The 144179-nt window shown below is 37.1% G+C and overlaps 5 protein-coding genes across 6 annotated transcripts in view; 3 read left to right on the top strand and 2 right to left on the bottom strand.

Moving 5' to 3' along the window:
* Positions 1-2109: 2109 nt before the first annotated feature.
* On the bottom strand, positions 2110-54505 carry grk6 (G protein-coupled receptor kinase 6). Its single transcript, XM_032576779.1, has 16 exons — positions 54254-54505; positions 41948-42043; positions 29792-29904; positions 26339-26416; positions 25159-25259; positions 20827-20919; positions 14710-14773; positions 13850-13990; positions 11658-11848; positions 11531-11568; positions 10610-10699; positions 9682-9890; positions 9364-9501; positions 7335-7472; positions 5281-5415; positions 2110-3867 (listed from the first exon to the last, which is right to left on the bottom strand). The coding sequence occupies exons 1-16, from the start codon at positions 54303-54305 to the stop codon at positions 3817-3819; spliced, it is 1728 nt and encodes a 575-aa protein (XP_032432670.1). The 5' UTR covers positions 54306-54505; the 3' UTR covers positions 2110-3816.
* Positions 54506-56481: 1976 nt separating this feature from the next.
* Positions 56482-62893, top strand: nop16 (NOP16 nucleolar protein homolog (yeast)). The gene is made up of 5 exons (XM_032576582.1): positions 56482-56688; positions 57885-57993; positions 59531-59597; positions 60285-60391; positions 61648-62893. Exons 1-5 carry the CDS (start codon positions 56582-56584, stop codon positions 61789-61791), a joined length of 534 nt encoding a protein of 177 aa, XP_032432473.1. The 5' UTR covers positions 56482-56581; the 3' UTR covers positions 61792-62893.
* Positions 62894-65062: 2169 nt separating this feature from the next.
* arl10 (ADP-ribosylation factor-like 10) lies at positions 65063-80408 on the bottom strand. Its single transcript, XM_032576581.1, has 4 exons — positions 80097-80408; positions 73589-73772; positions 69137-69312; positions 65063-66533 (listed from the first exon to the last, which is right to left on the bottom strand). The coding sequence occupies exons 1-4, from the start codon at positions 80232-80234 to the stop codon at positions 66360-66362; spliced, it is 672 nt and encodes a 223-aa protein (XP_032432472.1). The 5' UTR covers positions 80235-80408; the 3' UTR covers positions 65063-66359.
* A 3407-nt stretch (positions 80409-83815) lies between these two features.
* Positions 83816-121220, top strand: wwc1 (WW and C2 domain containing 1). Of its 2 annotated transcripts, XM_032576291.1 has the most exons (22): positions 83816-84806; positions 97208-97317; positions 97400-97603; positions 98354-98430; positions 98666-98745; positions 101339-101468; positions 106943-107089; positions 108627-108697; positions 108956-109201; positions 112298-112387; positions 113084-113670; positions 115814-115919; positions 116481-116651; positions 116728-116920; positions 117037-117177; positions 117318-117355; positions 118320-118509; positions 118607-118777; positions 118861-118953; positions 119728-119958; positions 120031-120149; positions 120655-121220. In XM_032576291.1, exons 1-22 carry the CDS (start codon positions 84688-84690, stop codon positions 120719-120721), a joined length of 3381 nt encoding a protein of 1126 aa, XP_032432182.1. In that variant the 5' UTR covers positions 83816-84687; the 3' UTR covers positions 120722-121220. The 2 variants fall into 2 exon arrangements, with proteins under 2 accessions (XP_032432182.1, XP_032432181.1); XM_032576290.1 differs by having other exon boundaries at positions 119728-120149.
* A 4666-nt stretch (positions 121221-125886) lies between these two features.
* The window catches only part of rars1 (arginyl-tRNA synthetase 1), a 22230-nt gene continuing 3937 nt past the window's right edge, over positions 125887-144179 (top strand). The window contains exons 1-13 of the mRNA XM_032577100.1: positions 125887-126019; positions 127863-127997; positions 128453-128641; positions 129656-129764; positions 130645-130745; positions 131401-131522; positions 131633-131753; positions 132874-133003; positions 133840-133944; positions 134376-134554; positions 134678-134787; positions 136206-136311; positions 142372-142544. Coding sequence (XP_032432991.1) covers positions 125975-126019; positions 127863-127997; positions 128453-128641; positions 129656-129764; positions 130645-130745; positions 131401-131522; positions 131633-131753; positions 132874-133003; positions 133840-133944; positions 134376-134554; positions 134678-134787; positions 136206-136311; positions 142372-142544 — 1625 coding nt within the window. The 5' untranslated portion in view covers positions 125887-125974. The remainder of the gene's footprint in view (positions 126020-127862; positions 127998-128452; positions 128642-129655; positions 129765-130644; positions 130746-131400; positions 131523-131632; positions 131754-132873; positions 133004-133839; positions 133945-134375; positions 134555-134677; positions 134788-136205; positions 136312-142371; positions 142545-144179) is intronic.

Here is a 144179-nt window from a genome sequence, read left to right on the forward strand (position 1 = left end):
GCTTCATTTTGGTCTTCTTCATGATGGAAGAGTCCATCATCAGGAAAAACAGCCTGCAATCAGCTCCATTGTTGCCATCATGATTCATGATGATGATTCAGACTCTGAGTGTAACACAACAGCAGAGATAAAGACAAATACAGTAAACGGTGATGAATGACGGCTTTATTATGGACTTTAAGGTGTTTGTGTAGGAGAGACCATCAGTGGGCGTCTACTTTTATACTTTTATCTTCCTTTTGTGTTAAATTGAACTAATGGAACAAATAGTTTGCTTCAGTCTAACAATAACTGGCTTAAAATGTATTCTAAATTGTTAGCTCACTCATTCTCTCCAAATCATCTACACTAGACGCATTTTATGATGTATTTTTATGTTTCCACGTTTGTATAACATTATAATGCATCTTGGCTCCAACACACTTGAATCAATAAATAGTAAACAACCAGGCCGCTACGACATGCAAAGATATTACAGTTGAAACCAGTTTAGATGCACTAAATACAAACAAGCAAGCACCTTTTTTTCTTAATGTCTGAAGTGAAATCAACCAGACGTTTCTATTTGTTATTTGTTAGCTGAATGAGAAAGAAAATGTATCCGAGATATATTTATTAGTGTCTTCAAAATCAGATGTTTACAGACAGACCTCTGCGTTTATCTCTGAACCACCTTTTGTTGATTAACCTGCCTCGGCATAAGTATTGCACCGGCTTTCTTTTTTGACAGTGGGCGTGAAACGCCAGGACACATGCAAATAAACAGAAGGAAGCCTTAATAATGGACGTACCTTAGTGCTATTGAAGAAGCTGCTGCAACATAATACCAAACAAGTGAGCTGAGACAGAAATTACACCTAATTATCCATCATTTGCCAATAAAACCAGGGAATACAGGAAAACGTGATGGCAGTGGCGCTAAAAATATTTTTAAAGTCGACAGGAAATTTGAAAATATCACTATGTAATTATGTGTTATTGGAAGACATTACTAACAATACCAAACACCATGTATGAAGTTTTTAAAAAAGGAAAACATAAAAATACAATTCAATTAAATATAAAGTTTTTGCAGTCATCCTAATTAAAGTGGCCAAAACGTTTTGGTCCTGTATCCTTGACATGTCACTTTATTTGCGGAAGTTGTTAGCATGTAGAGGAGGAGAAACAGGCAGTAGTTATGGAGCTACAGTGAATAAAAACACAACTGATATCAGTCTTCCTAAGTGTTCACATATTGACCATACTATGATGCTGTTGTTCTTTCAGACGTTTGATGAAAGAGACTCTAATCTGTTTAATCTGTAAAAAAAAAAAAAAAAAAAGCATATAATAAATCAACAAACAACGCTTAGCCTGGTGGGAATGCAAGTAAAGCCTGCCCGGCTTATGATACACTGGGGGAAAATTTAATCTTCATCCCGGCCGCTTCACACTCAAACTGCTCCAGTGAAAGCTATAGATCAAGATCTGGTGTGACCAATGGGACCATATCATCTGAAAAAAACCCAGAGATTTGATCTCAGTGGTGTAGCAAGCTTTTAAAAAGTGCAGGGGATGGGAGTTGACTGGAAAGGGATTGTGGCAGAAGATCATGAAGTGTTCAAGCTCAAAAAGTGGAGCAACAATACCTGAAATGCACAGAAAAAAACATATTTTTATGTTCAACTACATATTATTAGGCTACAAAATTCAAGCGTAGTTTTGTTTTGTAAATTCTGTCACATCCTGGAATATTTTTAGCTGTTGGTTGGGATTGGCTCTTCTTCATCCAAGAAATACGCTGATTGGATGAAAACAATTTATCCTTTGCTGACGGTGTGGTTCGTTTTATGCTGGGTGGTTGCTTACGTGTTAACAATGTACTTTGCATTGAAAGACACATGAAATTTCACATCTTTTTGGCCTTCTTGGTGTTCCATACGTGAGGAGCAGGAACGCCAGATACGAATTTTGCGATGGAGTGTGACATGTAAATGCTTAAGACCACAAATTATTGTTTGCTTATAAAGATAGATGCACTCACATCAGTTTCATTCCACACTCGCCACAGAAATTCAGTTTCTGTGTCCCTGCTACAGAGGAAAGAGGAAAAAAGTCAACCACATGGACAGTCAGAGGTATCTCATTTTAATAGCTTACAAACAGACACCATATTCTTTGAAGGTTTTCTAGCAGAGGAATATCGATGTCTGTTCAGACCCACCGCAGTCTGAGGATTAAACCAGGATGTCTCAGTCATTATTCCAGCTTCAGAATGACTTGTGATTGGATGGGGATGATGTGGAGGTGTGTCTTTACGGAGGTACAGCAAGAAGTTAAATGTCTGTCGAATAATATTGGTGCTATTTGTTTAAGACATAGGAAAATAACAGCAAATCCATCTGAAATTGTTAGAAGGAATTCCAGATACAGACTGGTTTATAGTGGTTACAGTGGAAATAAACAATAGATTAAAGAAAAGAAAAAGATTTATGACTAATGGATCAGTGAAGGCACATTTGATTCAAACATCTCCTAAGTTTTCCAGTCAGAAAATGACCAGAAAAATGCACATTTATTCAACTTAGACTACTATAATACATGGTAGGAATGACAGCAAATTAAAAGGTTTGAATTTAATCCAAACTGTAACAATAGAAAAGATCAGGAATTTCAAACAATAATTTTATGGTAAAGCCAACTCATTTAGTTTAGATCAGCATTTCTTTAACTTATTCTGGTTTTTTGCTTAATAAATAATGACAGCATTGAATATGTTGTTTTCTGAACTTGAGATCAGACTTAAATAAGGTTGAAGAGGATTGAAAAGGATACATATACAGTACACTTCATATGTATACAGCCCCCTTAACTAATTAGTAAACAGTCCACCTGTGTGCAATTTAATCAGGCGACAATCATTAAGAACAAAATCTATTTTGCAAGAAGAGAAAAATTTGTTCTTTTCAAAGTGAAGAGAACCATGTGTCATTTTCCTCCCTCCAATCAAAGTTTGCATTACTCTGTGTTGGCTTATCACAAAATCCCAATAAAATACTCTCCAGTTTGTAGCTGTAACATATGGAATTGTGAGGAAGTTCAAAAGGTGTGAATTTCTTATTTTTTTGCAAAGAACTGTAACCCCTAACCCTTTAAAAAAAACATTTTGAAATTTCATTGAATGTCTTGGAAAGGATCTCACTCCTTCTGGTGTTTTAAGATGAATTCAAGTCGTCTACTAACAAGCTGTAACCGTTACTGTGGTTGTTTCTTATAAAACCACTTTGATTTACAAGAAAAGGCACAAGTCTGAATGCACCTCTGTGAAACGATGAGTTTATCTGAAGCTGCTCCGAAACGAGGAGCCGATTGTCTCAACAAGGAAGAAAAAATAAAATATGCAGAAGCAGATTTGTACATGAGGGGAAAATGTTGACAAAACCAGTAAAAAAATCAGAGCAGGGATGTGGAGGGCATGTGTGGTCACAGTTCATGGGCTTAAAGTCACTGGCTTCCCCCTCAACGTGGGAACGAGAGAGGAACGTCCAGTCCTCCCTGAGTAATCACTGCCACTGTGTCCTAAAGCAAGGCACTTCTACAGCAGGAGCTGCTCGGCAGCAGCGGACGAAAGCAAACTTCCCCTGGACAATAAAGGTCAAAACCATAATAGTTTTCTGTCCATCTGTGTTCCCAGTTGGAAAAGTGTCCACAGCAAAGTTTTCACACTTTTAAATAAATTCAAACATTATGACTATGTTGAAAATATACATTCTGGGAAACGTTGTGCAAAAGTTGTAAACAAAACATATTTCATATGGGTGGGTGGGGGTGTGTTCACAGCCTGGTGGGCTCCTCATCGCTGTCGCTGCAGTTACCACAGCAGTCCTGCAGGGGGAGGCAGAGAGAGTACAGAAACTGAGAACTCATCCGATTTAAAAGGAATGCTCTTCTCATTTTAATTCAGTTAATGTATAATTAGTTCACTTAATATGAAAAAGATTTAATTTATATTTAGAAATGCAGTTAATATGGAAATCAGTTCAGTGAAATATTCAAATTCAACTACAGTAGAGCCTGCTGGGTACCACAGACACAGCAAATGGCTGAAATCCACAGATATTTATATTCAAACACCACATATACCTCAATATGCATTAATACATGCAGTGGGAAATGTCTTAGCACTGCAACAGAGGCTGAATCTCTGCTCTTTCAGGATTCAGCCAATCAGAGGAAAGGAGAATGAATACCTCTCATGGATTGGCTGCTTTGCAAGTGCCAGCCACAAGAGTATAAAGCTTCACAAGCTGGATTTTCACTTTAGACAACCTCTACAAAAAAGTCTTTGAATAAGTGGCTTTTCTGTGAATTACTTGGAGTCATGTTCCACTGAAAAATTCATAAATAACTGAATCATGAATAGGCAGGGGTTCACTGTACATATTCAATTGGGAAATCTTTTCCATCTAATGTATGGTTCACATTTTAAAATTGTCAGACTTTTTTTTTTAAACCTGAGAAAGTCCAAAAATAATTATAAAATATCTTAGCTTTTGCATTTTTGATGGTGCGTGGTATCGAGCCACACATGAACCATTTTCACTCAACATTCAGATGTGAAATGGGAAATAAATAAAAAATTAAACCAAACGTGAGTTCAGAGTAAACAAACATGGCCAACAGGGAAGAAACAATGACTGTAGTTGGTTGACTATATTTTAAACCAAGGAAAAACAATACTAAGACATTCTGGTGTGTTTCTGTCACCTCAGTTTCCGATTGGCTACCTGTCACATTCGATAGGCTGTGTTCTTGTTTGTTCTTGGACAACCACCTCACACACTGTGATATCGGGTCAAAGCAATCCAACGTGTTGAATATCCAAGATATTAGATTATAGCGGTTTCCAAACTGGAATAAAAATCTGCCATGTGAAGTAGGCATAAGAAAACCCAGCTCACTGAATAGAGTTGAAAGCAAGAAAGCAACTTTTAACATAAAGAAACCTCAAGAAGCAAGACCGGCCATTTAGGTTTTGCAGACTAGACTAGAACAAGGTGTAAACGCTCAAAAATTGTACATTTCTGAATAAATGTGCTGTCATTCAGGAAGTGAAAACCTAAAAACTGATGGGTAAAATGTTAAAATCAATGTCTACTGTGGCAAACATGAGATTAAGCATGTCAATTATTCAAAATCAATGTAAACACATTGTCCTTGTTCACTTTTCCATATTTATCCAAGCCTTAATAAAAGCAATCTTCTTATTTACTTTTCCAAACTTTTAAGACTTCTCACCTGTCGGCCGAAGAGCCGCTGCAGCAGTCCCTGTTTGGGTGTCGGAGTCGGCTGTCCTCTCCAGTCCAGGTCTGGAGGAATGGCGCCGTCCTCATAAAACACATTCAGCTCAGAGAAACACTCCGTCTCGATCATCTGTACAAAACAAAGCACAAAAACGTCAGAAAATATGACTTTAGATCAATGTTTTGCTAACTGTAGCAAACAAGCATATGAAACTGAGCAGGTCCTTTCATTAGATCCACCTGCTGTCATCCATTAAAATTATGCTAATTTGTTTGTTTTTTTAAATTTGTACAAAGAATACTTAAAACATGAACATGGAAGTATAACTTTATCAATATTACCATTCCTTATCAACCTACATAATCTTCCATTTTATTTAATATCTATATTTATTTAGGATTTAATAGTTAACCCAACACTATAGTATCTACTTAATTTTAATTACGGTTTCTTTACATTTCACCCACAAAAAAAACTAGCATTAATAATAAAACACACACAAGAAAGTAAAAATACTACATATCATATCCAGCAATAATAATATGTTTATGTTCTACTTTGAACACTTTTATGTTTGGATGTTGTCTAAGTTCAATATTCAAATTATTTCAGTTTCACTCCACTTACTGACACACAAAAGCATTTTCTAGTAGTTCTGAATCTGAACAGGTTAAACTCTGATTCCTCTATTTCTTAGAAATTCTCTCCTGTAGGTTTTTAACAGTTTTTGAGTGTTTTCTGCTAATTGTTTCTTTTTAGCTTTGTAAAGAATTGGAACTGTCTGTAATTTTACTATGTCAATGAATTTTAATACTTTAGATTTTACAAATACCATACTGGTGTTTTCTAACACACTGTTTTTAATGTATTATTCTTACTGAATAATGTTAGTGGTTGTTAGTGGAGCCACACAAAGATTCAGCTGACTGAGCAGCTGTCTTCTGGCAACCCAGAGGTACATGTTGTTGTTTGTAGTAATTTTGGCCAATATTTAACACTTTATAAATGCTTCGGAAATAAATTCACTTCCTGTGGTATTTTGTTGTTTATTTATCTCCAAACTAACAAGCAAGAAAAGAAAAAGAAGACTTTTGGTAGATGTTAATAAGAAAAATCTCACCCTCTCCTCATGTCACACTGTGCTGGTTGTTTCATTCTGCAGTGTCATTTCTCATATGCAGCAGGGAGAAGGGGATTTTTTTGCATCTGGCTCATAAGATGGGTAAAATATATTTTTTCCCTCTTCTCTAGCTTTATTCAACGTATAAAAATGTTGCTTTAGATTAGTTTACTATAATTTCTTTTATTTATTTATATTTTTGTCATGATGGGAGAATAATCTTTACTTTTTTTAACCGTCTTTAGGGCGACTTTGGCTCTATGGTAAAGTAGTCGTCTTGCGATCAGGAGGTTGTAGGTTCGATTCCAGCTGCCACATGTTGAAGTGCCTCTGGGCAAGGCACTTAACCCCAAATTGCCTACCGATCTGCGTATAAATGTGTGTGTGAGTTTGTGAGTGCGACTGGGCACTGAATGTGACTCTTGTGTAAAGCGCTTTGAGTGGTCAAAATGACTGGAAAAGCGTTATATAAGTTCAGTCCATTTGCCATTTCTTTGTTTAAATTGACCTCAACAACTAACATAAATGGGATATTTCTCCTACATCTCCAGAAAACCACATGAGGAATATTTAGGACAGAGCCATTCTCTACCAAATCAAAAAGCCTCTGAATATAGTTCAGTTTATAACAATATCACCAACTGTTGGCAGAGTGGGCCCATGACCATTTTTTGTATTTCTGATCTGGACTGAGCCAATTTTGATCCAGAATGAAAGAAAAAATATCTTATGAAAATATTGAGTTGGTGTAAACATGTTAACGAGACACAAGCTGTGGATTAGGTTCTCTAACCTTAGAAGGTTATTCGTGTTAGCAAATCTGAAGGTAGAGCAAAAACAACAACAGAATAACTTTCTACTGAACAATGCCTGTGAAAAATCAATCTTTCAACAGTTTCCTCATCATTGTGGTGGGTGCTGCTTTGACCTCATTCTGCCAGGGGATGGAGACACTTCCTGTCGACACTTTGCTGTAGAACGACTCGTCTTTCGGGTCCAGCTCCACGCCCTTTACCGTAGAGAACTGCTCGATGTCCAGCACATCTTTAGCATAAATAGCCTGAGGCTGAAAGCATAAACATGGACAGAAACGGCAGCATTAACACATATGAAAGCAGAGTTTAGACACAAACAGTTTGAAGATGTGAATAGCAAAAGAAAATCCCTTTGCAGAACTGAAAATTTGCTTTAGAACGATATTAGGTCTCAAAATAACTTTCATTTACATTTTAATCTCTCCTGAGCCTCTGCGACATTCTGATTCAAACAGATTAATTAACTCCACTTCCTGTGTCTATTTAAAGAGCTTCCCACTGGAAGTTTCTCCTTCTGTTATATTATTAGCCTGATCTCATCTAAAATCACTGACAGTGATGATGAATGAGACGAGTATTTCAGTAAAATAATTACTTTGTTAAACCAGAAACATGAACAGAGTAAATTCAATAAAGTTTGCAAAAACTATTTGTGCAATTTGAAATTTTGAAATGAAAACAAACACTGAAGCAAACCAATCAACATAACCCAACGTGTTGTGCAGTTTCTCTCCAAAAAAATCAGAGGAAAGTTCTTGTTTCAGTATTGAAGGCTACGTTCACAAAGAAAGTCTTGATGTTCAATTCCGATTTTTTTACTTTTTATTTTTTTGCATGACTGTTGATATTTGTAATTAAACCCAACTTTTGTGAGAGTGGCTTATGACCCCAAACGACCCACATTCGCAGAAGAAGACTGATGGCACACTGACTAGTAATAATGGATGGAGCGAGCCACCTATGGATCAATTTTTTAAATTTATTCAGCAATGGCAGCCTACAGTTTTGTCACAAAATCATAACGAAACATAGGAAGATCAGAAAAAGAAAGCACAACTAAAGCAATGTCGCTTTGTGAAGCATTGACTGCAACTTCTGCAGAGAGGTCTGTTTGGCTGCGTAGTAAGAGCCACAAATGGGGGGGTAGTGATGTGATGCGCTTCACTGACTCAGATTTCATTCATGATTTCCTAATTACAAGTTTTACACATTGTTTACATTCAGGTTTACCATGTCTGGCTTCTTCTGGTGCAGAATTATGATGCATGTCTCATATCAATGACAAAAAAAGTCAGATAAAATGACTGTTCAGATTGCAGACACTTTTAAAATGATTGGATATGTATCTGATTTAGTGCCATATGTGATGACTCAAATCAGTGTTTTGGGGTTGAAGATTGAAATTAGGCTGTTCAGACTGCTATGAAAAAGTCGCATACGGATCTCATTTCAGCAAAAAAAGCAGATTTATCTGCTGTGTGAACATAACCTTATATTCCTCAAGAAGAGCTGGAAAGTGTCACTTTAGGATCATCGTACTTTGAAATTTTAAACTTCAATGCTATTAAATGTCAGAGAAAAATTATCTTTACTTGTAAAAAAAATCTTCAAAATATTACAGAAATCCTGGAGAAAATGCTCCAAAGTGAAATTAAGAAGAAGTCAAATAGACTCAAAACACAGTATAGCTCTATGAAAAGAAAGAGATGCCAGAGGAGAATTATATACTATCAAAGGTTTTATTCTACCCCATACTATTCAAAGACCAAAATCAATGACAAACTGTCTTCACACTGATATGAAGTTTACTAATGATTGTTAAATATTATGTTTCTCATATTCTGAAGGCTTGTTAGAACAGATGAATCCTATTTGTCCTAAAGAAGGTGATCCAATCAGATTCCTTGCCAATAGCAGCGACTCGGCACTTTTGAGCCCAATGCTTCTGAAAGTCTCATGTCTGAATACAAGGACATCAATTACTTGTTCAATATGTTAATTAGTAACATTAATTAAAGATACTCTAATGAAACTGAGCGAAACTAATGATCAAGGCTAAAGAAAAGAATAAAAATAGTTTTCATTCAGAACAACTTTATATTTTCCTGCTGTAAATATTTGCAGTAATTCTGATGGACTTACGTCAGGGATGAAGGGTGGCTGTAGCATGCCGGCCTCCAGCCGTTTGAAGTTGATGGGGCGGAAGATTGGGTGACCTTTGACCTCAGAAGCCCCGCCCCCAAGGGAGCCCAGCCTCTTTGTGGGATCTTTGGCCAGCAGCTGAGGAGTTTACAACATCAAGCATTTCAAAAAGTCTGCACATGTATAGTAAACATAAAAAACTCTTTACAAAATAAGAGCCTGAAATCTTAGCTTTATAAACACTACAATTAAAAGGATCATCAGTAGAGTCCCGAATAGTAGTAATGAAATGAAATGAGGGGAAAATGGAAATCTTACCATTTTACAGATGGACTTTGCCTCTTCAGAGAACTTACTGGAGTATTCCTCCTGCACCTCCTTGACCAGCCGCTCCACTTCCTCCCTTTTGATCTTCTTCTTCCTCTGTTGAAATGGTGACTGGCCCTCGATCATCTCATACAGCAGGCAGCCCAGCGCCCACCAGTCGGGGCTGAAGGTGTACCGCTCGTTCATCACCACCTCCGGGGCTGAACGACATGAGGAGGAAAACTGCTAAAGCTGTGGTGACGCAAGAAACTTTAGAAGAGTCTGACATATATATATATATATATATATATATATATATATATATATATATATATATATATATATATATATATATATATATATATATATACTGTATTTTTTTTTTTTACTTTGGCTGCAAACATTTGATCAAATCAACATGGAAATGGTTCAGCAGAATCAAAATAAATAAACAAAACAACAGACAAATAAAATGGATACTGAAATCTCTAAATAATACTGTTCTTTAAAAAATGGGCCAGTTGAGACCACTGCACTAGACTGAAGACTTTTGCCATTCAGTGTTTGGTAGAAAGAGATAGAGACATGAGAAAGACAATGATGCAAATCTAAGTTATTGAGCTTATTTTAATTTATCATGCAATTAATTAATTTACTGCTTATTGTGACAGGTGTGCCTGTACTCAACATAAAAGTTGGACTTTTAAACATTTTTTGGTATTGGTACAATAACTGAAGAGATACTTTTCGAAGTCATGCTTGGAAGTGTTCAGGTTGCTGTATCTTGAGCAACCTTGTCCATAAATAAATAAATAATTTTGCTTTCTGAATATGAAAATTTGGAAAAATCGATAGGTTTTCACAAAGAGACATAAATAAAAATGTGCTGCGTACTCAACAAATAAAATGAAACAGAAAGTACAGGAGTAAGCATACTCACCCATGTATCCAACTGTCCCCACCCGGCCCTTGATGGTTTCTCCGTCTGGAACACGGATGGCCAGACCCAGGTCTGATATTCTGATATGACCTAAAGACAAAAACAAGGAAACATACAGGACAGAGACACTGACTTAGGCATGTGTTCTCAAAATAATAATTGCTTTAAGTAACACTTTTTTTCCTTTTTAAGCTTGGGTTTATCTGAACTATAACTTTGTGCTGTATCTGGAGAAATTTGTTCTTATGTCTGCGGTGTAATTTATATAATTTAATATTTAAATGAAAGCAGCACTTATTTTAATCACATAAACTAATGTCTGACCCAGAGGGAAAGATACTTCTTGTTTTTATGCATATCAAAACAGACACTTCTTTACATTTAATTTTTAATATCAGATCTCACATCAGTGCTGATAGAATCAGATCGCCCTCTGGTGTTCAACAGCAGAAAATGTACTTCACAGTCATCTAGCATCAAAAATAATGTGTAAGAAAAAAATTCCAGGAAAAGGTACCATGTAAGAAATTCGTTTCATTAAAAGTGAAATAGACTTGTTTATGTTCAAAAATGGCAAATGCAAAAAAGGATAGAGACATTTTATCTTAAATTAATTTGAACCATTTTTGTTCAAATAAGAAATTGGTTTAAGAATGAATATATTAAAACTCTTACAAGTTTTTAAACATTTTTTTTAATGTAGATAACTATTGCAAAAAAAAGTTTGTATTTGCTGTTATAACCTCAAAACTATTACCTTTTAGTACTTATTTTTGCCCATTAAAATTATCTGGAAAAAGGTGATGTCTCCATTTTAAGAAGTATAAAAATAACTTTTAGCATCTTTATCAGTGGATTTACAGGATGTGTAAATCTGTTAGTCTATCACAGTATATAAGAGAACCTGTTGATTAGACTCACCATGGTCATCTAGCAGGATGTTTTCTGGCTTCAGATCCCTGAGTGGCAGAATGAGAAAATGCATCCAGAGTCAGAGAGAGGCTGCATGAATAAGATGAAGTTGGTTTTAGTTTTTAAAGGAGCTCACCTGTAGACGATCCGCTCTCGGTGCAGGTCCTCCAGACCGCAGCAGATCTCTGCAGCATAAAACACGGCTCTCCTCTCATCAAAGCCTGCATCTCCCATGTGGTAGATGTGAAACTTGAGGTCTCCGCCGTTCATCAAGGTCAGCACGAGACACAGAGCATCTTTCGTTTCGTAGGCATACGCTAAACTCACCTGGACAGAAACCAACTCTGATTTAGAGATTATGTCACTTGAAGACTTTTATAGTTTAGTGGGTCTTAGAGGACAACCGAAACGTAACCATGAATTAAATTTTTAAAAATCATATCTTCTGACCATGATTGACAAAAGAACAGAGAAAATTGAAGTTATAAAGTACACAAAATAAAAAAAAAACAAAAACTAAACAGCTTAAGTGCTAGCAAAACATCTAGTGATAATATTAATGATGTATATAAACACAAACAGTGGTTTTGTTACGGGGTTGAACGTTGGATTGTTGTTAAGCCAGCCAATGTGTTCAACCCAGTTACAGTCTGGTCAACTTTTACACTGGGTTCAACCCCGTTACTTGATACATTGTCATGATTTTTTTTATAATAACAACAAATATTAAGCTAATATTTTTTGGGCTATATGCAAAGTTTAAAGAATGAGTCAAAAACATAAAAAAGCCTGATTTAATGTTTATTTTAAAGTGTATTTTCATAATTTATGAAAAGCGCTTTTACATCAAGTTGCCATATTCTACTTGTCAGTCTAATTATTATGAATCACAATCAAATAAAATATATTTACAGTTACTGTAGTTATTATATTCAAGGGACAGGTGATCTCAAAGGAACTGGAAGAATTACTTTAATTATGTTATGGAGTTATACTGATAGAGGAATGAAATTGTCCCGTTATGGAGTTGAATTGAAAGCAACCTAACCTAAGAAATTGTAATTAATGTTTGGGTTTTCATGCATAAGGTGGGGAGACATATTTTCTTGGAGGTTAAAAAAGTCCTTCAATAGATGGAGTGTTCAAAAACAAATTTTTTGTGGTATATTTTTACTAACCTGAGACCCCAAAATGTACCAAATTCAGAGAATCCCCCACCTAAGTAATTTAAAAAAAAATTAGCTAACTTAATGCAAACTGACAGCTAACAATACAGCAAAAGTAGTGAATGGCTAATGCCAAAGCAAGAGCTAAAAGAAAGTAAACAGAAAACAAAATTCATCAAAAAATGAAAATGACGTTTCTTACATCATTAAATAAATACCTTCTCAAATAGCAAAAGTTATAGGCAGCATTTTGAAGGCTAAAGTTAAAATGCATCTAACTGCGTTCCTAAATTCATGGATAGCTTACAGTGAAGCTAAAGCATTTGCTAAACGTCTCTCACAAATGAAAAATAACATAACACACAGACAGAATACTAAGCTTAAGAAGAAGTCAAGCACATAATCAAAATACTAAAGCTAAAAATACCAAGAAATTATAATTGCGCCGCTAATGGTGCCGATGTCTAACGGAAAGCTAAAGTTACAAAGACTGGTGATCACGCACCTGCAGCTGAAAATGGGTAATGTAAAAGGGAAGGAGCAACAGAAAATTAACTTAAAGAGGAACTGAGAAGGAAATGAGATTAACTATAAATTGAGACTCAATCGCACTGTATAAGTCCTTAGAAATTACTAATCATACAGCTAATGTCTTACATGGCTACCTGACTGCTAAATACAAAGCCAAGGCTGTGGAAGATTAAAGGAGAAGTGTAGAGTGTAAAATAATTGAAACAAAGCAGAAAAAAAATATATCTATAAAAAAATATATGTATTCGATAAATAGATAGCTTAAGTAGACAAGCTGAAATATGAATTCATAAATAGCAAGCAAAAATGATTTAGACAACTCTAAAAAATGTATTTTCAGATTTTGTAGCTTTTGCACATCTAAACAAAATTCAACTCAGCAAGTTGTGATCTTTTCTAGTGTTAGCTTTTTATAGTTGTTTTTGTTCATTAAAACAACAGTATTTCAATCCATGATATGGAAAGAATAGAGAAAAAGGTAGTAAGAAAACTTTTAAGGCCATGTTTAGTTTATTTTTTCAGTTCAAAGCCCTCTTTCTCTTTGAACATAATTGTTCCTGTGGTAACTAATTTTGCCTCGATGTGGCAGTATTTCACTGCATATATAACGCGGTTCTTCAGAGCCACTTACAACAAATCTGCTGTTGACTTTCTCCAGAATCTGCTTCTCGTTGAGCGCCATCGACTCTCCTTTCCTCTTCTTTATCCTCTTCTTTTCCAGCTTTTTGCAGGCATACATTTTCCCCGTGGCCCGTACCTGACACGCACACACCTGTGAGCAACGGAGAGAAATCTATTAGACTAAGCAGAATCAAAAGCATTAATTAAAAAGCAGGGGTTTGATTAGTTGCTTTAGGGCTGACAGGTATTTATGTTACCACAACAATGGAAAAACAACTGCAATGGCCATAAAGAAGCTACTGTTGTCATCTAACAGCTTTAGCTTGACCCAAACTGAGTAATGAAACTCAGCAATGATTCACCACAATCCTAAATATTTGTAACCATTTGCAGCACAGAAGCCAACACAGAAGCTTAACCCTGACCCCTGTATCTTTTCATGTCCCTCATTATCTCATGACCCAAAGCTCTTACATTTAATCTGCTATCGCCCTGGAGCCAGCATGGAATCAAAAAGACCTCTGCTTATTACACAAATATGCTATACAGAGATGCCATTCATCAGAGTCTAATGGGATTCAGACGTCAGTGGTGGACTTCCTCTTTTCAGATGCCAATGACAAGATTTGGTTAGAAGTGCTGCACCTCCCTGCACATTTCCTTGTTATCTAGACAAGCAAGAGAGAAAGTTTTGGCTGCTTTGCTTGTAATTTAAAATATAAAACATACTCATACTGAATATAAATATATAAATTAGGGACTTAAAAAACAGCATTTCCCTTTTCTGTATAACTCAACATGCAGGGAGGAAATGTGGTGCTAAACATTTTGTGTTTGACCCAAATCTAATAGAAAAGAATCAGTACTCACCTCCCCGAAACCTCCTTTTCCTAAAACTCTGTACTGTCTGAACGTGTTTTTAGTCACCGGCTGCCTGTCGGACAAAGATAGACAATTACCGTACTTATATTACACAAGTAGTACGCAGCAGTGGATCCCAGGTATTTGTGGTGTTAGAGACCACAGGTGCCTACAAATAGGTACTTGAAACCCCCTCTAAGAACAGAACAGCCTATTTTAATAGTTAAAACAATAAATATGCCATAATATGCATTAAAATGGCGCTACAGCGGAAGCTAACATCCACAGTCTCTGCTCTTGGGTGTTTAGCCAATCAATGTCAGGAAAAATAAATGGCACTTCTAGACTGGCTGGTTTGCAAATGCCAGCCAATAGCATGTCAAGTAGCATTGTCTGAGTATCTCAGCTCGCCAAGCTGAATTTTCTTTTAAAAACTTTAGATTTACTCTACGAAAAGAAAGCTGCAACTAGGCAAGTTTTCCAGAAATATTTGAAGTCACGCACCACAGAAAATACCATGAAAAGGCGGTGGTACCACTGTGTAGTGTTTTCGCTTTGCTTGAGATTGTCAAAAAAACTTTAGGGTTGTTGCTGCCAAGGGTTGGCAAAAACTGTTTCTTGTATTTACGTATGTTACCTTTGTGTGCTAATAAAATTCCTTTGATGATCTGAAACATTTAGGTGTGACCAAATAAGTAAAAACAGGAGAAATCTGTGGAGGGTTCAGATACTTTTCCCTGGACGGTATGTTCTAATTATCCAGAGCAAAGTTCACCTTCATGACCAAATCTGAAGTCAGAACTGGAAACTCAAAGAGTGACGTTTAGACTTTCATACTGTTTTATCATCGTTATCAGCCTTAGAAGATTTTAGTTGCTCTGCAACCAGTCAAAAGGTTTTTTTTTTTGTTTGTTTTTTTATTATTTCTGGCAGAAATCCTCACAGGTAAACGTCTCTCCTCTGCTTAGCTGTGGTTTCCCTTCAGTGATGATGAAGTATTTCTGAAAACATGCTGATACATGAGTCAGCGTAATTGTGGGTAATTGTTTGTGGAGCCAGGCAGCTACAGTGTGTGCACATCAAACATTCAGCTTTTGAGCTACAACATGTGATTCTGTGTAAGGTTTTATGAACTGCATCCGTCAGCAAAAGCGTTAATTATTAGTGCTTTCTAATAAAGCAGAAGAATGACCAAACAAGCAATTTAATGTTGCAATTTAAAAAAGTTTTTTTTCTGATTTTTCCTTTGATTTTGTCATGTAATTGTTTTTGTACTAGCTTTAATTTTTTTTTTAATTATCTGAATTTGCACACAACTTTTTTTGGATGACCTAATTTTTACAAAACTCCTAATTCTTAGTATTACCATTTGTTTTAGTTGAATCCTGATGTAAATCACTGGTGTTTTACATATGACCCTACTTTTGTAACCCTTGCTTACAAAGGGTAAGCTTGTGTTTGTTGATGCTAGCTAGGCTAGCTTTCCAACTCTTATTGGAAGCTAAGTTTAACCTAGCCTCTATCCTAGATCTATTCCTCCTTTGAATTCATATTGTTTTATTTCAGCTACCAGGCAGAATCAAACTCAAAGAAACAGTCAGAAAACAGGCAGCCCATGTTAATGTTCAGCCTTAGAACAGACTGCTGAGACAGACTGCACTGTATTGGACAAACTGTAAAGAATTTGGACCATGTATGAAAATCAAGGTAGCTATCCTCTTGTGTCTGGCCTCGCTCTATAATCAGAATTTCTTTGTGGATGAGATGCTGCAGAGCCCTACCTCTCTGTAATACCTAAACTTGTAAATGTTTATTACTGTAAATGCAAATGTCAAAAACCCAGATACAGTACTTGAGAGATGCATCATCTATTGCTCTTTGGGAATCACCTTGTTATAGTTATAATGAGAAAGTGTTAAAAACTCTGTCCTCTGTGGCATCTTTAACTCCACTAACTCTGAGGACATGGATCTCAGTAGGAAAAGAGTGAGATTCTCTCTCCACTTCAAGGATCAGTTTTTCATGGAGGCATCTTGTTCAAGAGACAAGCAGATGATAAAGTGATTGGGGTTTGGCTCGAGTAGAGAGATCCTTACTCTGTGGTAAAGAATTAGCAGAGCTGAAAGGTGAAATTCTTGATTTATTAGTCTGTTTATGTCCCAAAGTTCACCTATGGTCATGGGATATGAATCATGACTAAAAAACAAGATCCTTGATACAAGCAGCTAAAAAAACGTGGCTTGGCTCACAATTAGAGACCTAGTAGAGCTGCTGCTCCTCTGCATCAGAAGGAATCAGTACTGGAGGTCAGGGATGCATGCAGGTGAACTCCCTTTGAAGGTTTTCCAGATCTCTCTGAAGTGACTATATATCGCTTATGAGAAGTTGGGGAGTGTTGCTGAGAAGACGGATGTTTGCTACCTGTAGCCTGGCCATTGCCTTTCTATGCAATTCTGTTCGATTCTTCAGGATGGATCTCATGCAGGCCAACCAGCATAGAAGAAGTTGTGCACAATGTTGAGTTTCACCACTGCCGTTGTAGTTTTACCAATGGCAGTGGAGTAAGTAAATATAGCCATTCCATGTTGGCCATGCTTCCAAATACTGAGCAATTAATGTGGGAGTAAGAGGAATGTTTAAGACATTTTATTACTGGCACAGTTGGTCCTACTCCTCATGAGATGCTGCAATGCTCAGAACTCTCTGGAGGAACCACATGGACCTCCTCAAAAGGAAACAACTTTGGATCAATCAGAAGGAGCTGAACAGTGACCCTCGGTGTAGTAATTGTGATGTTTACCTTTTGGACATAATAACTGTATGATTCAACTTCAAAAACACAGAAGTGAAAAGACTTATTTCATAGTCATCTGAAGCAGGTTGTCCATTAGAGTGGAAATCTTCACATCTCTACGGTTCTTGTTGTAAGACGATTGAAAGCTTCTGATGTAAAGAAACAAAACTTGTCTTTGTTTAGAGGCCGCTGGAGTCAAAAGAGCAAATTTCAACTTGTTTTCTTCTGATAAGTTTGTCTTTGGTTGAGATCTTTGGTAAAAAATGAGACATTCCTCTGAACATGTTCAGGCATTGGTCTAAAAGTGAACAAATGAAACCTTGTGGATAGCTGTTGATCAAAACCAATTGCTAAACATCTGGAAGCACCAACAACTCTCTTGGTCCGTATGTTTTCAAATTTAAATTTCACGCTTGGTTTGAATCTTGATTGGATTCATGAAGACAAATGATTCTCTTAATCAACATCAGCCACCAATCTGGTTCCTCCTGGGATCATGCCTCCCACTTCATCCCCCTCTGGACCAGTTTGATCATTCAAGCAGGTGAATGAACAGGTCTCTGGGGTTTACGCTCATTAACACCATGAGTCATTTACTAATTAAGAAAGCCTGGGATTGGGAAACTGCTGCTTGTTAGCAAGTGTTTTTTTTCTGTTTGTTTTGTTTTCTATCCTGATGCCTGTGAAGCTCTTCAGGTTTAAAGCTCTGCAGCATTACAACTTTCTTGCCAACCAGAATCAGCTTTTAGTTACAGTCCAGAAACATGTTTGGTCTTGCAGGAGATGTTTGGTAAAACCAACACAACAATGAGGTCAGGCACAACTCTAATCCAGTATTCCTGGATTTTTGTCATTACAGTAAATCCCATAGCCTCCATCCAGACTGTTAGCTTCCAGGTGTCACTGGATATCTGGAGTCACCCGTTTTCACATCAGTGATGTCCTAGTTTTTTAAGATTTCTTACAATTTTTGTTCTCAGCACCTGAAACTCAAAAAATTATTTGTTTGTCCTTCAACCCACAAGAGTCATTAGTAATTACTGTACAGTTGGAAACCCCAAAGGAATAACACAAGGAAAGACGGTCTTTGTGTTGTATTTGGCTTCAGACCAACAGACTGCAGAATAAGCAGGTGCCCTGTTGGATCATGACCAGCAGACGACCTGAGACATAAGCCACTGAAACAAGCTTCCTTTGTAGAAAATGGTGAGGAGATTGGAGTAGAACCTCAGCTCAGGATCAATTTTAGGCTGTGAATTGGGGGATTCAAAGCATATTTGGAGATTTTCCAGGTTCATCCAACTACAAGGAGAACCTCAAAGAGAACTAGGACTTACTGGAGGAACTGTACATTCACTAACCACTTTATTGGGTACACGTATTAACATAGCCTCCAAATCAGCCAATCACGTGGCAGCAACACTTTGGAATCTAGAGTCAACATAGACATCATGCAAATCAGCCTCAGAGTGGAGATGAAAGGAAATGTAAAGCCCCTTCTCCATTGTCAAGTCTTGCTCTGGCCAGTTAATGTCTGGCTCAGTTCTAGCCACGTTGGGTGTGTCTGCGTTTGCAGTGTGTTCCTCACTATGTGGCGTGAATTTGACCAGGTACGTGGGCTGTGGTTTCACGTGTACTCTTGGGCGGCTAGTTTATCCAAAATATCTTGGTATACTTGCGGTTGCGGGTTGCACATTTCAGTTCACCCTGTACGTGCTCTTCAGCCACAATTGATAAAAAGGTTTAGACCTGAAAGTTGACCATGAAATCATCTATTTGGATCCAGGAAAAACTCCCTGACTGGAAAGAAACACTCATTTTACCATTTCCTTATTTTTTGACCTCCTTACAGTTACAGTATAGGATTCCACCAACTGATTTCAATATTTTATCCAAATTAAATGCTAAAAAAAACTCAACTGAACCTGAGATCATCCATCCATCCCAAGGCACTCTGAGGCCAGAAATTATTTAAAAAAATGTTTTTGGAGACCTTTGAACCTAACAATATTGTTTTTTTTATCAAGACTTGAACTTGGCTTAATGAACTGTTTAACACTCATCAGTTAACTCTTCCATCTTTTTGAAGAAAATCGCCAACATTTTCAGCAGCAGTTTGGTTTATGTGTGTTTGTGTGTCTAAGCCTGTGTACTATTCAGCCTGTTACACACATATATGTATTTGTTTTGCCATGTTATTAATAATTTTTATATTTTATATAAACAAAAGCACCTGCAAAAGTGAGTAGTAATTTTTGCTGTTTCAGTGCAGAGCCTTTTGCAGGCAGGGAATGAGACCATTAGTGGAACAACAGTCTTAATGAACTCAAAATTTCACTTATTTTCCATTATAGCAATTAAATTAGGCAACAAATTCACAATTAGTCAAGGTAAGCAAAGAGATCTGAAGAAATTAATCAGATCTGTTAATAAACTGACAGGGGAGAAGTATTAAAATGCAAAACATTGACATCAGCCTGCTAATTGATGCATTAAATATTGAGCTATTTATTATTAACAAAATGATTTAGTGACAATAAAGTTATTCATGGCTGGTAGATAGATTTAATTCAGAATGTGCATTTGGTGAACCTGAATAAATTCACTTGGAATGAAGCTGGTTATTTAGCTATTATATATTTACCTCTGCCCTGCGACAGACTGGCGACCTGTCCAGGGTGAACCCCGCCTCCCGCCTGGAACGTAGCTGGAGATAGGCACCAGCAACCCTCCCGACCCCATTAGGGACAAGGGTGAACAGAAAATGGATGGATGGATGGATGGATATTTACCTCTGTCTAAATTGATGAATGTTGGATATAAAATAAAGTTTGGAAAAACTCATATTTTTCTAAAGTTTTCTTTTTGCATACTTTTCCATATGTGGAAAGTACTGAAAAGTAAATTCAGGATTTTTTTTCCCGTTTTCCTTAAAGATCATTGCAGCTGGTGGTTTTAAATTGCTTTTTTAATGTTTTCAATTACAAATCATATTGAGTAGGATTACTTTAGGTGTCTTGCATAGACACATAGAATTGAAAAGTAACCCAACCTGCTGGATCCCTTTATTATTGGTAAAAGTAAAGGAAAACCATCAGTTGTTGTTCTAATACCTTCAGACTGCTGCAACAATAGGAGGAACTCTTACTGCCGAAGTTAAACAGAAAAGTGAACGCTTTCCATTAGGCAATTTCCAACTTGTCTTTTGAAATGTGTCATGGTGGTGTTGTTGTAACCCGGAGGAGAACAGGAAGCTGTGAGGCAACTTTCTCTGAGCATGTTGCTACTCGTACCATGTTTGGGAAAGAAAAAAAACAGTTAGAAAGCCTTACCTCTCCAGCCACTTCCACTGCAGGAACCTGTTGAAGTACATGCTGTCAAGGTAGTCAGCGAAAGGCGCCACGCTCAGGTAGTCATGTATCAATCTGAAAGAAAAACAAAAAACAAAAAAACAAAATGAGAATTAGTGAATTCAACTTTTCTTTTTGCATACTGGTTTTAGATTTAATCGCCTGAAATCAGGAAATTCCTGAAGGGTAAAAATTATTAAAATGGATTAAGGTGAAATGAAACCTGTTGGATTAAGAGTTAATTGTCATTTGAGAAATGAGCCACACTTTGGGATAATTTTAGCTTTTGTTTGATTTTCTGTTCTTACTTTTAAGTTCCTTCAAATACAACATCAGATAATACAAACTCACTCATTCACACTATTTAATATTTGGTGCATTTCTTCTTAATTTTGAGTTTGTCTTACAATTTGTGGTTTGCTGCTCGATTTAGTGTTAGAAAAACTCAAACAAAATTTGACCAAATCTTGACTGGACTGGTTCTAATCTGATAATTGGAGGCAAAACGTCACATGTTATTTATGCAATTAATGAAGACGTGAGACAACCCAGCCCTTTTTGAAGCTCCATAACTCAGCAGTACTTTAGAGCAGAAACGCCACTCACAGTTTAAGTGAGTCACAGAAAGTTCATCTTTACCTGACTGAATTAGGTAACCAGTTTTTACGCATCACAGTTTTAGATTTTACATATTTTCTCCATGAAATGTTCAGTTCAGATAGGGATGATGTCAGACACTACATTTTTTAAACATTCAGAAACTTTTTAATTTTAAATACCTTTGTTGTACAGTTTATACATGTAATTGTAGAGCTTTCTGTCTACTTTTCCCCAGTGTGTCACAGATCAGTCTAAAATCACAAAGCGCTGTACAGAGAAATCAACCTTAAAACCAAACAAAACATAAAACCAACATAAGAAACACAATAAAATCAAGAGATAGAAGCCTGGGAAAATAAAAATGTCTTTAGTTGCTTTTTAAAAACCTCCACAGAGTCAGCAAAATGGAGCTGCAAGAGCAAACTGTTCCACAGTCTTGGGGCCACTGACTGAAGGGCCCGGGTCCCTTCAGTTTTTTACCGTGTATGTGGAACAACCAAAGAAATGGTGATTGTCTTTACAAAAAAACATTGAAAGCAAGCAGACATAATTTACTGTAGTTTTCATTATTAGAAATGCAACATAATCTACATTTAGAATTTTTTAGTAAAATGTTTATAGTTTCCTTTATTGAAAAACATTCCATACACTTTGTGGCTTTTGTAAAATTCTCAAATTTATTTATTAAATTTTTTAAAAATTGTATACAAAACCCCGTTGCAAATAATTTTTTTTTACTTTTGTGTCTCTACTGGTTTCAGTAAATTATCATACCTTCCTTCGATCAGTCATCAACTTGTAACCAACCATTTTTCATTCTCTGCTAATCCCTTAACTTTAACTTTTCCCAGTCCTCTGCATTCCAGCTGATCCTGGTTCAACGTTGGACTTTTTTTTTTTACAGCAGAAAGACATTATAACCATCTAACCAAGATGTAATTCCAGGAACTGAGATCAAATTATGAACACTGTAAATACATTTCATGTGAGACAGCTTCATTCAGCATGAGTAATTGATGGCCTGAGTTGTAATGAAAAAATGTGATTCTCACTTGGCATTTGGAGTCATGGGATTCCCAGATGTAATGAAATTTATAGACCACACACACAGTGAAAGGAGTCTGGGTGAATCTTTAGAAACAGGAAGTTTATTTATTTTGGTCTTTGTGGATGGTGGCTGTTTATCTGGTTGCTGATATAAATGCTCTAAATTGATTTCTACAAGGCTGTGTGTTGATGTAAAAGAAATAAGAAGATAAGTTTGAAGTTAAGCCTGTTGCAATAAACAATTAATCACATAATGAGATAAAAAGAGTTTGATCATTTCCATTCTGACAAATATTTTTTTTTAAGGGCAATTTTATTTACAGATACTTTATAATCCATATTTATGGTTTCAGTCATGTGTGGTTTTTATTTACTTTTTTGTTGTTTTTGGTTGGTGTGTTTTATTATGGATATTTAAATATCTTCCAGTTCCAGTATTAAGCGTTCTTTACAAAATTAAAGTTTATTCATCTTTGAGAGGGTAAATTTGCATTATTGTGCCATTATCAAAATATTACATGAAAAACATCTCAAAACAATATTATCATTTATAGCAATAATTTTGGGGACAATTTATCATCCAGAAAACTTGGTATTGTGACAGCTCTGTTTGAAGTTAAACTGAATATTATTTTTCTCTGTTGTATTTTTTAAGGAATTAGGATCAATTTTCAAAATTTTATAACAGGTTTTCATTTGAACATTGCTGTATCGTTTAATCTGTGAATACTTCTGCCATAAGAAGGATTTCAGACGTATCCACAGGTCAAAGTTTAACTTTTTGTTAAAGACTATTTAAAATCCATGTGCATTTATCTTTATTCAAATGTTTTTGTCCTTAAAGGTCAAACTGCTTGCTACACACTGATTTTCAAGTCAAATTACAGTTTTGTCATTATTCCAATAAACAATCAGGAAAAAGTGATATCCTGAGCTTTTCCTGAATATTGACATAAAGTTAGTATTCAAGTCTCTAAAACTGTTGTTCGTGTTTTCAGGTTTTAGATACAGAAAAAATGTTTCAAAAGATTTAGAAAATTATTTTCAAAAAGTTCTTTGAGTCTGTATTGACATAGCTCACAGCAGCCTTTGCATAAACAAATGATTTCCTCTGACATCACTCATGAGCAAATACTGTTGGAGTTGAACCTCTCAAACAAATGTTTTCAAAAGTATTTAGAAGATATTTGTACATTTTGCTCATTAAATACTGGAGCAGGCCAGAGATCAGTGATAAATCATTGTAAATTAGTCTAATAGTAAATTATGTCTAATTCTCAAAAGCAAGAACTATTTATGACTTAAAGTTAGAGTCTTCATGCACTGAAAGCCAGCATCACTTTCCCATCCAACTGCACATTTCCATGTTTACTCTTTAACTGATCTGGCTCGGTTGTCAGACTGCTTCAGGAATCTGTCAGAAGATGATGTTTCGGTGACACGACGCTCAGAGCCCAAGCCATGAATTTTTAACTGTTACACCCAAATGGAAGAAGTTTATTCTTTTCTATTGTTCTTCTCCCTTTCCATTCTTGTTTTTTCCTGCATATTAAAGACTTTGTTAAGTTTGGTTAACGGCTTCTCTTAAACACAAGAGCTTTTAGCATCACATGCAGCTCAACAGTGTTGAACCATAGTTGACTAAAACTTTATTGAAAGTCAAGGTTGTTAACCACGTTTTTTCTCTTAATGAATAAAAATAATTTTAGAAAAACCTGTTAATCTATTTGTTAAAATCAGTTTGATGACCTCACACTGTATGTAAGATTTCGTTTTCTCCCTCTAAGTTTAAGAAACTATGTTTTATGCACAGTGGACCCCCGCCAATTCACAGACTCAACTCTTCATGGATGTTTTGTGAGAAATAATTGCAGATTATTTGCAGATATGTCTTTCATAGAGTGCATTTAAATATTAAATCCAAGTTAAAAAGCGTAAATATTAAGGCACAATGCTATTCAATATGCTACTGGCTGGTGTTTGCAAAGAAGTCAATGAAGGAGTGACATTTATTTTCCTTTACTCTGATTGGCTGTATACAGGGGTGAACCCTGGGTTTGACCTGCCACTGGCCAAATGTGGGTAAAAGTATGAAGTGTCGTGTAAATTGGAGCAACGTTGACAATTTGAACAGATCTGCTCTCCTTGCCCCGCCCGGCAATCTGTCCAGGGTGTAGCCCACCTCTTGTCATTGGCCGCCGGAGCTGAGCACCAGCACCCCTCCTGACCTCACTAGGGACAAGGATGTATGATAATGGATGGATGGAACTATTCACTGGTGGTTGTGTTCCCTCATTCCCACAAATGTTCATAAAAAATAATAATATGTAGGGAAAGGCAACAGTCCAAGGACATATCTCTGGGGGACACCAAAAGCTACAGTAATTAATCTGAAAGCAAAACCTTCTGCCCGTATGTAGTGTTCTGTTTAACAAGCTAGCAAACAGTCTGATCAGATGTCAGTAATGGTTTTAGGGTTTCTCAGATACATTTTCCAGATGAATTTTAAATATTTCTAATATTTCACAAACCAAATGATTTTGTTTTGTAATGAAAGTGGATGCAGAAAATATCTTCAGACATGATTATTTTTCTAGGAAATAATTGCCACATTTTTGCGAATACATAAATAACTCCCAGTTGCTTTTACATTCACTGTGACCTTACTTGGTGCAGTCCTTGAAAAGCTCTTTGCAGGCTTCCTGCTGCAGCCTCTCTGTACACTGAGTCATCATGGCTGCCTCCACCTCAGAAACATGGCTCCCTGACTGCAGAAAAATACAAACAAGTGAGATTTACAACAAAAAATTGCTGTGAACCAGCTGCAGGAGATTCTCATTGAGACTGAAAACATCTGCAAGTTCAGACTCGTCTGAAAATACAAAAACAGAAACAAATCATAGTCAGCAGAGGAATGTCACTCTGTTTATGACAACAGATATGCTATTTAGATTACTTTTTTATTCATAACCATAATTCTGTTGTTATACTAGAGTTGTTTGTGGTGGCAGAAAAAAAGAGGATGTGATTGTTTAGTTATTTTTACTTCAACACATTTCAGATTTTGTTTCTGCTTTTAGGCAATAAAAGGAAATTGGGACAAACATTTAATCTGTAGCTCTGTCAGAAGAATGGTGCTAAGTTATATAAACTAAACACCAATAATTAGTAATACTATTTATAAATCACATTACCTTTTCACTTAAGCTTACTGTTTCTAAAGTCATCTTATTTAATAATTATTTTGAGCTAATAATAGACTTTTTCATTTATATTGTTAGAGTTTCCTGAATTTGTCCATTTGAATATTAATTAATACAATTAAAATTATTGAAGAACAGAATATCTGTTATTTGCTCAGCCTAAATAAAACAATATAATTAATAACAATATTATACATGTTAAAAGTTAGCATTTGTCAATAAAAACTATTTCTGAATATTAAAATTTATTTAATTGATAAATTATGCAGATATTAAGAATTATTCATTTAGTTTTGGTTTAAAAAAGTTAAAAGCCAAGTATAAATGAGTGGCATGACACTTTAACTAGTGAAAAAACAGTCAAAATTATTTTCCAACAATCTGTGCAAAAATCTGTTTAAAAGAATCATTAATTTCATGTCCAAAAATCTCCCCCCCAAAAAACATCACTGAATTTCAGGCAATTAACAGCAAAATACATGCAATCAAGTTGAGTAAGATTATCATATCTACTAAAGTTTATTGATTTACAGTTTTTAGATGCACCTAAAATCAAATATTGAATGTTGGTTGGAATGCAGATTTTTTTATACTGTTACAAATGTTAAATTTTGATTTAAAGAATCAAAAGCTGAAGGGCATACCTTTGGGTTGAAGTATTTGTCGATGAGTTCCTGTCCGCACTCCTTCCTCTTCTCGTCTGGAGTCACCTCGTACTCCGCCTGAAAACGTTTGCAATGAGTTTGGCATTTAGTGGTGCTGGAATAAAAGATGAGCATTAGAGCTTCAAGGATTGACATTTTTGCAGGATTAAATGAGTTTTTAAGGAAACATTTGCTCAAAAACACAGAATTACAGCACTAAATGCGGTCTGCAGAGCTCAGGATGTCCGATTATGTTCATGTGGTTTGTGTAATTGTGGTTCAGTCACAAGCAAACTGAAAATTAGCCCAGTCCTCCTTGCATGCAACTTTGGCATAAGGTTACATTTGGAAACACGCAAATGCAAAGGTTATGTCCAGAACATTTATTTGTTTAAAAGAAGAAAAAAAGTAAATAATTGCATTAAAAAATGTTATGCGTAAAATCTACATAATTAATTAATAAAAATCAACCCGATAAAATCCGAGCCCAGTGGAAGTTGTTGGGTGACACATTTTCAGGCAGCACTTTTCATCTTTAAATCTTAAATTTTTCATAATTTCACTTTGCACAATTTACATTTCTGGAATGACGACAGTAATATTTTGATCCACCTAAAGAACTACTTACTTTTATGAAAACATCTCCAAGAAATCAACCCGTCATATTTATGGAGAATTGGCATCCAAACATTTTGTCACATGGACCAAAATCATTATGTCAAAAGACAGAGATCAAAAAAATAAACATAAAAAATAAATAATCACGCAAATAAAGTAGGTTTTTGTAGGAAGGGGATGCTATTCATTGTAGGTCTAAAACTTAAAACAGGTTTTGTACATTTGCTGTATTGAAAGAAAAACGTCAAGTTTTTAAATTCTTTTAAGCTCGATTGAACAAATGTACTTACAGGATTTTGTCATATTTTAGCCACGTTTATTGGATTAAACACTGATTTGGTCTTTATTGGATAAAAGGGTTTCTACTGGTGCTGGACGTTATGGCTGAAAAACTGATCCAGATATAAGCTTTTCATGTCAGTTGATATTGATAAGTATGAATTAGTTTTAGTTTTAAATAGCTGAAATAACACCAAGCTGATGACGTTACCTCTCCTGTTTTAGCCAAAGTTTTCTCTCCACACTGTTGTTTTTTTTATTTTTAAGCAGTTATGAGACACAGTTAACCTGAAACTGCTGCAGAGCAAATTACTCAACAGGTTGAGTAAGTTGAAAGAGTGAGTTACTAGGTAACCAAAAGAGTGGGTGAGTTAGTTCAGGACACCACGCTTGTTTAGCAGTCCGTGAAAGGTTGAGCTGATACAGCCTTTCCTCTGCCTACATCCCCCAGAATGCAGTAAAGTCCTGAATAGGAGCTCAGAGAAATTGTTGAATATTCTATTGGTCATATCTATTGATATTAATTACATGTCTATTGCGATATATATTATTATGGATTTATTGTCCAGTCCTAGGTTCCACTTATTATAAAAGCTTGGTTATAAAAAGCCTCATAGTTTGTGTTGTATCTAACATGCTCCATTGTGAGAAAATTATGCCGGTAATTTTACCCCAATTACAAACAAAAAGTCTCCATGTGCATGAAGCACCTGTATTGGATGACCCAAATTTGCATCATTCCTGGATTAACGCAACCATACTGTCAGTTTTGTTCATCTTGATTGGTTTCCAAATATTTAGGATAAAATTCCTACTGTGCTGTGAATGTCATCGCCACAAACTTTTGATTTTCCTCCTCCACACATGAAAGGATGGTATCTCCTCTGTCAACCTGAAGTAAGATGAGCCTGAATGGAAACATCCAAAGTGCTTCCTCTCACTGGGAGTGCTAGTAAATGCATGCTAAGTGACAGCAGAGCCTGTTCAGATCCGACTCTGCCTCTCCATCTCGCCGTTCTCCTAGAGAAGAGCCTAGAAGCGGTTGGATGGGTAGAAATAATTGCCCGCTGGAAAGCTACAATGCCATTTGGACAAGTCAGTGAGTCAGAATGGAGCCGGCTGAAAGGGGGACTGATAAGGTCTTCATTAGCCGTTGCATGTTGTCAGATTGGACCACAGTTCTGAAAAAAGCCTAGCTTCCTCTCATTTTTCTGTGACGTCAACAAAACCCCAAAGTAGCTGTGAAAACAATACTTTTCCATGAGAACCAGAACAAAAACCATCAAAGCAAAGACGTCAAAGTCCGTCCGAGTTAGAGTTGGGAATTAGAGGGAAAACTAAATGCATAGTTTGTTTCTGCAACATGGGAGGTATGGAACGCTGACTCACAGACACTGTTTGCTCCAAGAAGTGAAGAGTTCCTGTATTTCATTAAACACACATTAAACTCCACTTCCTGAGGCTCTCAGCAAGCTTTGAGTGCTTCATTCAGGCATTTCAGGATAATTAAAGCTTCCTGCATCAAGGCAAACATGAGAACCAGGTTTTATTTTCAGCTGCATACTGTTATATGTCCTTTAATAAAGTATAAAACAAGCACATTTTCTCAGAGTCACATTTCTGATGCTGGGTTCTACTTGTCTTTATGGATTACAATGACATATGTGCCATCTATTCATGCAGTGATACCTCTCTATGCCACTCATTGGTTCAGTAACCCTGTACATAAAAGCCATAGTCAGCAAAATATAAAAATACCATAAAATGTAATAACATGTCTAACAATGTGATGTTCGGCATCACATTGTTAGTACATTTTAAATGAAATACATTTTATTTAGCTTCCAGTTGAGTATGACATCTTTTCTCAGGAAAAGATTATTTTATTAATTTGGACCAAAGGAACACAAGCTGGACACCAGGACACTCATTTCCTCGTCTTTTTAAATTCAGTAACAGGAACAGAGGATTTCAAAACCGATCTGACTCCAAATGCATTGAAAACAATCAAAAAACATCCATTCAATACCATATATGGGAGTGGCTCAAATCTGATATTTTGGGGGGTGAAAAGATTGGAATTGGGCTGTTCAGACTACGGTAAAAAAAGTATCATATCGGTCACATATAGGCAAAAAAAAAAAAAAAAAAGTCAGATTTGGGTTGCATTCACCTGCTGTATGAACACAGCCTTTGAGACCCACAGATCCAAACTAATCCCGAAAGGTAACTGAGTCTTTTCTGTGGTGGCTCCTAGCTCTGGAACTTCCTGCCTTTGGAAAGCAGAGCTAATCAAACAGCAGACTAATTAAAATATCTGCTAAAATCAAATACATTTTATTTAGCTTCCAGTTGAGTATGACATCAGTGTTTGTATTTAGCTAGTGTGTTGATCTTTTATCATGTAATGGGCTTTGGTTAACTGTAGTTGTTTTTAGATCAGTGATAGAAGTAAAGCCGACTTGACCTCAGCTGAAATACCAGTTAAACCTTAAAGGGTGAATCTTCTACGGAACAGGACAAATACTGTACAAACCAATCATACAAATGTCTCACCACAGCATCCAGGAACTTGACACAGCGTCTCAGCTCCGGTCGGGTATCGCAGAACTGTCTGAACAGTAACCGTCCGATGGGCTGCCGCTCACACAAGCTGCTGTAGTCTTTCTCTGCACAAACGCCAAAGGGATGAAGGTTACAAACAACTCGGGACACATCATACACACTAAACATCAGAGTTTTTCACCAATATCTTGTTAAAAACATTAGATGGCTGGGATTTCTTGCTGTAGCAAAAATCCAACATAATCAATACAAAAATAAATGGAACGCATTGTTGACACTCTCAAAGAGAAACTTTACGTTTCATGATTTTCTAGAAATTTCTTTATGGTTGATAGTAGTAGCAGGTGGTATGAACTGGTTGTTGGTGAGCCTGTCACAACGAGGGATATCAGTTCATTGACTCAAACCCCAACACATTTTAAAACATAAACATATTTAGTCAGCAAAATGGTGATTCTGGCTCACTTTGTGTGTGACTCTGTAAAGGTTTCTATTCAAACCATGTTTTCTCAACTGGACTGTCTCTCAAGGTGTTGATCAACAGTTCTCTTGGCTTTCTGAAGTTTCTTTAGATTTTTATTTTATTTTTATTTTTTGGTATACCTTGACTGATTTTAAGTCTTCTGTCCAGTTCTAGTAGATTTCAGACATGTTTTTCTATGACTTATGGACAAACTAGACTGCTGTGTGACATAAGAAGTAAAAGTTTTCGGCCTAGACATGTAGGATGCTGTGTTTCTTTAATCCAAAAATACCAGATATTGGTTAGAACAGGAAATTACTTTGAGTTAGGGCTATTTTTAGATTCTGAGTTTCAAATGTAGTCAAACAGAGATGTGAATATCATATCTTAGTTTAACCCATATGTTAGCCCATTTGTCCATTCATTTTTTCCGTGTCTGATATGTTTTCCCATTTCCTTCTCTACACAAATCCACACTGAAGCCTAAAAACAAAAAAATTATAAAAAGTTTCCATGACATTCATTTGAGTCTTCCTTTTTCCTCTTATGTTTTTTTTTCGAAATCACCCGATAAGCCATCATTTATTAAACTTAATAAGCAGTCAATGTTCCTGTATGTAAAAGTGAAGGTGCATGCAAACATTATCACAGATCTATGCAAATATATCACATCTGTTATACAGCAGATCCTATCTGAGTCCCGTTTCACCACAATGCTGATAACTTTACATATTGCAAGGTTGGTGGTTTGGATTATGCTAATTTTATTTTGCCCATTTGGGTGTCAGATGACAAGCATGTGAACCTCTGTTAAGGAACTTAATGCTCCCAAAATACCATATGTCAATTTTGTAAAACCAATCAACTGGTTTTACAAAACCAATGATCAGTTTTTCCATTTGTTTTGCTATTTTTTTTAATTTGGAAAAAACATTTTCTTGTGCTCCAACACCCTCAAAACAGCATGTTGGTTGATGTGCTGCAAAGGTGAACTAGTTATTATTTCCTGTTTCAACCCAGAAAGGTTGACTGTCTTGCAACTTAAACACAAACTGGATGTCGACAGCTAAGCACACTGAAAATCTTATTGACAACAGTAACTCCTGTCGATGAATGATAATATCCCCCCTCATGAACTAAAATACTATCCTTTATTGGGTTTCAATTGTGTTTTTCTGATAAAGTCCAGATTTTTTAAGTCTTTCTAGATTTCAAATGAATGAAATTCCTCAGAATTTTGTGTTTGGACCAGCATGTTCTGCTCTTATTATTTACCTATGTGGAATGCACTATGTAGATGATACTCATCTAAGCTAATCCATAAAATAAACAAAGCTAATCACCAGATAAATTACAACAAATATTGACCGTCTTTTAGTCACTGGAGTACCTGGAATCCATTTTGTCTCATAGATTTCTGTTTATTTTTCTAAACCCCTGGTTTCCGATTCCCGTCCTTTAGAGCCAGTGTTCTGGGTCTTTTAGATGAACCAAAACTGGTACAGCTGTTCTAAATGTAGAGTTATTGTTCATGCCTTTGGAAATCATAATAATGATCCACTAGATATGTGGACGTGCAGCAATAAGATCTTTTTTTTTTCCTAATGCACATATGATACTCAACAACACTTATTAATAAAGTAAACATATAATCTGGAATACTAAATTGCTTAGCTATATCACCACTCCATCATACCACAAATCTAAACTAGAAGTTTTGTTTCAGGTCTTTGGAGCTTGTTATGGGGTTCCACTAGGTTTTGTACTTTGCCACTACTTCACAAAATATCTAAAAAGGATCTGATAAGTCTTGTCAGGTCTTTTTAAATTTAGAGGACAAGCAAGGGGCAAAACATTTGAAAATGAAGGAAGAACTGCAACTAACTCTAAGGCAGACACAATGATTCACCTATATTCTCACACATCGTTTCATAGGAACTTTATTTTTGTTGTTGGAAGTCAGGTTGTTTGGGTTCATGTGTGTTTAACTAAACATCAAGGAGAAAAAGATTTGCATTTGAGATGCAAACAGATGCAAAGCAGCAAAATATATTTTACTCACAAATAAATGCTTCAGTGAGGACCATCCCTTCCCACAAAGCAGCTTAAACATATCTCTGCAATCCATATCTCACAGCTCTAAGGAAAACCCAACAATAGGGAGAAAACCCCACTGCAATACTTTTTCCATATAATAAAATAAAGAAAACACTCAATTCTGTCGGGTTTATTTCATCTTTTAAACAAAACACATGCACCTGAATACAGGGTCTTTAAAATCCATCTATAATTTACAAATCAATGGGGAATCAATAATCTCAAATGCAATCTTAAAGTGAAGCCCCATTATGAACATTATAAAGGAAAAGATTTACGTAATTAGTCTCGCTGTTATGGATTGAGTACATGAGTTCTTTGGTGTTCTGTTTTTCATAACGTTGCATTTCTGGACCAGAGATGAGATTTCTTCAGTTTTTGTTCGTGTTATTTGTTGTGTTGGTTTCATTTTATGCAGTTCTCATGTATCACATCTGTTCCATGAGTTGTTTTTGTTGGTTTTGATTTCTCGCGTCTGAACATAATGAGTTAATCACCACACCTGTTTCATATCTAGTCATTTAGAACCTTTGGCTCTTCTTTGGTCATAGACTCAGTTTTGAGAATAGGTTTAGATGAATCTAGTCAAATCCTTCTTGATAACAAGTTTTTAATTTTGTGTCTTCTTTTTATTTGTAAGACAAGTACAGAAACAAGCGTCACCACTGCTGCTCATCTGAGCTCAGAAGAGTGTTTAAAAAGGCCCCAGAAGGCTGGACTTCTGAACTGGCATTTTGATACATTTAACAGTTTTTCACACAATTGAAAGTTTCAGTTTTTGCAATTTTTATATCTTACATTTACATCTTAAAGTGTGATGCCACACAATCTAAAGTTAAACTCCAAGAAATATTTTACGTCATCCTATCCCAAGATTTGCTGCCCGAGATTTTAGTTCTTGTAAAATTTCAGCTACTCGTAGTGAATTAAGTTACGAATAAATTAAGAATGTCAGTTTTATTAAATACATCCACACACTAAGTGAAACATTATGTGATTAAATACACACAGACTGATACTACTTTTTTCTGTTACTTATAATGATCTTCTGCTTGCAGCTAATGAAAAACTGAAAATAGATTACATCAAATTGCACTAATTAAAACAGAAATGTCTGAATGTAAAGTATGTCCAATACTTGCTTATGTGTCCTTTTTAAAAAAAATATTTTTATTTAGTTTGATAATGTGAAATGTTGCCCACACCTGAAAATCGCTATAGCAATCAGCCACTCAGCATGTTTACTAGGTCTTCTTCATTCTTATAAAAAATCCATCCCAGTTTCTATAAAACCTTCAAACATGCTCATTCCAAACTTCAATAATTAAAGTTCATTAAACCTTTAAAGACATACTTGTTGAGAAATGATTTTGAAACTGTTGTTTGAATTTTTTTATCATGTTAAACTTTATGGAAGCAGTTCAGAATTTGTAATTCTTGTTTTTTATTGAATTATGCTGGATTCAAACTGGACCAATTTAACTTTCTTGTCGATGACAATAAAATAACCTTAGATGCCAATGAAAAGGCTTGACGGTGGGTAAATGTTAGGCGTCTGCAACATCCTTTCTCCATCTCTCCCTGATGCAGTCATTAAACAAAACTCAGCTGCAGCATCACTTTCATTTCTTTCCTGAAGCATCTACTGAGTCATTTCCCCTCAATGATCTTATAACTTGTGTTTATCCATATAAAGTCTTGTTTTCTCTCTCTCTGCTAACTGTTTTCTGCTCTAGTTGTCTTCATCCTCTTTGTTCTCCTCTCCTTACTCTAATTATCGATCATTCCTTCCGCCTACGTCCTGTTGCAGAGTGAGCTGAAAGGTCAACTAGAAAGGGAGCAAAGGCTAGAGAAAATGACAGTCTGAGAAGAACCAGGGAAATTAAACAGAAAGCCAAAAACTGCTGAATACATGGATGGTTAATCAGAAAATCTGTGCAACTCTAACATTTCTAGTTAATAGTCCACTTCACTCTAGATAATTCCATAAACTATGGTTTTCTTCCTGATAATTAGCTTCGGTATACATCATAAAGCTGCTCAGTTGGTCCCACATTAAGTCCTCATGCATGAAATATGACATTCATTGGTTCTGGAATCTATCTGTTGGTGGTTTCTCAAAAGATCAGTGGAGGTGTGATGTTCACAAAAAGAAGCTCCAGAATTGGAAGAACCAACACAGAATTCAAACAAAGAGGCTGCTGCCCAGCACCTGTTGGCTCTGAGGGCCTCATGGTCTCCACGGTGAATGATATGATGCCAGTTGTTTGAAATCAGATCAAGGCTTTTGCAGTTCCTCTCTTATGTAAATCAATTAGAAAATCTGCTGGGCACATAAAAGCTTTCTGCAGCTCAAATGGACCAAAGGACTGAATCTAACAGCTCTTAGGGGTGGAGTAGATTTTATTTTATTCACCTCAATGATCAAATGACCTGAAAACACCGACACAATGTTCATGTTTGAGTTTTCTCATTAAAAAGTTAAAACTTTGAAATTAAGGGAAATTTACTTATTTAATTAATTAACTAATCCCTGGTTCACACCAGTCAGCCAATTTTCAAAATGTGAGAGATGATAAGAAATCTTTGCTATAACAGGCTGGATCTTATGGTGTGTGGTGTCAAGCCACACAATTGCAACACAATACACACAATCCAGTTTCACTCACAAACTTTCAGCTGTTACACAGGAAATGTCTCAAAACCCCTAGAGACCAAACACGAGTTCAGACTAAACAAAAGTAGCAATGGTGATGGTTTGTGATAAATATTCAGCAAAAAATTTCCAACGTCCATCAGAGTTTCTGGTGCACCATGGCAGTTGTTTTGTGTTCTGTATTTTGGATTCCCCTCCATGTCTCCGGATGGCTACACATCACATTCAACAGGCTGTGTTCTCATTGGTCCTCAGAACAACACACACACAGCAATATCGCCCAAGACAGTCCAACATGTTTAAATGCGGTTTAAGAAGAGAACCTAATACAATACACAGCAGGTCAGGATTTTTTGTAGTGGTGTTTGAAAATTGAACTGTACTTTGTTTTAATCCACTAAACTGTCCAGTTCACTAGAAATGGTTCCAGTCAAACAGTAAAATCTGTCATAGGGAAGTTGGTTAAAATGGAAGTAGTGTACAACGGCTGTGTACAGAAGTTGGGTGTATAGATAGGTCAAACCTGCTGACCAAGTAAGCTAATGTTTATGTTGGTATGCTAAGGCTAATGTCCACAGATTATAATGGGATGGATTTTGAGCCTTCTTAAATTTTGCAGTAAAGCAGAGCAGTAAAATGCATACGCACTACATTAACATTTTGCCATTCTCTTCATTAAAAATGCAGAGCATATATAGTTTATATTCAAGGTTGGTCAAACTAGCCGACTGAGCAACCTGAACCTAATGTTTGAATTTTGGAGTTAATGTTCATGACTAAAAAATAGATTATTTTCCATTTTCTGTTTCTTTTAGTCTTGTTAAAATCACCAAATCACTATCTTAAAATTGTGTCACTTTAGTTTACAGAGGTTTGCTTGCTGACCAGGCAGGCTGATGCTAATGTTTGCATGTTTAAGCTAATGTCCTCATGGTTGTAATTACTATATTTAAAAATGCTGAAGCACTGTACTCAATTTTATCACTCTGCCTAGTCGAGGTAGGCAGAGTGCTCAGAGGTTGTACTATACATTAGTCAGACTCGCTAGTGTTAATATTAGTATTCTGAAACTTAGTCCTCAACTGATGTCATTTTGAGTCTTGTTAAACTGGTAGCACTGTTCTGCATGTAGAGTTATCGTTCATGCTGTCATGCTAAAATGATTGCCCTCAACAAATCAGGTGATTCTCAGCCTATCATCTGGTCTAGGATTAGTAGATTTAGTGAGTTTGGTCTTTTGTGATTGATGTCTAACTGTGGAATAATTGTGGGGGTTTTTAAAGTTAATTTTGATTAATAAAGTGCTATCCATGTACATTTATGTTAATAATGTTATTGTTTGAGATAATTAGGAACCATTAACAGTCAAACTATGATTCACAGCCATCATTGACATCCACTTAGTTCTAACTCCCAAAAGCAAATAAAGTTCCATTCTTTCCTTCAAGACAAAATACAATTTTCAACTTGAGAAGAAAGAGAAAGCTACTAAGGGCAAATGTCACAAGACTTCTGCATGAAATCTCAACCAATTTCATTTCAATTTGCACCCAAAAGAGACTCAAATGCACCAAGGAGAAAGATTCCACTTTTACAAGAATGCATTTGTCCAAATTTGTTGTAAATGACTGTGTAAACGCTTCAGGACAGGACAGACTTTTCAAGGGGTTTAGGATGTTTAATTTTCATTAGGCAATAACAAAACGCCAAGCTTATCACATGCAAATTGAGTTAAAGTGCTCCACTTGATGTGATTTGTGAATGAATGAATAAATAAATGACTGGCCAAGAAAATCCACAATACCAGATTTTCTTTTCTTGGTCTAAACTCTCATCATTTCTAAAATAAAGGGTAAATAATAACCTACTACTGTTTCCTTTTCCATTGTTTTGTTTTGCTTCTTTAATAAAAACATTTGACAATTTAACAGAAATTTCAGACTGAAAAAGGTAAATTCACATAAAGTTTGGTTTTGACTAAATAATGAAATTTATATAAGTAAAAATATAAACATGGTTAGAAAAATCTTGTATAGCCCAGCTCAATTTATTGTCAGATGTTTTATCTGCCATGTTTGTTTTGAAATAGTGTAGACAGAATCAGCCAGTGACTGAACTCTGCTAACTGCTGCAGACTGAAGAGGTGGAACTCTCTTACCTCAACATTTGGTCAACAATTTCAGAAAAACAAAACACATCTAAGTAATGAAGCCTAGGCGCAAATTCAAACTGGAAGACTCTTTTATCCCCACCGGGACCCGTTAATTGAAGCGACCTGCCCACAATCGTCGACCTATCAACGCCGGACCAAGCCACGTCACGTCCAATCATCGACCAAGTCCCAGCTGATAAGGACCTTCATTCATGGTGTCCTTCGCTCTCCAGCTGAGCTCAACCCACCACCACCCCTTCTCCTCCATTCGCCCGGTCCTGAGGCCCGCTCCCTTCTTCAACCTCCACCACCAGTGCCGGGCCCTGGGGGATGACGTTCCTAACAGCATCGGGAATGCTCATCTGAAGCCTATCGCTAACGCTGCGATAACCGTTATCCACAGCCGGGGCCCGAGCGCCAAAGACTTTAAATCCTGTTTGTCAATAAACTCTTCTAATTGTCTTCTTTTCTCCGTCTGAGTCTCTCCAGATTGAAATAAAAATGTATATCAATAGTCCATGTTATAAGTCATGATGGTGATTTGTGGCAGTCCTGGAGCTTTAAAACCTGCAACCTGCAAGGTTTTAGCTGCTATGGTTGTTTGTGTTACTTTACCCTTTGGTTATTTTAAGTCAAAAGAGTTTTTCTTTGTTTGGTTTTTGCCCATAACTTTTCCCCTCAGGTTACCGTTAGCTATAACTCAGGAAGGCCCTCAGGAAGTAGCGAGACTGGCAAATCTTTGATCGAACTTACCCTTTAACATTTTTCATAACACTCTCTCTCTTAGTTTCAGTAGTAGAATTATTATTTGTTTTATTGTCTTCATGCACGTCTGACTTAGTAAATCAGAAGAAACTGGATCTTATGAAACAGGCTCAATATTTCCTCCTTGGTAGTTTCACACGTGCAGTGAATTTCCTGCACAGGTTTTGAATCTCAGAGCAAAATCTGGCTTTCTCTCATTTTCTGTCACTATAAACAAAATCAACCCCATGTTTTGACACAAGATAACCAAATTACATTCTGAAACAACTAAAGATCTGTTTTCATAAAGTTACAGTCCTGTTTTTATTTTTTTAGAAATGTGGCTGAAGTTCCCAGTTTAAACTTAGTTTAAAGTCTGAGCCACAGGATGTTTCTTAACAAAGGAAGAAAATCTGTGGCACACCAGGAACAAGATATCATTGTACAACAAACAGAAGTAGGCTATTGCTTTTAGGCCGATATGTTTTAATCTGTGGTTGCAAGATGATGGCGGAAAAGGACAAGTTGTTTCTGATTAACAAAGAAGTCATCTTTCTGCAAATCTATCTGGTTCTTGTTGCATTTAAAATATTAACAGCTTCTGGTAATTGACTTATGCACAACCTTTTCGTATGAAAGATTGGTTTCTATCTCTGAGACAAGTCATTCGAAAATCCGTTTATCTTTCGGGTTTTTTCTTTCTTTCACAGCTACAACTTCCTGCCTGTGTGGGAACGAGTTCAAGTTAACTCATTCAAATTAGAGCTTGCAGCATATTAATATAAACCTTCTGGAGGAAAAGCTGCAAATAGATCTTTTCAGCTTTTTTTTTTTTTTTTTTAATTAATATTTTGTTTTCCTCAACTAAATAGAATTTTTTTTTTAAAAACTTGACAGTTTCTCAGTGATTTTGACTATGTTCATGTCAGAATGAAGCTAAGACCCTGTTTACTGTATGTAAGGGTATCTAATATGTAACAAAAGCTCCTGCTTTTTGGTTACAGACCTTTATTGAAGTTCTTTATTAGTGTAGAAGTTGAACAAGTACAGTACAGAAAATAATCTTTTCTCCCAGATTTAATTGAACTATTGTCTATCTGTCGCCACAGTACTCCTCGAGGCAAACCAGTTTTATCACAGGTCATAATCTGCCTTGCCTTCCTGCCTCTTCTTCCTCCCAACAATAAGGCCTGTGTGTTTGCTCTGTTGCTATGTATGGATACATACAGCAAACCAAATTAAACCCCAAAGCTAGGAAAAGCAAATGAATTGGAACTCTCCTGTGATGGGTGTCACGGTTCACACCATACTAACATCACATGTTCTTTAGGAGAGGTAACAACCCAACATGGGGCAAATATTCCCATACATACTGTTTGGATTAACATGTTAGAGATAAACCTCAATGAACAAGAGCATAATCTAACAAGGTAGAAGTAAATCTAAAAATGCTGGTTAATAATTTTGTGAACACTGACTAAATAATCTAAATGAAAATGATTGTAAAGACTCTGTTTCCACCTCATTTTTACAGCTAACACAGTTCAAGCATAATTAAAGCAATAAATCTCTTCAGAACGAGGTTAAAAATAAAAACAGAGGAACAAGGCCATCAGTATGTGGTATACAAGTTTATCACTGGAACTGTTTAAATAAATGTGAACTGGAGACAGAAATAGAGAAACAAGTGACCCTGATGATGTTTGTTTCTTCAAAAAACAGCCCAAGGAGCTCAAACCAACAGCTTCCTCAGAAGAAACTCAATCCTCTCTTTGTTTTACCAACAACAAACCTCCTGAACATAAAAACCAAATTCCAGAGAGCAGGGGTAAAACCAGCTTCTGGTGCCACTGACTTACCATATAAGACATAAATTCAAACACAAACCAAGTGAGGCTTTTCAGCTTTGGAACACAGAAAACACAGAATATTTTTTCTGTTTTTTATTTTCCTCACTCCCAGTTTTCATGGGGCTTCATCCTGGATAAAGCTAAATTATTTTTGGATCAATGTTATTTGGTTCTATCATTCACCACTTAGCAAAAACCTCATTCTGAACTTTTCACTGCTGCTCTAGTTACTACTACATGTAATAGACTACTGCTACCACATTCAGAGGCTCAGAGGAACAATAGTTATTTGGAATGAGTGTTTGCTGTAGAAATATCTAGTGGTATGACTATATGCAGTTCCTTCAAGCTACCAAAAAAAAGAAATGGTCCCATACATGTTTCTGCACTGGAATATAAGAATAAAATTAGTTTGGATAGTTGTTTGTGGCTAAAACACATTTATTTTAAGAAGTAAATATTTTGATCAATATCACAAACTACTGTGACAAAATGTGTTATTGTTTGAAGATTAGGCTAACTACAATGCTCCAAGATATACCTTATCTTGCATGTTAATACAATCTTCTGTCAGCAGGTGGAAGAATTTCAGTGCTTAGTGTGATTTACTCCAGACTTTAACAGAGGACCCACGACCACTCACTGTGATTCCAAATTATTTTCGGAAAACTAAGATATCTCAACATGTTTTTGTAGATCATAACTAAAATATTTTAAAGAAAATGCAATTTGAGAAGCTGAAGTACCAACTGGACATGTGTTTGAGTGGCCAAGACTGTTCCTCCTGTTTTTCGGTATTCCACATTGCAGAATTTCACTCAAAATCAACAAATGCCTACATTTTGTCGCGCTATTTCTTTCTTCTGCTACACTGCTGCTTGATGTCAACTCATGGTGTGTGATCGAGATGGTGAGTAACGAAAAGGCTCTTGTTAACTTGAGGAGCTATTAGCTTGAGACAGAGTAGCTGTTAGCTTCAGTGAAGCCTTTAGTTTTAGGAGTCGCTGGTTGGACCCTGGGTAGCAGTTAGTTTAAAAGCCATTAGCTGGACTGTAAAAAGCAGCTATCCTGAATAGCTAAGATGGTTAGCCGGTTACATGCAGTAACTGGCTTTTTTGTATGTTATAAAGAAAGCAACTTTGCAAAGGCACCAGTCTGCTTCCTCTTTCTGCTCTGCCCACAGTTTCCTCTGTGGTATCTTTTAAAGACGTTTTTCTTGTCTTAACGTATGAATTCAGTGTCGTTATGCAGATAGACACTGAATGGGGCAAAAGTTGGCGCAGAAGCAGCTTGTTGAGGACCAGTTTTTAGCTGAAACCTCTATGTCGAAGCTAAAATCCTAATTTCTGTCTGTCAAAGTTTGGCTTTGATAATTGATGACTCAGTTCCTCTAAGACTGCACTGCTTTCAAGCTTGATTTGAGTTTATCCCTGACAGACTCATAAAGCAGAGCTGCCTGTAAAGTAGTAACACCTCAAGAATGTTGCTCCTATTTTGTCACATTGCAACCACAAAGTTTAACCTAATTTACTGAGATTTTGTGTGACTGACCAACACAGGGAAGTCAATGACTGTAAAGCGGAAGGACAATAATGCATATTTTTGAGTTGTCCTATTTAACACCACATGTGGATGAGTCATAAATCTGTTTTTTGTGAGGATGAAAATATCTGAATATCTGTTCAGACTGCCATGAAAAAGTCAGATATAGGTTGAATATGGGCAAAAAATCTGATTGATCACATTTGGTTGCTCTGTGAACGTAGATTAACACAAAAGTTTTTTTATCCAGAAGGAATTTGGATGTAATTACATAGAATTTGGAGAATCTAGAACCACTACTAGGAGTCCCATGTTGTGGCATTATGTGTGGAGAAATTGAGTTATCTGGCAGTAACCAAAGCAACCAACAGTCAACAAGAACAATGTGGAACACCACAACCTGGTATTGCTTTCTATTGTGTTGGCAAGCAATTCTGTCTACTGAGACTTCACTGACTGTTTTGACTGACTGTTGGATGTTTTGGTACAGTAAGCCTGTCTTGGATCTGATAAAAGGTCATTTTCAGGTCAACCATTTTCAAGTTGGTTTTAGAGGCATTCGACTCAACTGGCACATAAAGAGGACAGAGATGAAGAGCCCTGCAGGGTAAGATGCAGACAGGGAAGACCAGGCCCGCTTTACCTGTGGTCTGTCGCAACTCCTCGCATAAACTTATGTGGGGGAACTGCAGCATCTGCTTCCATTTCTTGCTTTTTCCTTTTCTGTTGCCGCCACCTCCTAAGAAGAAAAAATAAACAAAACATAAAAATGGTTATTTTTTCACTGAACACAATGAAAATGATGAAAATGGAGACAAAAAGCACACTTTCACTTCTAAGCTTCCCACCAAGCACTAATATTTAAGTTAAAGTGAAGCATCCTTGTAGCTCAGGCATTAAATTTAATTTCCAAAGCACAACACTGTGATAAAGATATGAATTTGTAGCTTTAAAAAAAAAAAAATTCAATCTTTAATAAATGTTAGCTTGACAGAAAAAGGTGTTTTTTTATCTTTTGGTTGATAGCTTTTAGGTCACAAGATCAGTTGTTACTTTCAGGCTTCTGGTGCATCTTAGCTTGTGACGAGGTTTGAACTGTGGTAGCCCTCCAGGCGATGAATGGCCTGAAACACGGTGGGAACCAGAGAAGACAGAGGAAGTTCCTGTCCTTTCTGCGTTGATGTTCTGCCTGTGACTCGTTTAACAGCGTTTCTGGTGCAAGTTCACTCACCACAAAGCAAGAAGCGGGACGTGAGCTGACACGACGCTCGCTGTGCTACTTCAGTTTTGAGAGGGTTTCAAGTCTCTGCAGGCTCATTTTGTTTTGGTGAGATTAAAAGGAAGCAGCCAGGATTTTACATTTTAAGGCTCTTCTAGTTTCATTCTTTCTCTGTCTTATTTTCAACTAAAATTACAACTTTTCTTAAGGGATAGAAAGACAATAATCATCCATGTTCACAGTTGTTTTGTTAACAGTATTACATATCAACCCTGTTCTCATAGAGAAATATTACAATTAAGTTGTAAAATGTACACAGTAGATCTATAAATCTCAACATATTTTCAACCTGATGGAAGGAACATAAGAAGCTTGGGGGAGTACAACTTTCATTTGAAGTGCCGTTCTTTTTTCTACAGCTTACGATGACCCTCTGACGTTAAAATTGATGAAACATTTTGATGAAACTAAAAACCCAAACTGCCATCCATACAAGGGTAGTAGATTCATGTCTGCAGGGTTCAAGACTTCACATGAAGATGTTTTCCCACATTATTGTCCCTTCAGTCTACTTATACCTCCAATTCTAACCACAACCCACAAAAATAACAGAAAATTGTTTCACTTTCTGGAGTGAGTTTTACAGTTTTCCTGTTTCTACTAGAAGTTAGCTCACTGATTTCATTAGCTGCATTTCCATTGACCATAAGATGATATTATTAGATAATAGTAAAACAAATACTTATTCATAGTACATGTCTTCTTTTCTACTGTCGTTTACAAATCTTTCTTCCTGTTCACACTTACTTTGGACCAAAAAGTCATGGTCCAGAACCTTGTGTGCAAAGTATGTATTGATAGCATAAAGTTGTTTTGCAGCAGCAACTTCAATGTGTTTATTTCAGCACTTCTCTGATGTGGAGAGAAATCAACGCAAAGCTCCAGGATTTGGGTATTCAAATACTACAAAGCAGCTGCTGTGCTTAAGAAAATCAATTATTGTCATAGATACACTGCAAACAAGATGTTTGGTGCCTGTGTCCAGGAAACAGAAGATAATATCAGTCACAGATAAGCTGATTGATGAATAATGCCTGTTGTGTGCTCAAGTGACGATGTGAAGACAAACGGGGGGCAAAGCCAGCTTGGCATGAAGACTGAGATCAGCCACAAACACTAAGTTTCACATAAGTTTCAAAAATAATAATTAGAGGTGTAGTTGTCTGGTTGGTCAGTATTATATCAATATTATTAACTACAGGGTGGATATGGCTAAACAATTACGAAAGGAATGGTTTGCAAAACCCAAACTCTGCAGGTTTAAGTTAACTCATGCAGTCACTGCCTTTCATGCTTTTGTGATGTTTCCTTGCTGCCACACTCTAATAAATGGGTGAATAACAGACTTCTTGTTTTCATGCAGAGAAGGCATTGAAAACATAAAGACACACTTCATTTCAAACTCTTCTAACACTCATAATAATAGATTCCTTCAATTGGAATTTGATTTATTAAGGTCAAGGTTATTTAATATGATATTTGCTGTCAAATGGCACTGTATAAATAAACTGAAATGAGTCTAGTTTAATAGATTTGTCCTTTTTTACTACCACGGGGTAGCAGAACACTTGTTTAACATCACAGTCATAGTGGTGTGACCTAAAATATATTATTTGTAGAAATTCCATACCTTAATGCGACACACAGATAAGAAATTTTGAGCCGGTATCAATGTTCGATATATTGCCATTATGTCAGTTATTTACCAATATTACATATATTTTCCTACACAAACGGCAACATGATTGAAATAAACATTGATTGTTAATATCAACCCAGATTGACTTATCAGAACAATACTGGTAAGTTAGGAAATGACTGATGCTGATGTTGATGCCGATATATTGTCTTCTTGTCCCACAGTGTTAAAGATAACCAAAGAGATTGTACTGGCAATCAAGATGGACATCTATGATCATAAAGGAATAGAAAATACTGACATTTTGGGTCTAATTTTCCCCTAACAAGTTTTGTTTTTCTCTGTGCTTGAAAAAAGTAGCAACTTGCAGATGTAATGAAATGTTAGTTTGAACAGGTTACCATGGTACAGCATTTAGTTAGTTAACCATGTAAGACTATACACAGTGATCACCCAATGAAAATAAAATGTATTTTCTGATTGTCCATCAAAAACAAAAAGCAGAAACTATCAAACAGCAACAAGTGTTGCAAATAGCTTTAGTTTGGACCCTAAATCTACACAAAGGAGGTTCTTTGAAGATGTTCTGTTTTGAGAGAAAATACAAGAGCTGCCAATAACAACCTAGCAGCTAATGGTAAGTTGGTAAATGTCTAGGTTGATGGTTTAGCTGGTTAGTAGCTCATCTACGAATATACAATTACCTGCAACTCTATAAAATTGCTAAAAACTACCTATTTGAAGACTACCTATAGTAATTAATATGCACAGTAGAAACTAAGCTAAGCACTAGCGCAGAAGCTAACATCAACAGTCTCCCATATCTCCTTTCTTGGAGGTTCAGTCAATAGTGTCCCAAATAGAATAGGCAGACTTTCTGCAAATAATTTGGAGATGTATCTCATTAAAAATATTGGCAAATAGTGAACCACAAATAGGCAGGGCTCCACTGTATGTTACAAGGTACATCACACTTTATCTGAATGATGTAGTTTTTATTTCGTATATACAATAGTTTTTTACAAATTGTGTTCCTCAAGTCTGAAAAATGGGAACATATTTGGAAAATGTCTCTACCAATGTCCTGTCTGATCTGCTGCGTATGGAGACTACTAGTTCCAAAAAATCCATTAAAAAAGAAAAAAATAAATGCTCTCTGCCCTAATTTATGTTGCACTGTTTTGTTTTGTGTTTTTCTTTAATAGCTATAACTTCATATGGATGGAAATAGTAGTAAAGTTTTGATTTTACTGCAAAGTAAAAAAAGAAACTCATTCAGAACTCAACCAGAAGACAGACCGTTTATGTTTGCACACTCTTCTGCACTTTAGGAAGATTTGACAGGAAACTCAAAGTCATATAGGCGCAGTAGACAATGTGGGAAAAAGTAAACATCATTTTGCTGTATAAACTTTACATTGAGAGAAGAAACTATGCCAGATTTAAAAGGTAATGCTCATTTTTTTTGACATGGTGAGTGTTTGGCACCAACAAACTGTTTAGTTTCCTCCACTGCTCAAGTTGAAGCTCGCTGTGGCGTTTTAAGGTGTAGAAAGTTGAGTTTTCACAGTTTGGATAGTTTTTAGTGGGACCGTATCACATTTTTTTAGGGGGGATTTTATATATATTTTTTTACATTTACATTTTTTTTAATAATTATTTGTCCTTTATTTAAGCAAGTTGTCTCATTGAGATTCAAGACCTCATTTACAAGAGAGCTGTTTTCATAAAATAAAAATAAATTAACAAAAATAAAATCAAATGTAAAAATTACTAAAATAAAAATTAGAAAAAGAAACAATGTAAGAAAATGTGCTAACTCCATTTTTGTAGCAGTTTATTTTAAGACCCAATATATTTCTAATCTTAAGTTTCCTACAGCAGACAAAAATGCATAACCTTTTCTTTATTATATGGTTATTTAGGAAATTATATTTAGCTGTAACAATGACCAAACTTGCTTTTTAGATTGAAAGTTGTTGACCCCTGGTCTTTGAGGAAAATGTTTGCATATTTTTGAGTCCTATGGTTGATTTTGTAAATAACCATAGGCTTTATCTACATTCTTCTTTCCATTGTTTGTTCAATTATAGTTGCACCCTATAAATGTAAGGTAAAACAGTTTCACCCTGGACTTATCCCATCAGGATACAAACCCAACTGATTCTTATACAAGATCTTTATTACATATTCCCATTTCTAACATGACTGTACTTATACTTTATACAAAAATGGACCCCTTTTTTTTAACCAAAACTAAAATACTTGAGGATTGTGCTTAACCATCAAACATCTGCAGTCGTTATCTAATGCTTTTAAGTGTTTTCTTGCCCTGATATTGAAAGCTTTCACAGCCAGAGAGCAGAAATGTGAGTAACCAGAAATCATGAAGCGTGATACGAACCCTGAAGGCGTTGATGTTTTCAGTTGTGGCTTCATGTGTGTCTTCCTGTGAGCCTTCGCAACAGAGGTTTTCTTTGTGTCTGTGGTCTCAGTTCAACGTGATACATTATCTAAAAAATTGCCGGCAGTAGGAAGCTTTTTTTTTTTAAAGTCAATCTCATTTAAGAGGATGTGGTCGGCAGCATGGTAGACAGTAGAAAGTACAACACTGTCAAGACCTCTCCAGTCCATAACTTTTCGAGTTCAACAAATACAAATGTGTTTTTGGTGTCTAATAATAACTTTCCTTTGAAATAGGAAATGGGAACCCCGTAACTTTCTCTGTAAACACTTCCTCCAACTGTTTGTTTGGGCAAAAGCCTCCAGGAAATGAATACTATTTTATGCAGAGATGGCAAAAATGCAATGATTGTACGATTTCACAATGAATAAAGATGGTGAGTGTTCAAAAGCTGTAAACGAGAAGGTGCCTTGTTTGGAAATAGTAGGAAACAGCAGGTATAACTCGCACGCATTTTAGATAACTCAAAACGTTTTGAACGTTTGTGGTCGTTCTGGGTCAAATCAGTTAGTCATAGCCCCATTTCGTACCCAAGCATTACCATTTTGTTCCTTCTTACTTCCATTTTGTGCCTAAGTAAATTCATATTGTTATTGGTATATTTTGGAAATAAATAGAATATTTTCACCTATAGTTTATGCCTTGTACCCTATTATTTTCTCCCCAGATACAACCAAAATAGCTCTTAGTGGCTTCTTCCTGCTAAGTTGTATTTATTTAACCAAATTTTCTTGCAGTAAAATATGAGTAGAAAGTAGAATGTCACATAAATCACAATTTGTCAGGTACAAAATGGTGAAATTGCCACCAAACGTACTAAAATGTTCTGTATGGTATATAAAAACAACTTTTCATGCATCTTTGAGCTGTTGTTCAAGTGTAATATATGCATTCTTATCAAATTGAATAAAAAGGCATGCAAATGATGTCTAAGACATGAAAAGTCAAAGGTTTTTGGTCCTCCTTGCTTTCCATAGACTCTGTAGGCAGTATGAATTGATGCATAGTCAGTTCGAAACTTCCAGTAGCAGAATGCTACATTTCATATCAGCAAAGTTAGATGCAGAACTGTCATTTCATACCCTTGTTGTTTTGGCAAAGTAGTGAAATGACCAACATTTGCTACAAAGAGTCTATGTGAGAAACACATTGAAGACATGAAAAGACAAGTTTTGAGTTGACCTGGCTTCCCATAGTCCTCTATTTGGGTACTAATTGATGCCGGTAGGAAATGTCATGAGAAAAATAGCTATTCAACTTACTTGGTTGAATACCAAAAGAGTCAGGCATCTTTGAGTCTGTGGAGATGAAAAACTCTGAACAAACATAATGATCAGAAACCTTTAGAACCATTTTCTTTCACTTGCCTTTCATTGGCATCTGAACAGTCAATATTTACAGTTTTATAGTGACGAATGATGTTTTTACAAACTTTGAAGCTAATATTTTTGCGCTTACAGCTGTGCAGACTGACCAGATGGCAGGCTAATTCATTAGAAAGAGTTTTATAAACCTGAAAAGTTTACTTTATGACAAAAAATGTATATTTTCACTGTTTATCCATTAGCAAAGCAAATGGCTTTGCTAATTTTATGTCAGTGGAGTGACATCATCAGTCCAGCAGAAATCAGTCATGTCTGAATTGCTGGTCATTATAAAATAGGGACAGACTTGCATACAGTGGATTCCATGAATTTATGGATTTTTCTGCACAAAGTAAATGCAAATTATTTGCAGAAAATGTGTCTATTTTTGGATTTTTTTTTTAGTAGAGGACATCTAAAATAATCTAAAGAAAACGTTATTAGATTTTAGCGGTTGGAGGATATCTCTTTTGACTTTGGTAAAAGACTATGAGCCAATTCTAGACTCATGCATTTGTTTTGTTTGCAGTTACCCAGAATGTAGTAAACTTCCTGCTTTTGCAGCAGCTTCCGGTCTGCTTGGCATCCACACATGCAGTCAAACTGCACCAGAGTTCACTTCAACCGAACTCAGACCTAGGTTTTTTTATTCGGTCCGTGTCAGACTTTGATTGTGCATTCACACCTCTCCAAATGAACTGGACTTTCTAGGCAAACAAACTGGAGTTTATCCGAAGAGTTTTTGCGGCGCTAGTGGCTCGTATTTTTTTGTGACAGTAGGCAGACAGGAAAGAGGGCGAGGAGGGGGGAGGACATGCGGCAAAGGTCACTGGGACCAGGAGTCGAACCAGCAACGTCCGCGTCGAGGACTAAGGCCTCCAAACGTGGGGCGTGCTAACCCCCTCCTCCCACAGTCCAAAAACATTACTGTCAGGTTAATTGGTCTCTCTAAATTCTCCCTAGGTGTGAGTGTGTGTGTGCATGGTTGTTTGTCATGTATGTCTCTGTGTTGCCTTGAGACAGACTGGCGACCTGTCCAGGGTGTACTCCGCCTCTCGCCCGGAACGTAGCTGGAGATAGGCACCAGCAACCCTCCCGACCCCGTTAGGGACAAGGGTGAACAGAAAATGGATGGATGGATGGATGGATGGATGGACAAACTGGAGTTTGATTAAAATGAACTAAACAGGGTTGGTGTGAATGCAACCTAAACCTATAGCTGAAAGAACAGTTCAACTGGATCATCAAGAGCTTCAAGGTGAAGAAGGTTTCAGGATGTCCAACAGTATCCAGCAAACTGCAGAATCATCTTCTACCCAATCAGGCTGCCCCCACTGCAAACATCAGTGGTGCATCTGTAAACAACCTGAGACAACAACTTTTGGACAAGAAAAGTGTCAAAAACAGACAACGTCTTCAGGATTCAAAAAATTGAGCTCAGAAAACAGGTGAAAAGTTATTGTCTCTGATGAATCCTCCTTCTGACTCTGTCCGGAGAATAGATGGGAGCTACCATGACGACTCAAGTGTGGAGCTGCCTTAGCTTCCTGCCCAAAAACACAGCTATGAATAAAGATTATTCAAAGAATCATCAAGAATCAAGAATCATAAAGAATCATCCTCCAGGGAGAATTTCTTCCAACAATCCAGGGACGATTTGGTAAAAATTGCTATATTTTTAGCATAATTGAGCACAAGGTGAAGGTCTTAACAAAGTGGCACAAAGATGAGAACCATGTCTGGGAGAAAGAAAACAAAAGGCACTGGGTAGTTTTCAGGCCAGACAAACTGACTTTGAGCCTCATTAAAAAGGACAGAAGCTCTGTTTTTGCCTCCTGTTTTGCCCTTCATGTTCGCGTGCTTCATCAAACCGCTGAGCCCATTTCCCTTTTTCCATGTCACACAAGAAACATTCCCACATTTGCAATCTGCTGCTGTAAAGAGTAAAAATCTTTGCAACGGTTTTCTTCCTGTCACTGTACTTCCTGTGTGGTTTCTGCATTATACAAGAAGGTCAACGGTGCCTCTTTAGAGACAACAAAACAAACAGCTGATTAACCGAGCAGTGTTTAAATTTCATAAATAAGTATGGATGGAGTCATTTTGAAACTGGATTAAGTAACAGTTATTGCCTTTTGCCCTCGACGATGGCAGTACAGACCCTAAAAAGAAGCATTTGCATTTTATTTGCATTTAGTGTTTGGTTCCTTGTTGTGAGGTCTATAATATTTAACACCTTATAAAAAGACCATATTTATAAGGTGTTTTTATAAGTCAGTCCATAGTGGTGGAAAGGAGGTAACTTACAGTATAGACCAATCCACTGAAACTTTATTGTGTTATGGTCCAATTTACTAATCTATTTGGACCGTCAGTCTTTTGTCATACATTTTAATGAGCACTGACTGTGTTTATGACTGAAATAAGGAATTTGAAACAAAATGTATTTATTCAATTTTAATAAAATTTTATTTTTTTTCAGAAAAACTAAGTAAAACTTAGATCAATCATTTTTTCTTGGCCCTTCAGGATGAATTACAAGCAAAACCTGCTCCCATTATCTCTGTGTTTTCTTTCTTGCAGAAAATACCCCAGGGCCAGAGATTCTACTTAGCTTTGTTTCTTTTAAAAACATCTATAGTTATTGCTGGGACTAAATTAATTTTCTTTTGTTGTTGTTGTTGTTTGTCATTGAAAGTAACCTTGGCCCAGTCCTTCTCCTTAGTTTTGTTTATTATAAAAACATTTGTAGATCTTTTGCTGGTACTAAATTAGTATGTTCTTGTTTTGTTTTGGTGATAGAAAGCATCTCTGCACCAGTGCTTCTCTTTAGAAGTTTCAAAAAAATGATAGAGCCTATAAGTGCTAAATTAGTATATTTTCTTTTTTTTTTCAAATAGAAAGCACCACTGGCCAGTGTGTATCTTTACTTCTCTTTCTTAAATAGTTATGAAACTATTGCTGGTACAAATTTTGTATATTCTTTTTGCTTTTGTCGTAGAAGGTACCTATAGTTTAGTGCTTCTCTTTAGTTGTCTCTTTCTTTTAAAAAACATTGATGGAGATATTACTGTTACTAAATTAGTGAATCTTTGTTTTTTGTCATAGAAAGTACCCCTGGCCCTGCGCTTCTCTTTTTACTGACTCGTTCTTGAAAGAAGTTGTTGATGGAGTAATTTGTGTGTTTCTATGAAAGTATCCATTGCTCAGGGGTTGTGTGCGCTTGCTGCACCTCCTTTCTAAAGGGAGTCATTGATGAAGCCATTAGGGTTTTTCCCTCTTTATTACAGAACATGCTCTGGCCCTGTTCTATTTATCTGTACATCCTAGTTGATTTTCCTCAGTTTTGTTAATTTATTATCTTCCATAATCTTATATCTTTCTTCAGATGTAAGATGTTCAAAAGGAAAAACAGCTTAAAATTAAACTAAACAATTAGCTTTTGGAGTCACTCTGAAAACATCTAAATCAGAAAACGTTTCAACTCAACACTTGAGTCGACTGGTGCTGAGCATCCATTACTGGGAAAAATTGAGAGAAAAAGGAAATGCATCAAGAGGAAATTACACACTAACAGAATTACAGGAAAGTATTTAAAGGTCACAAACAATGTTGTCTTCATAATGTTGGCCACATTATTATTACATTTTCTTAACTCAAGTAGCTAGAAAATAAATCACTCTATGAGGAGACAAAGATAACAGAAGCATCCAAACCACAAAAATACTCCAGAGTTAGAAAGACCAGATTTGAAATTGCTGAGCAGTTGTTGGTCCAGTGAAACTACACCAGGATCAACCTGAACTGCAACTGAATAATGTCTTTGAGGAAAAGGAATCAAACAAAGACCTGAACAATGGATCATGCTTCAGTAGATCATGTTCTGAATCCCAGGTTGTTGGCTGATAGATCCATGGAAATCACCCTGCTAGAAGCTGAAATATTATTTGTCTGGAAAACTTGTTCAGGTTCTGACCAAAACAGTGACAATGAAGAACAATGCAGCTGAAGCGCTTATTTCACAGAACAGTCTGATTCTGCTTTAGAGATCAGCTGTTCTGGTATCTGAAGCTGAACTGTTCATGACAACAACGACTTCATTGAGCTTTAAAATCAGAGGGTTCACCCTTTAATAGACTAAAGCATGCTAATATATGGGAGTAGATTCTACAAACCGAACAACTTGCCTTCACATCACAAACTGCACTCACACTCAAGAGGTCTGGTGAAACTCAGGGATGCTTAAAGGAGGTCAGAGGTCACAGGGACCAATATTCTGTCTGTTTAAAGAACTAAACAGACACGGACTGTGTTGCTCATTTTCCTCTATCCAACCTAGAGACTGCATTGCAATAAATTAGGAAATAACTCAAAAGTTGATTTAACTAATATAAATTCTTCAGACACACCATAATGTTTTGAGTGTTTATTTCTATTAATTGTGAAGCACTGCTAATGAAAACCTGAAATTAAGCTTCTCAGAAAACTGAGAAGAATATTACATAAAACCAGTAAAAAATAGATTAGTACGCATTTGTCGAGACATTGACACCCTCACCATAGAAGTTCGGTAACATAACTGCTGAAGAAACCCACTGTTCACAGTGCTGTTTATAAGCATATTGAAAGTTAAGTGGAAGGAAAAATTGTGTAAGCGCTTTCAGCAGTCAGCATGACTAGAAAAGCACTATCTATCTTCAGTTTATTTACCATTTAATAGTCGAGGGGCTTTGAATGCCTGAACAACAACAAAGCCATGTTCTCCTTAGCCCAGACAGGTCATCTCTGATGTGTCCTGTTCAGGAGTTATTTAACACATGTAATGGATTTGTCTGTGTGTGGTAGCTCTCTGAGCATTGACTGTAGCCACAGTCCAAGTCTTGTAAAATCTTATTAATTTTTCATGAAAACCTAGCTGGAAGGTAGGTTAATAGTGGAAGGTAAAAACTCTTCTTCTGTAAGTTCTCACTGAACTTTTCCTTTTTCCTCAAAACTAAATAATGTCTTTAAGGAAAAGACATTTCTTGTCAAATTCTCTCTAGTCGACAAGCTGCCCAGACACTATGACCAGCTACAGAGTTCACTTATACTTCAGTCCAACCCTGATCTCCAACAAAAATACAATAAATTGCACCACTCACAGTGACAGGATGTTGGAGGAGCTCTGTTACATTAGCTTCAATTTCCTCTGGTTCTGGATAATGTGCCCCTGGAAGGATACATGCTTCTTTTTACTTTTGGACAGTTGAAATATTGTGTAAACATGGCAACAGTGAGTTGTTTTCACAACTGGGAGAAGCTAATTAACATCTCAAAAGCTCAAATACCTCAACTGAGAAGCAGCAAAAGCAGCAAAAGCAGCAAAAGCAGCAAAAGCAGCAAAAGCAGCAAAAGCGGCGCTAGCAGCTGACGGTGTCATTCAGGACATGTTACTATGAAATTTTATCTCTACTGCATGGAAATAGAGCTGTTAGCATGTCATTACAGTCATAACACTGTCATATGGCAACAGTCTTCAATCAGAGGCCTCTACAGATTCGTTGCAAGACTGACTGCTACTGGAAATCCATTCTGCCCACAGTACTACCATCCTCTATGAGACTCTATGAGATACTTGATATAATTTTTTGAGATGAAAATATTTTTTCTGTTTCTAAGTTAAAGAAATCCACCAGGATCTATTAAATAGGCGAGTTAACTTTTTGAATTGAATCACTGAACTTTTTACATGGTTTTCAAATCCACCTGTAAAAAGGGTCGCCTTGCGTTTAAACCAAATGTGCGCACAAAGCGAAAAGGCGCAGCACCACTCTGCCTCAACATCCTGTTTCGCAAACTACAGAGACGATGCTGCAACGTGAGAAAAAAAAAAAGAAAAAGAAAATATGCGCCGCTGCAGATTCACTCCACAGCTGCAGCGTCTTCCGGACTTATCCACAGCATTATTACTGCAACTACTTTGTGTTTAGTACTCGGTTATTGGCAGTTTCCTGAAGTACAACCCCCTCAGAGTTTATCTGGCAGTAAAAACAAGTCATATCCTCCTCATATTTAGAGCAGCTTTGACAGCAAGGCGATGAGGAAGTGCACCAACTCCTCCTCTAACCCCCAAGTCTGGGGCATCAACCCGACTGTAGGACCGGGGCTGTCTCTAAACGACACACGCAGAGAGTTGCAGTCAACCCGGCCACTAACATCCTTACCTTCCCGTGCTTTGAGCAACACGGTGTTGGCGACAATGTTCTCCAGCTCCATGTCGATGCTGAGCCGGCTTCCAGCAGCAGCAGCAGCTCCTAGTGATCCACCCACCTCCCGGTAGGTTGTAGTTCCTGTACACCGTCCGCCACCTCCGCCCACCGCCCAGTCAACTAGGAAAACCCGAAACTTGTCTTTGCTTTCCCCCAACCCCCGTGAAGCGCCCCTCCTCTCCTTTTCCTCCTCCCGTTTCTCCTCCTCCTCTCCGCCCTGCTGCTAATGTCATAGAGGAGCAAAAATACAGAGCTCTCACTCTGTTCTCTATTTTTACCGCTTGACTAAAACATAGATGTCACGACAGACCTCTTACTCTGACCAATTTTCCTTTTCTGTCTCAAAATTATTTTCAAAACCCAATTTAAAAGTTGTCTAACGCTCCGTTCTAGTTACCTGGGAAATGGGAACTCGGGGTTTAACGTAACGCCCGACGTAAGAGCGTTCTAGTTAAAAAGTCGGAATTTCAACACGGCCACTCTGTTAGGCCAGAGGTGGGTAGAATACACAAAGAAAGAAAGAAAAAGAAAGAAAGAAAGAAAGAAAGAAAGAAAGAAAGAAAGAAAGAAAGAAAGAAAGAAAGAAAGAAAGAAAGAAAGAAAGAAAGAAAGAAAGAAAGAAAGAAAACCCAAAAATTGTACCCAGGTAAGAGTTGCAGTACTTCCACATATTTTTACTCAAGTCAAAGTAAAAAGTAGCTGTCCAAGAAATTGCTCAAGTAAGAGGACAAAGTATTTGTTAAAAAGACTACTAAGTATTAACTTTGGAGTAGTTACATACTTCCTGGTCAATTTGGCTACCAGGAAGCAGTCTTTTGATTTTTGTTATGAACAATTCGGCCAAAAGGATCTTATTCGGCTTCATTAATGCAATCTAATAATATTTTTGTTCTGAGTTATGGTGTACTGTATAAGAATAAATTTATACAGTTGTGTGATTACATTCCAAAATTGGTCATATATCAAAATATTCAATATTTTTCTGTAAAGGAATAATCAGTTTCCAAACTGTTCCCACTGCTCGGTTCTCTTATTATTCTATAACAATATATCCTTTAATTAAAAAACTTTCACCATCATGAATTTCATTGACACAAGTTTGAATAATCAGGTATAATAAATCATCAAATGGCTTTGTTTGTGAAGCTGAATCTGTTTGAGGTTCATCGCTCATTCTGCAGGAACTGTATTTTCCTGCCCCGGTCAATAAAGTCAGGACCACAGTGCATTAAAGGTGCATTAGGAATGCCATTCATTGTTTTGTCATTCATTTTGATAATAGAACAGATTGGGCAGAGAGTTGAAAGTTATTGATCGGCTTCTATAATTATCCCCCCTGGCTCGTTAAAGGGGTTGAAGTAAGCAGAAAATACAAAAAATAATTTAATATCTCAGAAAATCTGTAGGGCTGGGTTTTAGACCATGCTGAATTAGTTGTTTAAAAAATATGTTTTAAGACGAGCTGCAGTTTCTAAAACAAGCTTTAACTCAGTCTAACATCTAGAGGATAATATTAGCAGCTAATGTCACTTAGCATAAAATAACTCTAATGAGCAGTTTATTTTTCACATATCCCTTAGGATTAAAGCTTTTCCAGGAAAGTGCATCATGAGTGACGATTTGTGACAGGATCTTGTGGATATTTGTGTAATGTGTAACTTGGATAAAGTGGACACAAAGGATGTATAATTGTCCAACTTTTCAGACAATAAAAGCATATAATGGAAAATTAGCATGAAAAATGTCAACAAAATATCAGCAATGTGCTGTTTTTGTCACGAAAAACAGACATGAAAATCAAATTTCATTTACTAATTTGCTTTTGGAAAATATGGTTTTTGCCATTGCTATTGTACAATTACATTAAAATTAATCACTAGTCACTTGAGTAAAATACTTTCCAGGAACAATCAAAATTATGTGCAATTTCCGAGTAATTGCACATATGAACCAAGATTAACTACATCTGTAGAAAATGTCAGCTTTGTTTTGTAATAATAACGTTTTAAGTTTTAAAATGTATTGCTTTACTTTTTGAGGTAGTTTTTATAGTAGAAATATTTGTTAATGTTTATTTTATACGTTTTGTTTTATATTTTACTTTTTTATATTACATTTTCTTATTAAAAAAGTGTAGGAAAAATGTGAGAAGGCGTGGCTTCTAGTCACATGACCGGGGAGACGCACGCACGTGCTTCCTGTTTCCAGCTGCACGTTCTGTGTGTAGCTCGCTAGTCCAGTGCTGCTCCGTCTCAATTCTGAAGCAATTTTCACATTTTAAAAATGCCGAAAACCAAACAGTCGAAGAGAAGAAAGCGGTTCGACTACAACACGGACCGGAAGAAGCTGAAGAAGAAGTTTCTAAAGAAGGCCAACCCGAGGATTGAACAGTGAGTTCCGAACCATTCGGCTATTAGCTAGCAGCAGGGTTCGTAACAGGTTGTTAAAATGTGTTTTTACTGTTTTATTCTCAACACTCGTGGTCTAATCGCTTGACCGGGACCTTTAGAAACTTGTGAAATTTGAGATTAGCCCTCCTAGATTTCGCTGTAGGGTAAAATATCCGGTTATTTGACCGTTTTTACGGACTATATCGGACCTGCTCTGGTTTTAAACCTGGAACCTAGAGGTCAAATCTGGACCGATGTATCCTAGGATTCATACTCTCTGTGAAACTTTCATAACGAATGTGTTTTAATAAATTTACATAAAATCGAAATAGCTTATTCCATTTATTCAGGTGACATTAGTATATTTCATAGACGGAATAAAAACACGTACCGACACCTGTACAAATTTTATCTGTTAATTTTGATGATCACTGTCTTAAAGTGATAATTTCAGTTAATTGGAAAATTAGAATAGATGTCTGTTAACATATTGTTAGTTAGTTCTGTATCTGAGTATGTTATTAGAAAAGTGTGATAGAAACAATAGTGATCATTTCAGCCTTGAGATTATTCAAATTTTATTCTCGTATTATTCTGGTAATATTACGACCTTATTATCATGTTAAGATTTTATTTATGTATTATTTTGACCTTATACTCATAATGTTGTGACTGTCATATGACTTTATTCTATTAATATTATGGTTTTATTCTCATGTTACAACTTTATTGTATTATGTTGTATTATGTTCAATATATTTGTAATATTTTGACTTCTCATATTATGACTTTACTCTCTTAATGGGTTTTTGTCATACAACATTATTCTCATAATATAACTTTCTTCTTGTATTATTTCATCTTTATTCTGGTAATATTTTCATATTATTTTTGACTTACTCCTGTTTTTTCTTGTAATATTATCTCTATTTTCTTATTTTTTTCTTAGCCTGTCCCTGATTCTCTGTCATAAATAACTCTTTCATTTATAGAACAGAAGTCGATCTGACCCGGTTTTTGTGCCAAGCTAATTTAATTCAAAAGAGCAGAAATCTTGTAAAATATTTTATTGTCACATGATTTATCTGCTGCTTTTTGTTGCCTTTTGTTTGTTTTGTAAATAAATTTGGGTATGTGTGGGAAGGATTTTGTCGTTCCTGGATCTGTGTGTCTTCAATATTTCCTCTCTCTTTCAGTGCTCAGATCAGGAATGCCTGGGAGAACAACAAATCAATGGCCAGGAACCTGCAGGAGATGGGTCTGTCGTTTGATCCCAACCGGACTCTGCCCATAAAGAAACAGACAGTAAGGAGAACAGCTGGGCTTAAATGAGACACAAAGGTTTTGTTTTCAAGAGCGTAAACAGAAACTTCAGTGATTAAAAGCTAAATACAATGTTTTCTGGTTCCTAAGTGAAGAGCCTCCAGTTAATATCCCGTTATTCCAGATGCTGCAGTTCAGATTTAGGCCAGGAGGGGGCGGCAGAGTGTCGGTTATGAAGCTCAAATCAAACGTTTGTAAAATTCAGCTCGATTTAAAGCAGAACTCACAATCTGTCACAGGAATCAGGTAAAATAAGTTACACCATTTAATTTGATAAGAAAATAAATATCCAACCACTCAATATGAAATTTGTTGATTTTTAGCAACAATGATTTATTCAAAAAAACCACAACACTAAGAAATAATAATAGTTATTCTGATAAATAGATCAGTAACCAAAAATCCCTCAAAAATAATTATAGGTTGGATTTAAATCACTCAGTTTATGTCAGCAAAAAATTAAAAGCCTAAATAATTAAATGTCCAAAAATTCCCGTTCTTTTTTTAATGAGAATAGTGTCTGCAAACGAGTTCCATATCCTCAAAAACAAAACAAAGTCTTGGAAGTAGTTCTCCGTTTTAATCCAAAGTCCCAATCCAAAATAAAAAATCCAACCCCCCCCCCCCCCCCCCCCCCCCCCCCCCCTCCCTCCTCCTCCTCTTCCTCCCCCCAAAAGATAAGAAAAAAGAGTGGCACCACCAAAAATCCCCAAAAAGAAAAGTAAAGTCCAGATCGCACCGGGAGCGTCTTTCTTCCCCCTCGGTGGCGTCCTCTCGCACCAGGCGCCGTTTCCTGGGTGGAAGCTCCGATCCAGTTTCTAAAACACACGATCTGCGACGCTGGGGCGAACTTTGATTGCCGTTTTATGTCTTTTCTTTGATTTTTTTACTTGTTTTAAACATTCAATCAAGTCCAGTCTCCCGCTGCACAGGTCGGACAGTGTGCGTCTCCCTCTCCAGTTGCGCCAACGCACACGGTCCTTTTTATTTATTTACTCATTTCAACCACACCTAAAACCAGCATGATGCTGCCCAAAATCAGTTTTAAACAGTGGAAATATGTAATAATTTTTACAATGAAGTAACAGCATCTGTTCTATTAAACAGTTTGATACATTTACTCTTTAATGTATTAATTCAGAAAAAAACAAACATAGTGGTTATGGTTGAACCTCTGAGATCTTAAACTGCCCATATTTGCTTTGCTTCCTAAGAGGAACATTTTCAATATTTTCAAGCTGAAATTTTTGAACTCTCTTTTTTTTAACCCTTCTGAAGATAAGTTCAGACTTTTTAAAAATGCTTTTTCATTTCTCAGAGTTCAAATAGATCAGCAATTCTCTCTGCTGCTGCTTGGTAATGTTAGGCGATTTTCTTTTTTTTAAATAGATTTTTTACTGACAGTTTTTATATTCTTTATGTTTGTGTCTTTGTGGAGCACTTTATGATTTTAAAGCTTGTGATAGGTGCTTTACAAATACATTTTACTTACTTCCTGTGTTTGTGTTTGTTCCTGCAGCTCCTCAGAGGAGACACCGATGACAGAGGACCTGCCCCCATCGTCACCAAACCTTACATCCTCACCAGTGAGTTTCTGAATCTTCATCATGGACTTTTCTAGGGCTGGAAAAATTAAACGTGATGAATCAATTATTGAAATAATCATCAACTAATTCAGTAATCGATTGTTAACTGGAATATACACACTTTTTAAAAAAGCAGTTTGCTGAAAAAAACATTCAGAGAAGTAATTAAGCCCCTTGTCTGTAAAAAATTTTTCCCCAGAAGTTTTCCTCAAGTGGCATTGTCTTAGCTTTACTGAGTCCAAATTCACTACAAGAATGCTATATTGTTGCATCTTAGGCAATAAAATGTTTATTTTCTTGTTTGAAGAAGGAACTTTATTGTTTATTTGCATCTTTTAATGTATTTAAAGGAAAAAAATGTCAAATGTGCCACGTTTTTTTTTTTTTATCCAATTAATTGTCAGAATAATCGTTTAATAAAATAATCATTAGCCGCAGTCCTACTTTTGTGAATTAACTCAAGAATTGTAATGGAAAATTACAATTAAATTAACCATTACAGTCATTAACTAAACACTGGAAACTAGAAGTAGACAGATAAAGCTGTGTGAGGTTTAAGTAACTGTTCTGAGGCTGCTTTACATTAAATTTGACCATAAATTAATATTTCTGCTCCGAAGGTTCAAATGACTGAAATGTTTAGTAAATCTTTAAAGATTGATGTTTGGTTTGCTTGGTCACCATCAGAGCTGCAGGAGGAGGCCAGCCTTCAGGAGAAGGACTCCAAGACGTTGTCGTCCGACCTGATTGAGTACGTCCAGCACATGATCCGAGAACATAAGGACAACTACAAGGTGACAGTTCAAACAGAAACGGTGGCTGGAAATGATAAATTCAGCTCTTATTCTGAGCTTCTAAACTTTGGAAGTGTGACAGTATGGTTTACAACCAGACTTTATTTCCTGTTGCTTCTACCTAAACGACTTGTTTCCAAGCTTTCTGCTACTTGGGCCAAAATGTTCAAGCTGAGAGAACCAGAGGGCCACAATTTGACTTCATAGTTAAAACTATAAAAAATATTTCGTAAGACATTTGTTGTTTGTATCTCTTCAGTAATATAGTAAATAGACAATATTTTTAATAAAGCAGTCAAATTTTTCTGGAAAAGGATTTTGTAAGCCGTTGTTGATTGTCTTGCATACTTGCTGTATTGGAAGACAGGTTTATATTTTCCAAGATGTTTTTGTCCTCATTTTTCTTTTTTTTTATCCTGGGCCGTTCTGTCTGTTTTTATCAAAGTGTATTCAATGAAAGCAGAGACATAGTCAATACTTACTATATGTTTACGATTATTTTTGTTTGTAAAAATCTCTTCCTATCCTTGCGTACTGAGGGGGCAAACAAAATCCTGCAGAGGGCCGAAAATGGCCCCCGGTCCACAATTTTGACATCCAGTGGCCCAAAGGCTTGTCTTCACTCAGTTCTTTTCTGTAAATGTGACACATAAACAACATCCACAAACAGCGATAAACGACAGTCGTATTTTGTCGGTTCATATTTGTGCAATTAAGAATTTTAATTGAGTCCAACCTCTCATAAACTTTAGGCTTTTATCTGTTGTGTGGAGCCATTGCCTTGTGGGACTAAAGATGTTTCATAACCGACGGTCATGCAGCTTTCAAATGGATTTTCATCAGTGGTTCTTCCTCTGCCTTCTCTGGAAGCATCAGCATTTCTTTGTATTGAAGTTATTTCACAGAAAGACTTTCATCCTTGACTCTGAACCCTGGTGAGTTGTGGCTGATTGCGCCTTGCAACAAAAAGTGTCCCTGAAAAACACACTTTTATATTTGAGGCTTTAAACGGTGCCACAAGATGTAGAGTTCATTTCTATGATGAGAACTGAAATCAGAGCTGAGTTTAAGAATAACATTCGGATTTATCTGACCTTCTAGGTTGTTTGTTTGTCTTCAGAATGAGACTAAACTGGTTTTCTTTTACCTCTGTTCAATCAAATTGTCATTTCAAACCTCTGTTTTGCGTTTGTCCAGGTTGTTTCTGAGTGTGAAAACTTCCTTCTTCATCATCCCTCTTTGTGTTGCTCCTGCAGGCAATGGCTCGAGATGAGAAGAACTACTACCAGGACACACCCAAACAGATCAAGAGAAAAATCAACGAGTACAAGCGCTGCCACCCGCAGCTCTATGAAGCCTTTGTCAGCTCGCTCGCTGCTCCGGAGCCCATGGATCAGTAGAGCCATCAGGTCTGGGACTGAACACCAGAGCCACACAGCCTGCTGTTTGTTGGAAAAACTGATGAACAAGCAGAGACTCTGTGTTTATGCTTTCTCTGTTTGTAGTTTTTCTATTTTGTTCTTGCTTCTTAAAAACTGCTTTTTAATTTATCATAAACGGCTCAAAACCCATTGGCTCGTCAACATGAGTATCTACATTTTCAGTTGTGGTTTGGTCATTACAATATTTTCAGGAAACCAAACCTTGAAGGAACCAACAATGAACCAAAAACAACTAAGAGCAGAAAAAAATCTTTACTGCCACTTGAGATCAACTTAGATTGTCTCCAGATGTGTTAGTCTGGTAGAGTCGGTTCAATGGGGGACCAAAATGACAACATGTTACATTTTCATCTGATACCTCCTCACCTGTGGTGGCGCTGCACCAAGAACCACAGATGGAAACCACTTGGCGTTCACATATGTATTCGAACCACACCAGAGTTCACTACAACGGAACAGACACCGAGGATTTTAGGCGTACTAGAGTTACCTTTTTTGGGTACGCATCACTGTTCGATTATGTATTCACATCTTCCCAAGAGAACCGGATTTTCTAGGCAAACCAACCAGAATTCAATTTAATCAAAACAGGGCTGGTGTGAATGCAGCCTAAAACTCACAATTATAGGTTGATGAAAAGCTAAGAATAGATACTCTGGATCTCTGTTTGCTCACTGCCAAACTCCCCGCCACCAGTGAAGGACCTCATACCGTCATTGGTTTCGTATTCATAAAACCTTCACACAAACGGGAAGAAAAATTGTTCATTGTAGTTTATTGACTCGGGTCCAGATGTTGGACCTGAGTCTTTTTTCTTAAGCAGAACACAGAAGATGGGTTTTTAGCATGGTGACAACCCAAAACATATCACCAAGGCAACAAAGACAAGTTGATGGAGTGACTATTTCCTCAGTCAAGACTTAAGCTTTAAAAGAAACCTGGAGGATTACCAACATTTCTATAGATGAAAGAGTTTAAACTTCCTCCAGAGATCTAAGTCATGTTTTGATAAGAGGTCAATTTCATTAATGTTGTGAATAAATGTTTTACTTTTATCTAACATGTCTTTAAGATTTTTTTCTGTTCAGATCAGTTTGAGAGTAAATATTTAATCTCCCTGCTCTCTACATGACTGAAGGCTGTTAGTCTGCTGTTGATGAACCCGTGTCTTCATCATCCTATTATTAGTAGGATGGCACTATGGCTGAAAATATTTAAACATAATCAGTTATTGAAATAATAGATTAATCATTAACTGGAATATATAGACTTAAAAAAAAGCCATTTGCCAAATGAACGGTATATTCTGAGCTGCAATAAAGCCAAAACTGTACAAAAAAATACATTTTGCGTTTTTATCTGTAAATATGATCTACCCAGAATTCCTCAAGTGGAATAATTTAGCTTCACCTTGTTCAAGTTCTGTAAAAATCTTTAAAGCACCTTCTGCTATCCTACTATTAAAGACCAGCCCAAAACTGTACTATTGTTAAATCTAACAGAATTGGCTGAGATTTTAACATGTTGATGTTTAAAAGTATTTTTTAGCTGCAGATTCATCCTTTGCTACAAATGAAGCGTTCACTAAAGGAATGCTACACTATTGCATTTTAGGAAATGAAAGTTTATCATTTGAAAAAGCAATTTGTTTGCATTTTTATGTATTTGTAATGTTTTAAAAATTCCTTAACCGGTTAAATGACAAATATGCTAAGTGAAAATTTTGTATCTTATCCGTTATCCGAATGATTGATTCCTAAGATAATCGTTAGTTGGAGCCCTAAGTTACGCAGATTTTCAGGAACTAAGATTTTAAACTTGTTTGTTCAAAAGTCTGAAATTGAATTTTTAAAGCTTTGATGCTTTAAGGTGTTAAATGCTCCCATGATGGACAGTCAGAGACATAATTCACATAGAGGTGCAAATATCAAGAAATTTCCAGTTCTGATCCGGCGGGAAAATATTTTGTGATTATCTTACGAACTCTAGAGCCCCCTGACTGGCTGTGATATCACGAATCATCCACAGAAATCCCTCTGATATAACAGCTGTACAAGCTGGAGGGTTTTGTTTGTTTCTGAGCTCTCGTCCCGACTGCGTCACGTTTTTCCCTCTCACCAGTAAAAGCACTGACATTTGTCTAAGAGCACTTCCTGCTCGACCGGTTGGTGAACTTTGCCCCAGGCCAGGTATGTTGGCCTATAGGTTTATCGACTTGTGTTTGCATTGATCTGGTCTGTCAGCAAACGGAAGAAAAGTTGTTTTCCAGCTGCTTCACAAGATAACGTGCCACTTGCTGGGGCTTGTAGATCGTTATGCAACCAAACCTTCTGAGTTGTTCTCTGGTCTCTCTTGCTCAGATGTTTACTTGGCTGGATAATTTCATGTTGTACTGACGGGAAACAGACATATTTTCTCATAGATGTTGCCATTCCTACTTTAAGAGTAGAGACCCCTCAAGTTTAAATAATTACCCCCTTAATTCAGACTCTGTGTTGGCTGAAGTAGGTGAATTTTGTTTGTAATCATTTAATTGAAATACATTTTACCAATTTATACCACGTCAACTCTTTAATCAGGCTTTGTTATTGTCCAGTAACTTGATTTGGCTCAATTATTCCTCAGACACCAAGTAAAAATCAATGAGTACCAGGCAACAAATATTTGACCATAATTTTAAAGAGGTAAAGCCATTCAGCAGTCATAAATGAATAAAAATAGTGTAAAAAGTAGTTTTGTTTATGCTGTTAGCTAAGTGTTACATAAGCAATGCTAGTGGGTCGGATGTCTACACCACAGATAAAACTCTAACATTTAAAATCAATAATTTAAGCTAAATAAACAATGTTCCACATGGACCTAATCTCAATCCTGTTTTTTTCTGCTTTTATAAATGTTTTACAGCAACAAAACTGAAGGGAAATGGATGATTTGTATTATGTATCCAGTTTCCTTTATTGAAATTTAAATTCTCTTATTAGAGAAAAGGAAAATTCAAAGTTTAAAATTTGTACATGGATTGATTTTCTTGTCACTTAGATATATTTGATTGCTTCCTGTGTTCTACTCTGATCATGTGGGAAGTAATGGAATCATTGTTAAATTACCCGACGTGTTCCTCATCAGCTTTCAAGGACAATTTAACAGCAACTCATTTCATCTAATCCTGCGTTGGTCCTTTTTAGAGACTTTTTTTTTGACAGTTTCCTAAAGAATTAAAATGATTTTAAGTCATTCAAACTATTTTATTTACACAGCAGCAGTCAACAGAAAAGATAAGATTCACATAAGTTTATTTAAGTTCAATTTTAAACTAGAATACAATCAAATTTCTTTAGACTAAAACATGTAATCAGCACAACATATAGAAAAAAAATACAAGGAAAAAAAACACAAATAAATATAAAATCCTTTTTTAGCTACAAATTACATTTTAGATGTCAGATTAAAGTTACAGCAACGCTTTACCTAATATATCAATTCAACCTCATTTGTGTGAAAGAGAAGGTCTCTATGTTGCAGAAAGGACTGGAAATTGTACAATTTATTACTGATTGTCTTCATTAAAAAACATTTTTTATATTCATTATTTTATGCATAAAACAAAAAAGTCTAATTTACTTTCCAGCGAACACTAAATTGCAAACTTGTACAAACATAAGTGGTGTCAAAACTCCAGTAAAATGATAAAACATTAATTTTGAGTTTAAAACAGTGTTTAAAGTTGATTGTTATTCCTATAGTGAGTAATAATATTCCATAATAAATCAAAGTGGGTATCTGGTTCATTTTCAAAAGCTCTCAGGTAAAAGGTAAAAATATGCTAAAATGAATATTCAGGAACTTTTTATCAAACACCTCTTGACCTTCTACTAAATTTGCGATTTAGCTCTCTTCGTAATATCTTTGCATATTTACCAGGCTAACAAATGCTGGGAAATTACAAAGTTAAGAATATTATGTAATACAAACACTTAAAGTCACTGGAAATACATTTAGTTTCCCCTTAAATACAATCGCCAACAGCAAACTGTCTTTATATAGCTACAGCAAGGCTGTTGTATAAAGTGTTATAGGCCTCCATTTTTAATCTCCATCAATAAAATATCAACACAGGAGTCAGTAATTATCCCCTTAGGAAATCATTTCATAGAGCTTGTGTCATTCATTAATCTACAGGAGAATGAACACTTTAATCTCTTCTCTGTGCATAAAAACATCTACAAGAAACCAACAAAAAATATGTGCGCAGCTCCAGATAAAATGTTACAATGTCTTGGTTAAAAATGACTTAGCTTTAGTAGACCTGGTACAGTTTGACCTGATTTCATCAAAACTTCATCTCCTATTCCACATTTTGTGTTTCTCCTCTTCTTCTGCTGTTTGTATGAAAGCTCCATGGTGGTGGAGGATTTTCCGTCTATCATCTCCTCGTCTGGCGCAGACCTCTCACCAAACAGGAAAAGGGGTGAACCATGTTCTTATAGGCTCTATTTCTGGCTCAGTTAGCCCATGTCCAGGTGAGATCAGACGAGCTGTAGGATGAGGTCCTGGACGGTGTCCAGACCTTGGCAGGCCTTCCTCTTGGCTTCCTCGGCATCCAGCTGGGCAGCGAGGAGGAACAGCTTCCTGTCATCAGTCACGACGTCCAGAGACAAGGCTTCGTGGAGTTCTGCCACACTCAAGGCGTTCAGTTTATCCTGTGGCAATGGAACATGAAAAGTGCATTTTTAAAACAAGTTGTCCAAGCATCCTTAAAAAGTCGTAAATTTATGTATTTAAAATTAAGGCTTTAAAATGTCTTAAAATTATTTTTTTTAAAAAGGTAAGTTGACCTTAAATACGGTAATCACAGATCTTACATTTTTTGGTGGCCTGACTATTTCCTTGTATTTTCTGCATAGTCTTTTTTTCTCACGGGGCTTTTCTGTCAGGCAAATATTTGATTTTTTTTCATTTTTGATTTTTGGTTCATTGTGTACTGTAACACAGCCGGTTGAGGCTACGTTTAATAGCTGCTAAAATACCTAGCTAGCTAGCAGGGCTATCTTACCGTGAACCATTGGTTACTAAAATATTTGATAATTTTCAACTTGCATCTTAAAATGAGTTTTAAAATGAGACAGTCCAAGACTAACATTTGCTTTACAAATATTGACTTTTTGTTGCTTTGCTAACATTTAGCTTAACACATTATGACTATCAAGTAAATTTAGCCAATTTTGAGTTATATTAGCATTAGCATCAACATTATCATATCAGTCTGTCTTTCATCAACATAAACTCTATATATGATTATAAACAAAGTTTCATAGTTAGCCATTCTTGAAACACGGTGGCAATTTGCCCAAAAATTCATGCTAACTATATATTCATATGATGCTGCTGTTGCTATTTCTCTAGCATGCAGCTAACTTAGGTGAGCAACTTCAATGTTTTTTTAAAAATATTACTTTAATATTAATGAACTGATTTTGAATCTTCTAGCGTTGAAACTATGTATTTGAACACAATTTGAGACTTTAGTTTTACCAACTAGCTTGAAAAACAAGGACATTAGCCTACCGTTTAAAGCATTTTTAACTTATATATAATGTAATTGGATTGAAGAATTTGAAAATTCAATAAAATATGTGTTTTGGGTGAATTTTAATCAATCTCTAGGCCATTTTCACTGGCAGTCAATACCTAAAATGATATAAATCCTCAATTTAATCAAATGGTGGATAACCTTAAACAAAGGGAAGAACACAAATCCTAACCATTGTGTCAGTATATAACTCCATGTTAAATTTATTAATGGTGGCTGCTGTTTTTGTTCAAGCTCATCTCCATGAAAGCAGTGATTGCATTACAGCCCTCCTACAGAGACCATTAAAGCCGTAGTTTCTGCCTTAGTTCTATTAACCGCATCCTACTCAACACACAGGTTCTTATTGTAATTTGACTGAATGTGATAAAAGGCAGGGAAGAACATTCTGGATGAAGCGACGACCTGTAGAACAGTCTTTTGAATGCTTTATTTAGCTGTTTTTGACTTAAATGATTCAACAGTTCATTGTGTATTTTAAGGTGCAATTCCCAACCTTACCATAATGCTCTTACTAAAAAAACAATCTTATACAGATTTCATAAGTCTTGAGGAAATATTCTGTTTGATTTGATTCACCTCATTAATTTTCCAGATGAAAGCAGAGAAGGAACAGTGTGTTAAACTCACCTGAAGAGTTTTAGAAAATGTTAAACACCACATTCTGCCTGAGCTTCAGCTACTGTGCATCATTACAGATCATTGTGCAGTTTGAGTTGAATTCATTTTAAGCTCATTATGCTGTCAGTCCACAGCAGCGAGAGGATGAAAGCTACGCTGCTCCGATGTTAGATGTGATAAATATTCCTTCCTGTCTCCAGGAGTCATGCATAATTCCAGAAGTGGAGCACGGAGTGAAGAAATATGAGCGGAGGAGGAAGTGTAGGCATGTTTATTTCAGGAGTTGAATTATTTCTGCAGGACAGCTAAAGAGGAAATTACTTTCACCTGCTTTATTAGTCTTATATAATTTTTTTTAGATTCTTGTGTTATTAATTGCCGTCCTTTTATTGGTAAGAAAAAATGACTAAATTTACTCTGTCTAGTCCTGATTTCTTCACTTTTTTTTATTTAAACATAACCGTATGCCAAAGAGAAGCCCAACAGATTCATTTTGGGTCGTTTTCAGTGTTTCAGTGTGGATTGAAACATTTCTGGAAATGGTCAAGTGTGAACGCAGACGTCTCTAAAACTGACAACCTATTTTAGAAAGAATGTTCCCACATAGACAAGGCCCAAGGCCCTGTACATACAGAGACGAGCATGGTATATTTTTGTAAACGAATAAGAAAAAACTGAGCATCAACAGGACAGGATGCAGCGCCACAGAAAATGTTGTAGTATGTATGCCAGGCCTTTCGGTGGCGCTGTAACACTGCTAGAGAACAACACAAAAACCACAGAACAAATGGTTTGTTTGCGAGTGAGGTCCATATAGGATTAAGAGGGATACATGGAGCTACGACGTCATCGATTAAAAAAGAAAAGACGGGCCGTCACACAAAGCATGAGACCAGTGTTCTGAAATTTATCCACTATGGAACCTGGTTTCAAAAATGATAGTTTCTGGTCTCCCAAGATAACAAATCCATGTGAATGCACAAAAGAACTGTTGCAGATATACCTAAAACCGTCTCCAGGTGGACTGGGCCTAAGTGTTTACCACCAACACTGTTATTCCACTTGAAAACAACAGTCTGTCTTGTAGTTTACCTGCTTGTTTCCCAAGACAACAACAGGCAGCTGTGGCTCCACCCTCAGGAGGCGGTGCAGTTCAGCCTTAGCCAATGGGAGGCGGCGCCTGTCCGACGAGTCCACCACATAGACTAGAATGTGGGTCCGTCTCAGGTAGTCCCCCCAGTACCGTCGCAGGTCCTCTCCACCACCAACTGCAGAGAAGAAACCTTTTCAACGTTATGCTGATGAGTCAGTTCTACAAGTCTGATGAATCCAGTCAGTTTATCAGACTCCAAGCACATCTTTGTCTCATAAAACCATGAAAAATAAAGAAAAGGAAGGTTTCAGTGGCATAGTCAAAGTATGGACTCAAATGTGATTGATGAATGCCATTGATTCTCAAAAATCTGGCAAACAACCTGGGCCAGAATACCTGTACAATAATTAAAATGCTAATGCCAATAGCTGTTGCTGTTAAAGGTGGCTCAACCATTAGTTTTAGGGGATAATTACTTTTCACTTAGATTGTAATATCTTTTTTTGTCTCTAATAAATTAAACCATGATTTCAAATCTACTTCTTCTATTTACTCTGTTTATCTTTGTCAAAAATGAATTAGTTTGATAATCTGAAACATTTAACTGAGCTTTAAAAGCTCCATTGAGAGAGAAGGATATTTCTGCTGCATGTTTCATCCTGTTCCTCCAGGGCTTCTCCTCTGCCGTTTCTGTCAACATCCTTTACCGCTTCGGGTCCCACTTTAATAAGTAAACGGACAGTTTGACAAGCAGAATTTGATAAGCTCCTATAAACAAATTGGCCACAGATTTATTCCATTTTCGTTGCAAGAAGAATGAGATCCGATTTCCAATAAAGGAGGAAACGAGCTGAGGCGGCATCCTCATGGGAAATTGGTTTGTAGAGGAAGACTTGGAGGGAAATCTAACAGCTGAGTTCCTCTGTCTTTATGTAATATGTTGTTTTCCTATAAAAGAATGGCCTTAAGACTTCAGTGTTCCACACTTGATTGATTTTTTTTTCTTCTCCTTTCAAGAAGAAACTGTGTGGGTTTAATTGGGTACACCTGTCATTTATTCCTGTGCAGCTTTGTTGAATCTGTTTACAGAAACAGAGCGCAGTCGTTCGTCATTTTCTAAATATTACATCCTTAAAGTCTTAAATTCATTTAAAAACACACTCCAACAGTGCTCCTCTATTAACCCCTTTACAAAGTTTTTACCAGCATTTCACTGATAATAATGAGCTCAGCAGATGCTGAGTTTCACCAGGTGTTTGCTAATTGCTGCTAGCTAGTCTGAAGGGGCTGAGAGTCGCAGGGGAGGGGAATTCAGTGATGCAGAATCTTGGAAGCTTAGAAATTGTAGCTCTGATGAGGAACTGCACCTTGAAGGCAGAGCTAAGTCCACTCAAGCATTTTACACAGCTGAATAGTTGCCATGGAGATTAAAGTATTTCTCAGACATGCATAAAAAAATTAAAGCAACACTCCAGGTATGGTTTTGGTGAAGGAATAACTTCATAGCATGATGTAAATCAAGTCAATTTTACATAATACTTCTTTTATGTTTAAAACAAGAATCTTTGTTTTTGCACATAATGTTTGAGTTTTTTAAAAAGAAATGATGGGGAAACACTAACATCTTGTAAAACCAATGTTTTGTTGAGCCACAGACGTCTGTTATACTTAAAACAGAGTAACAGTAAATGTTGACAACTAGCTATTGCTTTATTACGTTTTTTGTTGCATTCACACCATATTAGCATTCCTTATTTGGTTAATATGGTTAAAATAGAATTAAAAAAAAAAAAAGGAAAAAGTTGAATTAGGAAAATAATAAAACGGATGTCATAGGGCGATACAAAAGTCATATTCATTAGAAAAATAAATAGAAGAACAATCTTTTGGACCCCCAAACAACCTTAGTCCTGGACTCCTGTAACTGTAAGCTCTTTCTAAAGTTTGGCCCTGTTAGGTTTGGTATGAACTGACTCCAGAAGGTCAAACTGCCGCCGCATGCTGCAGCACTCCGCACGCATCCCAACGTCACAGATTCAGATTCAGATTCAAGCAAAGCAAAGTTTCACATCAACTGGAAGCTCTGATGTCTGCAGGCGCTCGGCGGTCAAACCGATCTCTCTTCACACGCTGCCAGCCATGACTTTTGGTCCCCACCGGCGAGTATCAATTAGAGGAGGTTGCTAGGAGACTGGGGCAGTGATGTACCTCAGGCTGATGTGATCTGGCAGCCGTAAATACCTGCTAACCAGAGGCGATGTGGAGTCTGAACGCGCCGCTCAGCTGGGTGCACTCATTAGGATGCACACCCACACGTGCAACATGCAGCATATGACTGTGAAGGAGGTGGGAGTGTTTGTGATGATGAAGGTCTCTGCAGCAGCTTGGCAAGCCTTGTAATCACCCAGGGAGGTGGTTAGCATCCGCCTCGGCTGCAGAAGTTCAGCTTGTTACTGCTGGTTGTTTGTTATGTGGGCTTTGGCAGCCTGTGCTTCACTGCAGAACAAGCGCTAGGTGGAAAATGCACGGATTATTACGAGTCTGTTTGGATGTTTATAGGATCTCCCAGCTCTAACTTTATGCCTGGAATTGGATCTAAAGTTCAGCTAATCTGAACTTTGACACATTCCTTGTATCTGAGTTTGCTTCCTCTAAGATGTTTCCAGTCTGTTGTGTATTGTAAGCTGTTATCTGGGCGCGGTTTGCACGTTTGACTCATTGAATGACGCCAACTCTCGTTCATTATTCTCCACCTTTCATGAGTTTTAAATCTGTACTCGTCCTTTAAGAATCAGAAAACCTAAACCAAAAATGCTGAGTAAAGATTTTAGCCAAAATGGTGATTGAACTAGGGCTGAAATGATTAATTGTGATTTGTAAAGTAATAAATAAATAATGTAGTAATTGATTAATCATTAACTGGAGTATGCAGAGTAAAAAAGGCAATTTGCTAAAAAAAAAGCCCAACATATTCAGAGCAGTAATTATGCCAAAACTATAGAAATATATACATTTTGCATTTAAGATGAAAAATATTTTCTGTCTTTTGTATTTTCTACTCATGACTCCTGAAGTGGCATAGTTTTAGTTTCACCATTTCAGGTTAGGCCAGGCCTACGGGCTAGACAAAACATGTTCATTAATTTTTTTTGTACAAAATAATTATTACATAATAAGATTTTAATCTGATCAGTTTTGCCTATTTTGTGCTCCTTTCAGAATGAGCTGCTTTAGGGCTCTGTCACTTTAAATCCAAATAATCTGCTGCTGGCCATGCCCCGCAACTCAATGTTTATTACACTCGCAAGTGAAAATGGCTGAAAACAGATACATAATTATACAACTGTACAACTTGAAAAGCATTAGCAGAGCCTCCTGCACAACCAACAAGAATGCAGCAAGTGGTTTCTGGAAGGAAAGTCAACAACATAACACTTGTCTTTTCCAGGAGCCATTATACAGCGCATACGGTAGTAAAACTAGCCAACCAAATGTGCTGCCGCTCCACTTGGGTTGTTAGGTAACAGGGCAGGGTTTTGCTGGGGTTGGTAGGTAATGGCAAGATGTCTGGTGATTTGTGACTTTACATTATGGAGATTTTTGAAAAGGCTAATTTTGCAGATACCAAAACAAATAAAGTTATTGTCAAAAGTCTGGATGGTTTTTAAAGAGTGTTCTGCTTTACAAGCAGTAGAAACCCAACTGGAAGAACAAAAACATGCAAATGTGGATTTTGCATAACATGCCCTCTTTAACACGCAAAACCATTCAAAGTTTTGAATCTACAGTCCAGTTCTTACTCTATTGGTTCAATTACATGAATTCATATTTAGGTTTTTGTTGGGTTGGTATATCAAGGTTTCTGGTGATTTTTGTTTTTAAAAATTGTATTTTTTGGCCCGCAAGTACTTTTGAGATGACAATTTTGACCCAGATGACCAAAGGCTTGGACAGCCCTGCTCTAATGCAACATTTGAAGGTGATAACTCCCATTCAGGTTGCAGGATTCCCTCCGAGATGAACCACCTCCCAACTTGCCTCTGCATCGGCGTCACAGACACAATGCTGACATTTGCCGCTCAGCGTCTGAAGCGCTCTGAGTGGGTGGCATCCATGGGCTTCTCTCACTGAGATGAGAAACTGATTAGATGTTCAGATCATGAATAAATCAGTCGCAGAGCATGACGCACTCCTCAAACTCAACCTCAGGCCTCAGGATTTTACGCTCCCATCATTACTGAAAAGAGTCATTATTTTATTTCTGCTGCCTTTCGATACAGCTACATTTTTCAGGCTTTAAAATGCTGTTTGAGAATCAGACGCAGCCTAACTGGGGCTGTTTTAGTCATTGATCAAATAAAGGCCCCTGCTGTTCAGAACCGAGGGGTAATTTCTGCCTTTCATGCTCTTAAAAAAGAAATCCACACAGAACGGGATGAAAGGAGACCTACTCTCCAGAAAGTCGAGCTGACAGCTGGGGGCATCCAGGCTCATGAAGTTGAACCCGCGGGTGGGCCGGCATCGGCCCCTTTTGGCTGCCGACTCCCCGGGAGTCAAACCCTGCAGCATGCTGCTCTTCCCGGCTCCATCCAGGCCCAGAACCAGAACCTGCCGCTTCTCGCGCTCCTCTTCCTCCTGCGGGCGGAGTCAGAGAAATCAGATTAAACACGTTCACACGTCCCCCTCAAGCAGGGGGATTTATGGTGGAGAAAGATGAGATTAACATTTTAGTGTTTGAATATGAACGTTAGGCTTTTCAAATCATGGCAGAGGGATGGATGGATGGATGGATGGATGGGTGGATGGATGGATGGATGGATGGATGGATGGATGGATGGATGGATGGATGGATGGATGGATGGATGGATGGATGGGTGGATGGATGGATGGATGGATGGATGGATGGATGGATGGATGGATGGATGGATGGATGGACGGACGGACGGATGGATGGATGGACGGATGGATGGACGGACTGACGGACGGTCTGATGGACGAATGGATGGATGGACGGATGGATGGATGGATGGATGGATGGATGGATGGATGGATGGATGGATGGATGGATGGATGGACGGACTGACGGACGGTCTGATGGACGAATGGATGGACGGACGGATGGATGGACGGACTGACGGACGGTCTGATGGACGAATGGATGGATGGACGGATGGATGGATGGATGGACGGATGGATGGATGGATGGATGGATGGATGGATGGATGGATGGACGGACAGATGGATGGATGGATGGACGGACAGATGGATGGATGGATGGATGGATGGATGGATGGATGGATGGATGGATGGATGGATGGATGGATGGATGGATGGATGGACGGACAGATGGATGGATGGATGGATGGATCATTGGAACATCAACTTAGAAGTGTTGACACAAATTCTCGGTTTTTCTGGACTATGGGTTGTTCCAACACCTTAATTTGCTTTTATCTAAATTCTTTACAACAACAACAACAATAACAATAATAATAATAATAATAATAATAATAATAATAGGCAGTTCTAAGAATTCAGAGGGGAACTCAAGTATTCACAGATTTTTTCCTCATGATTTTTGTGGTCCGGGTTTCCAACTCCTGTGAATCCCACAGAGTCACGGTAATTATTGGTGTGAATAATTTTACAAAACCAATGTTCTATGAACTATGGAGACAGAACATCAACTATCCAACCATAACCTCTATTTTAGGCAAGTAAAAGTTTGTTTTTGTATATAATTATCAATAACAATGTTAATAACTGCTCCCATGTTCATATTTATATTGTCAACTGTGCAGAGTTTGTTCACAAACTGCATTAGTTTTCTCCACAGTCCTAACAAAGATAACTGAATCAGACAGGATCATCGTTTATGCATCAATATGCATCTATTACACACTCTAACATTTTATTTCACTTTAATGATCAGAAGTTTGAATCAGCAGAGAGCAGACTCATATCTTGCCAGCATTGCACTGATAAATGTGCTGATTGATCACCAGGAGTCCTCTCCTTTTTAGGAACCCAAACAAGCTTTGGTTTAATTCCAGCTGTCAGTTAAAGTTAATTAATAATTCATATCAGCTCTTTTAGAGCCAAAACTCATCAGCTCTCTCACTAGAAACATTTCCTCACTTCGCTGCTGCATGATTAATCTTGATAACTTTAAAATTTGTACATGTTTTTAATAAATTCACAATGAAATGGCTGCAGCTGCAGCTGCTGCAGAATAAAGCCTTCTAAGATCCATGGATGGTAGTTTGCATGTTTAATGTCTGCCCAGTGCTGCTGGGGAACAGCAGGTTCTTAAACGTTCGATGCTTGGCTCTGTGTATTCCTGGTTGAGTTGGAGATAAATTCCAAACCCTGACTGCGCAGAAATCTCTCCAAAGCTGCTGAGGCTGCAGCGATGTTTCCCTGTGTCTGCATGAACTTTATTATTCCAGCTCGATTTTTAATCCCAGATTAAATAGTTTTAGCTAAAACGTAATATTTCTATAATTGTATGAAACTTTTTTGACCTCTCTGTCAGCGATTAAGCCGGACTAAACTTTTGTTTGCTTTATGTCAGTCTGAAGGACCTAAATTATTAATATTTGCTACATGAAAGAATAATTAGAGAAACATTGGTTAATTTACAAGTTTACACATTTTTATCTGGGTGAATTATAGAATTTCCAACAAAACTGAGACCAGTGCTTTGTGATGGCTGTGCCAAAACATTGTCCTTCAAGGTGACTTATTATGCTTCCTTTAACAGGTTAGTTTAGATCTATGGTCTGTACTAAACATGTTCATCACATTTTGTACAAAATCATTCTTATACAATGAGATTTCTGGACAGTTCTGCCTATTTTGAGTCTCTTTCAAAATGAGCTGTTAGGGCCTCTTGTCTCTGTAAATCCAAATAAGGTCATGCTCAGAAATACAGTCACACCCCACCCGCAACTTAATATGTGAGGACATGGGAAAATGGCTGCAGGGAGATGCACTTTTTTCGAGTTTTGTGCCTCTGGTACAGCACATACCCGCCAATGAATGGGAGTGTTCAATATGTCAGAACTTATTTTGCAAATGTGTTTCCATCTCCACTTTCTGACATTAACTATTTTTTGGAAAAGCCAGAAGTCACCTCAAGCAAATTTAATAGTTTTTATTTATATCAGATGTTGATATCAGCCCAAATTTTTATATCCACGCCTAATTTCCACATTTCGTACCAAAACACTTTTCTCCTTTCTAAACGCTTTGATCTATGGACATTTTTATGGCTTTTACATCTTTTTCTTGAATTGTTTGAACAAATGAATCTTCAGGTAACTAGAAATTGTAACCCAAAGATGAACCAGACTTATGGAGTTGTGGATTTCCAAAGCATGTCACACAAAGAAGCGGTGTGTTGGAGGCGGTGCCTTTAAAATACATCTAAATACATAAATCTCACATCTTTCTTTCATTCAGCAAATAGAAATCATTTTGATAATCCTGAATGAAGAAATGGTAAACATTTAAACTGCCTGCATGGGTTCTGCCACATCATGTATTATAAAATCCCACTTCGCTCAGACTTCTGCAAAATGAGAAAACATGCTGATGAGGCAGTTTTATTTTTAAGTTTGGCTTCAGCTGAAAAAACCTTTCCGCTGGAAGATAACAGCTAAGATTATAATCTTAAGCTTTTTCAGCACAAAATCCATTGATTGGCTCAGAGTTTATTCTGAGTGGAGCATGTTGTTTGGAAGTTGTTGTTTGCTATGTTATGTTCATGAAACATGAAAATCATTACAGCAGAGTGCTGATCTGAAGGACGGGCTCCAACCACGTTGGGTCTTTGCAGATATTTGTACTGGTGGTTATTAGGTTTTCTTTCTCTAGAAAATCCAATATTTTTCCATTTTTCCAAGCTAATTTTTATTTTTCCACACTGATGCAAACCTGGAAACAGCACGTAAAAGCAAATTCCAGACTTTTGATTTTACTTAGGGGGTTTCAGAGTACAGGGGAATTGGTATGAAATGATTAATTTGGTAATCGATTATTCTGAAGACTAATCAATTAATTTGATAGTAAAATGATCATATTCTGCAGATTTTTCATTTAACCACTTAAGCCTTTTTATATAATTTTAGAAAGACATTAAAATATGCAAATAAATAAATAATGAATTTCCTTTTATAAATAAAATATAAACATTTTGCTGTCTAAAATGCAATTATGATCTTTCATTGAGCGCTTGATCCTTTGTAGTAAAGGATGAATCTGCATCTAAAAAATACTTATAACAACAACATATGAACAGCTCAGCCCTTTTTGCTTGACTTATCATTACATTTTAAGGCTGATCTGTTGGTTATTTTTTGGATTGACCGATTGGATAGCAAAGGGTGCTTCATAGAATTTGTTTTCTCTCTCTTTTACAGAATTTGAACCAGGTGAAGTTAAAACTATGCCACTTGAGTAGAACATATTCACAGACAAAGAAGGGTTTCTTCATCTTAAATAAAAAATTTAGATTTTTTATTTTTTTTACAGTTTTGGCTTGATTGCTGTTCTCTGAGTTTGTTGTTCTTTTAGGAATATGGCCCAATCATGAGTCTGTATATTCCAGTTAACCTAAGTAAGTTAAGCCCTAAGTACACCTTGGACTTATAAGAATCTTTTATTGTGTTATAACCTCAACCTCTAAAGTATTTGAAGAGGACTTAATGTGGTAAACATGGTACATAATTGGTGCATAATTATGAAGTGGTAGAACATTCAAGATAGGTCTTTTTCTTTGTGAGTGTGTGAAGGTGTTTGTGATGGTTTATAATGAAGTTTGTGGCTGCAGTTGGAAAAACACTCACCTAAGATGGGCAGAAGTCAGGAATGTGAAAAATGCAGTCCAGTCAGATTGGTCAACCTGTCCTCTGTCAACAGTCCAAGCTGTTATCTTGCATATTCAGGTTTGTTTAAGTTACTTTTTCCATTTTAATATCTAAGTTAAGGTCATGATGGGTGTGTAGTCTACAGATCCTTCTAGCAAATTCCACACCGCCATCTTTAACCCCGCGACTCTGTTCGTCCTCCGTCTCCTTGGAACATTTCGGCTCCAGGAACAAAAACACAACCCCACCTGGGGTCTCTGCCAGCCAGAGTTATCCTCTGAAAATGGACTGATACATTCAGAGATGAAAAAACAAGATTAGAGACATGCAAATAGATTTTACTGGGAGATTCATGCCAAAGTTCATTAAGGAAAACTAACATTTCTCTGCTCCCAGGGAAAAACGAGACAAACTCAGTTTAACTTGGCCTGAAACCGTTGAATGAAAAAAATTGGCACAATATTTGTTTTAGGGCTGAAGCGATTAATAATGATGAATCGATTAGTGAAATAATTCTCAACTACTTTAGTAATGAATTAATAGTTAACTGGAGCATACAGACTCATAAAAGGCCATTTGTTGGAAGAATGGCATGTTTAAGGCTATAATTTAGCCAAAACCATACAATAAATATACACATTTTGTATTTGAGATTAGAAAAAAAAAACCTTCTTTGTCTACAAATATGTTCTACTCAGAAGTGGCAGTTTTAGCTTTTTATTTGGTTCAAATTATGTAATAAAAAACCTCAAAATCTTCTATTCAACACCTTTTGCCCTTCAACTTTTAATCCGTCAAATAAAAAGAAAAAGAAAATAGAAATCAATTAACGGACCAATAATCAAGCATACACTACAGAATGCTATGTTATCACATTTTAGGCAATAAAATGTTTATTCTTTTATTTAAAGGAATTGAATTGTTTAATGGCATCTTTTAATATATTTCTAATTTTGTATTTCACAATGAACAAATAATATGTTCATTTTCTTATTTAAAAGAAGGAATTTGTTTGCATCTTGTAATATATTGTGTTTAAGAAAAGCTTAAGTGGTCACATAAAAAATATGCAGAATGTGTCAAATATTATATCTGATTAATTATCTGAATAATTGATTAATTGTCCGAATAATCATTCAAATACCTGATTAATCGATTACTAAAGTTCTAGCTAGTTTTTTATTTTATTTTATTTTTTTACAGTTTATTAAAAGAGAATAAATGGAGGAATAGCGTCCCTAATGTTGTTGTCCTTTATGTGTCCCATGTTCAGAAGACAGGGAGACATGTGTCCTCTTGTCATTCCAATCCTGGAACTGTAGAAACATGTGAATTGTTCATAACAGACAGAAACAAGATTCCTTGGATCATCCATCCAGAATACATCCAACCATGCCATCCATCCCTTTGTCTAATCCAACTGACTATCTAACTGTCCAAACAGATTAGACTACCCATCTATGCATTTGTCCATCCAATGGCCCCTTCACTAATCCATCCATTTGTCCGTGTATCCATCTGTACTTCCACCCATCCTTCAATCCTTCAATCCGTTCATCCAATTGTCCATTCATCAGTGTTTGTCCATAAAACTCTGTCCCTCTATCCTTTCTTTAATATCTATTTAGACACCCCTCTATCATATCCAGCTTTCCACCTGTCTGCGTATTTGTCTTCCCAATCCGTCATCCGTTCACCCAACTTTCCATCAATTTGACTCCCTGCCTCTGTCCTCTACTCATCATCTCCCTCCATTTCATTAACATTATCATAATAATCATCACTGTTTTACTTGTCTTCCTCCTCCATTAAAGTTGTCTTCATCATCACTTATCATATTTAAATTATCTTCACAATCACCGTCATAGGTATTTATCATCATCTTCCTCACAGCATGCCACTTTGTAATTGCCAGAAGCCTCCTCATCATCATCATCATTCTTACCGTTCTTGTTGTTTCCAGTTGTAACCTTCATTATTCAGGGATCGGGATTCTGCGGCGTTTTTTTTCTTCTTAATAAAAATATCGCCTGAAATAACTTGAGCAGCTCTCTTTTAATTACTAAAGAATTACAGTAGAACCTCTCACCTCTGTGATGGTGCAGTACGCCGCCTGCGGGGACCATACGCGCCGCTTGTAGAAGTAGTTGAGGGCAATGAAGAGAGCTGAGCCCAGGGCGGCCACGGCGGCGGTCAAGGCGATGGAGATATGCCGGAGGAGAACCATGTGTGAGGTGGGCAGAACCGGAACCAAAGACCGGTGGACGGGACCTTGCACGTGGAGCTTCCTGCTCCTTCAGGTTTCGCTGCCCTACTGACTACATGGGACCGCTCTCTCTCTTTCTCTTTCGCTCTCTCTCTCTCTCTTTCGCTCTCTCTCTCTCTGCCTGTTTTTGTTTTCGAGAAGCGCGTGAAAGAATATGGAAATTTGGTGCGTTCGAGTGTGGCTCGGAAACTGCGAGCGTCTTCTGGTTATAGCGGAATTAAAGCAGTTATACCTTCTTTCCGTTGAATCTCAATTGATTTAATGGTTTTATTTATTGGATTTATAAAAGGTTTATTTATTTGTACTTTAACTTTGGCTGCTATTTTCTATGTAGTTTAAATCCCACTCACTTTCACTGACCAATATAATTCAAATTCTTGATATAATTATTTTTATGATTGAAATCAGTTTAGTTAAATAATATGAGAAATATTTATATCCAATAAATAACATATGAAAAGGAATTACACATACTTCTTCATTACATTATTACGACGGAGAACGACGGCAGAAAAAATAAATTAATTACGAAAATAGTCAAAAAATTACGAGAATAAATGTGAGATTAAAGTAGAAATAATGAGATTGGTATTATGAGAATAAAGTCATATTACGACTTTATTCTCCAAATATACTTTATTTTCATATTATTACAACTTGTATTATTTTGACTTTATTCTCGTAATATTATGATTTTATTGTCAAACTGTCACTTTACTCTCGTAATAGGCTATTATGACTCTATATTCTCGTAATGATTTTATTTTCGTAATATGACAGTCATAGTGTCATAGTATGAGAATTACTATTCTCATATTATTTTGAATTTACTCTCGTAATATTAATACTTCTTGTCGTTTTATTGTTGTTTTATTAGTGTGGCCCTGCTCCGTCGTACATTAAGCATATTCTGTCTTAGAATGTTTTGAATGATGTAATATTAAAATTTTATCCTCTGGGTTTTCTGAAGTTCACAGTCATTGGAGAGTTCTATAGCACGTCATAACATCTCTATTAAGAAACTTTATGATGCTGATTTTATTTTCCAGCAGAACTTGGTAACTGCCCAAACTGCTAAAGGTAAGAAGCTGGTTCAGTGACCATGGTGTTTCTGCTCTTGACTGACCACCAAACTGACCTGAGCACTGAGGAAGATGAGGAACACCAGAACAATGAAGATTACCTGAAGACAATTATAAAAACCAATCTGGGCTTCCTGAACACCTTTTGAGTGCATAGAAGTGAGTCTGCCATTTCCGTTTATATTTTTTATTGATCTTATCTAATATTAAAATTTTCGGAGACACTGAAGCCATACTCATAAAAATTACAAGAAATAAAAGCTTGACGTATTTCACTCTTTGCAATAAATCTATATAATGCATGAATTTTACTTTCTGAAATGAATAGGGAAAAAACAAACTTTTTAGGATATTCACATGTGCATATCCTAAAAAGTTCAATATTTTTTCAATTTGATATATTATGAATATATATATTATGAATCTATATCTAAATATGTGCATCTTCTTAGATATACATTCATAATATATCTACCTTTAATATTTGATTAACTTGAATTAAAGTATTCAGTTATGAAAAAATATCCAATGGGATGAAGGAATCTGCCACATATATATGCTCAAGTACAAATATTCTACAGAACTTGAAGGCATCATAACCACCACGATGTAAGTAAAAGGATGTGAATGTTTACAAATTTGACTTGAAGTGCTGCCTTAAATTAAATAGGATATCAGTTTTGATTTGAAACTGAGGTTGGACTGATTATGGTTTTTCCACCAGCATGGGGTAAACCCGGAGTTAGAGCGCCATCTAAAGGCAGTTTCGTGAAATGGATTCAGTCAGTCTATAAACGTTTAACTTTTAAAGACTGACAAATTTAAGAGAAATACATGTAAGGACATTTATTTTTCATATTTTATTCAGAAAACCTATCGGAGTATCATTAAAATCTAATGTTTTTAGTGTCTGACCTTAAACAATACGAGGAATGTTAAACAGTTGAACCTATGGTTTTAAATATCATATCTTAATTAATATCGTTCAGGGTAAATCATTTGTGCTTTTATAAGACTTAAAATGAGACAGAAGAAGAAGAAAAGAGATGATTTTAATGAGAGTTTCTTCTTATGTAAGTTTTTATGTGGAGATAATCCTCAGGGAATGTGGGGTTTAAATACCGCGATACTATATTTACTCAGCAGGGGGCGCTGCTGGCCTAATGCAGAAGTGACTATCAGTGGACTGAGGTAAAAAAAAAAAAAAACATCCTCCTCAGAGTGACCAGGTCAGGTCTGATGAAAGTAAGGAAAATAATCAGCGCACGATGGACAATATCTAAAAGTTGTATTTTTCAAAAATGGGATAAAATCCAAGAATTAAGGTCAAGATATTTTTTTTGTTATTGTCATTTCTCATTATTCTTTCATTATAATATTTTTCTAATTTTTGATGTTTTATTCATTTATTTTTGCATGATTTTGTTGTGGTTTCCTTGTTTATTATTATTATTATTATTATTATTATTATTATTATTATTATTGTACAATCTTACTGCAGCATAAGTTAAGAAGAATTGAACATCTTCTGAAGCAAAAAACATTTTAAGGAAAATTTCAGAATTATTTATTTAGCATCTGTTCAGAAATCATACATAAAATTAATTGAAAAAAATAATAAGAAGAATGATAATAACAATAAAATCTCTAAAATGTTTCACATCTATTTGTGTGCTTTGAAGTCATTGTGTGTTTAAATACGCATGTGTTTGTAAGGTTTGTGTAAATCTACACAAGTAAAACTAAACACATTTTAAAGAATATTTTTAAAATGACTTAAATTTATACACTCCAGTACCTTATCTATATTACTACCGCAAAATTATTGCTTGTTGTATAATGTCTGTGTAAATACTACACTCCTTAATTTTTAAAGACTTTAAATATATAGTTATACAACTTAAACACAACAAAACATGTTCTTTGGAAATTATGTTTTGAATGCACATTAAAATATGGATATCATAATAAAATAAATTATATCAAAATTTTTAGAAAATTAAAAAATTTGCTCAAATTAAAACGATAATTAAACAATATATAGGCATTTGTTCCTTCAAAAATAGCTTAATTTAAATAACTTGAATATGTTATCATTTACTTATTATTTTAGTAACAATAAAAAAATGGGACTTTAAAAAATAGAAGAAGTTGCAGTGATGCCTCTGTTTGGTTTTTAAAGCTGATAAGTCAAAATAATAAATAAAATAATCAAAAACAACAACAAAATAAAAAAGTCAAATTTAAAATATACATTTTTCCAATTGAACAAAATTCTAAATTTTTTTCATCGCTTAAAAAAACTTCTTTATACTTTGTGTTGCTAATTTAAAAATCATTGAATGTTTTAAGATTAGGTTCAATAATAATGGATTGCCCAGGGGAGCATTTTTACAGGATGTTTTATTTTTACGGACTGTATTAATCAACAGGTGTTTTATTTTGAAAACGGAAGCAGTGGGTAGTGAACGCAGCCAGCTTTATGGCGGTGCACCGAAGTGATCGGGACTGAGGGAAAGACTTTACCGCCGCAGCTTCCATCCGTTTCCCCCAACTTCGAGCGGAGACTTTTAACTGGACAAGCGGAAAGTTTGCGCCGGATTTACGGGATTTAAGCCGCCGTGGAGATTCTCGGTACTTCTTTGTGACACGCTCGGGGCGGCTCGGAGTATCTGTACCCCCACCCCTCCTCCTCCGCTGGCTGGCTGCTAGCCTCGGTTACCGCTGATCAACATGGTGGCCTGCTGGTGAGGAGAACCCCGGAGCTCCGTGAGGGGGAATTTTCAGTAACTCCATCCGCAGCCCGAACCGTTTGCGCCGGCAGACACCAAGGCTCCGGAGACGTTACCTTCCCGGTGGTGGTTTTATCCGCGTATTTGTTTGGTTTCTGTGGCTCAAACGGCGGTTTTGTGGCCGTTAAAAGAGCGTGTTCTGTGGACCGTGGGTAATTGGAGTTAACCTGAAAAAAGTTCCCACCAGACCGCCTGAAAGTTTCCCGACACGTTTGAAACCACACCGGATATCTGTGAAGGATTAATTTAAGCATTTTTATTTTCTTTAATGACGGATGCTGATGATTTGGTGAGCAAGTGCAGCCTCCTGGACCATTTCCATCCTCTGAAATCCTTCTCATTTTTAAGGTTCTCTTTCTGGGGATTATTATTCTGGATTATGGCATAATCCGAACCGCAGCAGGCCTGCTGATTTGGAAGTAAAGATCTGTTTTTTTGTTGTTGATGATGATGGTGGTGGTGATGACAGAGAAAAGCGATAGTGTCCCTTCCTTATGATTCTGCCTAGAGAAGAGTTCATTACATGGAGACTCGCCTGACATGCCGAGGAAGGAGTTGCCACTACCACACGGTTGGGAGGAAGCCAAAGACTTTGATGGGAAAATTTACTACATCAACCACATTGAACAGTCCACCAGCTGGATCGACCCTAGAGACAGGTAGGACAGATGTTTCTGACCTTTGACCTCTGACAGGTGGCCCTCAGCCCCTGATAAGGTCCCAGAAAACGACCTAATTCTGTCAATCCCAAACCTTATTTCTCCTATGATGCACTTCTAATCTCCGAAAGCGGTTTTATTCAGTAGTTCTCAGACTTTATGGAGAGATTTTAAGTGTCACCCATTTCTAGTTCAGTTTTCTATTAATCACATTGCAGCCACAAATTCCAGTATATTTAATTGAAATTTTGATATGATTATATGGCCTAATCAAAGTTCATGAGATTCTGTGACTCTCCAGCCAATCTGAACACAAAGAACAACTTTGTTTTGATCTGTTGCATAAAATACTAACAGATGACAATGAATAATGTATTGAAACGTGACAATATGTGAAGAAAGCTCAAAGAATGTGAATATTTGTACCAGCAGCCTGACACACAGGGTCAATTTATTAATTTTTTTTATTTTTACAGAATTGATGAAGCAGTGTATTTAGTGCCTTAGCAATCAAAATTGGAGCAAAATAAAGTGGAAAGGATCATAAATAAACCAAAAAACATACAACAGCCTGAATTACAGGTTTAAAATTGATGCACAATTAGAATAACTTTAATACAATTGAGGCAGAGATGGAAAACGGTGTGAATGAATCATTAAAAAGTTGTAAATTTACTGCAACTGCAAAAATAGGGATAGAAATGACAGAAAACGGGGACAGCAAATGCTGATGATGGAGACGCAAAGTGGCAAAAAAGAATACAAACAGTTTCTAACCCAAATAGTTAAAGTTGACGCTTTATGAGCTGGATGTTTTTTTTTATAACTTCCATATGACGCTAAGAAATTCAAGGTTTTAATTACTCTTTAAGAATTACAATATTTTTCAAGGACAAATGCAAATTTTTTTTCCTTCCCACAAATTTTAAACAAGAAGGGAAAGACATATGTTATTCATAAACAACATGATTCACACTTTGAATTAAAGTTAAAAGTGCAACCAGTTAGTAGAAAATTACATTTCTCTTTTGTGTTTTCTCACCTCCATTTCTCAGCTTCTGCAACATATTTTCTCATTGGGTCTGGATACCAAGACATTCAGTTTGGTACGAGTTTGAATTGAAAATGTAAAAAAAAAAAGTAAATATCAGGCAGCAAAAGTCTGTCAAGAACTTATTTTATAGTTGCTTTTTTTTATTGATTTGATGTTGACTTGTCCTTCAATTCCTGCAGTTCGAGCTTTAACAGAAATGTTTGACATTTACTTTTCTTGCTGAAGTGTCATCATTTGTTGCCTGCTAAGTTCGACCCATTTGTTGGTTTTTATCGAGTCACATTTCTCCACATTTCATTGAAGAGCGCATAATCAAAGAACTGAACACTGATAGGGACGTCATCTGTCTGAATCAAGATGCAAACATAATGTAACTGGGACAAAGTATTCAGAGGAGTGGCTGTAAACTCAGAGGCTGTTTGGACATGCTAAATAAAAACAGTTTGTGCTGAAGAGGAACTAATATTTCTTGGTGTTGTTAAAACACAGATAATTGTTTTGGTCAGATCAGACCAAATGTAAAAGAAATGATCAAGTCTCATAGGGAAACTTGAAAGCAATACAACAGTTGAAAGCTGCTTCTAAAAATAAATATTGGATTTATGAAAGTTTAATTGCACCTCCTTCTATAGTTATCAGAACTAGGGATTTATTTGTGTTGTATGATATATATTGAGATCAGTATTATTAGCCTATGTTTCTTATCTATCTTTTTACACATCATTATCAGCCTAATAAGAAAAGCTGGGTGATATAAAAAGACTTGTTTATTTCCATCTTGTTGTTAATTTTGAAGTTGAATCTGTTTTTCAACACCACAATATAGGTAAATATCAGTTTTGCATTAGTAATAACTGATATTGGTATGGCCCAAACTTTCCTATCACTGCATCCCTATTCAGAATCTCTGGTAAAGATGCATGAAAAAATAACTGGCGTAAAACATGCTACTGGATCTTTTATTTATTGATTGGATAAAAGCAATCTCATTATGAAATGATAGTTTTTAACAAAAATCAAATGTGCCATATTTATTAGAATATAATAAATTCTAATAAATTTATTATTTATTATAAAATAAATAAAATATTATTTATTTTATAATAACTTGTATAAAATAAATGTGAATGAGGTATTTTTATAATTTGCATGCTAATTCTCTGAGTTGGTCAAAATGTCTACAACTGTTTAATTAGTAATCCTATAAATATGGATTAGGCAATAATTAATTGACACTTATCAAAATGGGAAAGAGGAGTTTAAGTAAGGCAGACTCGTGTTGGTTTTTGTAAGTCGGGAAATGGCCTACGAGAAAATATCTGCATGGTAAGAGAGTAGCACTGCAGTTTAGGGTCTCTAGGAAAATGTTCTACCATCACAAATAGTCATGTGGAGTTACGCTAAACATTACTGCAAGTTTAAATGGAGCCGTGTGCTATGGCACAGGAGCGTCGCTTTTCCAACACATTAGGCGTTTTGTGCTGATTCCACAGTCAGAGATTGTGCCAAAAACTGAGGACTGCCTTTATGGGGGGACTTTGTCTTGCTTTCTGGATAGTTAACAGAAAGTCACATTATTACTGGTTTTGGTGCAACATAATGTTTTATTTGTTGTTTTGCTAGTCATATTACAGATGTGTCAAATTTACCGAAAACTCATCAGATGTTTTTGTGAATGAGTTTTCTTAGAGCAGGAGGCTAAACAACAGAGATCTTTGTCCTTCCTGTTGAGGTTGAGACACATTTTTTTCCTGCTGGTTTTGCTTTAACCACAATTTCTTCTTCCCCCCCAACTTGACCGGTTACTTAAGACCCCTCAGACTTTGGCACCGAATCCCTTTAATGGCTTACGTCTGGAATTTTGAAGAACTGTAAGCTGATTTCTGCCTTCATCATGTAATGATTTATTTAAAGATGAGACTTTATTCCTCTGTCACTGCAGGCGTTTCACCTTGTTGGCTTTTAAGTCTGCTGTGGAGAGTCGTCTCTGCAATAATCATGATTCCATCTTCCTTTACAGAGAAATGGTTTTTGCTTGTTCTGGGTTAGTTTAGTTTGTGTGAGCATTTAGGTATTTAAATTTTGTTGTTTCGTTATATATATATATACAGTACACGGTTTATACTGTGTGGTGATTTGGACAAATGAACCTAACAGTCATATTTTTGTACTTGGGAAGAAGTCCTAATATCCAGAGGACCCATGAATCCTCTGGGAGAATGTGCAAACTGCATATAGAATGACCCCAGACTGGGGTTCAAACCCAGGACTTCCAGCTGCAATGCAGTAAGTTGTAATACTACATCAACAACCCAATGAACTTCAAACTAAGAGCTTCCTAATATGTGGATATCTTATGAAGATGAGCAGCTGAGGTTGTGGATACGAGCTGCTGGGTTTAAGGGGAAGATGACAGCAGCTTGTTTCTGGTTTTAGAAAGTTTAGTAAAATTAAGTAAGACTCTCAAATTTATATTTAAAAACCATTTATAATATGGAAAGAGACAAGTGAAACCAGTGACCTCACTTGGTTTTATTAATACAAATCTTTGTTTTGGAGAACCAAAGGTTTACAGCAGTTACAAACTTTTCATTTTTAAATGGGGGCAAAAAGAATATTATAAAGAGTTGCTTTGCAGCAGTGGTGGGAAGTAACGAAGTACAAGTACTTCGTTACTGTACTTAAGTACAATTTTCATGTATCTGTACTTTACTTAAGTAGATTTAATAATGGGTACTTTCTACTTTTACTCCACTACATTTTACAGTAAGTATCTGTACTTTCTACTTCACTACATTTCTACAAAAGTGTCGCGTTACTCGTTACATCCAAGTCGCACTGCTCTCTTTTTGTCCGTTAAAATATGAAGTTCAGGGACTTTAAGGTGGCGCCGTAAAATCCAAGCAATAACGTGACTTAGTGTCTGTTGTCACCCATCGCCTCCCCCTTTACTAGCACGCGGAGCTCCAGACATGCGCAGTGGTTTCCTCTGAGCGGGAGAAGATGTCTAACTAATCGATAGTAGCTGCATAAATCATAAGATATGACGACATGTAAAACCAGCAGCGCTTCGCTTTCACAGACGGTGGGACTTTGTCCAACTTTTAGCGTCACTTGGAAGGAAAGCTTAAAGAAAGGTAAGATCTGTGGACGTGATGCTAGCAAAGCTAGCTGTACTGAGACACATGTTGCATCTGCGATGAAAAAAAGTTGTCACTCATGCGCTGAATTATTGTGTGGATTCAGGAACGATCCGATTCTTCTGGACGGATCTTTACTAAGGTTGATGGGACTGAAGCCTCACTGAGAGCCGTTCTTTGTTCTTGTATACACTGCAATAGCTATATATAGCTATATATATACACACACACACACATTTATTTAATTGCCGAATAAGTAAAAGTTGAACGTATGAACACAGAGCATGCTCATTGATTGATTTTGTCTCCTGTCATGGTGGCAAACATGCAGTGGGAGGGAGGATGAGAACAGTCATGGTGCTCCTTCTGCTTGTTGCGCCGTTGGACAGTGTTCATAGTGTTGTTGTAATGTTACAATTACAACTGTAATTGTAACATAGCAATTACAGTTAATTGCTATGTTTCATGGTTTAATGGTGCAGACAGTTGTGGTTTCTGACATGGGCAACCGCCCAGGGCGTTATTTTTATAGGGATGGCAGGCGACCTCTGCGGATTGTAGCACAGCGATGAAAGCAAAACAGAATGAAATGAGTTGTAATTGATACTGGTTAAATATATTTCAGCTCTAAGTATTTATATCTAGGTGTTTTTATGGAAATGTGGATCTTTCAGATCAATCTGAGAACCAATTTTGATAGGTGCACTTCATTTTATTGTGTCATGTAGCGCAGGGCACTGGTCTTGGTCTCGTGTTCAGTGGTCTTGACTACAACTCTGCTACGTGGCTCCTCGATTGCATGTCTTCCCCCCCACACCTTCGTTCCATCCCCTTTCAGTTGGATTTCTTTCTAAATAAATGTCACTAATGAAGTTCATGCTACGTTAGGACAGGAAATAAGATGTTTCCATCCCTGAAATTATGATCCATAGAATCACATATCTAAGTCTAAACTCTTACAGAGAATAAACACAATAAGAACATGTTTAATCTGTGACATTGTTTATTAAAATGGCACATTTATGATGTATTCAAATTAAATACTATCGGCACACTTAATGATATTAGCGATTAGGTTATGTATTCAGCAAGTACTTTTACTTTTAATACTTAAGTATTTTTAAAAGCCAGTACTTTTTTACTTTTACTTAAGTAAAATGTTAATGTGGTACTTTTACTTGAGTACATTTTTGCCTGTGTATTTGTACTTTTACTTAAGTACATTTTTTGAGTACTTTCTCCACCACTGCTTTGCAGCTACTGTGCAACAATCCACCAGAAACCAACAACATTCTTTAAGTCATGTTATAGGTTTTAGAATAGAGCTGCCTCTGATGATTGGTGCAGGAATGATCAGTTAGGGACACAAGCTTCTGATGGAACTTGAATATATTCTTTTGACTTTTTTTTCTGTTGGTTCCAAACCTTGATCAATGAAGTTCCAGCATATAGCCCTTCAGTGATTGTTTGTAGCAAGATCTTCCATAAGTCTGATTTGGAGAGCACACTTTCTTCCTCCATTATCGCATCAGACCTAAAAATGCTTAACAATTTGAAAAGAAGTCCGGTTCTGGTTTTGTTCTGGGGATGACAGGAACCTCTGGAGAAGTGGATTCTTCATAAACCAAAACACAGTGTCATTTAAAGCAGAGTTTCTTCAGTTAGAGACTTCTTCACAACCACTGTAATACAGACGTCTATAGGAGTTCTGTAAATAACTTCTTGAACCTCTGACAATATGAATTACAACAATATTTATTTTCCTCGTGAGGTTACAAAGTTCCTTCGAATTCAGGTTTTTCCTCATTCAGCTCCACGTTTCCAGCTCAGACACAGCGGAGGGTAAAAACCTCCGGCAGAGAAACAAACACGCATTCCTGAAACACACAACGCCAAGGAGCGAGCAGTGTGCTGCCTCGCCGACCAGAAAGCTCGATTCATGTGAAATCCCTTTCACTGCCTGCCAAGGTGCACGGGGTCAAAGTGCAGCGTGAGGCCCTGCAAACTGTTAGCTGCTGCTGCGGCAGGCTGATTTATTATTTTTGCTGATTTATTCTTTGCTCTAATTTATTAATTGACTATTAATTTCTGATTGATCCTGTTTGCATATGTACTCTGCAGCTGTCTGCGTTGCAGACGCCCGCATCAGATTTATCTTGTCCTGCACTGAGGGCTTTAACAAAGCACTGCTACAGCAGCTCAGATGCGTGTTGTGAAAACACTTACTTGATGGATGAAAGCAGATTAAAGAAAATATTACCCTGTTTGGAGCTGTTGCATTTCAAAAACAATAAGGGTTATTTTCTTGGCTGAAGATTCTGTGTTTACTCCTATTCAGTGTAAACAGAGGATGCAGGTTAAATCTGCAGTGCCCAAAATCAAAACAAGAATTGCAACAAGGTGAAAATCACAGCTTAGAATGTGAAAATGTTTTCAACATTAAATGTCTGCAGCTTGCAGAAGATTTCTTCAATGATATACAGATGTGTTATTGAGGAGATTATGGGAAATAAAACATACAACTGGAACACCAATGAGGTGGAGATGAAGGAAATCACAATGTCACCCAGCTCAACAATGCCTGGGCAATAAATAGATTTTCTTGATTGATTGAATTTTCTGTTTCTTAAGATTTAATTTTTGAAACATTGTTTTTTTTATCAGTGCACTCCTTTGGTTTCCATAATTTGGTGGGAAAGCCCAGAGCCGCCATCTTGTTTCAGAAGCAAGTTTTGCAGCTTGTATTTAGTTAAACTTTGAATTCAGGGCAACGCTGTGATGGAATATCGGGGCCAGGCCAAGGTTTATTTATTTAAACTACGAGAACAAAGTCATCGTATTATAAGAATACAGTGGTGCGACAGTCGTCAAAATATGAGAATAAAATTATATTACCAGAAAAGAGTTGTAATTTCATGAGAATAAAGTATTAATTTAATGAGAGCTGCTGAATGAAAAATAGAAATTTAAAATGATCATCTTGTAAATATATACTTTGATATTACTTTTACAGATGATCCTTAACACCTAATAGAAATACTTAGTCATATTATTATCAGCTTCAGGACACTGAAATGATCTAACAATGAACTACATGGACTGAACTGATCTTGTCAGATCTCTTCTATCGAAGCCTTTTCTCATTAAAATGACTTTTTCTTCATAATTTTAATATTTTTTGTGGTAAACTTGCTTCTTTAGTCTACTAATATGACTATATTCTCGTAATTAAACATAAATTCTTGTAGTGTGGCCCAAACACTTTGTCATACAACTCACAGAAAGGATGACTGAAATAAAAGCCATTTAATTTATAACTTATTTTTAGAAAAAAGCAAAGAATAAAATGGATCTGGTACAAAAAAAATCTGGTATTTTATTTTTTGTCCAGATCGCCCAGCTCTGCCTTCAGGTATTTCCCACTCTGACATCACGATATCAGTAATAATCTGTGGTCCAGACTAGTGATCCAGAGTTTTCTGTAAGATCATGACTTAGTTTTTCACACGGCTTTAATGTGATATTTTGAGTCACAGTTTCGCTGTCTTGAAATGAAGAGGAAGCAACATCAGCTCAGATTGCTGGAATATTTTCCTCTGGTAGACTCAGCTGTGCTTACTGGAAAAATGCAACATGTTGGACCAGTTTTTTGTTCACTTGTGGAGGGAGAGAAAAATCCCCGCCGTTGTTTGTAAAGACACATTTGGAAATGTTAAGAATCCCCTTTCTCTGTTTGCCCTGGTTTCTACTTCAGCCGCCCGCTGAAGTTTCCCTATTTCTGAAGGGAATGAAGACATGAAGAGTTGAGAAGATGGAGCCAGCTGGATGGTTTGAATTCCCTGTGGCAGTCGGCTGAAAACCCTCCCATCACTGTCCGCTCACAGGAATGAAGACGGACCGCCCGCCTTTTGTCCCAGATGTGGCTTTGAAAAGAGGAGGAACACGCTGCAGATATCTGATGGCCTTCATTTGAATACCTGCAGCTCTCTAAACTGAGAGAGCTTTTCTCACTTTTTTTTTTTATTCTTCCCATCAAGCGTTTGCCATCTGAAAACAAATCCACCTTTCATTAATGATTGAAACCCTTTCTGCAGCTCACTCTGCATACTGAGAACTCCGCTGAACATTACAGAGACGAATTGAACCTGGTTATAAATTCCTGTGTGCGGCATCATGCGCTGCAGGGCTGTCGTCAGGCGACAGGAATGCCGTCGGTCAGATAAGACTCAGCAGAAAGGCTGCGGCAGGTCGTTGCTTTCACCATCTCAATGCCAATTATTCATGCCGGATTGTCCCGCGTTTGTTTGTTTGTGTGAATGTTTTACAGTTGGACCTTGAGCTGCTGTGAAATGCGGTTTGAAGCAACTGCGACTCCGAGGTATTTGGGTTGAGTCACCGCTCAGCTATGCGGCTCACCTCCCTGGGTCTTTTTACTGGAGCGGTTTGCATCGTGGCGCCGAGCCGAGGAACACCTGGGAGGCGGAGGTTTATTTATAGAAAGAAATAAAACCCCTCCAGGTTTCCTGCAAGTTGATTTTTTTTTTCTTTTTGCCGACAAAATGTCACAGAAGTTGTCAGTTAATCAACTTTTCCTCTTGGTATTCAGTGTCCACAAATGCTAAAGAATGCCAAAACTAGTTTAGCTTCAGAAAAACGGCCAGTTTGAAGCAAAACAGCTGAAAATATGAGATGAAATCTACTCAGCAGTTTAAGGAAAGTTCTTTGCAAATTAATTCATTTTAGTAATTTTTTTAAATTGTGCACACTAATGTATTTCATTGAGATTTTTACATGGTAGACCAGAAAAGAGAAATGTGTTATGTCTAAGAGGAAGTGAAAGTATAAATGACTGGAAAAATTGATCACAAATTACAATCTGAAAAGTGTGGTGTGCATTTGTTTTTAAGCCCTTGGAGTTATTTCATTTCTACCAGCTTTGCACATCTGAACCTGACCTTCTTTACTATTCTTTAGAATTTGTGAACAGATTCTTGACTGGATTAAGGTGTGGACTTTGTCTAGGCCATTCTAGCACATGAATATACTTGCATCCACCATTCCATTGTAACTCCTCTCCAGTCTCAAAGTGTTTCTACCAACATCATCCTCTATTTATCGTCTCTGATCAGCTGCCTTGTCTCTTGTTGAAAAGCTTGGCCAGCAGCATGATGCTGCCACCACCATGTTTTATGTTCCATAACTTTCTCTATGTCCTTCCTTTGTTTGTTCTGTGTTTTAACTGTTGAAAAATCAGTTGTAAATTCATATTGAACTTTTGCTTTTCTACTTTAAAATGAACCAGAAAGGACTGAAAACTCTGGAATAGCAGGAAGTGTTTCATAATATATACTAATTTCTCTGTATTGCGACATCACTGTACGCAACATGCGTAACGCAAAAAACTGCGTGGACTACAATAAGTGTGAAGTAATTATTTATGATATATTTATGGATGGTATAATGCATTCAGGATTTCTAGGTTTGTAATTAATTAATGCAGCATGAAAAGTTCTAGTAGAGTTTGGTGGTAATTTTGTTAAGAAGTTGCTTATGTTCATAAAATAGTACATTTTTTCAAAAGGTGAGTTTTTAGTCTTGATTTTAAGGAACTCAGTGTTTCGGCATCTTTGCAGTTCTCTGGAAGTTCCTCCCAGATTAGAGCAGCATAGAAATTGAATGCTGCTTCCCCATGTCTGCTTCTGGAGTCGCTTAGTGGCAAAAATCTTTTTGAAAAGGAAAAAACGCAACCATTTAAAAGGCTGTCGATTAAACTTTTTTAGATTCAGATGGAACGTATAAAACAAAAGTCAACAATCACAGCAAGTGAATCCAGGATTATAAAAGTGCATTTTATAATTGTTTTACAATGTTGTTGGAAGAAGAGATGTTTCACAGAAACATGTCCTGGATGACACTAAGCTCTGCTAATCTGACTGAACCTGAGCTGCTTTACCAACATGAACGTGTAAAATGTCAGCATCCTGATGAGCAAATCTGGAAGAAACTAACCTCAAACAACTGACATGGAGGTTTAAATCTTTAATAGTTTATATACTATACAATAATGCACTATTTATTGCCATTGTGTCACATAAAACTCCTACTAATACTACTATAGACTGACATATTTGTAAGGACTTATACTGTTAGCGCTGCAATGATTAATCAAATTAATCGTGATTAATTATTGAAATAGTTGTCAACGAATTTAGTAATCGATTAATCGTTAACTGGCCTATTCAGACTCAAAAAAAGCAATTTCCTGAAAAAACCCAACATACTCAGAGCAGTATTTAAACCAGAACTGTAGAAAATATGCATTTTGCTTTTAATATAAAAATAACTTGTTTTCTCCAAAACTCGTCAACTGGCCTGGTTTTAGCTTCCCTTGGTTCAAATTCACTAAAGGAATGTCATATTATTGCATTTTAGTCAATAAAAAAATTATTGTTTTTAAACTATTTGCTTACTTAAAACAGGCTTGAGTGGTTAAATGACAAAATCCACAGAATGTACCTATTTTTAAAAATTAAATTAATCGATTAATCATCAGAATAATTGCAAAATTAATCAATTACTAAAAGGATTGTTAGCTCCAGCTATATATTATTAATATACAGTGGTGATTTGAGTTTTAACATGAAGCTGTTGCTTTTCATCTCCATCAGTTCTGGTGAATTTCAGCACCACGGTGCAGTAGTATCAGGGGTTGCCATGGAAACCTCCAGGCCATACGTCAGCATCACTTGTGGAATTCCAGGGGCCAGTTTTCTCCTATTGTGTCCCGTTGGATGGGTCCCCCCACTTTTGCCTCACCCGCTTTTTCTCCTTCCACCTCCCCCCTCAGAGGTGAATGGAGGACTCAGAGGAACAACAGACGGTCGGATCCCCCTGCCCCCAGAATCCTCCCCTCACAGACACAGTTAGCCTGAGACACGTGTTTCATTTGACTCAGACTTTTAGAACAACACCTTCTGCTTCTGTTGTTTTCATATGTCTCAGATTTCTGTTAATTAACCAGAAAAAATCTTAACTCCTGAGCATAAAAGGGTAATTTGTTGCTTTTTTGGATCAATGAATTGTGTCAACATCATACAGGAGCTGCTTGGTTTAAGATCCATCCCCAATTGATACCAGATCTGAACAATTTGTGATGGTTTGGGGAATAAAAGAGCTGGAAAGCATGGAGGGAATGTGTCTGAGGCTTTGTACACACGTAGTCAAGGCTTTATAAAAATAAACTAGAAAAGATTTTATTCACATGAACCCACACAAATATGCCCGAGCGTTGTTTTAAACATGCTAAAACTTATGTCAGCCAATCAGAATGCTTAAAAAACCCCACAAATCCTGTTATGAACTAAACTTGGTGCCAATCATTATTTTGTTAATTTGTGTTGACAGATAGATTGGTTGCACTACTATTAAAAAGCATATTAGAATCAGGGTTGCAGGTAATAATTGTTTTTGATGATTAATTGATTAATAGGATAAAAACCTCCCCACATTATGCAGATTTTTTTACTTAAGCCATTTTATGCAATATTAGAAATACATTAAAAATGCAAATAAGAACATAAATCATTTCCTCTTTGTAATCAGATTATAAACATTTTTGATTGATTACTTGTAGCAAAGGATGCATCTGCAGATAAAAATACTTCTAAGATCAGATGTGAAGATCTCCAGCCTTTCTGCTCGATTGAACATCAACACAGGATAGGGCTGATCTGGTGATTATCTTTTGGATTAACCAAGTAATAACTGGATTGCAAAAGGTGCTTGATATGAGATTGCTTCTAAAGAATTTGAACTAGTCAAAGCTGTGCCACTTGAGGAATTTTGTGTAGAAAATATTTATAGACAAAAAAGTTTTAGTTTTTTTTTTATCTTGATTTATGCGATCAATCATTGCAGCACTAAAAAGTCTACATTTTTGGTACCGTTTTGGCTTAATTACTTCTCCGAGTGTGTTGTATTTTTTTAGAAAATGCCCTTTTTAAGAGACCTGATACCCCACTTAATGATTAATTGATTTCTAAATTAATTGACAATTTATCACAATTAATCCGATTTATTATTTCAGTCTTAGATCCATCCCAAACAGTTTGGGATGGATTGGGGAATAAAAGAGACGGGAAGCGGAGAGAGAATGTGTCCGAGTTTGTCTGTCATGTCATTAAAGTTCTGAATCTGTTCGTTTTCAGGCAGACAAAGCCTCTGACGTTCGCTGACTGCATCGGAGATGAGCTGCCGGTGGGCTGGGAGGAAGCTTACGACCCCGTCGTCGGAGCGTACTATGTCGACCACAACACCAGTGAGTCGGCGTTCTGGCACCTTGAACACCTGTTTCACCTGAACCAGACAGGTGTGAACCGTTTTACTTGATTGGCCCTCAGAGCGGACCCAGCTGGAGGACCCACGGGCCCAGTGGCAGCGGGAGCAGGAGGCCATGCTCCGAGACTACCTTGCTGTGGCCCGGGATGCGCTCAGCGCGCAGAAGGAGATCTACCAGGTGAAGGAGCAGCGGCTGCAGCTGGCGCAGCAGGAGTACCGGCAGCTCAACGACGCCTGGAGGGACAAGTCCACGTCACAGACGAGCCGTGAGTCAGAGTCCAACATCAGCTTAGCTTCAGGTGTCTCCTGTGAGGAGGAGGAGAGGTGGAAGAAGAATCAGACGGTTTGGTTTTCAGTAGGGCTGAAACAATTAATCGTAGTTAATTGTGATTAATCGATTATTGAAGTAAGTGTCAGTTGGAGCAAAAGTTATCAGTTTGTGGGCCAGTTGCTCTGTTGAAATTAGCATCAGAACAGAAATTGATGTTTTATTTGAAAATAAGTTAGCCTTAGAATTAACATTTACTTGATCAGAACTTATTGTTCTCTTTTCTTAATAATAGAATAATAGAAAGTTCATCTAAAAAAAAGTGTACAGTTTTTTTTTAAAAGTTTTTGTATCATTAAAATAATAATTGAGCAATAATTTATTGCTTTCATTTTCTAATTTTTAGACTTGTCCATGTAGGATTTATTTGGCTACTTTTATATAAAATGTTTGTGTTTTGTCACTTATTTTGTTGTCTTATAATTTTTGAACATTATTTATATTATAGATAAGTATATATTTCAAATTATTTCTTTTGTTCTTTCCCCTATTTTTACTTCTTCTTTCCTTATTTACCACGTCTATTACTCATTTATTTGTATTTATTTATGTAGTTTGTACTTTTTCATTTTTTCTTTACTGTTAAATGTTTATTTGTTATTGTAAATAATTCATTCATGCTATTTTTTTAGTAACATAAGCAGTAAGTACGGTATATCTTTGTAACTTGTTTCTTTTCCTCTTGCAGTAAATTCCAGGTCGTCCTCATCCAGCAAATACGACCCAGATATCCTCAAAGCGGAAATTGCCACAGCCAAAAGTCGAGTAAGAAACCCTTCATCTTGAACTCACATTTACATTTGGACAGCTTATGTTTGCATAGATTGATCATCAAATCCTGATGCTGGAGAGTCTGGAAATAGATCATTGTTGGTTTGGGAACAGTTTCAACCGGAAAAATGAGGAACAAATGACTTTGATAGAAAGGTTGATGTGAGCAGGGATTGCTGTCACTAAAGTAGAAGGTGTTTCCATCTCTGACGGGTTTGTTCTGTGTCAGGTGAACAAGCTGAAGCGGGACTTGGCCTCTATGAAGCAGGAACTGCAGTACAAAGAGCAAGGCTTCGAGACGCTCATAGAGTAAGTGTTATTACGGCTCTACAGTTGACAGATGTTTTTGAAGCAAGATTTGTAAAACTGTAAAAGAATTCAAGTATTTTACAAGCTTGAATGGCTTTCATAAACAAGTCAAATTTTTCAAAACTTTTGTGAGGCTAACCCAATTAATCGGATTTCTCGTGATTAATCAATTATGGAAATAATCGTGAACTAGTTCAGTAATAGATTAATCGTTAACAGGAGTGTACAGGCTCAAAAAAAGGCCATCAGACATTTTGAAACGACTCTTCATCCTGTAAGCCTACAGGATGAACATCTGTAGGATGTGTAGGCCAGATGAACATCTGTACGATGTGTAGGCCAGATGAACATCTGTACGATGTGTAGGCCTACCTCTTAATGTCCTATAATTTGCATGAATAAGAGACTTTTTTTCTGGGATAGCAAGTCTGTCACAATAAGCAATAAAATAATTATTTGCTTGGTAAATTAAAATGAACATGATCATTTTTAAAGCAAAGAGATACTCCCCTTCAATATAATTGAAAATCCAGCATTTTGAGAACCCTGCCAACATTTGACAAACAGTATGAAGTAGTTGGTTTGCACTACCTGCATTTTAGTTTTCTGAGCCTTCTTAATCCATTTTAATTATTTTGTTTCAGTTCTGACATTAAGAATGAAATGTTTGGGGCGTGCTGTGGTGGCTTCGGGGGTGGCGTGACCCACGTTTAGGGGCCTTGGGTCCTCAACGCGGCCGTCGCGGGTTCGATTCCCGGACCCGGGAATCGAACCGGGTCATCGAACATCGATGTTTGCGATGTCTCCCTCTCCTTCCCCCTTTCCTGTCGGCCTACTGTCGTGTGGGGGACACTGGAGCCCACAGAAGATGCCCTGGAGGGGAGAAAAAAAATAAATAAATGTTTTACAGTTCCAGTAATAAACATTCTTTAGAAATGAAAGTTTTTTTGATCTTTGAGTGGGCATATTTGCATTAACAAGCCATTAGTACTATTATTGGAGTTGAAAATAGTCTCAAAATGATTGTTTCTGGGAGAATTTATTGTCCAGCAAAATGTGTTACTGTGACAGGCCTAGTGATAAGGCACCAAAACTGACTCGAGCCCAGGGGCCCTTAGTCTTCTAGATCCCACGCTGGCTGTGGAATACTTTCACTAGTGTGAAGTTTGCTCTCCAAGTCTTTTTCTCTGCAAGGAAAGACTGTATTAGAAACATCCTTAGTCTAAAAGATATTATTTCTGTTCCATGAATGGGACTGAAGAGACAAAATGGAAAAACTTTCACTTGTTGGAGTTTGAACTGGCACGTGTTGACGGACCTTAAAATAAGTGTGAAAATGTCGATGAGCCAATTCAGGTGAACTGCTGCTTATCTCCTCAGTTATTGCTCCTGGGTTATCTCACATTCCATCCAACCATTAAACATTATAATGCCTCCATAAACACCTGAGCAGAGCTGCAGCTCAGGAATGCGGTTTGGAGAGGAAACACCTCGACTTTACGCTCTCCAACTGCAGCAGTTCTGAAAGCAGTGGAGCCTTTCCTTTTCCGTTTTTTTTTTTTTTTGGGTACTGCTTGGACACTGAATTGAGAAGGAATGTTGCGCTGTTTGCCTTGCCTCCTGCAGCACAGTGAGTGTGTCAGGAGGATTAAAGAGTAGCGGTTGGACGGCATTCCTACACGGCTTTCCTCTCCTGTTGCAGCGTCGGATGGTATTTGGTGACCAATCGCCATTTGAAGAAGTGGCGATTGGTCAACAGAGAGCGAGAGACGTGACTTCTTGGGGAAAAAAAGGGAATAAAATCGCTATATTAAAGTTTCTTTTACAATACTTCCAATTAAAACAGAAGTTGCAATGTGTTTTTAAAAACTGTAGATATTTGGTCAAAGACAAAAAAATGAGCCATGAAAATGTGTCTCGTGCAGCTTTCAGTCCACGTTTGAGGACGACTTTAAGGGGATTAGTTGTTCCCTGTTACAGACCAGTACCTCCCTCCTTCACTTCCTCATTCTTTCGTTCTTTTTTTTTGTTTCTCCCTTGCTGTGTCTCTCATTCAGCCCAAAACTCCCTCCCCTCGTCCTTCTCGGGAAGAATGTGGAAGGGCCGGTTATTCAGATGAACGCATGACTTGTTCATGTTGAGCTTTACGTAGCAGCTGCTGCTCCTGCAGTTTTCTCAGATGATTGTTTACTGCAACATAAACAATAAAACAAATACAAAGCTAAAGCAAAAAAAAAAAATCACAAGCTATGACTAATAACATTATATATACAGTATATGTCATAAAGTGTACTGTTCTTGGTCTTTCTGAGCTGACTGAGTGCAGTTTGGAGTTCATTTTACAGCATAATCACTTTTTTTGTTTTGTTTTTTAAACTTTATTTTTATTGATGTTCCCCAGAATACAGTCAAAATGAAAGGCAAAACTATACACAAGAGCAACAAAAAATCCAAACTGAACAGTAGGGAGAGATTCTTGATTAATTAAATAATATATAGCACAAAGTGACCCTTTATATTCATATTTGGATTTGTATCATTGATGTGAATGTAGACGGTTTTGTCTAATGTTCTTCTTCTTCCTATCCTCCAGGATTAACCAGAAAGTATCCAACAGCCCATCCGGCTACAAGCTGCAGGACGCGCAGGCCATCCTCAACGAGGTCCGCTCCATTCGAGACGCCATCAGCTCCGGAGAAAAGGAGAAGCAGGAGCTCATGCAGGTAAGATCGACTTGAAGCCTGAGTGAACACAAATACAGAAACAGCAGGATGACACCTTTTTGTTTGCATTAGAGCCGGTTTAACACAAAGTTAGCTTTACCTTTTCCTGCTGGAGCCAGATAAGGAAGGCGTGCTGTGTCCTATTTTCCCTCGTAAAGCCATTGTTTATTTTTGTGAGCTCAAATATTGTGTTCCCAAACACAGAGGTTCTCTAAGTATGAACACACATGGAAACCTGATTCTTTTTGTCCTCCTTTCTGAAGCATCAGTCCAGAATGGAGGAAAAAAGGAAACAGTTTAAAGTTAAAATCGTCTCGATTACACATGTTGATTTACACAAATCCCAAAAACAAGCCATGCTGTTTTTGGGATTTGTGCTTTTACAATGCTTGAAACCATTATATGTTATAGACCTGGTGAATATCTGGAATCCAGGGCTAGCTTTTTTCTACAGCTCACCCCTATAGACTGTGGTAGCAATGGGAAACATTAGGTTTCATCTCTGATGGATGATTTGGAAGGGAGGGCAACAACTTAATTATTGTAACAGAGTATGAAATAAAAAATGCTTTTACTATGTTTTTTTTCGCTTTGAGGAGTCAGTAGCTGTATAACCTGTAAGTTTGGTAAAAAAATATACTTGTTTATTAACTTGTGGTTTGTTTTCACCCAATCAGTGATGGACTCACTTCTCCTAATACTCTAGTAGTGGAGCAAAGTTTTCATTTAACCATTTAGCATTTTTGCAAACTTGGAAAATGTTTAGCAGGCTTAGCTTCCCCTAAATACTTTGTTTTTTCAGATTAAATTCTAAAGCGTTTATTTACTTGTTTGTTTAGTAAGCTATCCATTGGATAAATTTCAACATCTGTGTTGAAGTTTTGGTTGTCGACTGTTAAGAAGTCTTCAAGTAATTAGATGTTTATATTCATGCTTTTATTTTGAAGTGGATGAAGACTAAGAGGTTTTTCTTTCTCTCCTCACGTTCTCCACCTGCGATGCGTGGCAGCAAATAATGTTCTGTATCCAGAACACATCGATCCCTGTAGTTTTAACAGAAAGCAGTGTAAGCTCTTTAGCTTTAGCGTTAGTGTTAGCATTAGCATTAGTGTAACTAATATTTCTGATTAGTGCTTTAGGGTTAATGCAACTGACTTTTTAATTCGTGGTGCCCTCCACTGCACTCACTATTACATACTGTTTAATATTATACGACTTTAATGAAAGTTTAATTTATTATTGGATGTTTTAAATCCATCTTCAGCAGAAGTGTAAATAAGTGTGGAGGGCTCTTTAAACTGATTTCCAGCTGCTGTGTCTGGGTTTTAAGCCATTAGCTGTTCCCACTTCATCACAGGTCCTCCGTCGTGCTTAACAGTGGGTATGAGATGCTTTTTCACTTTTTTTATCCTCTGCAACAAAACTCCATGACAACAGTACTTCTTTCTTCTCCCCCTTCAGTTTAACTCAGATGTGTTCAGGCCTTACTGTGGTGCTCATGTGAACGCTGATATACTGGAGATTTCAGCATGGCCAGGTCAGGCTGATGAGAACTGTTCATCAGAAAAAAATTGAGAAATGAAATATTTAAAGCATCTGTGTCACACTGCAGGTGTGTGTGACATAGATGCTCTCATAGTTTTAAGACAGAGGGATTTATCACTGAAAACGTCTCAGACGGAGCAACGGCTCCTAGATGTGAGGGGGTGTGAAGCTGCCTCTGTGTGTTTTTATGAACAGCACTAAAACAGATTTAGTAACTTATTAGCTGAGACTTCAGGGAGGCAATAGGTGCTTTAATGCCTTGCCTTCGTCCTTCTGTTGACCGCCCGTCGAGTTCATGAAAGAGAAAGTGGGAGAAGCTCAGATTGGCTGATGACTGGAACGGTCTCTGGAATGGTTCCTAGCGTCGAACCGACAGTGATAAACTGAAGTGTTTGGATTTTTGTGACCTGAAATTCCAACAAGTTTTAAATATTTCAGGCGTCATCCTGCAGGGACCTCCTCCTGTCTGCAGCAAGCTGAACATAGATCTCATCTTTCTGTCTGTGCTGTGCTGCATTGAGGTTCGTCCTGGTCAGAAGGAGATGCAGTTACGTCTGGAGGAGTTTTAAGTGTTCCTCTGAGTCCCAGTAGTTCATATTCATTCTGCTGCTGCTATCTGCAGTGGAGGCTGAAAACACTCAACTTTAGTATCTTTTAGATGTCAACACAGACTGAAAACGGTAGAATCCAGACCAGCGTCTGGAGGAGTTTTGGGTAGAATGTATTTAGAGTCAAAGTGTTTAAATATCTTAAATGCAAAATGTATAGAAATGTTGTACAGTTTTGGCTTAATTATTGCTCTGAGTGTGTTGTTCTTTCAGCAGATATCCTTTTTTTAAATCTGTATATGCCAGCTAATAATTAATCGATTACTAAATTAGCTGACGATTATTAAAAAAATGTATTAATCACTACTAATTTGATTAACTGTTTAATCCCTAGTCTGATAGCAGCAGAACAAACTTCAAAATTACATGAAAAAGTCAAAGAGTAAGAAAATTATATTTTTGTATCTTTGTTATGCTGTCAACTCACAAAACATGTGCATGAAAATTAAATATTTTTAGTCCAGTTGCTAAAAAGAAATCACACATTAAATCAATAAAAATTTTACTGTGTAAGATTTTATGCAAATATTGAACTATTTTAGTTAGTTACTCTAGTTACTCTAGTTAGCTAGAGATGAATCGATCAGTTTTGTGACTAATTTCCAGTCTGTGTTTAGCTAATCTCCGACCTGCACAGTGTAACAGTAAACACTGGGTTTTACTACGAAAAGACAAAATGGTTCAGATGCAGCAGAATGATGTCTGGTTGCAGCTCCACTCTGAAGGTTTTCATGGATTTTCGAGCAGAATGACTTGGAAGCTGCCTTGTCATTCATTTTAAGACGTTTTCCTTTCTCTATTTTGATGTCATCCATAGTTTATATCTCTCAGCTCTCCTTTATGCATGTGGAAGCACTGCAGTGTTAACCTGTCATTTCTGCATGGCTACAGATTAAAGTTGCATAATGGGACTTGGAGTCAGCTGATGGGTTGACATGAAGCTAAATTGACACATTTACAAGGAAACTGAGACATCAGCCAACTTTCTGTGATCCGTTGATGATAATCAACGGCTCCTCCGTTTCAAAGATGTGACGTGCTTCTGCTTCCTCGCAGCCATTTAGGCTGAAAGCATCAGAACGAGGAGAGAAGAGCCGCTCAATAATGCATGATTTGCCGTCTGCAGTTGGCAGCTCAGTGTGCAGGTCTGTCTGTGTTTCTGCAGCATGTTTGTGGCAGTCATTGTGAAACATTTCATTTTGCTTGATTTAATGTCAGAAGCAGCTGCAGAAAAACAGCGAAGTAAAAAAGAAAGAACAGAGTGAGCTAGAAAACTGTCTTTAGCGCTGCTTTAGTTTGTCTTAGTAGTTTGTTTTGACTATTTGTGTTTATATAACTATTGATCCTTATTCTAATAAACATGAGAGATTTTCACAGGCTAGAATCAGCAAAATAATCCCAATTTTTATGACAGATACACAGATGTAACAGTTTCATTACTAAGAGTTTGAAAGAACCATTCAGTTCACTTTATTTATATTCCATTTTATGTATTATTTTATAGTTCCATTTAAAAGCAGGTCAGCTTAAAGCATTTAATCATGTATGCATTCCATTTGATCCTAGTTATCAAACACTTGATTAAGCAGTTTATTATTCAAATTAGTTTAAAAAGTTTCTATCTAAAATAACCCGGTAGATTACATTGTGTCATTGACTTCCAGCATTCAATCACTTAACTTTACAGCAATTCCTCATACTGAGCATGCATGTAGCAACAGAGGAGAGGAAAAACTCTCCGTCAACAGGAAGAGAAACTGAGCCAGGTTCTCAGAAGCAGAACCTGGCTCAGTACAAGCAGCCATACTACGACCGACTGGGCGTTTGAGAAGAAAGAGCAGGAACACAAAAAGAAACAGATGAACTGATGTCGGAGTAATTGCAATGTTAATGAAAAGTAAAAACTGCCATTAGTTTCTTGCATTGTTTTGGTGTGGAGAGCTTTGGTGCATGTATAAAATTTTATAAATGAAGTTACTTTTCAATTACCGCTCACTACTACTACCATAGATTACCAAAAACGTTAAAATGTTTCAGTTTGCTGAATAAAAATAAGCCAGAGTCTTTAAGCTCTTGCAGCTCGTCGTTAGCAGCTGTCCTTACAGGGTTTGGGAAAGTAACTTCATTTATTCATTATTAGACATGTACAGGACTTTGAACATTTTTAGCTTTAACAGCCCCAACCGGTCAGTGAACCATCTTTATTGATCATTGGGCTCATTAGCAACAACTCTCACAGAAACACCCTTCTTTATGGAAGTAGTTACTGAGAGAATTAGAGTTGAAACTTGTCTCAGTGAGGTCTGCATCTGTTGCAGCTGGTTAAAAGGAGGCATGTCTGCTGTTCAAAATGTTCTTTTGCATCTGTAAGGTTTAAAACAAGAATAAAAACTAAACAAAGGTATTTTACAGAGTTTGTTTGGGTGCTTGAAATCCTTGAAAGTGCTTGAATTTCAGTCTGGCATTTTCAAGGCTTGGAGAGATCTGTATTTCTCTATAAAGCTCTTAAAATGCTTGATATTCAAACTGCACAGATTTATTAAAAGCCTACATTTGGAAAACATTATTTACAGTTGAAACCAGATATTTTCATATCTAATAAAAAAAACAGAATTTTTTTTCTCACTATCTGACAGGCTAAACTTTTCTTGTTTTAGGTCAGTTAGTATGACCAAATTTATGTCTATTTGCTAAATGCCAGAAAACTTTGCAAGGACATTTAAAAAAAAATTTTTTTTGTAACTTTCTTAATGTAGTGAGTATTTATTATTCAAAAATGTCTCGGTGACCTGATCTGTGTAATTGGAAGTTACATACATACATACACACACACACACACACACACACACACGCCCCCCCACACACACACACCCACACACACACAAATATATATATTATTTTATTTTAAGCAATGTTAATGAAATTGGGAAAGATATTTCATAAATAAAATTGTTAAATTTTAGCTTTACCTTTTTAGTTTACCTTGAAGGTAAAATACCATCACAAGACATTAATTATAGTAATAAATATTACATAATACTAAATTGAAACTGTTTTTTTAAAGGTTTTTCTTTTAGATAATTTATTGTTTTTATCTTTAAAAGGTGTGTTGCTGGAAAAGTTAAAAACCTACCTTGAAAATGCTTGAAAAGTGCTTGAATTTGCCTGGGGGAAATGAAAAGCCTCTTTTTAAGACCAGGACTGTGAGGTTTTTTCACCTTTTACTCCTTCATGTGTTTCTTGTTTCCCTCCCTCCTGACTGCAGCCGCTGCTGTTGTCCCACCCTGACTCGTCTTCGTGTGTCTCCCCTCTTTTCCTCAGAAACTGGCCGTGTTGAAGGACGGCTTCCGGCTGGATTCTGGCTCCCAACAGGAGCTGTGGGGCAGCAGTCCATCGCTCGCCAACTCTGAGACGTCCATCCCTCGCCTCTACTCAGACGTCGGATCCCAAACCGACCTCCCAGCTGAGGTTAGTGCCAGAACAAAATGTCAGCCCCACTTCCTGCTCTAAGTGTAGTTCTATTTACCTATGTATTTATATCGCTTAAACTTTTCTCATTTCATCAAATTACCAAGATTCATTTTGTTGATTTAAACCTTGATGAAAGCATTCTTGTTTTGCACGCAAACGCTAAATTAAAGGTAAATTGGAGTGATAATAACTGAAACAAAAACTATTGAAACAAGGCTGTCAAAGCAGGTTTGTGCTTTGACTTTTGTTTCTGGCTTTTTAACATGTTTTCTTTTTTTGGCACGTAGTCAAAGTTTGAGTTGTGGCTCTGCCCCTCCAACATGTAAGAAAAATCTGGATTTTTATCATTTTAGATCCGTAATCTGCAAACTCACCAAATTTGAAGGTGATGAATTAAAATGTCTAAAACAAGTTCAGTCGAATGCAGAGACTAGAAACTACAAAAATGGAGTAAAAATTGTTCAAAATCCCAAATTCAGTCACTGCTGGTTTTAGGAAGTTCAAGTGTACAGAATTTAATAACTGTACAATAAAGTAAGGTAAGTGAAGTTTGCTGGGGCGTGCTGTCGAGACATTTCTTTTGCAACTTTTTTAAGTTGCAAAAGTATGTAAATTTTTCACACTTCACTGCAGAATTTGGTGAGTTTTCTTATATTTAGAACTGAAAAAAAAAGAAAGAAGAGATTCATTTGGCTTTCACTGTTGCACTAATTCCTGTTTACTGTTTCCTATTTTCATGACATCTTAGTCACCAGAATATGATTAAAGCTAATTAAAATTTTTGGTAAAAGCTAAAAAGAAATTGCATTTTATGATTTTCTAAGTATGGAAAAGAATGAAAAAATATACAAAAAAAGTTAAAAGTTCTGGATTTTATTTTTTAGTCCACTTTGTAACATTTTTAAAATGAAAATTTACTGAAAAGCATGAAAAAGAATATTCATGATGCTTTACTTCCGTGTCATTATTTACTGTGGTTTTATTTTCAAAAATAAAAAACTTGGGCCTTTTTAGTAGCTAGACTTTTCTAGTTGTGGGATTTAAACTTATCTCTAAGTTTATTAATTTAGGTTCAGCTGAAAGAAAGAAGCTTTTTTTTTCATTTTTGTGAAGTTAAGTTGCATGTAAATGAATCTTTTGGCCTGTGTTTGAAACACTGTGTGTGGAGGAAAACCCACTTTGCACCACATCACCCTGAAGACATCTGGCGGTGGCAGGATCGTGCTGGGTGTGGACTTTTTTTAAATGCAGAACAAGGCTTGTGTCTGGGGTCTCAATAGAATTATTCAGACTAAAAATAAGTTGGAAATATGAGTTTTAGCTACTTTGTTGAGAAGAATATGCTAAAATGTTGAGCTCTGGCTATTTCCAGAGTTTTATTTGTTAAGTAAGTATCATTTTCCTCCCAAATTTCATCAAATGTTTGTTGTTGCAATGTGGCAAAATCTGAAAAAGTATGAACACAGTTGCAGAACCTTGTATGAAGGAAAATCTGAGCGCTCATTATGTTTCTTTCTTTGGTTTTTCAAACCAGTTTACGACCAGCAGCAACAAACTGGCAGAAAAAGTTCGTCTGAGCCTGAAGTACGATGAGGCAAAGAGAAGGTAACGGATTTGATCTGAAAGCTGCTTTAAAATCTGAAACTTCAATCTTTCATTTAGATGCAGCTAAAAGATTTACCCCAACATTGGATCTCGCTGTCAACCAGATGTTGAATGAAATTATTCACTTTTAGCATGAATGTAATGAATTTCACAGTAAAAGCATCTTTAATGTTTGATAAAAACATTAATATCCATGTCAGTAAATGCTGTCCTGTCAGGGATTTTCTCTTGGTTGACTGTCCTGTCGTTTTTCTGAAGGATCGCCAGCATCGAGGTGCAGATCGCCAAACTGGACAGCGAAGCGTGGCCGGGCCTGCTGGACCCAGAGCGGGACCGCCTCATCCTCATCAACGAGAAGGAGGAGCTGCTGAAGGAGCTGCAGTATATCAGCCCACGGAAGCGGCTGGAGCCCAACGATGCCGAGAAGCTGGAGACGGAGAAGAAACGCCTGGAGAGAGACCTGCAGGCTGCCAGAGACAACCAGAGCAAGGCGCTGTCCGAGAGGCGAGTGGACCACTGGGAAATATCAGTTAGACACGTTAACCCTTCATTTTAGATCTTTCAGAATTTTCTGATGTATTTTAAAGTGTTTTAGGGAGTTAACACACCTCATAGTCCGGTAGACTCGGTTTGATTGGAACCGAAGTTGGAACATTTGTTACATTTTCAGGTTGTGCACTTTGTCAAACAAACCAAACTCTTTGAAAAACCTCTTCCCTTCCTCGCCTGTGGTGGAGCTGCAGCAAAAACCACTGAAAGAAACATGAAAACCTCTGAAGAAGAAACCGAGCACAACTTTCTTCTTCACAAAATGTGAACAAAAATGAAGTACCGTCAGTGGTTCTAGGATTTTTCTTTTCGTCCTGCTAGTGTTAGCCTTGCTCATTTGTTTTGATTGTATTTTCCCAGAATGCCCTGTGATTTAGTCCATTTCCTGCTTTGGGAGTGATCTCCAGCCGGCTTGACATTCACATATGCATTCCAAACGCAGCAGAGTTCACTTCAACCAAACTCAGACGGAGGTTTCAGACGGACAGAGTTAGCTTCTTGATCTGCACCAGAGTTCTATTACAAACCACACCTCCACAAACAAACCTGACTTAAAGTTAAACCTGGCTGGTGTGATCACACCCTTAATCAATAGTTCTAACCTCACTTGTATAAACTTTGATTTAAGTTGACTTAAAGGCCATTTTTCACAAAGCAGAAAACAAGATTATTTTAGTCTGAAAAAGAAAGGTTTCATAGTTGTTACATCTTTGGGTCGACCAGAAAGTCTTAGATGTCTGTTTCTCAACTTACAAAAACATGGATGATGACATAAAAATACTTTGAATCTAATATTTTTTATATAAGATAAAATAAATCTCATCCTGAAGGAATTAAGGAATTAATTTTACAGTGCCCATCTGCACTGTAAAAACACCAACTCCTACAGGCTACGCTTATCTAGTTTCTAGTGCTAATTGCTTAGTACACTTGAAGTAAGACAAAACTGACTTACAAGTAACTCTTCAGCAAGAAATAGGAGCTTGTTTAAAGTGAATCTGACCTAAATATTGATGAAAAAGTAGAATAATTTACGTATAGCAAGAGATGAAGTGAAATTAGTACTGGAACTAGTATTTATGTTTTATCAATATTAAGGAAATGTTGACTTAAAACAAGCTGACAAGTTACTTCAATTATTTTTGTCGTATTTCAAGTGTAAACTTATCTGCACTAGAAACTAAACCAAAGCAACTTTGTAAATTGTTGTCTTTTTGCAGTGTGGGCCAGCTTTTCTGGAGAGCTAAATATGTACTGTTCTTGTACTATAGTGAAGGGCCAGCCAAGTTATTTCAAGGACCACAAATGACCCCTGGACACCCCTGCCTTAGTTGGGAACATTAATAACATTTCTGTTCTGAATGAGAGGAATCATGATGCCTTGTGGCTTCAATGTTTTCAAAGCCTCTGACCTCCTTTCAGATTATCTCGCTCTGTCGCTCCTCCATCTTCCTCCCTGCCTTTGTGCCTGAACACCAGCAGGTCCCTTCACCCCTCCTCCTCCTCCCTGACAGGACCGCCGTTGTTCGCGCTCCAGGTCAGACTCTACCTGAGCTCCGCGTCTCTTTGTGTTCTTGAAACTCGAGAGGCGGCTGGGCAGAAAGGACCCCTTGTAGTCGTCGTACAAACGTGCCCGTTCAGACAGACAGGAGTAGGGTTCTCAAGACGCGGCGCTGCTGGGCTCCATGAACGTCAGGTTCTCTGAGCAGGGTCCTTCGCTGTCTGGGAAACACAGGGAAAACGGCTGGAATTTCATTTCAGTATAGAAAAAAAAAATCTGTTTCCTGACTGCAATCTTTATCTTGGGTTTGCATTTTACCCTCCTTCACTCCTTCCTTTGTTTTCCTTCTTATCTCTTACTTCCTTTCCTTTCTTGTAGCACTTTTTCTTCATTCTTTGCCTTCCTTTCATTCTTTCTTTTCCTGTGTCCTGCCTCTCTTCTTTTGTGTCATTCTTTGTACCCTTGCCTGCCTTCCTTACTTTCTTCCTTTGTTTGTGTTTCTTCCTTCCATCGTCCACCCTTTTCATCCTTCCTTAATTCTTGCTTGTCTGTTTCCTTTGGTTCTTGTCCTTACTGCATTTGTTCCTTTTGTCTTGTCATTCCTTCTTCATGTCCTTCCTTCCTTGATTCATTCTTTCCTTCTTTCTTTCTTTCTTCCTTTGCTTATATTTTTCTTTCTTTGTTCATTCTTTCTCTCCTTTAATCTTTGCTCTTCTGTCCTTTCTTTTTGCTCTTTACACACAAATCCTTCCTTTTGTTCCTTTTTCTCTTCCTCTCTTCTTTTAAGTCTGGCTTGTGTCCATCCTTTTTCTTTCTTGTTCTCTTTCTTCCTTTCTTTGTAGTCATCTCTTCTTTCCTCCTCTTTCTGTCTTCCCTTTCTTATTTCCTGTATCCTTCCTCTTCCTTTCCATTCCTTCCCATCTAACCTTTCTTGTGTCCTTTTTTCTTTCTTTCATCTTTTCATCCTTTCCTTCTTTCTTTTCTTTTTCTTTCCTTCTCTTCATTTTTACTGATAACGTGAATGTCTGGAATAATGCACAGGATTAATAAATAATAGTAAATTCAAAATATTACGATGTCCTGTATTACCTTTGACCTTAAAAGGAAATAGATGTTTTTTCCTTAGAGATGAACATCATACTTGACACTAAACATGCAGAACGTTTTATTTGTAAAACTAAATAACAAAATCTTAATTTTGTTTACTTTTGCGCTGCTGAACTTTGCTCTTTACACTCATACCTAATATCTGTTTGGCACAGATTGCCAAGATAACCTCTCCATTTAAAATATGAGGTTTTTAGAAAAGATGCCCTGATTTTAAATATTTTAAAAACTGACCAGTTAAACTCTTATTTCATTTCCAGTGTGTTTCAATCAATGCCAGATTAAGGGGAAAAAAATCTTGTATTATTATTATGTGGGGTTTTATAAATTGCTGCCTTAAAGCTGTAGCAGTCCTGTGTTTCCAATGCGAAATTTTTAATCCAGAAGTTGTCGAAACCTTGATGATTTTTAATTTTTTTTTCCAAACATGTCTGTCTTTTCAGGCTGCGACTCCACTGCAAGAGGAGCGAGTTGGTGCGAGAGCTGGAGGAGACGGTTCGACTGGCCACGTCTCTGCAGACGCAGCTGAGGAGGTTGGTTCTTCTCCTCCATCAAAATGTTCAGCCTGAGCTCAGGAAGTGAAGCTCAGTAAAAAATAAACACACCTGATGCTGGTGCCCAAAGCAGAACCCTCCATGATGATGAAGGAGTCATAAACATTTTGGGTTTTAACCTGGTCCAAACTTTATTTCTCTTCCTTCCAAATAATCTGAAGATCTATGAAAGTAGCTTTCCTTTTTGTCCTTTTTTTTTTTTGCTGAAAAGCAACTTTCAGTCATTAGCTTCATTTCCATCACAAATGTGTGCAAAACGTTTTAAAATATTGTGCGAATGTCATGGAGTATTATTTATTGTGAAAAATATCTTGTGATAAAAATTTCAGTTAAAAAAACTGACTAAAATGTTATTTTTACTATTTTCTCCTGTTTATTTTCAAGAGAGCATCAAAAAATGCTTAATTTAATTTTTATTTCAAGATATTATGAGAATAGTCGTAGCATTACTCGAATAAAATCATATTACAATTTCTCGTAATTATTATTCTCGGAATTAAAGTTTTTTACATTTTAAATTTTTTTAGGAACTAATACTCCGTCATACAATAGTATTACAAAACATTGTGATAAAACTCCATACCACCCATTCTTAAATGGAAGTGAACTGAAACATTTCATTACTAACCATCATCTTCCGAAATATTTAATATTTTTATTGTGTTTTTCCCTCAGCCTGTCGGCCAGCACTCTGTCCTGTTCGTCTGGCAGCAGCCGCGGGTCACTGGCGTCCAGCCGCGGTTCGCTGGCCACCACATCCAGCCTTGGCTCCGCCTCCTCCCTCAGCTTCACCGACCTCTACCTGGAGCAGCCTGAGCTGGCCGACCCGGACCTGCGCAGCAAGCTGGACAGCCTCCTGCAGGACGGCGGCCCGGTCGGCTACCGGCCCTCCAGTTCCATCACCACCATCCACGAGCACGAGGTGGTGACGGGATGCGGCCGGCGCTGCGCCGAGCGGTCCGATGATGCCGGGCTGGGCGGCGCCGAGTCTTCCCGGGTCCAGGCCCTCAGGCTGTCCGAAACGCCACGTTCCATGAACTCGTTGTCTCCGCGCTCATCTCTGTCATCGCTGTCGCCGCCGTGCTCGCCGCTGGTTTCGGACACCACTTTCCTGTCGGGGGAGTCGGGGCCCGGCGGGGTTGGACTGGACCTGGAGCTGCGCAGCAGGCTGGCAGAGCTGGAGCTGGATCCCGAGGAGCAGCGGAGAGAGCAGCTGGAGGACAAGCAGAACCTCAACAATGTCCTTGGAGATGAGGGCAAAGGTCAGCCATTTACCCAGAACACTGTGCCTCTTCCTAGCATCAGTCATGGTTCAATAGAAAGTCAGCCTGTCAACAGTAATGCTAACGTTTAAAAGTTGTAATGCGTTAATATTATAATATAACATAGTGCACATTATTACCATTTTTGACCTAAAAGCCTGTCTCCTGCAGAGGGTTACCTAGTTTAGGGGTTCCCAAACTTTTCCCTGCCCTGTCCCGTCAGAGCTGGATTACATCTGAATAATGAAAAGTAAGAAGGAACTGCACAGCTCTGAGACTTCAGGGCCAATCTTCACCTCCTATGTTACAAAGATATCAGAGAAAATGATTCAGCTTCACTGGAAAGCAGAATACCATGAATCCTGAATCAACTAGTGATAAGAAATCTAAACCGTGAGTGAGATGGAGGGATTGGATTTCAGCTGTTTTCTAATAGAGCTACAACCTTTTCCTCCTGCTGCTTCCTACTGTGGACAGTTTTCCTTGTTTCACGTTGCACTGCTGGACGTTCCTCAGTGTGGAGGCCAACTTAATGTATAAAATATTCAGTTACTGTTAAAACTTACTTGTTTAATTAGTAATTTAATAAGTGCATTTGTTGAGGTTTGGGTAGCATTATTATATTGCATGTAGCTAATTTCACAATGTTTTATTGTGAATAAGTGTTTTATTTTAAGTTTGTATGCTTTATAACTTAATTGGCCATTTTGCAATTTATGCAAATGAGGTGTGCCGCGCTGGAGCGTTAACGAAGGTTAGATAGGAGAGAGAAGGGAAGGTGCTGCAAGTAAGATCGACAGAGCCACACGGTTTTTCAACCGTAGTTTGTTTTGTGGAGGTTATTTAGGATTTAATTGCTCTTGTAAAGGATAATGCAAAAAATATGGAATAAATTTTTGTTTTGCATCTTTACATGGGAGCGCTGTGGAAGTTTTTATTTTCCTCTTCAAACACACGAGTAAAATCAGCTAAATTAACCTTGTGGCAACACACTCAGTTTACCTTCTCCTTCCTCCATTTATGACCGTGAAGCAAGTTTATTAGCACTTTTATCATTGCAGAAAAATTAGACACTCTCTGTGGGGAACAAAAAATTGTTGGTTTTATTATGTTAAATTTAAAAAAATAGATAGAATATTACATTTGTTGTTTGATCTGTAAACATCAGAGTGGGTCAGATGGAGGTGGAAGCAGCCTGTGAGAGGCAGAACGTGACTCCTGTCAGAGTCGCAGGTGAAAGGTGGACCTGGTGTCTGGTTTCTGGTTCGGTTTCCGTTGCTGCTGCCAGAGCTCAGCTCATTGCTCATTATACATGCAGGACTTTCTCACTGACCTCCTGTTGTTCAACTTGCACAAATAAAACAAGTCGATGCGACGTTTCGCTTTCAGGGATGCTGCAATTTGAATATTTTAGTCTCTCTAAATGCAGCTGCAATTATAGTAATGATAAACACAGAGTCGTGATAATAATGTTAATAGCAATAGTAGTATTAATGTAATAGTAGTAATAGTGATAGTTGTAATATTAATAATAATATAGCAGTAATAGTAGTAACAATAGTAATAATGGGAATGATAATAATAGTGGTAGTAATTACAGCAGAAGTAATAGTAAGAACTGGAATAGTAATAACTAATAATTATATGATAATAGAAGCAGTAATAATAATTGTAATAGTAATAACAGTAATAGTTGAAATGATAACAATACTGTTAGCAGTAATAGTTAGAATAGCAATAATATAGATAGATTTATTACTATATTTATATTTAAAACCATTAGTTGGCGTTTTATCATTTTTAGCCAAAGTGTTGGAGGCCCGAAGAGCCGCTAGTGGCTCCAGGCTGCAGACCTCTTGTCTAAACAATGAACATTTAACTTTATGTACTTTTTTCTTTATGAAAAGTATAAATCAAAATTGACAGTAATAAAATTCTTTATATTTAAAATTGCTTCTGCTGCTTAAATACAATCTGTGGTTTTGATCCATTTTATGAGCTCTAGCTTTAGTAAAACCTGTTAGCAAGTGAGTTAAAAATCAGCCCAAAACTAATGAAAAACACATTCAGGAAGCCTGGAGATTTGCTGCCTTGTCGCATTGTGCACTGTTTTATTTTTCTTTGTCATAACTGTTGAATGTAGGTGCTCAGACTCGAGGGGCGGGGCCAAAGAAGATGGGTGTGACCTCAGCTGTATCCGATGAGTCAGTGGCCGGTGATAGTGGAGTTTACGAACCATCAGAACGCAAGTATGTTTCATTTTCATTTCTGCATCGTTTCTTCTTTATTTTTATTTGCATTGAAAGTGCAGTATGTAACTTTTATTAAAAAAATCTTCTTTACATATTTGTTAAAACTGTCACCAAGCCGTGACCGTTTGTTATGACACTGATAATCTGTGAAAAGATTGACCTCCTCCACCTCCCCTCTGAGCTACTATTGCCGTCTAAAGAAATGCAACACTCACAAACAAAAACAACCAATCAGATCCAGGAGGAGGGTCTTAGCGCTGTCAGTCATCCTCATGTACTCCCTGCTCAGTTTGCTAACGGTGGAGAAATATCATCGGTGGCAATGTTAACTAGCAGTGCCACACAGAAGGGTGATTGACAGCGCTAAGACCTAAGGCCCGCCTCCTGGCCCTAATTGGTTGTTTCTAGTTAGCATTGGGAAAATAGGAGCTTGTGTTTTTTTTTTTTCAACAAATATGTAAAAATATATATTTTTTATATGTAACATACTGTAGCTTTAAAGCCAGTTTTTTGTAAAGAAAAGTGTACATGTTTCCCCTCTTGCTGTTTCTTCTCCAGGCCAGGCCTCCCTACAGAACTCCTCCTGAGCTCCTATGAGGACCGGTCTGCTTCCGGCTGCTCCCAGGTCCAGCTCGGCTTCCGCTACGAATCCAGAGACCAACGCTTCATCGTCTCTATCATACAGCTGTCTAACTGCAGTGCCCTCTTTATGCCGGCTGATCAGAAAATGTATGAACTAATTTCTGCCGTCATGACTCCTGTGTTAAATGAAAGGACAAATGGTGACCCAACATGTTTCCTGCAGGTACGTCCGCGTGGCGGTGCTGCCACCCGTTCAGGCCACCCGCTGCCTCTTCCGAACACGAGGCCTGCTCCCTCAGGACGTGGTGGCCATCAATGAGGTGTTCGGCATGCAGACGTCACACAATGGATTGCGACAGAAGACCCTCAGGGTTGACATCTGTAACACCAGCAAGTCGGGCCATGAGCAATGTCTGGTGGGTCCCTGTTCAGCTCTTATTTATAGGATTTTTAAAGATTTAAATATGTTTCTCAGCATTAGAGCAGAAGGACCTGAGCAGGAAGTCTTCTGATTGTTTTTCCTCTCCTTCAGGCCGGAGCCCAGATCAGCCTGGCTGATGTCAGCTGTTCAGAGGAGCGATGCACCAAGTGGTACAACCTGCTGAGTCGCCTCCACATGTCTGAGATTAACAACAAGGACAAGGAAACAAGAGCGCAGGGCAGCTCTGGCAGGGTAACTACAGAGGAACTGACACCTAGTGCAGATTCTTAGAATTAACAGCTTGTCCAGCCAGACTCGCTATAATTGGTACTTCTGCCCACTTTATTGGTGTTTTTGAGCCAATAATTATTTATGAGATTTTTTTGTTTCAGACACACGAAGGAGTCCAGCCTCCTGAGACTGATGAGTGGTACGTTTTCCAACCTTTCCTAACATGTGTCTTGCTCCGCTCTGTTTGTGTTGAACCACACAGAATGATGTAATAGAAAGTCAAAGTGTGGCAAAATGATAGGTAACCTACCGTCCAAAACAGTTTTCTGTTTCTTGATTCATTGTGTATTTCTGTTGAGGTATTAACAGACTACAAAACTACCCAATGTTGACAAACCATAAATCAGCATTATTTCTTTAATTGAGACTACTTTAATAATTGAACCTATGAAACAGTTAGACTTTAAATGTGAAAAGTCTTCATTTGTGTTCTTTGTTTGAAAAAGACAAAAATAAGCTCCTTTCGTCACTGGTTTGGTTTCACTTGTTTTATAGAACATGCTTTTAAATGACGAAACAAGAGTCTTATTTTGAAAGCTCTATTTTGAAAATATAAACTAGTCCCTTCTTGAACAGTGTTTGATGCCCATTTGTTATTTAAACCTGTTCTAGTAGTGATCCAACATATGTAAACCCAGATCTCTTATGCTTACAAAAGAGGATTAGGGCCACTGGAAAAGAAAAAAGAAACTTTAATCTCAGAAATGTGACTTCTTTTCTGAAAATGTTGACTTGAATCTCAAGATGTTGTTTTTCTCAGAATTCTGACTTTTCTTTCAACCTTTGATCTCGAACTCAGACTTCAATCTTAGAATTTGTACTTCAATCACAGAATTACAGTGTTTTTCTTAAAATTCTGACATGGATTTTGACTTGAATCTTAGAATTCAAACTTTAATCTCAGAATCATGTCTTTAATTTGAAAACTGCTGGTTGTGTTAAAGTTTTTAAACATAAACAACTCCCAAAGTTCATGTTGGTTTTCAAACTTTCATTTCTGTAGACATGACGATGCAAAAATACTTTTCTGGTCTAATTTTTGCCAAGCAGTCCTAGATTCTACCGGACTAGGATGGAATAAAAATGTGTCTGTTGATCATCAGGCAAGGCGATCCTCTTGAGGTAGACATGTCTGATGAAGAGGAAGAAGAAAATGATGAGGAGGGTGTGGAAACTCAGGATGAAGAGGAAGAGTTTTATCCTGACAACAGTCAATGGGTTGGAGAGAAAGAGGAGAATGAAGAGGAGCAGAAGGTGGCCAAATCCACTCCCACGGCACCCATCACTGAGAAGGTAACTGCTTTTATTTCTACCTTTTGAGCAAGAAGACAAGTTGGTAGATGCGTCCTGGTCTTATCTGTCTTGATATCGATGTATCACTATCTTCCAGGTCAACAAAGAGACAAGCATTGACAATTTGTCAGCATGTCATCAGTGGTCGGTGGTTCGACCCAAGGAGCGCCGTCCTGATTTCCACCAGCAGAACCCCTTTATGAGGGGCAACACCATCATCCGCTCCAAGACTTTCTCCCCTGGACCTCAGAGCCAGTACATTTGCAGGGTAACTGACAGCCTTCACCATCAGCTGAAAGAAAAAAAACTTTGCTACAGTTGTGTCTTTAATCTAATGGTTTCATTCTGCAGATTAATCGCAGCGACAGCGACAGCTCCACACTCTCCAAGAAGTCTCCGTTTGTCAGAAATGCCTCAGAAAGACGCAGCATGCGCATGAAAAGGGTAGGTAGAGGGAATCCTTTTCATTCATGCAGTCATCTCTGTTTAAACTCTGGTTTACTAAGCATATTGTGGTGCCAGTCCAGGAATATTTGGGCTGTGTTTAGAGTTTTTCTGTTTGATGATATTGACCAGTCTGACATAAAACATATAGAATAACTGCAAAACATCTCAGATAAGCATTTAGAAGAACCTTAGAAACATAAATAGGTGATGCACCTTATGTTTAAGGAAGAAATAAGTCATCCTTTTTATTACTGGCATCGTCTCCTCTATGTCTTTGGGGGCTCGTCCGGGATGATGAAAGCATTTTTATAAAAAAAGGTACTTGTCATTGAAAATGAGAATTTCTGGCTTCATGTCCTTGGCGCTGCAGTTTCCAAAGTTCCACCTCACAGAGCACCCTTCCCCGCAACTCCACCACTCAGCTCCTTCAGACTAACCAGCAGCAATTAGCTAACACGTGGTGAAATTGCTCATCAGCTAAGCTCTTTGTATGAGCTACTTCTCAGTGCAACACTGGTAAAAGCATTGTTAAAGGGTTAATGGAGGAGCCATGTTGTGATGACCTCCTGAAGAGGGAGTTTTGGAAAAAGCAGTAGTTTCTTAAAGAAACAAAGTCCCAATTTCAAGATATTAAATTAGAAAGTCAAATTTCTTTCGCGTAATATTTCACATGTAGCATTTTTATGACAATAGAAGCTGTAAAATGTCACTATATGCCTGGAAAACCCACAATACTGCCCCTTTAAGCGTTTCTGTCTGTCCTCTCGCCAGCCTGCAGTGCAGGTGAAAGGTCTGGACGGTCTCCTCCGCACTTCCCTGGACCTGGAGCTGGACCTGCAGGTGTCCCGGACACGGCAGGCCCGGCTGACTCAGGAGCTGCGGGTTCTGCGGGAGCTGAAGATGCAGCTGGAGAAGGCAAGGCAGCAGGGACAAAGGGAGCTGCCTGCCTGGGTCCAAGAGGACGAGCGCTTCCGTCTGCTCCTCAAACAGGCTGAGAAACAGGTTAGAAAACCCACCAGACAGGAGAACGAACCCACTAAGGGAACAGCAGTTTCAACATCTTCTCTGTTTCAGACTCGAGAGGAGCAGCTGCAGGAGAAACGGGTAGAGAAGATGATGAAGGCAGCAGCCAAGGACGTCCACAAGATCAGAGGACAGAGTCGGAAAGAGCTGTCTGAGGTCCAGACCTTTAGGTAGGTAGATCAGGTCCCAGTTATTTCCCGTATTTTTTGTATGACAAGTCAGTTTTTTCATAGTTTGGCTGGTCCTGGGACAGGTGTGACTTATGTTTTTTTCTACTTCATGACGCATTTTTTGACTTTTGTGACTTATATTCCAAAGCGACTTAGTCCAGAAAATATAGTAATTGAATCAGGACATAAAGAAGTAATATAATTAATGCAATGATTTATAGTACACACTTATTACTTGGCATGTATTTTATTTGGTTATTTATTGTTATAAAATTGTTATCTTTATTTAGATTTTTATTTTGTTTAGATTTTTTTTGTTATTTAGCTTATCTAATTATGTATTTAAATTTACTATTTATTATCAAGAAGTCTAAATTACACAGAAGCTGTGGCTGGCTGAGTGTAAAAGTTAGACTTTATTTTGCCATCAACAGATTATGGATGTAATCTAAATTATGTTAGAATCTGCTTTTTTAACATATCATATTTTCTGTTTATTTTCCAGAGAGAAGATTGCGTTTTTGACGCGAGCAAAGACCAGCATCCCCGACCTGCCGGCCGACGACGTGTAGAGAAGCATTTCAAAGTATCTTTCTCCTCTGAACCTGTTGCTCCCTCGCTGCCGGGCGAACTCTTGCTGGTATCGTGAAGAGTTAAAAACATATTGGACACAAAAAAAGACCACTCAAAACGGTGAAGAAACGCATTTTAAAGCAGCTCAGCACTTCTCATGTGGATAGTCGGTACATGTAAGATGGCTCTGGAGCGCCTCCATCTTTATTTTCTGTTTTGTTTCTGTTACTAACCAGCTGGTTTTAGTTGTTTGAAGTCATTCCAGCAAAAAGAATCTCAGACTTTTATACTAAACTCACACAAATAATGTACATAAGTAGCGCAAAATTAAATCAACAATGGTACTAGAGTTCAGTTTACACTGATGACGAATCAAAACAAATCTGAAAAATATTTAATATTCACACTTTATTTTTAGAGCATTTAGAAAATTGTATATGCAAACACACAAGCACAGTGTTTCTTTTTTTGTTTTTATTATGTTTTTGCTGCAGACGTGAAGAAAACATCTCTGTGTATGACTTTAAAGGCCTTGTGCTTGGTGCATCTTGTTTATGCTAAGTGAGAGTTTTAATCCTTTTCCCCCAAAACTACAACTCCCAAGGTGCATTTCAGCAAGAAACATCCTGGCGCAAGATCTAAAGTTTCTCTTAAGTAGCATGAAGCTGACAACATTTTAACTGTTGTTTGGTCTTTGTGAGCTCCTGATAGTTTGTTCTAAGAGTTGTTGCTAAGAGGGATCCGATTTTAGGTGTCAGAAGAGGTTTTTTCACATTGAATTCCGTTAAGGCCTGAATATTGTTTTTGTTTTTCTATGATAACTGTTATAAACATGCATTTTTTCAAAAAGAAACAGCTCCTAAGAAGTAGGTGCTGCATTCGTCTTTGGGCAAAAGAGATGTGGTGATTTTGTTGGCAAAAATTACTTGGGTCATTATTTTAGGAATGTGACAATATTCATTCAAACTTTTACAGTTAAAACAAATCAAAATTTGAACGTGGGTTCTGTAAAATATTTAGTGAAAGCAGCAGGTTTCTCTCATTTGGAAATCCCAGTGTTGTGGTTATTGAAGTAGACTTGAAGCCTCAAACACCTGCAATTACCACATTTGTCCACAGGTGTCACCAAATTATATACAGAGGTGCCCAAAGTCGGTCCTCAGGGGCCGGCATCCTGCATGTTTTAGTTCTCTCCCTGGTTTAACACACCTGGATCAAATGATGGCTCGTCAGAAGAACACTGACATGCTGAAAAGGTTGTTGGTACAACCAGGAAGAGAACTAAAACGTGCAGGATGCCGGCCCTCGAGGACCGACTTTGGGCACCCCTGGATTAAAACTCTCATTTCTTCAGTAGAATCTGCCATTTTAACTTTAAACAAGCAGCATTTAAGATGATTGTAGAACATTACGCACCAACTCAGAGAGGAACCCTAGAGGTTATTCGGGCTTTACAGACACACTCTTGGAAAAATAAGCATTTTGTCAATTCAATTATCTAACCAGCTCAGCAAAATGTAGAAACAACACTAACTCATTAACACTCAGGTAGTTTATTGGATAGTCTGCACTTTATAAAACTTTAGGAGAAAAAAACACAAAAGGAACCTTGATCTGAGGCTTTTTAGAAGCCTCTTCTTCATGCTGGATGATTATTGATTGTTGAAACATGCAGGAAGTGAAGATCAAAATGTATTTTTGATGACTGTGAATTGTATGTTTGTTCACAAGAGAAAAAAATCTTCCAGTCAGCCCATAGGGACATAAAGGTTTCTCTTTAGAGACTCCTTGTTTCTTTCTGACTGATTGGTCCCGTTTTATCAGTCTTAACTTTTGGCTCCATCCTGCCATGTTTCCCTACTATAACTGGAGTATTTATGTACATATCACTTTGATGTGTTTTATAACTGGAAGTAAAAATGTTTTGCACCAATATAATAAACATATCACCTTTTTATTTTTTCTGGCCCTAACTGGACCATTAAACGCCTCTTTACTGCAGCTCTTTCAGCTTGTTTAGGTTTTACAGCCCATGCCGTTAGGGTTTTTGATCTCTTCATTGGTTGCCTATTTTACTGTTTACACAAAAATTAAAGGCATAATTAAGGATGTTTTTTCTTTTGTTGTTGTGGGGTTCTTCAGAGTAGTTATCGGTAATGACCTGATGGCTTTTTTTTTCTGTAGAAGGCAAAAACTTAGCTGAAGTGTTTGAGGAAAGATTCTCATGCTTCATCCAATTGAATGCATGGCAGAATGACTGATTTAATTATATTTATATATTTGAAAGGGACATGCACATTAATTAACATTTGCAACAGGCACAGATGCAAATATGCCAGATTTAGTAGAATTTTCCAAATTTTTGTCCATTGTCCCTGAGCAGGTAACATTTTACAAATTCAGCTTAAACATTAATTCATGTATAATAAATGAAGAGTCAAATGATGCAGTAGCATAAAGTAAATGGTATAAAATGGTTGGTGCTGAGTTCATTTTGCAATTTGATTGGATGGATGGTAAATTGTGGATGGATGGAAAATTGTGGATGATAGATGATAAATTGGACGGATGGTAAACTGGATGGATGAATGTAGGGATGGTAAATTAGATGGATGGTTAAATGTTAAATTAATTGATGGATGAATGGATGGTAAATTGGATGGATGGATAGCAACTTTCTTGCGATATTGAACAACATTTCAGACAAAAAAAAATTGGGATGGGCCAAAATCAGAATCAGCAAGTTAGGCTCTTTAAAAGATCGGTAACCGGCGATCGGCCAGAAAATGGCAATATGTGTACTCCTATAAATTTGGCAGATGGATGGATGATAAATCGGTTGGATGGATGCTAAATTGGATGGAAAGAATTTTCGGTTGGATGGATGATAAATCGGATGGTTGAATTGTAAATTGATTGATTGGATTGATGGGTGGTGAATTCAGTTGACATCCTATCCTGAATAGACGTGATGTTGAGAGATTTTCTCTGTTTTCTAGAAACTTCTTTGAGTTTAGTCGTTCTGCAGGTCCTGAGTCTATAACTGCTCTACAGGTCCTTCCTTTAACCAACCACAGCTTTCTCTCCAGCGGATGAGCAGCCTAAAAAATTACCACTGAGGAGACATGAACAGCCTAGAATCTGCTGCTAGTGGACCCAAATACTGTCTGCTGCCCCATAGTGGTGAACAGACCCTGGTCTGTGTTTTAAAACTTCATGCCTTGCTGCTACAATCATTCCAGATGTTTTCCTCTGATCCCTGCTTTTAGATGAACTGCATTGAAGAATTGGAAAGATTAGATCCTGTAAATGTTTTCAGTTCATATTAGAACTAAAATATTTACACTCTGTTGTGATGAAATCCAGAGGTGTTAAATGTCTTTATTCAGTAGATAAACTCTATTCCTCCTCACAGGAAAATAAGACCTTATCCTTGTCTTCCTCACTGAACACAATGGCTTAAACTTTAACCTTTTCTTTTATATACTTTTTAACCACAAACAGGTTTGTTTTCTGAATGTGGTCAGTCTTGTATAGCACATAAATGAACTTATGAACCATAAACAGACTTATAACAGCCAGGATGAAGGAATGTCGGCTTTCCCAAGGAATCACAGTAAATCATGTAGCTTTTGTATAATTGCAACTTTTTTTGGTCTCATTTGATTATGATTTTGTTTTCTAATAGTCCGTATTATGACTGCTGATGAACCAGGTGACGTGTTTGCTGACGACTATGACAACCATATGGCGTGTATTTATTGCACTTTTGTGATTTGGGTGTGCTTTTTTTCCCTCCAGTTTTGTTCTTTTTATCAAAAGTCCAGAAAAAGCTGTGAATTTTATTCTCAGACACTGTAACTGTTGATAAGAGTTGTAAATATTTCACCAGCACAAAAAAACGAAGATGGCAGACAAAACACAAACACTATGTTTTGTAGTTTCACAACAAAAATAAAAGAAATGTTTTTCTCTTATAATTGAAGTTGTTGTGTTTTTAATTATTGACTGCATATTAAGAGCTGGTACAGACTTAACAAAATGACAAAGTAGAATACCAATGTCCCAATGGTGTTCCTCATGTACAGAGAGAAGGAGTTTAGTGTTAATATACAAATGTTTTGTCCTGCATGGTTGCTGACATTGATTCTTGTTATGAAAGAAAATGTTTATTTTTAAGGAAATATAAGAGAACATAAAGAAAATTTAAAAATCTGTACATATAACTATAAAGGAGGTGAAAGAAGTAAATATTTGAGAAAACAAATCAATGTAATAAAAAAAACCTAAATGAAATATATATATATAGAATTTGAAAATGCAAAAAAAAAAATCAAGTGAAATTTGACAGTAACAAAATACAGAATATGGAAAATATGAAACAAACGGAAATAAAATTAAGATTGAAAATTAAATGGAAAATTTATTATTAATGACATTCAATTAATACAGTGAAAATGTGGTAGTTGGGAAAGGTCTTTTTTGGCATGCAATATTTGGCACAGTGATTACTTCAAGTCATTTATTTATTTCTATTTTCATTGACAATTTTGACAGGATCAGTACTCCGTATAGTTAGGCACCGTAGCTTCTAATGAAAAGCTAAAATCCCTGATTACTGGAGACCTTCTTTTAAGCACGCATATAACCGCCCACAATGTGCTTTAATGTGCACTCATAGAGGTACAGCCAATCAGCGCCAATGGAAAATAAACTCTGCTTCTGGACAAATGCCAGCCAGCAAGTAGACTGTAAAGTAGCATTGCGCCAATATATTTCAGCTTCTAGGTGTTATGCCGAGAAACGCATGACACCGGAAGTCAAGGACTTAAAAACATAAAAAATAACCTGCAAAGTAAAACACATTTAAATTTAAGGTCATAATAATAAAACACACTTGTGGTTATTTACAGTAACCCTTTCCAGACTGATACAGTGCATGCCTTTTTTAATGAAACTCAAGACTCATATTTAAGTTATGTCTTAGTTCAGGTTGTGAATGTTTCTGATGTTTTTTTTGTTTTGTTTAATTTTTTTCTGAAAAGAAAAAACATTGCAAAGATATAAACCAAGCTTGCCTGTGACGGAGGCTCTCATTCCGGTCCTGCAGGTGGCGCTGCACAAATGCAACAAACCTCTATCATAGACAACGAATGTAAATCCTGCACTTCTTCCTCATCCTGCAGTTTGTTTCATCAGACACGAGATTGTGCTTCCTATCGGCAGCATATTTTTCCACCGGCTTTTCAGAGATGGGAGACCCAGTGACCGAGTACACAGCCCGGCTTCAGCACCAGGTGAGCCGCCGGTGTGTCATTGCAGCCATAGACATAATAAAGAGGTGCTAAGGTTTTTAATAGCGAGGCTAAACGCTTTAGAAGAATGTTAAACTGTCCAAGACACGCCAAACTTTCTACAAAAAACATTAAATTTAACGATTTCCTGTTGATATGCAGAAAGTGTCGTTTAATAAAAGTCTGCTTTCACAATTTATAAGTAAACAGACTTGAGTTTTGAATTCGGCTTGTATCCTAAATATAAATGACCTTTCAATGGTGAAAATTGTTACTTTATTTTCTCTTTATTCACCCTTGTTCTACTGTCGAAGTAGTGAAAAAATAAATAGTTCTGCAATATTCTAAAGCTTAATCTTACATTATTTATTTGCCGAATTTGTCACAATGTAATATTTAAGTTTATCGGAATGTGGGCCAAAGTTAATGTACGCGTCATTTTAATTGCGTTAAGCACTGGAGTTATTGTTGCTTTGATTTTGAAGTTAAAATCACTTGTTATTAGAAGGCCCTTGGCGCCATCTGCTGGAGGTAGTAGAATTGTAACATTTTTATGTGAAGTAAAAACTGGATTTTTCAGTCAGATAATCAAAAAAAGATAAACAAACGAGATTCTAAATTGTTTTTTTAACCAACGATGTAAATTAAACTTTTTCTAATCCAAACATTTTTTTGTTTTGACTCTGACCTGAAAATGTGCTAATTTTTTTAACAGTATTTTCAGTGCACTTCATTCTTACTGAGTTTAATTCCTTTTAGTAAATTTGTACATGTATTTAATTACAGCATGCTTACAACAAAATCAAACATAAGGCAAAAAAGATAATGTTACCAACTTAAGTGGATGAATTTTTATCTGACTTTTATTCCAATAACTGAGAGAGAGAAAATAACTTTTGGTTTCACTCTGACCAAGTTTGTGTTTATTCAGTGGTGGAGCCGAACGGGAATTTTTATTGCACTAAAGGTATGTCACAGATCGGGTCTGTGCCAAAGGTTTTGCTCTGTCTTGCAAAAATATTGATACCTTCTTAATCATTTTGCGAGGATACAGATACAAACTTTAATGTATTTAATTTGGATTTTATGTGATGCACCAAAACAGGCTTTGAACATCTCACTGAGCAGAGAATCCTGTGAAAATGGAAAGATTATGCCCTGGCAAGTAGCGCATTATTCAGAGAAGTGGCTCAGGCATGTCTGGAGGAGCTACAGTAGGAATAGGCGAGTTAATCAAATTTTCGGAATATCTGGATTGTTTTTTTCACCACAGCACTACTTGTGTTTGCATAGCTCAGAGTGATGTCGGCAGGGTCAAAGCCATTGTCATTTTTGACAAGCCTGTTTTAGAGCTTATATTTATTTAAACGTTGAGACTGATTACTAGGGCCAGGCTAAGATTTGTTATTTATTTATTTTTAATTACAAGAATAAAGCCATAATATTACAAGAATTCAGTCGTACGACAATAAAGTTGAAATAATACAGAAATAAAATTTTATTACCAGAATATTTGGTATCAGTTTTACAGATAAGGAATCTCTTTTAACACATCAGCATCACACTATTATCAGTAGCAGAACTTTGAAACAATCATGTAAGCAAAGTCTAATTTGAAGAAAGAACCACGGACTAAACTGGTTACATCAGATCTTGATAATTGTCTCAATAAAACAAAGTTTTCTTGGAATTTTAAGACGTTCTCCTTGTAAAATTTATTATGACTATATCTTTTAAATAATAAAATTTTGTTACCTGGCACTCATCGTTCCATCGTACAACTCAGTACAAGTGTTTTGTTTCATTTTAAGTTTTCTGCTTTTCTTTTCTTTTTTTTTTCCAAAAGGAGCGCGAAATTCAAAGTTTGTCTGCAGAAATCGAGAGTCTTAAAAAGTCTCAGAGCTTTGAGCCATCGCAGCGCCTGGAGGATCTGCGGGAGGAAAACGCCAGACTGAAGTATCGCCTCAACGTCATGAAGAGGGTGGGTGGCGGCTGGCGTTCCAGTCTGGCTTCAGTAGGGCAGGGCGAGAAATCAACTTTATAGATTAACCAGATTTAGGATTTTTGAAGATTTAATGTTTGGAAAAAATTTTATTTTTTTTTTTTCATTCATTTACGTATTTTCACCAAAACTCTCCTTGGCTTTTCATAGCTCAGAATGATGTCATCTTGGTCGACAAATGTGCTTTACAGCTTTTAATTTGTCACAAAATTCTCACAGAATGTACTTAACGCTCCATCGTACAACTCACAGAAGGGATGGCTGAAATATCTACTTTTTGGAAATACTTTCAGTGATTTCTTATTTATTTTTTAGAAAAGAAAGAAAAAACGTATCTATTAAAATCAGAAATTGTATCTGGTATAAAGAAAATGAGATTTTATCTTTAAGTCATATTGTCGTATTGGTAATGGGGGCATTGTTGTTTTCCTCAGAGTCTTCAGGAGGAGACGCCACACTGCGGTAAATCCATGCTGAACATCAACCAGCGGCTGCAGGATGTTTTCGGCGAGGCCATCAGGGCTTCCTTCCCTGACCTCGACAACCCGCCGCTCGCCGTCACGCCCAACCAACAGGCCAAGTTCGGAGATTACCAGTGCAACAGCGCTATGGGCATGGCTCAGGTGTGTCTCTGACTGCTTCTTTTTTTCCTCTAATGTTTCTTCTTCAAACGTCTCGTTCATCACACCACTGGGAGCAGTGGACGCAGAAGAAATGGCGTTCCCCAGTTGTTAATGTCTCACTGTTATCAGAACATGAAAGTTATTGATTGATTAAATCTAACGATGGATCTTATTGATTGACTAATTAATTGATTAGCGGCCATTAAATTCTTAAAATCCTGAGTTTTTTCTTATACAAAGAAGGTAGAGCTTTTTTCATGACATAAAGAGTAACATTTTTCCTAATATACTGAATTTTACAAAAGTTACATTGTAACATTTCGTCTAAGATGTATTAAATACTGGCTGAATAATCCAGTAGTTCTCACACTATTAAGCAAAAAGGAACCTCTTAGGTTGCTGCATGGATAAATAAACATGAATAAAATAATAATGTGTAATTTACTTAATTCCCTGTGAAAAGAGACTCTTACAGGAGAGAGGTGTGTGATTTCTCTTGAAGGAGTAATAAAACTCACTACAGCCCTCAAAGTCAACATTGCGTATTTGGCATCATGTTTTCACCATCATGTTACAAATTTTCTGCGTAATTTCTACCACTTTCTGTTATCGCATCCTCGCCTTCATAGCACTTCAGTAATTTTTGGGTGTAAAGTTGACGCTCCTTCATCATGTTGCACAGCTGGATGAACGATATTATTCTTAAGGATAAGAATAATATCCATGTTGAAGTTTATATTTCAAAACAGAAAAGAGTGCATTTTCCATCCCACACCTTTGTTGGGACCATTTCTCTTTTCCGTTGTGATATGGCTCTGCTATTTTTGTTTCTGTATGACCAGTGGCGCCCTCTGTTTATGACGGCCAACACTACATCACTAAGAGAAGGTCTAAGCGAACATTATTAGCTAATTGATTGGAACTAAGTTCGATGGAAAAAGCACTAATTGGCATTTCTAGTGCCGATGTTTAGAATCTTTTAAATGCAGATCCTTTCTGACTGTTTTCTCTCAGATGCTGAAAACGAAGGGGGCAAAGTTGAACCCGAGGGAAATCGCTGAGAAGATTGTCCAGAATCTGCCAGATAACGAACTCATCCAGAGGACGGAGATCGCTGGACCGGGTAGGAGCTTGATCTGAGATCAGAACCTCGCTGAGTTTAACTCTTTCAGACACACTTCCTTTTATTTAAGATTTAAAACTCCTCAACAAATCATCTGTTGCACTTTTCCAATTATTTCAATTATTGCCTTTTTTCGGATTGTATTTGTTTAATATTTGTTCTTAATAATTTAAATGCCATAACAAATATTTAAAACTTTTTAGTAATATATTAATATCTTTAGATCAGAAATCTTATCATTTTATTAATAAAATGTTTTACTGCTGTAACAAATTAATGAAATAAATTAGTACTTTCACTTAACTATGAACATTTTGTTTATTAAAAAATAAATAAAATTTTAAAGAAATTTGAAATAAAGTAATTTTTAATGGAATTTGCTGTAATATTATTTTATCATATCTTGCTTTTTTTTTTTAACAAACCTTAAATTATTTGGCACTGTAAACAAAAATTTGTAATTATAAATTCACCATAAAAAGAACTATTTTGTAGTACATAAAAATGTATATAATATTGTGTTTTGTTAATGTAAATCTCAGTGGATTTAATTTAAAAAAATTTAAGGTTTGAAAATTAAACAAGAAAATAAATGAAATGCTAGAAAAAAATCTGTTAATGGTTGTATAATCATTTCAGTACTTCTACATTTTTCTGAAGTTGCTCAATTTTAACATTCCTTAAATTAAAGAATTGCAAAATAAATATTAAAGAATAATTTGTCTGGTTGTTCTCCAAATTTTCACTTTTAAAAAATATTTTTAAAAGCAGATCTTTGAGTAGCTGTGCATTCAGCTTTCCTTTAAAACCAGCAGCTTTTTGTTCACCGGTTTGTTTTCGCTGTGGCTGCGTCGCCTCATTCCTCTGCTTTACTGTCCAGGATTCATCAACATCCATCTGAAGAAAACGTTTGTGTCCAAACTGCTGACCAGCCTGTTGCTCAATGGCGTCCAGCCGCCGCCGCTTGCCACCAGGAAGAGGGTTTGTCTACAGAATAAAACTTTACTGTCCTCTTGCTTTTTTTTTTTTTAATTGTAGTTTTATGCTTTACATTGTTCCCAGGCTTTTATTCAAGGAAATTTTCATTTGTATATCACTCATATTTATTCCTTAAAACACAATGATAAAAACTCATTTATTCATATAGAATATGCAGCTAACATCAACACAGCTGATTTGACTTTTTTTTTGGAAGGCGCTTAATAGAATGTTCTATGGTTAAGCTAAACTTGAGGAGTTCTGGGTAGAAAATATCTACTGACAGACTTTTGTTTTTAATTTGCTTAAAAATGTTTATATTTTTTGTACAGTTTTAGACTAATTACTGTTCTGAGTGTGTTGTTCTTCCAGCAGCTGGCAATTTTTTGTGTTTTTATATTCCAATTAACAATTAAATGATTAATAAATTAGACGATTATTTCAGTTATCACTTAATCACAATTAAGCCGATTAATTGTTTCAGCCCTATTCCAAAATGTAAATACTTCCATCTACACAGCATTCAAAACCAGAGGGAATAATTGCCCAAACTAAACGACTCAACTAAAAAAAGAACAGAATAAAATACTAAAAACAGAACAAATGAGAAATAACAAAGGTGATATCGATTAGTCATTTTTGTCGTCTCGTTGCCTAGGTGATCGTGGATTTCTCCTCGCCCAACATCGCCAAGGAGATGCATGTGGGTCACCTTCGCTCCACCATCATTGGCGACAGCATGTGTCGGCTGTTTGAGTTTCTGGGTTATGACGTCCTCAGGTCAGAGTTAAACTCCTCCAGCCTCTGCAATCCGGATCATAGCAACTCCTGGAAATGCCTCTGTTGTTGTTGTTGTTGTTGTTTGTCACACTGTTTGTTGACGTCGGCAGGCTGAACCACGTCGGCGACTGGGGGACCCAGTTTGGGATGCTCATAGCTCACTTGCAGGATAAATTTCCAGACTACCTGACAGTGTCTCCTCCCATCGGTGACCTGCAGATATTTTACAAGGTCAGTTCATAGGGTCAGGGTTATTTCAGCTCATTAAAATATTTAGGGGTGTACCAACTGCAGTTTTTTGGCTGGTCACTGATCTTTTAAAGCCCACCCTTTTGATTCTGATTTTGGCTGATACCAAATCTTTTTTTGTCCATTATGCTATTATCGTTGGATTGGTTAAAATAGGTCTAAACAAAACATGTTTATCAAAGTTTTTGCACAAAATCATTCTTCATTTTATTCTGCTCAGTTCTGCCTATTTGGAGTTTCTTTCAGAATCAGAAATTTTAGGGCTTCTGTCACTTTAAATCCAAATAAGCTGCATCTGGCTGCGCCCCCATTCTTAACATTTACACTGTCATGTTCAAATTCCTACATCACTTGCAAGTTCAAGATTGAAGTTCATGAAGACGAGGAGTTTGCCCTAGATGTCCATTAAAAGTGCCAACTTTGCATTAAAGTGTCATTATTTACCAAATGACACTTCATGACAACAGTCAGTCATTCGTAAAGACTCCTTCATGTTCATGACAGATGTTATGTTTATGACAGTGTCATGTCAGTCGTATGCACACTCCGTCAAATAGTGTTACCAAAACTTTTTCTAAACCATGAATCTGCAATCTTTACAATGCAAAGAGGAGGTTTTTGCCCTCTGTATCTCTTAATAAAACTTTAGAGCTGCAAATGTTGCATAACTTTTTGAAAAAAAGATAACTTCTAATATCTGCTGCAGGAAATGTTGTCATTCTTAAATAACCACAATTTTATTTATAATTTTTAGTTTAAAAAAAAAAGACATTTTCTTCTACAAGATGTTTATTTTTATGGAAAATAATTTAAAGACACACAATTTTCAAAGTAATAACTAAATAAAGATTTTAAAATATGTTGCTCGTACTGTTGGTGACAGCCGATGCAAATATTCTATCAAAAAACTTCTAAAGCCTTATTTAAAAATAATATGTTTTTTTAAAAAATTATTTTTACCCATGTTATAAAGGCTCCGGAGTCGCAGGTTACGGATCCCTGGTTTAGAATAATAGAGAAAAAAAAACAATTGAAAAAGTAAGGAAAATCTGAAGGTAAAAATAAAAAATATATTTTCTTTCTTCTCCTTTTTGTCCACCAGGAGTCAAAGAAGCGCTTTGACGAAGACGAGGAGTTCAAGAAACGGGCGCACCAGTGTGTTGTCAGGCTGCAGAGCAAAGAACCCGACTTCATCAAAGCCTGGGAGATGATCTGTGACGTTTCCAGGAGAGGTGGGCTTTTCCATGACACTGAAAGAGAGACATACTTATGTTTAAGTCATAAGATTATGAGAATGAAGTCAGGTTAGCAAAATAAAGATGCAATATTACCTTAAAAAAGTTGTAAAATTATGAGAATGAAGTTGTTTAAAGGGAAAAAATCTTCAATAGTTATCAATATCTGACATGATCAGCTCAGTAACTCCAGTCATTTCAAAGTCTTGCTGTTAATATTTTGATGCTAATGTTCTTTGTAAAACTGATACCAAACTGTGATGTCACAAGATTCTCAACTCTCCATGACATTCATTTTATAACTTTATTCTGGTAATATTATGACATTATTCTCACATTTTTATGACTTAATTTTCAAATTTTTATGACTTTCTTTTCTTAATATTAGAACTTTATACTCATATTTTTATAACTTTATTCTCATAATTTTACACCTTTACTCTTGTATTTTTACACATTTATTCTGGTAATATTATGACTATTCTCTTTTTCTTCTACTTTATTCTCTTATTATTGTTACTTCATTCTTGTAATGTCAGAAAACAAAATTCTCCTAGTCTGGCCCTAATATCTAATCATACAGTATATTTTAACCTATAAACTTCTTTTTGTGTTTTGTTCTAATAAAAGAAGACATTGACTTAGCTTTTTCTTACATTTCAATTTAGTCATTGAAATGACTTTTTACATTTCAATCGATTCCTTTTTAAAGATGTTAGTGGAAAAAAGGTGACACAGTAAGATGTTTGAAGTAAATAAAATAATAAACTGAGGTTATAAATAATTCTAAAGTAGAATAAATCTGTTGGGATTGATTGATGTGATGATTCCAGAGTTTCAGAAGGTCTACGACTGTTTGGACATCCAGATCGTCGAGAGAGGAGAGTCGTTCTACCAGAACCGGATGACCCAGGTGGTGAAGGAGTTTGAGGACAAAGGTGAGACTCAAAGCATGACTTTATTCTGCTGTTATTACGACTTTATTCTTGTAATATCCGTCTTTGATCTTTCAGCAGTTTATTTTGTAATCTGTCACAGAGATCCTGTTTTTAAGCAGCTGGTATGGATCAACTGATTGGATGGATGGATGATATATAGATATAGTTTTTATTTTACAATTTTTTTATAGCATGTTCATCATGCTACGATTGTTAACAAATAGAATAAAACAGGAGAAAATCAGTAAATAAATTGAACAATTAATGAATAATGTTGCTTTGACAACATGCCAACTCTTGAAGCCACCACCAGGAGGTGCTATTATCATAAATATCTAGTCTTGGGTATTTTTTTACAGTTGTTATAGTCTAACTTCCTCATTACAGTCTTAATGTCTAACCTCTTCCTGCTGCCGTTATTTTCTGCTCAGGTCTGGTTGAGCTGGATGAAGGCCGGAAGATCGTCTTTGTTCCAGGTCAGTCCATCCCGCTGACCATCGTCAAGTCGGACGGCGGCTACACCTATGACACGTCAGATCTGGCAGCGCTGCGTCAGCGGCTCTTCGAGGAGAAGGCTGACATAGTCATCTACGTCGTGGACAGCGGCCAGGTGAGGATTTTTATGACTTCTGACCTCCTCCAGCTGTCAGACTGTCAAGTTTCTGCCATTTTGTTTCAAGCTGCAGTGACTTCAGATTATCTTCTGTTGTCTCTGTGTGGTTTCTTCCACCAGGGGATGCACTTTCAGGTGATTTTCTCTGCAGGACAGATGATCGGCTGGTACGACCCGCAAGTGACCCGGGTAGAGCATGCCGGTTTTGGAGTGGTGCTGGGAGAGGACAAGTGAGTCTTAACCCAATTCAATTCATGAATGGATCGTTTATGAACATGGAAGAGTTTATGTTTTTTTGTTGAAACTAAACCTGCTGAGTGGTGACGAACTACTGGTTCCCCTCAGTTAATCAGTTATGGTATCAAGAAATTACATTTCAGCATGAGGGGAAAACAAACCCAAACCAGATTGTTACATTTATTACTCACAGATGCACTGGTCATAACCAGTGCATCTGTCCATTGCAGTTGTGTGAAATCCCCTCATTTTGTTCCAGCTGAAACCCAACCTCATCCTAGCGGCAAAACGTTGTAGCAAAAAACTTGTTTTTCTCCTAATTGTATGTGTTTCCATTACTTTCCAATTTGTGCAATTATCATGTGATTAATTTTGTACAAAATTAAAGTTTGTTATTTGAGAGGGCAGACTTGCAGTATTATGCCTTTAGCAATATGTTTCTTGAAAATGGTGTCAAAACGGCGTGCCGTGGTGGCGTAGTGGTTAGCGCGACCCGTATTTGGAGGCCTTGAGTCCTCGACGCGGCCGTCGCGGGTTCGACTCCCGGACCCGACGACATTTGCCGCATGTCTTCCCTCTCCTTCCCTGTTTCCTGTCAGCTTACTATCATATAAGGGACACTAGAGCCCACAAAAAGACCCCCTGGAGGGGTGAAAAAAAAGAAAATGGTGTCAAAACAACAACTGCAGTTGGTCCAGAAGGCTGCTGCTCGGATTCTCACTAAAACCAGGATGATAGAGCGCATCACTTCATTTTTAAAGTCCTTACACTGGCTTTCTGTAGCTCAGAGAATAGACTTTAAAATGCTGCTGTTAGTTTCTAAATCACTGAATGGCTTAGCACCACAATATATTAAAGATCTGCTGTTCTTGTATCAACCTTACAGACCTCTCAGGTCTTCTGGTTCTGGTTCTGGTTCTGCTCTTCCTCCCCAGAACCAGAACCAAACATGGAGAAGCAGCATTCAGCTTCTATGCACCACAAATCTGCAACAAACTTCCTGAAAACTGTAAAACTGCTGAAACACTGAGTGCCTTTAAATCTAGCCTACAAACCAGCCTGTTTAAAGTTGCTTTTAAAACATAATCAATGAAACATTAATCAACAATCTGATAGTAACGATGGCACTTGACAAAATGTAATGTTTCAATTGTTGACTGTGTGTTCTATGACTTTGTATTTTTGTGTTTTTATGATGTAAGACACTTTGAAATGCTTTGTTGCTAAAATGCGCTATACAAATAAAATTTAATTTGATAATCTGTGGGACAATTAATCATCCAGTAAAATTTGTTACCTTGACAAGCTCGGTCCCATCTCACTCTCTTTTTTTATCCCTTCCATCCTTCTGTCTGTTTTGTTTTGTTTTTCTGGTGCAGGGTGTTTATTTTCTTTGTTGTTTTGCCCCCAGGAAGAAATTTAAGACCCGATCTGGAGACACAGTGAGGCTGATGGACCTGTTGGAGGAGGGACTGAAGAGATCTATGGACAAACTGAAAGAGAAGGAGCGAGACAAGGTGAGACAACCGGCATCAAGATCTGATTTCCACACTGCTGCAAGCAGAGAATCTGAGTTTTTTGTTGTGGAGTTTTATAATCATATACATTTGGCCCATTTGTTTTAATAATTTCCTTGAATTTTATCCTTAAAAATGCTTTTTTTTTTCTGTTCTGTTCATGTTTGTTTTTGATGGTTTACACGTGTAACAGTTGTCTTTATTGTTCTTCCAGCTGTTCTTTTTCTTCACATCATTTATTGGAGGTTTCTCCTTTAGAATAATAACTCAAACCTCTCTTCTCTGCTGTAACGATGCTGTTATTTCAGCTCGTATTGTAACAGTTTTTTATCAATATTTAGTGTCTGAAGTTAAATCTTTGATAAGCGGTCATTAAGCGAGCACCGGGACGCCGTCCAGCTCATTATTTCTGCCTTCGGATCGCTCCGAGGCAGGTTTTCACAGTAATGACCCGCTCACTCTGCGGCAACCGTTAATTCTTTGCGCTGAGCCAAACCACAGGACTCAAACCGAACCAGAACTTTAGGTTTTATCCACTGAGGTCGGCCCGACTTCAACACGCTTTGGGTTCTTTATCTCCCTGCTTTTTTCTTCCTCAGCTCACAGCTGCACAGATGCTGCTGCTTTCTGCATCAACTTGTCTCTTCATTAAATCTCTGTAGTGGGAGTTGCAGATTTCGCCCAACATGCGGGTAAGAAGCTGGAAACCTTAGTTGTGCAATCGCTGGTGGAGTTAACTTTCTCTTCTATTTTCAGGGGAAATGACGCCTAAACTTTTACCTTTTTCAACCTGCGGTTTTAAATAATTTCGCTTAACCTCGTTTATGTAAGATTTTTCCTCTTGTGTTACTTTTCTCTCAGAAAAAAGTGTGACTCGAGGTGGTTGAGGCTACCGCTAACTAGCCCATGCTAGATGGTTAGCTTTTTTGCATCTATCACGGTTGAGTGCAAATTTATTGCCAGTTGGCTGGATGATGATGTTTTTTGCCATGTAAAGCTAGCATGGCGTCTACCTGTCAGAGCTTGGAAATAAATTCAAACTGAAAATTGTTCTCGTTTTACTGAGATATAAGATTTATCTCATTAAAAAGAAAATATCTACTAGATTTGTTAAGAAGGTCATAACAGTAAAATATGTTTTACTTAATATGTTTTAGTCTACTTTATTCAAACGAGGTCGTTTGTCTAAAAAGTCTGGGTCTTTTCTGGAGTTGTGAATGCATAGTCAAAGTGAAGTCTGCCTACAAACCTCGTTTCTGTTTGGTTGAAGTGAACTATGGTGCAGGTCGAAAGCACATATGAACAAGCGGACCGGACAACGCTACATAAACTAAAGCGCAGAGCATTCTGGGTAAATACAACCAAAACAAACATGTGAGTCTAGTGCTAGCTGGAGAGGTGACTCGTCATCTTCTGCCAGAAACAAAAGGGAAATACTACAACCGCCAAAATCTGATATATCCTTTATGTTTACATTTTGTGAAGAAGGGAGTTTATTGTCTTTTTCAGAGTTTATGTGTTGGTTCTCAGTGCAGCAGGCGAGGGGGTTAACAGGTTTCTCAGTCAGTTTGGTTTGTTTGACACTAATTTGAAAGCAAACTACACCTGCTGAAAATGTAGCAAATGATGTAATTTTGGATCCCAACCGGAGTCAACTGGACTAACAGGTGTGAAGAAACATGTTGACAAGGAGAGTCAGGGTGAGTCCTTTATGCCTTTTTGAGAAGTCGCAATCTGTAAAACTTCAGTTTTTGTTGTGCTGGATGAAAACAGCAGGATTCCCTCAACAGTTCCCCATGTTTCTAGATTGTTTTATTTTTTTCCGTCTTAAATATCATTCAAGCTGACATCAAAAATGTCTCAAAAAAAAAAAAAATCTTGACTTGCTGAAACATGCAGTTTCCCTGAGACCAGACCAGATGCTGCAACGAGGAAATCAGTGGAGCTGACTTTCTTGTTTTACCTGAATCTGGCATACAAACTAAATCTATATCAGTCGTATTTATTGTGCCAATTAAATGTAGACTGCTGCAGGTTTCTTAGGAAAAGATTAAATGGAAAGAAAAACTCCTGGATATGAGTTTAAACCCGCCTGATGTTCCTGTTTTTTTTTTTTTCATGTGAGAAGCTGTATCGTCCTATAGTGGATATGAAAACCTGTGAATGTGTCGCTGTGCCTCTAAAGCACAATAAATCACATCTCCCAGGATGCTGTGACCTGCTGACTGAAGGACAAACCTTTAGTGGTTTATAAAATCTGAGTCTGCTTATTGAATTCCTCTGAAGAGAGAACTCTCTGGACTCAAATCCCTGGAAAAACTTTGATTAAAGTTTCTTTTACAAAAAAAGAGAGAAGCTCCGACAAAGATGACCTGGTGTTTTGTATATTTTTTATAAATAAACTAACTTTCTCTGCGATGGACTGGCGACCTGAGGAGGGTGTACCCCGCCTCTCGCCTGTTGACAGCTGTAGATAGGCACCACCCCCACCTCCCCTGACCACAATGGGAAATCGGTGTAAAAAATGGATGGATGGAAAATAACTTTCTGGTTTGAAGTGGGAGGGAAAGTTGGTGGAGGTTAACTAATGGATACAACCTTAGACTTTCTGGAATAATTTGTCCAAAGTGTTTCTATTGGTTTAAGTCAGGGGTCCCCAAACTTGGTCTTCGAGAGCCGGCATCCTGCATGTTTTAGTTCTCTAAAGTACCAACAACCTTTTCAGCATGTTAATGTTCTTCTTAGGCCTTCTAATAAGTCATCATTGGATCCAGGTGCGTTAAACCAGGGAGAGAACTAAAACATGCAGGATGCCGGCCTTTGAGGACCGACTTTGGGGACCTCTGGTTTAAGTGAATGAAAAAATATTTTAATTTTTATTATTAGAAAAATTTTTTTTTATTTTTGTTTCTTCCTCATATGCTGGTTTGTACTTTAAAATATATTAATATACATATTAAGTGTTGTGATATATCAGAAGTAACTTCTGGAGGATTACATTTTTTCCTTCCCATAACTAAAGATTATAATGTCTATGAAACGCATTCACCTCCTTTGACGTGTTTTCATTTGTATTAGTTTACAAATCAGTCATGATCATACAAAAATTTACTTCAAAAAATAAAATAAACAAAGTTTTAAGTCTGACAACCCTGTGTAAAAGCAAAAACTCCGCCTCTGGCAAATGTAGAAAAATTCCACAAAAGTGGGCAGAGCCAGGATACACTGAGTGGTGTGGCCAGGTGTGGGGATGAGAGGAAGGGAAACGCGGGGCTGTGGTCAGGATGCTAAAAGCACTTTTGCTATATTATAAACTTTAATATAGTTAGTGGCTTTCCAGATAAAAAATAACTAGTGAAAAATCTGGCAACTCTTATTTTCTGTGTTTTGGACACTATTATGGTGACAATAATGCTATACCGAACTCATGGTGTCATGTACCACCGTGAGCAATTCCTGTTTCCTAAACCCTGCATAAAGTCTGACAAAGATGTTCATCCATGTGTCGTTGTAACAAATGGGAGAATTGAGCTGCCTATGTACCGTTCTACTGAAGGAGACCAGCGGTGAGACAGTTTCAGGTAAAATATTGCACAGTTCTGGTTCAGGGTTCAATGAAATGGTTGAATATTCTATTGGACACATTATCTATTGATATTCATCACATCTATGGCAATATAAATTGTTGTTGAGTCCTAACAGAAACTTAAAGATAGAACCCTAAATAACCTATGTAGACATAAAAAAGTTGATTTGGGAGTTGGTTTCACTGAGGTGTAAAGTAGAAACTGATTTCTACAAAATAATGATTTTGACTTTGGATGCACTGATTGGAGTTTTCTGGACAATTACCGATCTTTCAAAAGCCAATTTTGATTTTGGTCTAAGCTGATTTTTTATTTTTATTTTTTCTGAATAGTCACTCAGTGGCGTGTTTAACGCAAACGTGCAGACATGACCTGGTGAGCAGGTCTGTCAGTCGGCCCTCTTTTGTGGCAAAGCAAAAGGGAACAGTGGCTGATTTTCATACCTTTGAGGAGGTAAATAAGATTGGATTGTGGCCACTACATCTCAGTTGAAGTATCTGCAAAGCATTTGTTGTGAATTTGTGTATTTATACTTCAAAAAGACAGAAGATGAAGCGATTGTAGGAACCCGGAGAAACTCGAGGAAGAACGTCGACATAAATTGAGCTGCAGCAGTGTCAACGGTGCAGACGTAGGTTCTCGGTGTCTGCAGTCTTTTTTAATGAGCTTCAGTTAGCAGATGGTAGACATGGGCACTGACCCAGGCAGCGAGCAGACTGCCGGGCGAGGTGGGCCTGCAGGGAAACCGTGCTGGCATCAGTCTCCATGCAAGTTTCTTCCCAACATCAGAATCTGTTCAGCTGAAAGTTGCTGAGTGTTGATGTCGCTGCACACAGAGCTCCAGGTAGCACCCAACCAGGTCAGCGTCCCTTGTTTTTTGCACCCCTGTTAGTTTTAGTTTAGATGAAAACACCTGAACATCAGATGGAAACACAGGATTGGAAATAATCTCATCCAATAAAACTGAGAACTGCAGGAATGAAAATGAAACTTGGAGCTGTGTTGGTCTGCAACCTTGGTGAGACCTTGATAGAAAGATTAGCCCTGGATGTGAGCAGACCTCATTAAGAGACACACCTTGGGCTTTTGATTGATTTATGAAAGGCAGCGGCAGCTTAAGACCGGGTCATCTGTCCATCTGTGTTTTGAAAAGAGCTTTAACAGAAGAGATAAAGATGTTGAGTACATTGAAACCAAAGAACAAAACCTTTTTACAGGCCCAAACATTTAACAAATAAAAAGTACTGTGTAAACATTTTTTTTTTTTTACAAATAACTACTGTACTGTAAAATAATTTTAATATGAACTGAAAGCGGATTCCCGTGCCCGAATTGCGGAGATCAGCGCCGCCCCACCGCGACCTGAGTTATTGGATTAGAACGGGAGAAAATAAAAAATGATTATGAAAAAAAACAAAACAAAGTACAGTAGGACAAATAGTGACTCACGTGTATTTCACTGCTCTTCTGACTGAGCCGCTGCATCCTGACTCCGCTCTGTAGCGGGTTTTTTTTTCTTCTAAAGCCCGCGGTGCAGGTGTGTTTTTTCGAGAGAAGAACATAGTTATCGGTAGCTGTTGTCGCTCTTTTTTCTTCTGGGCAAAAAGATTCTTATAAACCAACATGCCACCATCGATTATGTTAAATATGGCAAGCTGTTTTATGTACGTGTACATATTAAACTGCAACGTTGTTGATACACAGGTAGAGAAGAAGCGGAGAAACTGTTTAGCAAATCAGTTCACTGTACTCCGATGTTGTTTTGTTACTCATTCTGCTGCAAGTTGGCTCAATTTTGACGCGCAAGACGTAACCGGTAAAATCCGGTTTAGGATTTTCAAAATAAAAGATCCGGAAGTAGTTCATTATTTCTTGCGCGGCCCGGTACCAATTGGTCCGCGGCCTGGTACCGGTCCGCGGCCCGGTGGTTGGGGACCACTGCTTTACATCACATTCTTCTTTGTCCATTTTAACTTCCATCCGTTTGTCCATCTTACCTTGCTAACGATTCTCTATTTTGTAGCCCTAGATACTTGACCTTTTGTCCATCCATCCGGTTTTCATTTTGTCTGTCTGTCCAATTTACATTTTTTCAATTTGTATACATCAATGACTATTTTTTGAGTCTCTTTTCCTTTGATTCTTAATTTGATGACCTGTCTCTTACCTTGTCCTGATTCGTCCTGTTAATTCTTGTCTTGTCGAGTCACATGGTCTCCTCAGTCTATGTTCTGCTCGACTGCAGGTTTTTATTTCCAGCTGCTCTCATTTTAATCCCCCTCTTTACTCCCTGCGGAGTCAGAACCAGATTAGCTGGTTTAATCTCTGCCTCAGGTTCAGTAAACTAATGATGGAAGTTAAACTCAGCTCACTGCTTTGACTCTTAGAGGGTGAAACAGTCTTCAGTTATTACAATCTGATGAAGGCCGTCCATTTATTGTTGATTGTGGACTTAATTTTGTGGTCTCTACAGGTGCTGACTCCAGAAGAGCTCGTTAAAGCCCAGAGAGCCGTTGCTTTTGGCTGCATCAAATACGCTGACCTGTCTCACAACCGCATCAACGACTACGTCTTTTCCTTCGACAAGATGCTGGATGACCGGGGCAACACGGCGGCCTACCTGCTCTACGCCTTCACCCGCATCAGGTACAATCCCACCACTTCTTTCAACATCTGTAGCTTATAGCAAAAAAACCGAAGAGGAAGAGAGACATTGAAAACTGGTGAAATACGAATCATTTAAGGTGCTGCACGATTTGTACACCCTGCTATGCTCTACATTGCAAATAGTAGTTCATTATTGGGAATTTTGTCAACTGTATACAGGGTTGTTGAGCTTAGCTGGGATGAGTTGTTGAGCTTAGCTGGGATGAGTGCAAATAATTACTTACAATTAATTGTTGAGTAATGGTTTATTAGATTAATATTTGTTCCAATCGATTCACTAATAACGTCCGCTTAGACCTTCTCTTAGTGATGTAGTTTGGCCCCCATCCAGCAGAGGGTGCCGCTGGTTATCCTTAAGTTGAACCAGACCATTGATACAGAAATAAAGATGGCGGCCATACCATAATGGGATAGAGAAACCGTCCAAAAAGAGTCTGCTGTGGAATGGAAAAAGCACTTTATGTTTCGAAACATAAACAGTTGACAAGCTTTTTACTGCAAGTTTCACCTTAATAGCTCTAATTCAGCCAAGCTGCATGACGGAGCACCGTCAACTTCTCAACCAAAAATGACTAGGAAGGCGAGAATGTTATGATAAAAAATCACAGGGAATAACAGAAAAATTGTAACATTATGGAAAATAACATGATACCAATAAGCAAGGTTGAGTTTGAGTTAATACACTTCATGGAGCAAAGTTTTAGCATTTAGCAACCACAGATGGTACTGTATGAACATCTCTTCGTTCATGGGGAATTACATGTTTCACATATTTTATTTTTTTCAATTCAGCAACCTAAGACATTCCTGTTTTGTTATGTATTATAAAGGTCTAAGTTTAATAATGTGAGACGATGACAATGAGATGGTCGACTCTCTTGTATTAAGAGGTTTTCAGCAAAATAGCTGATTGTCAGTTAATTGCTAGTTGATCAATAAGATAAACCTTAAATTAACTCATTAATTGCTAACTTGCATCACTAGCTGGTTGGACAAAAAGGATGAAACATAACTCATTGATTTGGCTGATAAACAGCATCATTTTAAAATTCAAGGCACTATGTGAAAATCTAAAAAGGAGAATTACATATATATATATATATATATATATATATATATATATATATATATATATATATACACACATACACATTTCTAAAAACTTTTGTAGCCATTTTTCTAAATGATTGCAGATTTGAGGCCATCAGTTCCAGCTGCTGCTCATAACTGGTTCTCAATCCCAAGCGTCTCCTTCATGTCCTTAACCAGATTTTGACCCTAAAATCCATAAATGTCATTTTTGTTCACATAACTCTTGATGATCAAATGAAACCGTTGTGCTTTAATCCTGTACAAGTGATTCTTTTGTAACCGCTTTAAGCAAATAAAACATCTCAAGTTGGGAAGTATTGAAGGTTCCCCGCTGCTTTTACTTCCTGCTTGGGATTTGCCAATCCCTCTCCTTGGTGGCAGCCAACTTGCGCTTCTCTTCCAGGAATCCTGGCGTTTCCTGGTTGAGTTTCACACCTGGAAGGACTCAACTCTCCTGTAGCATTTCGATAAACCCCAAACCGACAATCTTCTTGTTTTATCAAGAAATCCAAAAGTTTAGGA

Source organism: Xiphophorus hellerii, chromosome 11 (genome assembly GCF_003331165.1).
Source record: "Xiphophorus hellerii strain 12219 chromosome 11, Xiphophorus_hellerii-4.1, whole genome shotgun sequence".
In the NCBI taxonomy this organism is placed as follows: domain Eukaryota; kingdom Metazoa; phylum Chordata; class Actinopteri; order Cyprinodontiformes; family Poeciliidae; genus Xiphophorus; species Xiphophorus hellerii.

Excerpts from the sequence above, each read along its gene's own strand:
- grk6 (XM_032576779.1), bottom strand. The coding sequence starts at position 54,305 with ATGGAGCTGGAGAACATTGTCGCCAACACCGTGTTGCTCAAAGCACGG. Across the intron at positions 13,991-14,709 it reads GAAAAGGAGGTTTCGGGGAG|GTGTGTGCGTGTCAGGTACG; the intron begins GTGAGTACTGAT and ends CGTTGCTCACAG. Across the intron at positions 7,473-9,363 it reads AGCCACCCTTCATCCCTGAC|CCTCAGGCTATTTATGCTAA; the intron begins GTAAGTCCATCA and ends TTATGCTTTCAG.
- nop16 (XM_032576582.1), top strand. The coding sequence starts at position 56,582 with ATGCCGAAAACCAAACAGTCGAAGAGAAGAAAGCGGTTCGACTACAAC. Across the intron at positions 56,689-57,884 it reads GCCAACCCGAGGATTGAACA|TGCTCAGATCAGGAATGCCT; the intron begins GTGAGTTCCGAA and ends TCTCTCTTTCAG. Across the intron at positions 59,598-60,284 it reads CAAACCTTACATCCTCACCA|AGCTGCAGGAGGAGGCCAGC; the intron begins GTGAGTTTCTGA and ends GGTCACCATCAG.
- arl10 (XM_032576581.1), bottom strand. The coding sequence starts at position 80,234 with ATGGTTCTCCTCCGGCATATCTCCATCGCCTTGACCGCCGCCGTGGCC. Across the intron at positions 73,773-80,096 it reads CGTACTGCACCATCACAGAG|GAGGAAGAGGAGCGCGAGAA; the intron begins GTGAGAGGTTCT and ends CTCCGCCCGCAG. Across the intron at positions 69,313-73,588 it reads TCAGCTCGACTTTCTGGAGA|TTGGTGGTGGAGAGGACCTG; the intron begins GTAGGTCTCCTT and ends TCTTCTCTGCAG.
- wwc1 (XM_032576290.1), top strand. The coding sequence starts at position 84,688 with ATGCCGAGGAAGGAGTTGCCACTACCACACGGTTGGGAGGAAGCCAAA. Across the intron at positions 98,746-101,338 it reads GGCTTCGAGACGCTCATAGA|GATTAACCAGAAAGTATCCA; the intron begins GTAAGTGTTATT and ends CCTATCCTCCAG. Across the intron at positions 116,652-116,727 it reads ATGCCGGCTGATCAGAAAAT|GTACGTCCGCGTGGCGGTGC; the intron begins GTATGAACTAAT and ends TGTTTCCTGCAG.